Raw genomic sequence first — 144,179 nt, forward strand, 5'->3', positions numbered from 1 at the left:
AGAGGGAGTACCCCATTTATATGAAGTATGTGCATGTCTGCCTCAGATCCTGTCTTCAAAACTGCTCAAAAGGCACATTTTGCACATTAACTGTGTACTTAATGCTACTGAATTGAATAAATTTTATGTATACCATAGAAAAAAAGAGGCAGACATCCTATATATACAAAGCCTGTCCAAAGGCCTTGTCTTTAAGGCCTGGCATTTTGTACTTTACTATCTCCTAACAGCAGGCATTGGAAATACTGGTTTCCATGACAGTGTATCTCTTTAAGATAAAGGATCATTCCTTTCATCAGTTCATATTTCTTTCTGTTGAACATATACTATGTGGAAGACCCTGGGTCAGCAATGGAAATCCAATGATGAAGGAGATATGGTCCCTGTTCTCAGGGAACTTAGTCTGGTGAGGCAGAAGAAAACCAAGTAAACAGAATAATTACTAATTGTGCTAAGGCTAAAGGAAAACAAGCTAGGTGCAGATACAAAATAGCACAGGGGCACCTGAGTGGCTCAGTCGGTTAAGCAACAGACTTGATTGCATCTCAGGTCTTAATCTCCTGGTTCATGAGTTCGAGCCCTGCGTCCAGCTCAGTATGGAGCCTGCTTGGGATTCTCTTTCCCTCTCTTTCTGCCCTACCCACCACTCACGTTCTCTTCCTCCCTCAGAAAAAAAAAAATTTTTTTTTCTTTTCAGAAAAAATACCAATAGCACATTTCACAGACATGAGTGGAAGACCTTCTTGAGGAGACGCTAAAACAAAATCCAGTAAAGCAAAGTTAGTAGGGAAGAGTGCTCCAGGTGGGTACCACCTGGGCAAAGACCCAGAGGTGGGAAAGATGGGCACAAGCATCAGGTAAACATGAGTGACTTAATAGTGAAGGACAATTTCAACTTTTTTTTTAGTTTGATTTATTTCCTTAGCACGGGCAGAGGAGGGGCAGAGCCAGAGGGAGAGAATCCTAAGCAGGCTCCAAGATCCCTAGCTGGCTTCATGCTGAGCCTGATGCAGGACTCTCAGAGCAGTGAGATCATGACCCGGGTTGGGTGCTTAACCGACTGAGCCACCCAGGCACCTCAGAGCAGTTTCAACTTTTAATCACCTGTATTTGCTTCTGATATACTTTACAGTCTGATGAAGAGCTGCTGTTCACCTGTATGATTTGTTTTTATGTGCTTGTCTTTTCTTCAAAGAAGCTACTCCATAACCTGATGGATAGTGTGTGTTGAGACCCTGGTTTCCAACTCAGGAAGGGCAAAATCTCCAGGTATAAAGTGACCATGGTGGTGTGGTAGCCTGTTTTAACCAGCTGCCACTGGAGTCGTGCAGTCTGGGTTCAAATTCTGGCTTATCCCTCTCATTAACTATATGACTTTGGGCATCTCTCCATACCCACCCACTCACCCCACCCCCACCCCCCCACCCCACCCCACCCCCCGTGTGTAAAAGCAGACTGTTTTGAGGTTCCAATGAGATAATACATCCTAAAGACTTAGAATAGTACCTGACTCCAGAGAAGAACTCAGTATTAACCATTTAATTATAATGTAAAAAAGAAACAATGGATCCCATCACTTCTCTATTGCTTAGTTAGGCTAAAATAAATTGTTCTATAAACGTTTTAAGTGTGAGAATAAGTGGACCACCTCAGAGCATTCAAAAGAGCACTAAGACCTTTCTACAGATGACTATCATAATAGTTTGAATAATAGTTGTGTGATCAAGCTGCCATGCAAAGAACCAAGTGGTCAGGAATTGAACAGTGCTCACTAATAGGGAAGAACATCTGAAGCATTTGCTATTTCTAGGGAAAAGTTATTTTGTGCCAAGCATGCTAGTTGCCTATCTGAAACCCACTTGCCCCCTTTTATTTAGCTAATAAACTGATTTTCTTTGGGGCACTAACATACCCAGGGAAAAGACCTCCCCATACTCCTTTGCAGGTAGAAGTAGCAATATGAACCATTTCTGGCCAGTTAAATGCAAGCAAAAATTACTGGGTGAAATCTGCCTCTTGTTTTTGGTTTTTCTCCCCTTTTCCTATCAAAATGGGTATGTGATGTCAATATGCAGCAGCCATCTTCAAGACCATGAGGATGAAGACTACCTACAAAGGAAGGCTGAACAAAAGACTGAAGGGACACTACACCTGGACTTACTCTGTCTGGACTTATTGTTAAATGAGAAAAGTTGCTAGACAAAACTGCTAATGTAAAAAAAAAAAAAAAAAAATGGCTATTGGGTTGGATCTTCTTGCCATTCAAATCCCTCTGAACTTAGTATAAATGGGAATAACATTGAAAAATGGACCAAGAAGACATTCTTCAAATTGAAATGCTTTTATTAGAATACTAATAATGGAAGATAGAAGAAAACCATACACATGGAAAAAGGAAAATACTCAAATGCTATTACAGATTAGGCAAATTAGAGAAAATTTCTTCAGTGTATGCAAAATGTAAACATTTGCCCTGGGATTCCTCACAGATGGCACAGTCCACAGAGACTTATTTGGAATAAGAATCTATCAAGTAGTCTACAGTATAGCCTCTAAAATGTTTCCAACATTAAACTTAAAGCTCCTAGCACACCCAAAATTTTCTATGCAAAAAACTAAATGGCTCCCAATCAAAGCAACTTGAACTATCAACTGCTACATGTGAAAGCAGGCACTGAAGCAAACCAGTCTTTCAACACTGAGCTTCCATACACTACTATGCTAATTGTATTTACATTTACCTTGACAGAGATTACAAAAATATACAGTGTATAACCCCATGGTGAGTCCAGTGTGGAAAATTATAGAGTTCTTGTTCATCAAATGCTTCAGAGAAAGACATCAAGTCAGTCACATGAACTTAGGGAAATAGGACTAAGAAGAGGCCCTTTTCTCCTCAGAAAATGGGGACTCATAAACTTCCATGGGTGGACAGGTACAAACCAGGTGCTGATCTCCATAGATGTCATCAATCCGGGCAATGGTTGGCCAGAATTTGCTCTCTGGTTTCACAAAGGGCTGCAAGGGACAAAAGATGGAAATGTTCTGGGTATTCTGAAACATTTCTCTTGCAGAAAGAGATTGCAATGATATCCCTACAGGCTAAGATGCCACTAAACCACAAATGCTCAAAAGCATAAGAAGGTAAAACCCACACTCCTATTTTTACTGCATCATTAGTTACAGTAGCCAAAATATGGAAGCAATCCAAGTGTCCATCAGTAGATGAAAGAAGATATGTATGTATGTGCGTGTGTGTGTGTATACACACATGTGTGCACATACTCACATAGGAATATTGCCCAGCTATGAAAAAGAGTGAGATCTTGCCATTTACAACAACATAGATGGACCTAGAGGATATTGTGCTAAGTAGAAAGACAAATGCCATATGATTTCACTTACGTGTGGTATCAGAAAACAAAACAAAAGCAGAAACAGACCCATAAATACAGAAAACTGATGGTTGCCAGAGGGGGACAGGCAGAATGGGCAAAATGGGTGAAGAGGAGTGGGGGGGAACAGGCTTCCAGATATGGAATGAGTAAGTCAAGGGTATAAAAGGTACAGCATAGGGAATATAGTCAATACTATCGTAATAGCATTTTTCCAGTGACAGATGGTGGCTATGCTTGTGGTGAGCATAGCATAATGTATAGACTTTTCAGATCACTATGTGGTACACCTGAAACTAATACTACATTGTGTGCCAACTATACACCAGTCCAACAAAAAAGCTAAGTCACCCCTTCATTACTGTCCCCCCCAAATCCAACTTTTGACCCTTGTCCCCACACTGCCAGAGAGACTGCAGAGCACCTTTTCGTGTAAGAATCAGAAAGGAAGAAAAATTGCATTTGGGGATATCTCCCTTTGGATGATAGTAGAAAATACCTTAACCCATTTGACAGCGACTCCTATTTGGTCTTTCTCCACTGTACTCCCTGTGGATTCTCAGGCCTGTGGCTGACACTCTAACCTCAGAGCTCTGAAAGCCAATTCCTGTGCTCTGCGTCACTTGTCATGACCCATTTAAGAAAGTGTCCCACATATGGTAACTGTAATGACACTGCAAAGGTAGGAGTCCCATCAGATAGGTGATGGCCCCTCATACGCACATGGACGCTGTACCAGCTGGCACACTCGGCTTCAGAGGACAACTTACAAGTGGGAATGCCGCCACCTCTCTGGAATATGGCCGATCCCAGTGGGAGGATGTGACGCAGGTCAGGGAATGTGGAGACATCTGAGACACACAGATGGGAAAGGGATCAGAGCAGAACACTGCCTTCTGCTGTGCTTTGCTTCAACCAGTGAGCTGACAGAAGCCCAGGTATGGGGCTGCTGGTTGGTTTTATTTCAATTTGAGGGGGAAAAAAATTGATGGGAAATTTATTCTGAAATATTTCAAATGTCAGAAAGTCATGGTAATATATTAAGCACATCTACCACCCAATATAAGCCAACATTTTATCATATTTGCTTAACCCTTTAAAATAAACATCAGGGGCACCTGTGTGGCTCATTCACACAGGGGACACAAAAGTGTCCAACTCTTGATTTCGGCTCAGATCTCACAGTTCATGAGATTGAACTCTGTGCTGACGGCACGGAACCTGCTTGGAATTCTCTCTGCCTCTCCCCCACTTGCATGTGTATGCATGCCCTCTCAAATATTTTTTTTTTAAATAAATAAAATAAACATTGAAGAGACAATTGAAACTGCCTTTATAACTCCTCCAGCTCATCTCTTACCCTATTCCCAGTGATAACCACTGTCCTGAATTTTGTATTCACCATGCTCATTGTGATTTTATACTATTACGGCATATATGTATAAACAGCATATTAGCATAGTTGGGCACATTTTAAAATCTTTTATCATTTTACGAGTATTATTCTCCACTTGCTTTTATAGCTCTGTATTATGTCCTTTAAATGTCTATTGCCATTTTTAAAATTAGCCTAAATCCTTATAATCTCTTTTCAGTATCCACAGAAAAGAGAAATAACAATGAGCAAGATGCCTTCTCCTGCCAGCCATTGGCCCCTGTGGTGCACCTTCAGGTGCGCACTTTTGGAACTTGCCTGAGATTCCCCAGGCATCTCAGACTTGTTCTCTGGCTCAAGGCCATAGTAGCACAGCCACAGCCTTCACAATATTCCCAATTCATGATCTCCCCCTGGTCCCCCAACCTAGATTAATGTCTGGAGCTAACAAAAGACTTACAGCTCAGAAGCAAATATACAATAAACATGTTTCAGATTTTCTCCAAAATAGGCCACAAGCATTAAAAAACATTCAGGCCAAGTACCAATCAGTTGTTCTAAGCAATAATTGCTCTAGTAGAAGAACTTGTCTTTATCCAGAGTTTGTGAGGTAAATAATCTCACTAGAGTGCATTAAATAGAGACACAAGAATAAAACTACCCCAACTAGATAAGAGCTCTTCAGCCCCTGCTCCCTCCCTTGGTAACCAGTTGGACGCATGTGGGAGGTATACCTCTCACAGTGACAAAACAATTACACAAACAAAACATATCTCAAAACATCCACATTATACTTAACTGCTACTGTGTTGTTCAAGATTCAAACCTGCAAGTAATGAATTTATCATCCTTTCAGAAGAATGGTCTTATTCTAGGCAAGAATAAATATCTTCTGGTGGGAGTTCAGGAGTTGCTGGTACACTGTACATACGCACTCTTATACTCTATGGAACATTTTGGATCAAGTACCAATGCCTACGCACCTTCAGTGGATTGACCCTGGGGTCAATGCGGCCCTCCTCAATGTCAGCAATCTCCTGCCGAATGCTGATCATGGCATCACAGAATCTATCCAGCTCTTTCTTGTCTTCTGACTCAGTGGGCTCAACCATGAGAGTTCCTGCCACCGGCCAGGACATGGTAGGGGCATGAAATCCTGCAAAGGAGATAGGGGAACTTGTGTCACTAACTTTGACCTCCCTGATTTGTAATTTTTTAAAATGTCTATTATTGAGAGAGAGAGACAGGGTGCGAGCAGGGAAGGGGCAGCGGAAGAGGGAGATACAGAATCTGAAGCAGGTTCGAGGCTCCAAGCTGTCAGCACAGAGCCCAATGCAGGGCTTGAACTCACAGACCATGAGATCATGACCTGAGCCAAAGTCAGACGTTTAACCTACTGAGCAACCCAGGCACCCCTGACCTCCCTGATTTGGAAGAAATTATTTATATATATATATATATATATATATATATATATATATTCATCTCAGCAAGAAGAACTTAGGAAATAAACTAACACCCAAGAAGAAACAATCAGTTAAGCAAGTTTTAGAGAGTATCCATAATAAATATGCAACCATACAAATGTATGTAAATTTTTATTTGTTAAATTGGGTAAGCAATAAAAAAATAAAAGGGCAAGTTACATAATGACATCCCATTTTTATGAAAATGATAGTGTTTACATATTTTTTAATATTTTACTTTTTTATTTAATGTTTATTTTTGAGATATAAAGCATGAGCAGGGGAGGGGGAGGGGACAGAGGATCCAAAGCAGGTTCCACACTGATAGTCCTAACACTAGTGAGCTCGATTCAGGGCTCAAACTCACAAACCATGAAATCATAACCTGAGCTGAATTCAGACGCTTAACCAACTCAGCCACCCAGGCACCGAAAGTGTTTATATTTTGAGGGAAGACACCTTGAAAAATAAGTACTAAAATATTAACAGGGCTTATTGCTAATATGAAGTTGAGATTCTTTGATTTTTTATTAGAATCATCCTATAATGCTTATTTATTACTTACAATAAGAGAAATTAAAATATTATAGCCTATCAAAAGTTAAAGTGATAGCAACCATAAAGAAGCCTACTAACCCCATTTTACAGATGAGGAAACTGAGGTTTGGCAGTACATGGAAACCCTTTGTCTTTATTCAGAACATAGGCTGAAGGTGTTTCTGTTTACAAAAGTTTTCATATGTAAGATGAATCACCAAGACATACTCAAGAGAGATTTTCTGGACAAAAGCCAAAAACCTTTTCCCATTTCTGGCTCTTTTTCTGTGAAACTGTAAAAGATGAAGACATTTAAATGGTTCCCCAATTCTGATTTGCATAATTACATGGAGTGCTTTAGGGTCATGCCTGCATGCTTTAAGGGATTATCTCCTCAACATGTTACAAACATTTTCAAATGGTAAGTTGAAAGGACTATAAAGTGAACACCCCTATATCTTTCACCTACATTCAACAATGATGTTCTCTTTGCTTAATCACATCTGTTCATTCATTCATCCATCTTATTTTTGATGCAATTCTAAGAATGCTTCAGTCATCAGTATACTTCTCCCTTAAATACTTCAGGATGCATATCATTAACTAGAATTCAGGATCTGTTTACATGTATTTGTGATAAAATTTACATACAGTAAAATGCACAAATCTTAAGTTTATCACTAAGTTTTGACAAATACATAGAATAGTGTCACTCAAATCAGAAAGGGATTTTAAAAGCTAATCTCTACCTACCAACCTCAATTTCATGGGTGAGCAAATTCAGCCCAACATACACTGTTGTAGTGGTTCTCATAACCAGAACCATCAGAGTTATCTTGGGAACACAGATTCTTTGGTCCTGACCCTGATTCAGGAAGCCCAAGGTAAGTCTCAAAAACATGAGTCTTAAAACTCTCCCAGGTGACTCATTACTCGCTAAGTCTGGATGCCTCTGCCCAAAGGCATTATGCCCCACATTTGGCTGTTTAAAGATACTGATTACTAGGCCCCTCCCCTGGAGATTTTAATTAAGTACATGTGATTAAGACCCAGAATCTGTTATTCTCGATTGCTGTTTTTTTGCTTAGCCATTCATTCATTCATCCATCCATTCTCTCACTTATTAGACACATACGTTTTGAGGTACTAAGTGCTAGCCACCTGTACAATTCTAGGCTTAGGGCAAGTGTGGCATTCACTCTATCAAACATCAAAATAACCTCCTAGCCAGTGCTCTCCCTCCCTGCAAATGCTGCTACTGCAGTCAGATATGTGATACAGACAACACATCCCAGAAGTGAAGGTATATCCTGCCTGAATCTGCCATCAGCCAGGAGGCCTAGTTAGGTTACAGGAGCAACCAAGAGATTTTGGAGAGGTGATTGCTAATTTCATTAATGAAAACTTTCTCTGGCTTTCCCATTTATAATCAGTATAACTCTCCATAATAAGATCATGCATTCAAGAGAGGAATGAATCACACATGTGGGATTCCCAATATGATGCAGTAGTAAAACTATTAAATTACTGAAGCTTTCACTTTCCTTACTAAAAGAAGTTATTCCAGTTATTAAAATTCAGATAGGACTCCACATCCATTGAAAGGCAAACTTCTCACCATCTCTGCCTTTCTAAGAATTGAGGGGTCATTGATATTATTAATGTCACTAAAAATAGGTATTTCAATAAGGTCTGTGCTTAGTGAACATCCACTAATTCATTAAAGGCCTGTCTTTCAAGTCTTCCAAGAAAATACAGTCTTTATGGAACTAGCATGTGCCTATTCCTTCATCTATGGAAGCAGCTATAGAAGCTGTAGAAGCTGAAACAGCTATAAAGCTCAAATGCCATTCATCTCTAACACTTCAGCAGTTTACCTGCTGAACTTCCCTTCATCATCACACCAACTCACCTCTTCATGGACTCCTTTCTTTACCAGAAATGAGATAGGAATAAGAATTTAATAGAAACATAGGCAATACAACTCAACACCAAAAATCCCCAAATCCAATTAAAAATGAGCCGAAGACATGAAGAGACATTTCTCCAAAGAAGACATGCAAATGGCCAACAGACACATGAAAGGATGCTTAACATAACTCAGAGAAATACAAATCAAAACTACAAGAGGGGTGCCTGGGTGGCTCAGTTGTTTAAGTGTCCAGACTCTTGGTTTCAGCTCAGGTCATGATCCCACAGGTTCATGGAATCGATCCCCACTTCAGGCTCTGCACTGACAGCACAGAACTTGCTTGAGATTCTCTCCCTCTCTCTCTCTTTCCCTCTGCAGCTAATGCTCATGCACACACACTCTCTCTCTCTCTCAAAATAGATATACTTAAAAAACAAAACAAAACTGCACAATATTAACAAACACCTGTCAGAATGACATAAATCAAAGGCACAAGAAACAAGTGTTCGAGAGGATGTGGATAAAAAGGAATCCTCTTGCACTGATGGTAGCTGATGGTGGTAATGCAAAATAGGGCAGTCACTCTGATAACAGTATGGAGGTTCTTCAAAAAGTTAAAAATAGAGGGGCGCCTGGGTGGCTCAGTCGGTTAAGCGTCCAACTTCAGCTCAGGTCATGATCTCACGGTCCGTGAGTTCGAGCCCCGTGTCGAGCTCTGTGCTGACAGCTCAGAGCCTGGAGCCTGTTTCGGATTCTGTGTCTCCCTCTCTCTCTGACCCTCCCCCATTCATTCTCTCTGTCTCAAAAATAAACATTAAAAAAATTTTTTTTAAAAAAAAGTTAAAAATAGAACTACTCTATCCCTATGATCCAGCAATTGCACTACTAGGTATTTACCCAAAGAATACAAAAATACTGACGCAAAGAGATACATGCACCCCGATGTTTATAGCAGCAATATCAACAATGGCCAAATTATGGCAAGAGCCCAAAGGTCTACCAACTGATAAATGGATGAAGAAGATGGCATATATATTATATACACATATACATGCACAGTGGAATATCAGCCATAAAAATAGTGAAATCTTGCCATTTGCAATAACATGGATGAAACTAAAGAGTATAATGCTAAGCAAAATAAATTAGAGAAAGACAAATACCATATGATTTCACTCATAGGTGGAACTTGAGAAATGAACACAAATGAACAAAGGGGGGAAAAAAGAGAAAGGCAAAGAAACAGACTCTTAACTAGAGAGAACAAAGTAATGGATACCAGAAGGGAGATGGGTGGGGGGGATGAGTGAAATGGGTCATGGGGATTAAAGAGTACATTTATCATGATGGACATTGAGTATGTATGTAAGTGTTGAATCACTATATTGTACACCTGAAACAAATATAAATTAAAATTTAAAACTTAATTAAAATGAAAAAAAAAGAAAGAAACTAGGGAACAAAAACCATTTTCTTTGGGATTTTAAATTCTTTTAACTATAAAGACTTTTCTTGAATGCCAGTGGATTCAAGATGCTGATTTAATATCTTTTGAAGGGTAGTACCAATGCAGTCATAGGGCATGTTTTTTCTCTATCACTTTGAAGTTTACCCAGAATCCTGTGCTCACCATTTATCCTACGGATCAGTTTATTGTGGTGCCTGCATGTTTGTTTTGTGCCTTGAGGAAGTCGCCCATAGCTAGCATGAATGTCAAAAACCTTAGATGCCCTATGAGGGTTTTTTCCCAGAGGATCACTCACCATAATCCTGAAGCCTCTTGGCCACATCCACAGCCTCAATATTTGCAGACTTTTTGAAAGGTCTTGTGTCCAAAATAAATTCATGAGCCACATAACCTGTGGGAAATTGTTTCAGTTCAAGATTACCATCAGCTTGTTTTGCCCAAGCAAATGTACAAATCAGCTTTGTAATGCGTATCAACAAGGCCCAAGATGCCATGGTAACTTGGAAGTTTATAGGTGGCAACAAAGACCTCATTTACTTTTATTAATAACTATAATTATAGGGGCACCAGGGTGGCTTAGTCTGTTCAGCGTCCAACTTCAGCTCAGGTCATGATCTCACCATTTGTGAGTTTGAGCCCCACATTGGGCACTGTGCTGCCTACTTGGGATTCTGTCTCCCTTTCTCTGCCCCTCCCCTGCACACACACTCTCTCTCTCTCAACCTCTCTTTCAAAATAAATAAACTTAAAAAATTATTTAAAAAATAATTATAAAATATAAAAGTGATTATAAAAATAAAATTTTAACATGTCAAGCCAATGTGTTCAGTCCTTAGTGCACAACACACACAAGGCAAGAGGCTGATGGGAGGTGGAACTTTGGTGCCAGTGCATTGCTGGAACATTTGACTGAGATTCCTGGGGATGAGATTCTTTCAACTCTGATGATATAAAATCTATTTGCAATAGTTAAACATGTCATCACACAGGCCTGACCCTTTTATACAAAATATCTCTAGAGCCAAAGGTCCATTGATACCATTCTCCATAACTCTGCCCCAGCATCAAATAACTGTTTCATCTGTGTGAATGTAATTATATACGGAACATGTATCTCTAAGGCACATACATAATTGTATGAGATTCTTCAGAGGGGCTTTTGAGGGTTTGGTTTCAGGCTTCAGGCTGATTATTAGAAATCGGGGCTGTCAAACAGCACACCACAGGTGGCAAGAAGATGAAACCAAAGTCTGTGGGAGTCAGTTCACTTTGCTCTAGTTTGTAAGCTGGTTTCCTCTCTAGGCCCAGGTCACAATCTCCCCAGCACAACCTGTTTGACCCATCAGCAGGAATAAACCATCAATGAAGTCAGCATTTTCATTAATATAGAACAACAGTTCTGGGGGCTTCCCAAATTCTGTGGCCCCAAATCTGATGAATTTCCTTCTAGGAAAGTATCTGTAGATGAGACAATAATGTATTACTTCCTAACCTACTTTCCTCTCAGCAAACAAGGAATCTACTTACAGATACATGGAGCAGATAATTCCTCAAGCCTGAGAAGAGTTGCTCCAGTCACTAAACAGCTTCTGAAATCATCCATAACTGCTCTGCTTCTTATGTAATGAATAAATAAGAAAGGACTGATTTTGTGAGAAAATAAAGTATGAGAGCCTCAAGCTTTAAATATACTGTCACTGAATATTATAAAATATTCTAACAATGATGGAAATTAAATTTGTGAGGAGTGTGATTCAAAAGTGGGAAGTTATATTCATAGCTAGGTAAAGTCAGGGGCAAAAAGTGCTTAAAAGGAATGCCCAGTTGGAATGTTCAGGGGTAAGGGTGGGGTGGGGGTGGGGAGGCAGTGGAGATCATTTAAGTGCAGGAATCCTAAATACCCAATTATCCCCACCCCATTTTGGGAGCCCAGCCTCAACCTTTGACCTTTCTTCTCTGAGCCTCTGGCACCCACCCGGCGCTGTGACAGTGACACAAGAAAGAAGGCTAATGAAGTTCACTGCTCTAAAGGGCACTCGGTGGGCAGGAGACGAAGAGGGGAGGGACACATCATGGAGGAAAAGGAAAGTCACTCTTGCTGGCAGGCAGAGGGCTGTCTTCCAAGAAGTTCAGTAACAGCTGAAAGGCCCCATCACGCGGAGCCCAGCCCAGCACTAACACAAAGACTACATCTGCAGTGTCCCCACCACAACCAGGCGGTTTGGGAAGAGCTCCATTTCTGAAATGAGGTTCAGATGTTATTTTCTAAGTCCATATTCTAATGTGTTCAAATGGAAACGGTAGAATTTTAGCATATCTCTCTGAGCTCTGAAAGGGATGAAATTGAAACTTGGTGGCTGTTGGAGGCTAAATCCCAAGATGTTCATCTGTGTTTGTAGTTTTTAAGGAGAAGAGGTACACAAACCTTCTGTGGTATGTGGTAAGGGCAATCTGAAGTAGAAATTGTATACACTGATCAGCACAAGGTTTAATTTTCACTGAGTAGGTATTTCTCCTGGGCCTAACCATGGCTATAGCTGAGAGTCTGAAAAGATACCAAGTCAAAGGAACAGGGAGAAGAGGGAGGGGGTGACAGAAAAACAAAATAAAAGTGGCGTGGCTCTAAATTTGGAACACCTTTCCTCCAACTCCTATCCTCAGAATGACTACCTAGAGATATGTGGAACTCACTAGCTAATTACTCTTTAAGGCTTAGGTGAGCAATCAATGCTTAGTCAATCTTTTCAGTTGCAATCCAGAGACCATAACTAATAGAATCAAAACTGAATGTTTCCATGGGAATGAGGTCGGGTAGGCAGAGCCTCTGGCCTCAGGAGGGTCACTTCCTTGCCTGGGACATGAAAGACCATTCCATGAAGTCCATGTCTGCCCGTAAAGGCCACTGGGAAACCAACTCATAACAGAAATTTCCAGGCAGCATTAGGTTTGTCTGAGGTCATAAGGGGATAGGCACTGAAAAAATTAAAACATAAATGAAACATTGGGATAGTAACAAAGTTGCCGCCTCCACTAAAAGGAACTCCATTTTCATCAGTGAGTTTAGCCTCCCACATGAGTAGACAGCTGTGAATTTTTTAAATTCCTCCTTTAAAAATGTACTATCTTGGGGCGCCTGTGTGGCTCAGTCGTTTAAGCATCGGACTTTGGCTCAGGCCATGATCTCACAGTCTGTGAGTTCAAGCCCCACGTCAGGGTCTGTGCTAACAGCTCAGAGCCTGGAGGCTGCTTCGGGTTTTGTGTCTCCTCCTCTCTCTCTGTCCCTCCCATGCTCATGCTCTTGTCTCTCAATAATAAATAAACATTAAAAAATGTTTTAAAAATAAACAAATAAATAAATAAATAAATAAAAATATACTATCTTACCTGAGGTAATTCCTTTCTTTCCTCATCCTAAATACTACTGCTTTTCCCTTCCCAATTCTTGCCTGTCACTCCTTTGCTTCACAAAACCCTAAACCTCAACAGTTCAGCTGGGGTTTTCAAATCTCTCAAAGAAATGGTTCATAAAGGGAAGACTGGAGTTCATTAAAATTATTGCCTCATATTCATCTGTAATTACAATGTCTTATATAGAGCTAGTAAATATGATTAAGATGAATAATAGTCTTCTAATATTGCCATTAGACATTTTGGAATACAATGTGCTTATTAAGAACATTTCTATTTTGGGCCCTCAGGAGGTACAATGATAATTCTTCTTTAGGTCCAAGAATAAATGTGTTCACCAGACCAAATGTGAGACAATTTTTGATTTCATGAACTTTTGGATTAGGTGACAAGGTCTGTAATTACCAATACATCTCTGTGTGGGATGAGAAATACAATTCATTATTTGATTCTGGGATAAAATGTCAAAACAAACGGAAACTGGATATATCATTTTGTGCTGCAAATCCCCTAGGACTGAGACAGTCGCTGTTTTTAAAGCAGTCACTCAAACACTAAGCACGTGGTTAGGCACCTGAGAAACACTTGCTTTGTTCACTTTCCTCTCTCCTGGATTGCCACCAGTCCCCATGTAGTCCAGATCACATGGACTCTTTAAAAATGAAAGTTTGCATTTACACAAGTCTGTGAACATACTAAAAATCAGTGAGTTGTACATTTAAAGTGGGTGATTTGTGTGATATGTGAATTGTCTCAATGAAATTATCAAATTAAGTTAATCACAAGGAAGTTTCAACTACATTTAAAAAATAATAAACATGGGGCCCCTGGTGGCTCAGTCATTTAAGTGTCTGACTTCAGCTCAGGTCATGATCTCACAGTTCATGAGTCCAAGCCCCACATTGGGCTCTGTGCTGACAGCTCAGAGCCTGGAGCTGCTTCAGATTCTGTGTCTCCCTCTCTCTCTCTCTATGTCCCTCCTCCCCCCCTCAAAAATAAACATTAAAAATTTTTTCTTTAAAAAATAATAAACAAGGGGGGGGGAACCTATAAACCTTGTCAATTAAAACAAAAATACCGTTTTCCAGCCACCGGATTGGGAAAGATATTTTGGTTTCGGTTTGTGGGTTTTTTTCCAGCCTGGTACTTGGTGTTCACTGGTCCCCAGCATGATGGTCACTTCATATGCTATGAGAGTGAAATAAATTGGCACCTGTGGGGATAACCAGGTCACATGTACCAAGAGCTTAAATGCATTCACACTCTGAGATAATAATTTCTCTTCTGCAGCTCTAAGGAAATAATCAGAGATGTTTTTTTAAAAATCTAAGTAAAAGATATCCATTGCAGCATGTTACAGATGCAAATGACTAAGGGGAAAACATGACAGAATTCGTGGAATCCTGGTATATCCAAACAAATGAATCAATGTAGCCTCTTTCAAAGAACACTTAACAACATGGGGAAATGATCACAATATAAGATAAAATTAAAAAACAGGACACAAACTGTAATACTGTCTCAATGGTCTAAAAGTAAGATGAGAAGGAATACAGTGAAATATTAATAGTGGTTATGTCTGCTTACCAAAACCATGAATCATTTACATTTTCTTCCTCAGATTTTTAATTTTCCAAATTTTCCATGTTGAGCATATACATATTACTTATATAATCAGACAAAACAAATACTTAAACTTATCCTGAAGGCCAATACATAACAGAATGCATTTCACAGAGCAGGAGCTATATTTGAATTAATTAGTAGCTCTTGTAGGTTAATACCCACTTCAGAAGCATTTTATTGTGTTGCTTAGAGACATATTGCCCACAACTTTTTTTTTCCTAATCTCTAGGGAGCATTCTGGTTATTTAGAGCTTCTGGCTATTTAGTTCTTTCCTGTTTTCAAACTATAGAACCACGTCTTTGGATACATATTTTTAAGGCAAGACCAGCCTTTAAATTAAAGATGACAGATGTAGATGTATACTGTGCCTGAGCTGGAGAAATCAAGAGCCAAAGCGAGGTCTCATCCTGTGGCCCAGGTCTGGGCATGCTGCTGTCTGTCTGCTCCAAGCTCCAAGTCCCCATCTGTCCCTGATCTCCAATTCTGTGCTCACAGCCAATGTGCTGTGTGTCTTAGGGCCATCTCCTCCTATTACCTCCAGTATAACTTTGTTCCCCCATCTACTATTTCCTCTATTGTAGCTTCACTCTTCCCTCTTCAAAGCCATTTCTCTGGCAGTTTTAAATCCTCTACTGATTTCAAAACAAAACTGCATCTTACTGAAATAGCTTCCACATGTACCCCTGCTTTACCACCAAACTCCCCCAAACCATGACTGCTTCTCCTTTGTCCTCCCCACCCTCAATCCATTCTCAACTCATTGCGGTTTGGCATCTGCCTTACCATTTTTGTTCCAATTCTTTCAAAGGTGACCAAAGGGTTGCTAATTGTTACAGGCAAATATTCTGTTAAGACTCCTATCAGAACACCATTCTGTCTCTCCCTGTTGTGCAATACATTTGTACTGGGGCAGGCATGATGCCAGGGATTGGTGCTCGAGAATGGAAGCAGGCACAGTCTTTACCCTGAAGGAGTTCAAGGTCTGATGGACAGAGCCAGACAATAAACTGAGTGGGAGAAATCCTCAGTAGCAGAGGGAGCCAAGAGGAGGGAGAAGTTCTCTCTACCAGGAAAAAGAGGCTTCAGGGAGGAGGTGTGAGGCCAGAACAGAGGCAGGCAGGACAAGCAGGGGCTTCTCTAGGGAGAGGCATTGTGACAAATGCTGCAGGGTCCTACAGCTGCCTCAAGCAGGGAGTCTTTTCTCACTGGGGTCCCCTATGCTCATCTTGCCTTTTTTTTTTTTTTTTTTTTTAATTTATTTTGAGAGAGAGAGAGAGAGAGACTGCAGAAGGGGCAGAGAGAGAGGGAGAGAGAGAATCTCCAGCAGGCTCCACACTGTCAGCATGGAGGCTGACATAGGGCTCAAACTCAGGAACTGTGAGATCATGACCTGAGCTGACATCAACAGTTGGCCGCTTAACCAATTGAGCCATCCAGGTGCCACATCCCTCTTAAGGTAGCCATCTGCTTGCAGGGCTTTGCTCTGGTTTCTCAAAACTCTTTCCTTGAGTTCCACCATTTCCAAGAGTCTGCTCTTAGATTCTGTGCCTAAGCCAAATTTCTGCAAAGCTATCTGGCTCCATCCTCTCCTATCACTTCCAGGATGACTTGGTTCCCCCACTATTATTCTCTCTGCTGTTCCTCTATTATAAGCATAAAAGGCTTACATAGAATTTCACTTCACATTTAATTAATCAGTAACTAAGCCCTATTGATCCTACTTCTAATAGGATCTTCTTCCCTTGCCATTTTTGAAATGAGTTTAACCTTCTCTTAATCCTGTCACTCCGCTACTCAAAAAACCTTTCATGGCTGTCATCAAAGGTAAAGTCAAGAGACTTCCAAGACTTCAAGTTGGCCTCTCCAACTTCACCTTCATCTGCTCTCCTTCCTCCTATTCCATTCAACAACCCCCCAACAAGCTTCTCACCACGTACACAATTCTTTCTTGCTCCAGTATTTCTGTTTACTGGGGTCTGATACTCTCCTTTCCAGGCTCATCTCAAGTGTCTCCTCCCAGAAGGCTCTCCCAACTATTCTGCACTTCCTCTGCCCAGTCTGAATTACTCCACTCTTCTGGAGCCATTTCCATAGCACTTTGTGAGGTTAAGAGTGCATGGTATTTATATATACATCTCCCCATGCTGTGGGCTCCTTGTTGACCTGGGCTGTGTAGGCTACTGCATCACACAGCCTTGCAAATAGTGATACTCCTAACCTGTTCACTCAATTGAAGTTATTTCCAATAACTATGATTTATATATGCAAAGAAACGAAAATTTCCTACCCACCGCAGAAAACATTTACTAGGTCAAACCTGGTAAAGAAAAAAACCAAGGTGATAGTAGACTGTGGTTGATACTTGCCTCTTGCACCCCGGAAAAGGACCCTATAGTGTTTTTCTAATCGCTTGGCCATGTAGTTGGCATTTAATATAGCAATTTCTGTGGCCTGTTTAAGGCCTTTGCCTCCCATCATCTGCAACAGAGAGAAAGAGTCATCAGCCATGGAACAGGTTAAACCCAAGGGCCACTAATGAAAGACACACCCAAGTAAATCCCACCCTCAAAGGGAGTCAGCCCAGTGTCAATCCCAACAAAGATGTCTTCCAGTCTTCTCTGATGCTGAAATGATTTTTGGTTTTCTCCTTTGAACATAACTTTATATTTCTTATAAAAATAACAAAGTAATAACAAAGTAACAACACGGAACAAAGTAACAGAGGCAAAATTGATTGCTGACTATTAGGTTACCTAAAGAGGAAAAAGAAACTTAGACTACACGCATTTGGGAATGTTTTTGTTTGTTTATGCATTTGAGATTATCTTGATAATTGCCAGGAATCTAATGGGATATTGACCAAAATCCTCACTGAATCAATTTGGTATATGGTTTGTCTTCCAATTGACCATAGTCAGAGTTATTTATACATTTAACAACTGCCAGGCTTGATCTTACCCTGTTCTGGTGGTTCCTAGGTCCCTGTGATTATACCAGGTGAACATCATCACCAGCAAAGAGCTTAAAATCAAGACTGCATCAATTTTTATTGCCTACATTCTTCCCAGAATACCTCATATATGATGGGGATTAATATGTATTAAATACATAACTAATATAAAGCAAATGAGAAAGCATCAAATAAAAAATAGAGACACCAAAGTCCAAAGGAAGGAAAGGACACATCTTGCCTGGCTGGAAAAGAAGGGTTCCCAGAGTAAGAGTTAGTACTTAAGTGGAAATCTACTAATGGGTAGAATTTGGTTAAGCAAAAAGAATGGGGAAGACACTCCAGCTGAGAAGAATGGCCAAAACCAAGGTGTAGAGGTAAAGGCACATGGTTGCAGTCTGGAGGTTACTATAGAGGTTGGTGGGTTGTGACAACTTCTTGCAAGCCTGGAACCTTTGCCACAAAGAATTTGGATTTGGTTCAGCCAGCCATGTCTCTCCACTCATGCACCAGAATCACTTGGAAGCTTGATGGCCAAAGCCCTACCCAGTCATATGCTGAATTTGATTTTCTCTGGGATTGGGCCTAAGAATGTGTGTTTTGGGATAAATCCCCTAAGAATTCTGTGTAGGCTAGTAAGACCGAGAAGTAGAGGCAAAAGGAAACCATAAGATAATTCTGACTCTTCGGTAGAATCTTGCAGTCCTATAGGGAGTGTCCACAATGGGCTGCAGCAGGGAAAGAAGGTAGTTCTAATGCCCAGGTGGCAAGTAACAACAGCATGAAATAAAGAGAGGGGTCAAAGTCAGAGGGGTATTTTTAAATTTACTTTATTTACTTCATTGTTATCTGAGGTTCTGTCTGGTACTCCTGGCATATGGCCAAACCAGCCTGGGGGCATTTACTTTTTAAATGTGGGAAATCATCTCCAACCCAAACACATCCATAATAACCCAGGTTTACATGATCTAGGGACCAAAAGGAACCTGGGAATAAGATTCTGTTTGCAAAGAAGCAGAACTTTATTATGATTGTTTTTGTTGTTACTGCCTGTAAAATAACTCAAGTATCATTTTTAAAAGCAGGTTTTAGTCTCCAGGGTACAGAATTGTTGTTTCTGCTTCCCAGAAAGTTTTCATTAAGAATCATAAATGCCACACTGTTAAAGAGTAACAGCCAGCCCCAGAGAGTCATCCAACATGATTTGCACAGCTGAGTTTTAGAGTCTTGTTTCACCCTCCTTTAAGGAGGGAAGACAGTTTGGGAAGGCTGTTCTAATTAGCCACTGAACAAGTGTTCCTGTCCAATGTACAGTCTTAGCCCAGGAGGTAGGCAGGCCAGTTTGAACAAGAGCTGTATAAAATAAACTCTGGCCCTAGTGTTTTTTTTTGGAGAAACACAAAGGAAGGAAAGCTGTTCTCTAACAAAGTTTAATTACCCCAGAGAATTACAGTTCCACAGACTCTAAAGGGCAAAGAGCTTAGGGAAACCACCAGATAAGCAAATTTCTGCTACTTTTTCATCTTACCCTCCAGACTCATAAGAAATCTAAGCCAAAATGAGATTTCTAAAATTTATCCTAGGATTTCAACCTTCTGTAATAATTAGTATGTGCACTGTTTTTTACTTGCAAGGGGCTATACAAATCCTACAGGAAATCAAATGATGTAACCAGAATATCCATATGACTCATGGAACTTTGTCTGGAAAACATATCTGGCATGTCAGTTTCTCTGATGGTAAACTCACTATGAGAGCTCCAAGGAAGTAGCATAATGAAGAGATGAAATAAATTTTAGCTGATCTTTTTAAGAAGGTTTCTTCCACCCAAGTCAGCAATGTTCACTGAACTCCATCTCAGATCACGGACTTCATTTTTAAGTCAAGAAGAAAGTCTATAGACTTAGTTTCCCACCCACATATCACATCCCCCACCGGCCTAACACAGTCACAGGCCTCACCTTAATGTAAGCCCATGAAATGGGCAGGATGGAACTGGAGCCCCATGGGGCTGCGCTGACAGTACCCACAGGCCGGTTATCCTCACATGGCTTTACTGAAATGATCGGATGATTGGGCAGAAAAGGAGCAAGATGCTTCTTCCTGTATTTTTTCAAGCACAAATTCAGAAGATATCAAAAAGATCCAGACCAACCAAACACACAAGTGCTGGGCCCTCTTGGGAAGCTCTATTCCTAGTAGAGAAACTCAGAGCAGAAGGGATCTGACGCCTGCTAAGAGACAGATGTTCAGGAAGTGTTCCATTCTTCTTCCTCCTCACCAGCCATCAGTGTCCCAGCAGCTCACCGGAGAACTGTGGCAGAGGATTTGGCAGATTTCATGTAGGCAGCCATGAAATAGCTGGTGGATTCATGGACTCACCAGGATGTGGAGACCTCCCTGCCCCACACTCTTTCCCAAGGCATCTAAGGGATAGAGGGTGCTTCTGAGGAGCCCCAGGGCCTACACATCAGAGGCCAGCCTATGAATGCTACTCAGCCGCCTCCCGCATATCTAAGGCACTGAAGTGCCCCCACTTACTATAAATAATAATAATAATAATAGTAATAATAAAAGCAAGAGGGCCAGACTCCCAGCAATCTGAAGACTGGGACCTTTGGTCCATGTTTAGAAAACTTAAGAAACTCAGGAAATGGCTGATCAGCATCATCTTCACAAGATGATTCAATTTCAGTGTAAAAAGTTATCAACAGCTGCAAGATACTCCTTTAGTGCTATTATGATCTCATCCAATTATTCCAGTAACAAGGTTTGTTTCCTGCTTATCTCAGATGTAATCAGAGTTCAGGCTGCAAAGGGTTCAACACCTTATATCCAATTCACTGCTTCCTTTCCCTTCCTTTCTCCCTCTCTCCTTCCCTCTCTTTTCTTCCTTTCTTTTTTTCTTTCCTGAGAACACTTAAGTTCTACTCTCTTACAAATTTCAATTATACAATATAGTGTTACCAACTAAATCACCCGGTCAAACATCTATGGCTGAAAGTTTGTACCCTTTACCAACCTCTCCCTACCCATCCCCTGCTCCCCAGCCCCAGGCAAGCACTTTTCTACTATAAGTTCCTTTGGTTGTTGATAATTCACTTTCAATGTAACCAACAGCTGATTTCTTTTTTTAAAAGACAGAAAAAAAAAAAAAAAAAAAAAAAGAGAAAACATCTTGGAAGTCTAAGTTATCACCCCTCTCACTGCTTCTCTCCAGCCCCTAAAGGAGGACTAGATATGACAGTGTCTATGACACTTGAAGACCTCGATGAGAAGAACAGCAAACTTGGGGCCATTCTTTCATTCTCAGTCTCCAAAACCATCCTGAAATGAGCAGCCCGGAACTCACACGCCAATGGGCCCCATGCCAGGGCCACCTCCTCCGTGGGGAATGCAGAAGGTCTTGTGAAGATTTAGGTGTGAGACATCAGACCCAAAATCTCCAGGACGACAGATTCCCACCTACCACAAAGGGAAAAGAGCCAAAAGCAAAAGTCAAGAGCTTGCAAGGATATTCTGGAAAGGCAGCCATGCTATTTGCTGCAGCTTCTCCTCTCAGAGGAAAGGCAGGCAGAACTGTTCACAGAAATGTTCTTAGTACCGGAAGAGTTCCACATTCAAAACCTGACATCCCATAAGCAGCCTGGCTTATGGTTTCTGTGGAAACAGCAATTGGCCATTTAGCCTAATTTAGATTTCAAAATACAGATTTGAGGAGAGGAAACACCATGAGCAAAAGGGAAGTACCTCCTTGCTGCAGAAACAGATGACATTCAGACCAGCAATGCTACTTCCCCCGCATGGTTGGCTTTGAGTATCATGCATTTTGGGTACCCCACTGAAAGAGACTGGAAGGCTACCTGATAGGATAATGAACCAAGGGGAAGAAAGGAAGGAAGTTTTCCTGAGACCACCCTAATACCAGTCACAACAGGCCTTCCTGCCACTTAGGCATTAGGGCTAATTTTGAACATAAATTAAGTGCCAAACATAAAGAGTGCATTCCTGAACTCTTAGCAATAGATAATCTGTCAACTACACTTACAAAGGGAATCAGAAAGAAGCAAAGAAAAGCAGAAAGACTTTGAAATGGTAAAGCAAAACAAAACAACAAACAACAAACAAACAACAAACAACCCACAATCACAAAATAATGACAAAGAAGTTAAGAAAACTGAAAAATAACACCTTCTGCTCCAATGAACCCCTACAGCATTTGCAGAGAGGTGCACATTACACCCCACCCCCAACAAACACAGTTAGGATTGGCCCTTCAGGGACAGAACCATTCAGCTATTTTACACTGATGAAATTGAAGCCAGATTAAGGACTTGTCCATTGCCATGGGAGATCAATATCCACCAGTGGCTAGAACATGGGTGTGAATTTCCATAGGGAGTCAGGAGACCTTCATAGCTGTAGCACCCGAGAGAGATCAAACGCTCTGACATTCAGTTTATTCCATGCTTCCTGTCAACCTTTTTATCTCCCCCAACCTCCCCTATTGCCCCCTTCAAATCTGATCTCAGTAAAATTGTGTTACTTTCCTTGAAGTTGGCAATACAGAAAGTCAACCTCATTTCTGAATTCAGTATCATGTTTTAAGACAATTGTCAAGAAATCAGAGGAAAATAATATTTTTCTGTCTTAACCACTTTCTCAGGGAGTCCCTCTTCTGTTGCTCACCTGTGCATTCATATTTGCCCCATCTAGATAGACCTGTCCTCCATGTTGGTGGATCAGGTCACACACATCACCAATGTTTTCTTCAAACACCCCATTGGTGGATGGGTATGTAATCATGATTGCTGCCAGGTTCTCCTTGTGTTTATCCACCTATGGGATAGAAAAGGGCAGAGGAAGACAGAAGAGGAACTGTTTATTTGTTGCCCAAACCATTGCTTTTACCTTACAGGATTAGGAAAGGTGATTTTTTTGGTCTTTTCATTTCTAGAATTGTCTCAAACTATGATGACAATAAAATCCATTACTCCTTTCCTAAGTCATTCCAAAGAAACAACAAAATCCCTTCAAACTAAGTCTCCATGATCAAGACCAAAAAACTGTTTGGAAGTTGGGTATTTTGGGCTCAACTCTCCTAGGTTTTCCTTTGGTTTTAGTCATCTCAATAATTACTTCAGATCTTTTTCGTTATGGACATGTCTATTCTCACAGTTAATCTCTCTCTGCTCATCTTGCCATATCCACCCTTATTCCCTTTCCTTCTCATTCTGTTGAAATTAGAATTCCCACAAGGAGTGTTCTGCTCTGATTTAAAAAAAAAAAATCTCCCTCATGTTTCCTTTTCACAGAAAGCAAACATATAAAAGGCATATTCCTGGGGGTTTTTTTTTGGCCAGTGACTCAGAGCAAGCTCGTATGGAAATTAAAAAAAAAAAAATTTAAAGGTCATATCCTATATTGGGGAAACTTAGTAATTACAAGCACTGCCCCAGAATATCTGCGGGTAAAAACTTTGTGGGGTGCTGAATAGGTGGGGATGGTTGGGAGAGACTAACAGTGCTATTTTCAGCTTCCTTTGAAGGCAGTTACATGAAGTTCTCTGTCTCCATGCCTAATAACCTTGACAAAATCACATTGCTATTCAACTGATTTCATTCCCTCTTAAGATGCAGCCTCCAGTCCACCAGTGGAAAGCAGATACAGTTGCTAGGCAACCTCTTCCTGGAGGTTGGGAGGTTGGGAGTGGGGGGTTGGTGTTGCAGAAAGGAGTGGAATGCCGCCCCAAATTCAGCAGGTAATGGCTGGGACAGTCACACACATTTATAAAATCTACATGTATGTTTTAATTCCCAACACAAAGATTGAGAACAACTGTGACTGCCTGTTTGGTTATTAATAGGGGAAGAAGGGGGAAGGTGGGCAGAAGGAGACAGGCAGGCCCTACAAGGAGTAGCCTTACTATGACCATGAATAATTCATTCAGTTTCTTACATATGCACGAATTAAGAGAATAGGATTTCAGTTTAAAGGACCTTGTCCCTGATTGGTGAAGGAAGAGGTAAAGTAGACTATGTTCGGTTTTATTCTGGACCAAAAATGTGACTGTTGCTTTTTATTTTTCTTACAGAGACAGGTTTTCTGATTTTATGCCATTTTCCCCAGACCCATTCAGAAGAAACTGCAGTCTTTTAATTAGAATGCAAAGAAAGACAATGTTGCTACAAACTATCCAGTCCCTTCTTCCCACCACCTCTTCTCAACCCAGACCTCTTCCATCTGTTTAGCGGAAGACTAGTACCATGGCCTTGAGGTGAGCTGTGTCGATATTCCCATATTTATCCACCTCCACAGGCTGAATCTTCATGCCTGCCATGTGGGCACTTGCAGGATTGGTCCCATGTGCTGATTTTGGAATGAGGCAAACCTTAGGAATGGAATGAAAGGAAGGAAGCAGAAAAAATCATCACCAGGCTATTCATGAGAGAAAAGTCCTACAACATGCTTGGAGCACAGATTAAATAGGTGCCACATGCTTTATTTAAACTGACCATAACATCTGAAATCTGCTATAATTTCATTATTACTATATTGTAAAACAATGTCCAAAAGGGCAGGTTCCGTTTGAATCCACAAATATCGCTCTTTAAATATTCCTGTAGGGACACCTGGGTGGCTGAGTCAGTTAAGCATCTTACTTCGGCTCAGGTCATGATCTCACAGTTTGTAGGCTGAAGCCCCACTTCAGGCTCTGTGCTGATAGCTCAGAGCCTGAAGCCTGCTTCAGATTGTGTTCCCCTCTCTCTCTGCCTCTCCACCATTTGCACTCTGTCTCTCAAAAATGAATAAACGTTGAATAAACAATTTTTAAAGATTCCTATAATATTAATCAGTATTGTCCTCCCTTATCTCAGCACACCAAAACACAGGTCAGTGCTTATTCTGACCTTGTCTCAGTTATATGTAGAAAGTATCTTATAAGAACATGAGATTAGAAGTTAAACTCTAGGACCCAACTGCCCACATCACAGCTTCAGTTCTCTGCTTCACTTTGCTGAGATCCAGGAGAGATGATAACAGTAGACATAATTCCAAGGTCTTCCTATGCTGACACACCAATTATGGCACCATTTACTGGATGCTTATTCTGTGCAATGAATTATTAGTTGCCATGAGAATCATACAGCAAGCATGAAAACCAATCAATACCTGTCCTGGGCACATTGACAATGCTGGTAAATGTATAAACAGGTGCCATAGAAACTCAGAATAAGGGGGGTATTGTTTCAAGTGGAAGAGGTCAAGGGAGGGTGATTCAAGAGCTAGAGCCTAAGCTAACATTTAGAGATAAGTTGAATTCTTACAGAAGGCGGAGGGTGGGTACAATTTTAGAATTCCCAGATTTAAATCATTTTCATTTCCTCCTACAAATCATGTGAACACAAGTGAACACACGTGCTCTGATAGATCTGATGATGCTGCACTGCAGGAAACTGCATCACAAGAGGTTTTACCAAAAGAAAGCAATAAGGAGAAACAATGATCACCCTGAAAATAATCCTCCTTTTTTTTTTTTTTTAAGTCCCAGAACTAATATTGCAACCCCTTGAAGAGAAATGGATGGGCATTACAGAAATGGCCTTATGGAGAGAAAACTTTGCTCTGCAGGTATTTCCTCAAAAACAGCAAAGGTGTCTACTTCAGAAAAGCACAGGAGCACACAAAGACAACTGTTTGCCAGAGGCAAAGTGTTACTCTTCTGTTGACAGAAGGTTTGTGCCTCTTTTGAACAGTTATTTGTCTCATGCTGGTTATACAGTGTTGTATTCAAATCCTTTTTCTTATTGAGTTTAATTTCTCAGAACTGAAGCTGGAGACACTTGTCCTTTCCCATAAGGTATTTTTATTTTACCAAAGGATCTTTGGATAAAAGGATCCCTTCTGGGCAGAACATTGATCACAAAGGAAAAGGCAAACATTAAAAGTGAATACAGTCAACCATACTTAAGCATAAAAGAAAGTTTTAAATTTTTTAAATGTTTATTTATTGTTGAGAGAGACAAAGTGCAAGCAGGGAAGAGCAGAAATAGAAGGAAACACAGAATCTGAAACAGGCTCCAGGCTCTGAGCTAGCTGTCAGCACAGAGCCTGATGTGGGGCTTGAATCCACAGACCACAAGATCATGACCTGAGCTGAAGTTGGACACTTAACCGACTGAGCCACCAGGCACCCCTCAAATAAAAAAATAAAAAAATAAAAAAATTAATGAATATAAAACATTGGCTAAAGGCCTAAATTAAGAATTCATACCAGGGAAGTTCTGCTGAAATAAATATATTCAAGGTAAAAACCATCCTATGGTACGCTGAGTACCCCTTCAAATGCCCATGTTCTAATTCTCAGAATCAATGGATGTATCCTTATGGCAAAAGGGACTTTGAAAATGCGATTAACTTCAGGCTCATGAGATGAGAAATTAAGGATTTTGAAATCTGTCTGGATTATCAGTGGACCCTAAACACATTCCCCAGTACTCTCAGCAGAGGGAGGCAGGTGGAGGTTTGACAACAAAGTAAGTAGAAAATATGATGAATGGGGGCGCCTGGGTGGCCAGTCAGTTAAGCATCAGACTTTAGCTCAGGTCATGATCTCGTGGTTCATGGATTTGAGCCCCACATCAGGCTTTCTGCTGGATCCTCTGTCTCCACCCTGCCTGCCCCTTCCCAACTTGAATGCACGTGCACACACACTCTCTTTCTCTCTCTCTCTCTCTGAAAAATAAACATTTAAAAAATAATTTTAAAAACGACAGGAAATTTGAAGGACGAACAAGAGGATGGAGTGATGGCAAGAAGGGGTCCCAAGCTAAGGAATGCAGGAGGCATCCAGAGAGGCAAAGAAACATTTTCTCTCATGGATCCTCCCAAAGGAGCCTGCCTTACCAATACCTTGACTTTAGCCAAGGGAAACCAATCTCAGACTTCTGGACTCCATAACCGAGAAGATAAATTTTTGTTTTTTCAAGCCATTAAGTTTGTAAGAATTTGTTACAGCAGCCACAGAAAACTAATACATATCCTGATATAAGGAGCAGCAGAAAAAGTCTCAGCGGTTTTGTCAGTGACTCATTTATATGTTGCTATTATACAGTTCTGTTTTTCTATGTAAAATTAGGAAACTTTAGTATTTTTTTTCTGTAATTTTATTTAATGTTGGTTTTGCCTCACTTTAAAATTGTGTGGTCACAAGGGAATGGATGTGATGCTTTAGTTTATATAAAACAAATCCTCTTTGGAGCATTTATGCCCATTTAGATGGATGCTGTTTTTCTAACTCCCCAATGTACCTGGCATAAACCCAACCCATAACTCATTCTCCAACACTTGCTGAATGAGTGAAGGATTAAGAAGGAGTGCTCATTTGTGAGGGAAAATCAAATTCTTACCACTAAGAAAATCTAAAAACCAAATGCCACTACTTTGTCTCAGGCAGTTAGGAAGAGAAAAATACTCCCATATACATTTTGGGGGATGTTTTTTGGTATTTTCTGTGGGGTCAGTGTTTTCTGTTGTATAAAAACCACATCTCTGCTCGCAAATCTAAGTTAATATTGGACTAACAAATTGAGTTGTTAATTACAAAGGGTTTAAGACAATCCCTGGTGTTTGTTAAACAAATTTATAGTCCCCCAAATTAAACTGGTAAATCAAGAACTTGGTTGTTGCATTTTAGGAACCTCTGAAATTTAACCCAAGAGCAAATGTGAAAAATAATTGCCAAAAAACAGCTTGAAATAAGAGAACCATCAGGGACTCGGGTGGTTCTGTAGCATACAATTTCCCCACACTCCTTTTCAAAAAAGAAGGATGTATTTTACTGGATTCCATTAGGGTCTATTGTGCAGGAACAGCTGTCTGAGACTCTTCTGATATGGAAAAATCCTCCCTGATTATTTGAGTAATAAGTCATTTTCTTCTCTAACTGAAAATGTCAGCTTTAATTAAAATCTTTAATCTAGAAAGGATGCCAACATTTCCAAACTTAAGAGTTCTGTATTTCTACAAGCTCAGGGACTGGGTGGCCTTCCCTGTCTCTCCCACCCTCGGCCCTTCCCCAGCTTCAGTGGCTAGCTCCCTGCAGTCCTTCAGAATGAAAAAAATGACACTGTGGTTATAGCAGTGTGGACAATGGTCAGAGAAGAAACATCACATGCAGGGGGACAGACAGAGAAGAGAGGACTGGAAAACACAAAGAGAATGAAAAGGAACCATAAAGGATCTGTCAGTCACAGAAGAACTCTGCCCAGGCCCAATCAAAAGTTCTTTCATCCTTTCTGCTTGACCTTTCTGGTTTGGTCCCCCACTCCTGGACATTCACAGATACTTCCTGATGTCAGAGTGGAGACCTGGAAACAATAAGGGGTGGGGAGCATCACAGATTTCATGGAACCTGGATTTTAGCATGACCACTACAACGCAGATCTCAAAAATCTCTTTATAAAGCAGGGGCAGGAGGAGGATGAGGAAAAGGAGGCAACATGGAGGTGGTCACACAGAATGAATGGATCCCTTCCCAGGATCCCCAGACACCCAGTGGTTAGAAAGTATAACAAGGAGTTCCAGTGGCTACCTTAATACATGGAAGCCACAGAGGAAGAACAGAAGGGGGAACTTTTAATGTCAGTCACCTGCCATTCTTTCCCTGGACAACATGAGCTTCAATGTTTCCTTTCTGATGCTATGATAGTGCTGAGACTCTGAGGTCCAAAGAATGATTCTAGTTCTAAACTAACATTTCCTTAGAAACTTAAAGAATTCAAAACCACTAGGAAACCCAACTTGGAGTATCAGGGACTGTGTCTATCTGATTTATCACTTAATCTAACTCAGGACTGGCACACACCGTGCCTTGTATGTAACCAGGATTGAATAATTATTCAACTAATGATGTCCTCTTTTTCAAAGATTTTTGAAAATTAGTTCTACTCCCCAACTAGGACAAAGGCCTGAGAAAACATACCTGTGAAATCAGGATGGATAAACAGGAAGAGAAAGAAAATTCTTTTTTCCCTCCATTTTTGAAAGTGAAGTATAACAGTTTTCAGATTCTCCATTGCAAAATACAGGCAACTAGCCACAAATAATCTTCTAGTTTTAATATACCCAGAAATGGACTGAGATAGGGCCACCAGCTTCTGCACTCCCACTAACTTGGGCAACCAGAACTAGCCTGGCACCCTTTTCTAAGTTTCCTGGGATGGGCAGTCACTTTTATCCTGCTCCCGACCCCTACCCACTGCTCCCTCTAAGAACTCCACCTCCACAACTCAGTGGAAGTTCTCGCTCAGTGTTGGTCAACACCAAAATGAAGACCTCAGAAACAGGCTCATTCGCCACACTCTGAAGCCTATGTCAGATCAACTGCTAGAGGCACTGCTACCTGGAGATTAGTGGAGTCCAGTCAAGCCCATTAGCACCTGTGGGTCCCTAAACAGGCTCCACAAGCAGTTTGGACCCTGGAGACTAGACTCCCATACTGAAAGCAAAAACTGAAGCAGAACCATGAACTCTGCTCCACCATCTTCTTTTGCTGCTTAGAGATGACAATCCTCAATAGGGAATTTATTTATTCAATAAATATTTTATTAAAAAAAATTTTTTTTAAGTAATCTCTACAGCCAACGTGGGGCTCAAACTCATGATCCTGGGATAAAGAGTTGTGTGCTCTACTGACTGAGCCAGCCAGGTGCCCCTCAATAAACATTTTTTGAGCACACATATGATCAGAACTGTGTCTAGTCACAGTGGGGTTACAGGAGAATTAAAGGCAAGTCCCTACCCTTCGTCCAGGTGTAGGGCCAGGACTACACAAGGGAGAAGAGACCTGGAAGGGTAACATTCCTGCCCCTTCCATCCTTTGCAACCTGTGGAAAGCAGTTCCACGGCCAACTGGCTGACTTTTACAGACTGGGCTTGAGCAAAAACCTTTATTTTCAAATGTTTTCCCTCAAAATGGTCCGTGGAAGTGTCTCCGGGGCAAGGATCGTAATGACCAGTTCAGGGAAATCTGTTTCTTGATTATATGTTCCCTAGCTGCTTCCAAGAAGGCTTAGAAGGAGTGCACCACAAAAGAAAAGGGACTCTGAGAGCTGGACCCACTGCCCCCTGATGGTGGGCAAGCACCACCTGCCCATACTTACTGTCCTGTGTCCCTCTCCTTTCCCCTCGAGGTAAGCTCGGATAGTGGCCAACCCAGCATATTCCCCCTGGGCTCCGCTGCAAAGACAAGAAGAGAAGGGTCAGGGCTTTGGGCCTCTTTGTTTTCATTGACTCATTCACTATTCACTGGGCAGGGACTGCATGTTCTCCATTTGACAAAAAGGCACTACCAGACACCATGGAAAGTTCACCTAGGATCTCTGCACAACCTAAAAGCTCTTGAATGACCACAGAATGGCACTCAGTCCATGTACTAAAGCTCATCTACTCCTACTCAGAAATGGACCTTTCAAACCTCGCTCAGTACCATGTATCTACGAATTCTATTACAGAAAATTTCAAAAATCACACATAAATAGTAGAATATAAGGAGCTGCCATATACGTATTATCCAGCTTTAACAATTCTTGGGTATGGTCAATCTTTTTCCAACCATATCCCACACTAACCCCCTCACTCTGAACTAGATTATTTTTATTAGGTGGGCTCCACACCCAACAGGGGGCTTAAACTCACAGCCCAGAGATCAAGAGTTGCATGCTCTACCTACTGAGCCAACTAGACACCTCCTGAACTAGATTGTTTTGAAGCAAAACTCAAGTATCATATCATTTTATCAATTAAAATGTCAGTGTGCATCTTTCAAGAGGAACAATTTTTAATAACATTAATTACAATTATTACACCTAAAACCAGAATTTGTCCATACCACATATATAATCAGTGATGATATTACCCCAAAGGAACTATGCCCTTTGAGTGTGGCAATAGTCCTTTATTCTTAGGTGAACTTTGCCATGCCCCCATGCATGTGGCAGCTAGAAGCTGCCCATACCCAACTAGGCAATCCTTGAAGACACCAATTTAAGAGCACACTTAATAACAGTCCAATGAGCAATACTGAGTCAATCATAAACTTACTTAATGTTCTCAGTAGTCTTTGCAGAAGGAAAGGGAAGTGAGTAATAGGTTTTTAAATCCCATTCAAAGTGGTTATTTCCTCTATTTTGCACAATTATACCATCCCTTAATCCTGTAGAAGACCCAGTGGTTTGGGTGTTCATCCATTCTAATCATCCCATAATACTGAGATAACACTCTAAAAGTACAAGTTGTAAGAATAAGATAAATTTCTAAATTTAAAAACTTCTAAAAGCTAGGGGTGATGGGTGGCTCATTGGGTTAAGCGTCCAACTTTGACTCAGGTCATGATCTTGCAGTTTGTGAGTTCGAGCCCCACGATGTGCTCTGTGCTGACAGCTCAGAGCCTGGAGCCTGCTTCATATTCTGTATCTCCCTCTCTCTCTGCCACTACCCCGCTCATGCTCTGTCTCTCAAAAATGAATGAACATTAAAAAAAAAAAATTTTAACCAAAAGATAAAATTTGGAGCACTATTTTTGTTTTGTTTTGTTTTGTTTTGTTTCCTTATTTGTTTTATTTTGAGAGAACACCAGGACAAAACCAGTTGGATTTGAAATGTTTTCAAACTACTGTGGGGACACTGATGGTCTGGTGTTAGGAAACAGCAGAATTGAGGACTTAGGTCAGGAGAGATAACAGGGAAGCATCTGGGGCTTATAGGCTGGCTGGAGAAAGAGAAAGTGGTGACTTGCAAAGCAATAGGATAGGGTAGATTAGCTAAGTAATAGTAATAATAAGTATAAATTGCTCCATTAATTAAACACTTCCTACTTAACAGGCACTCTGCACAGAGTACAGAGAAATGGTAGCCCTTGTTGTGGGGGTTGCCACTAAAGCATTTTACATCATCTTATTTGGTCCTTATTTAATCCTCCCAAAACCCCCATATGATAGGTCCATCACCCCCATTATGTACATGAAGAAACTGAGGTTAAAGTGTTACATGCCCACATGGCCAACAGTGACAGAATTAGACTTCAGTACAAGTTGGCCTCTCAAGGAGCCTCATGTTTCCCCTGAGAGCAGTACTGTTTCTCCGAGCACATTGTGCTTCCCAAAGGATTCAGAGCTGTGATTTTCTTTCACATAACCCTTGTCGAACTAGGGAGGGTTGGCTAACACATATAATAAGTTTCTTGTCACTTACACTGAGTGAGGTCTGCCTCTTCCCTCTTCCAAAGAGGTAGGCAGACATGAGTCTTCCATTTTCCTGTCTTTGGAAAAACAAGTTGTTGCTCACTTGTTGTTTTTATTTTGGAAACAGAAAAATGAATATGCTTCAGCAAACCACCAATACCAAGTTACCTAGCCTCTGTTTCCTCATCTCTAAAATAGGGATAATTATTGTACCCATATGCACTCAGTATTTTGTTACTGTTATAACACAATCCTATAAGTGCACTGTACATTGAAAATTATTTTAGAACTCAAAGTACTTTGTGTGCCTGTCTTATCTCAATTAGAGTGTAAGCCTTGAGGGTAGGATATAGTTCTCAGCATATATAGAACAGTACTCTGCATGGACTTTGTTCAAAATTTAGTTCCCATGGCCATATCATGGAAAGAGCCTAAATGTCCATCAACTGACGAATGGATTAAGAAGATGTGGTTTAAATATACAATGGGATACTACTTGGCAATGAGAAAAAATGAAATCTGGCCATTTGTAGCAACATGGATGGAACTGGAGAGTGTTATGCTAGGTGAAATAAGTCAGGCAGAGAAAGACAGATACCATATGTTTTCCCTCAAATGTGGATCCTGAGAAACTCAACAGAAGACCAGAGAGGAGGAGAAGGAGGGGAAAAAAGTTATGGAGAAGGAGGGAGGCAAACCATAAGAGACTCTTAAATACTGAGAACAAACTGAGGGTTGGTGTTGGGGGAGGGGGGAGGGGAAAGTGGGTGATAGGTATTGAGGAGGGCACCTGTTGTGATGAGCACTGGGTGTTGTATGGAAACCAATTTGACAATAAATTTCATATTAAAAAAATTAGAAAATAAAATAAAATAGCCAAAAAAGTTGGTAGAAAAAAACCAAAACAAACAAAAACAAAAAAAACCCAAAATTTAGTTCCCATCTCCAGCCGAAGCAGTCAACATTGATATCCTTTCTTCCATGGGAAGGGGACTCAACAAATGGATTCTATACTTACCTCTATTTTTTTCTCATGACTTCTACTCATCTTATTTTGTTGGAAACCAATCAAGGTGTTCAGAACAGGAATGAAAGAGAATGGAACTGTGAGCCAGTAATCCAAGAGAGAGGCATTATCCTACAGATGATCATAAGTGCTAGATGTGGCAACTTAAAACTAAATGCCACATAAGGAGCGCCTGAGTGGCTCACTCGGTTGTGTTGACTCTTGATTTTGGCTCAGGTCATGATCGCACCATTCATGTGATAGAGCCCCTAGATGGGCTGGCATTGACAGCACGGAACTTGCTTGGGATTCTTTCTCCCTCTTTCTGCCCTTATCCCACTTATGCTCTCTGTCAAAATTAATAATTTTTTTTTTAAATCTTAATAAATAAATAAATAAATAAATGCCACAAAGGCTTATTATTGGGATTCTATTAAAATAAGAGGAATTAGTGCCACATGTTGATGGAAATTATGAAAAATAACTGCTTATCTCCATAACCCAGATTGAGAGTCCATCAGAAAACCACTACATGTGGAGAAAAAACACAGCAAAAACAGTGGTTTTCTGACATCCATTTAAATTGAAGTGGTTGGTGGCTTGGATCTGCAGAGTTGGCCACAGAAAGGAGGACACTAGTGGGTGGGGAGCCTCAGACCCACAGAAGTGTCAAGTAAGCATAAGCTTAAATTGTCTTAGAAAAACAACATCCTCCAGTCATGGCATATATTCAGGCTGGTGAAAGAACTGCTACATATTGTACTGCTAAACACAAAATGAGCAAAGTCTAGCAGACAACATCCTCCAAAACACAGACTCACTGCACAAAAAAATCTATAAGAAGTCTTAGACTATAAGAAGCTAGAACAAGGACAATGTCCCACAAGGTGAAAATAAAATGCAGTTGATGGGATTCAACAGTTTTGTAATGATTAAACTAGACTATTAGTATCAGTGTAGAATTCTAAGTGCAATGCTAGTCAGTGTGAACTTAGCAAAAGGTTTGGGGGGGAGAGGAAGAGGGTAGAATTTGAAGATGGCATGACAGAAACAGGGTGACACTACAGCTCTTTTGCTAGAAAGAACTAGAACTAGAATTCAAGGACACAAATGTCAATGATTTTTATCACTTTACCTTCATCTTTGCTAAGAACCCTGGGATTTAGAAATACTGCAACTTAGTTCTACCTGGAAAGGTTTAGTTTTTAGACCTGTGGAACAAATTTTTATTGGACCTTCACACAAGATGAATCCCAAGGGAGACTTAAAGACTTCTGCTAGATGTTAGAAATATGACTGCAGATGATCTAACAATCAATGATGAAGAAGGAATAAGGCCTGCTCATACAGATGATTGTGGAGAACATTCATGGTGAGTAGTCACAGGTAGAAAGCTTAGCACTCCTTAAGCATAAAACTAAAGATGGGTTAAGATAATGAATGAATTTTGGGGGCACCTGGGGGGCTCAGTTGGTTACTAGTCCAACTTCAGCTCAGGTCATGATCTCACTGTGAGTTCAAGCCCTGCATCAGACTCTGAGCCTGGAGCCTGCTATGGATTCTGGATCTCCCACTCTCTCCTACCCTTCCCTGCTCATGTTCTCTCTCTCTCAAAAATAAATGTAAAAAAAATTTTTTAAAGAAGGTTTTTATCTTAAAAATTGGGGGGGGTAGGCAGGGGCGCCTGGGTGGCTCAGTCAGTTAAGCATTTGACTTCAGTTCAGGTCATGGTCTCACAATTTGTGAGTTCGGGCCCCATGTCAGGCTTTGTGCTGACAGCTCAGAGCCTGGAGTCTGCTTCGGATTCTGTGTCTCCCCCTCTCCCAACCCCTCCCCCGTTCATGCTCTCTCTCAAAAAATAAATTAAAAAAAAAAAAAAGAAGAAGAAGTAGGAAGGGAGCAAACATTCCCAATCACTATCCATTAACAAGTTATTGAACATGTGACCCAATCACAGCATAGAGGAAACTCCCACAGCCTGGGACTTCATAATCTGGAGGGAATGACCCAAGAAGTGGGACAGTCACAGATTTTCCAGTGATAGTGGTGACCCTTCACCTGGAGTAACCCTGATTTGTTCTCTGCTGCAAGCCTCCCTTGGGTATTGTCACCTAATTCATAGGTGGATTTGAAAGTTTTTTATTATAAAATAAAACATTCATGTGTTTAAAAAACTTGCATCTATATAAAAAAAAGCAACCTTCTCCCATTCTTCCCCATCTAATTCTCCAAAAGGAAACACTATTAATGATATGGTTTTTAAAATTTTATAATTTTTTTTTAATTAACGTTTATTTATTTGTTTTCAGAGAGAGAGAGAAAAGCACAAGCTGGGTAGAGTCAGAGAGGAGAGACAGAATCCCAACAGGCTCCGCACCATCAGTGCAAGAGCCCGATGCAGGGCTTGACCCCAGGAACCGTGAGATCATGACCTGAGATGAGATCAAGAGTCAGATGTTTAAACAATTGTGTCATCCAGGTGCCCCTGTGATATATGTTTTGATGTCAAACTCCCCTCAACCAAACACTTTAATAATACCACTATCAAGTGCTTGGGAAGTGACCAAGTGAAACATTAGCTAAGAAACTGACATGGTGGGATGCCTGGTGGGAAGAATCTGACTTTGGTTCAGGTCAAGATCTCACGGTTCATGTGCTGGAGCTCCACTTTGAGCTAGCTCAATTTCTCTCTCTCTCTCTCTCTCTCTGTCCCCTTGCTCACTTGCGATCTCAAAAGAAAAGAAAAGAGAAGAAAAAAAGAAACTGACATGGTAAAACTGATCCCAGTAAGATGATCAAAACAGCCACTGCTTCAAAATGACCCACTTTAGTCCATGGCAACATCCTAAGACACCTCCAAGAAAATAAAGTAAAAAATGGCACTGATTCCTATCTTATGAATGGAATAAATAGGGTGACTGACAATTTTTCCAATAAACATACCTTGGAAGCAATAGGATATTAATCAGTCTAATTCTGTTGCTTACCTCAAGTACCCAAACACTGCCTGGGTCTCCATTCCAATGAGCTTATAATAAAAATCTCAATGTATCATTCTGGAATGTTCTTACCAATCTGTATCTGATTTAAAAAAATTTTAATGTTTATTATTTGAGGGAGAGAGAGAGAGAGACAGGGAACAAGCAGGGGAGGGGCAGAGAGAGAGGGAGATGCAGAATCGGAAGCAGGCTTCAGGCTGTGGACTGCCAGCAAAGAGCCCTACGTGGGGCTCGAACCCACAGACCATGAGATCATGACCTGAGATGAAGTCGGCCGCTTAGCCAACTGAGCCACCCAGGCACCCCAGTCTATATCTGATTTGACTTAAGCTGAATTCTATACTTAACCTTTAGATTCTGTCAAGAAACATCTGAATAGATCCAGCTGTTCTAACCATTCTGATATCCGAAGAGTATGTTAAAGCAATGGTTCTCAAACTTAAATCTCCAAAGCATCAGCATCACCTGGGAACTTGATAGAAATTCAAGTTCTGAAGTACTGAGTCAGAAATTCTGAGGGTGTGACCAAGTGCAAAAACCACTGCTCCAAGCCTTACAAACTGCAAAAATCAAAATATGCTTTTGAGAGTTAAGGAAATTGGGGGAGGGGAGGTCCTTCTCACTATTTTCTGTGTCCCCAAAGATGGTTCTCTTCATCCTTCACCCTTCTTTCTCTTCCTCCTGGTGTTCTGAGTACTTCTTTAGGAAATCAGTCTCTGACCAGAGGTCTCTGATATCTGGCTTCCTGGAGTTCTCTGATAGGAGGGTTCTGAAGCTGCATCAGGCTCAGTAGGAAAGCATTATCAGAGATTATCAATGGTATCAGTCATGTTAGAGCTAATTAATCAATTATGAGCTCAAGAATGGGGGTGTGGGGGGTAACAACCATCAAGTGTTTTGATTCTCCTTACTGTAAACTGTCCTGATACACACATGGTGGTCATGACTTAGTCTTCAAAGGGCAGTTTCAAAGTTCAGTCCACTGGAAGATATTAATCATCTAACTAAACCTTCCTCTTTGGTGTTCTTTCAGGGCAACACACTTTCCACACCTCAGTGATGCACATTAGAATCACCCAGAAGAGTTTTAAAAACCTTGATTCCTGAACTCCACCGTAAGGGGAAATTCTGATGCAACTAGTTTGTGGAGTGAGAAGAGCATCAGTATTCTTCAGAGTCTCCCCAAGTAATTCTAACATACAGCCAGGACTATGAATCTCTGTAACCCCAGTGGTTTTCCCAGGATGGTAGTTAAAACAGCACATTAGCATCATCCAGATACTTGTTAGAAATGCAAAATTCTCAGGCTCCAAACTAGACTTACTGAATCAAACTCTGGCTGTGAAGCTAGCAAGTTAATGAGCTCCCCCAGGTGATTCTCATGTGCAATAAAGTTTGAGATCCATAGATTATGCCCTGTTTATACACCTTTATTTAAGATCCTCCAGGGAAGGGGAGCCTGGGTGGCTCAGTTGGTTAAGTATTTCTGACGCTTGGTTTCAGCTCAGATCATAATCTCAAGGCTCTTGAATTCAAGCCCCGAGTCAGGCTCCATACTGACAATGTGAAGCCTGCTTGGAATTCTCTCTCTCCCTTTCTCTGCCCTCCGCTACTTGTGCTTGCTCTCTCTCAAAATAAATGAATAAACTTAAAAAAAGAAGAAGAACCTTCCTGGAGATTCTGGAAAAGCAACTGCCAGCCTCAATCTACATTCAAGATCATAGTTTGCTGCTTTTAAAGACAAAAGCAACTTATTCACTCTTATAAGCCAAAGGAGCTAATAGTAATTCCAGATTGTATTTCACATTAGATATCTGTGGAAGGTGTTAATTACTGTTGCTGTGTGCCTCAAACATTACATTACTCAGCATTACATTACCCAGCAATTTCTGGAGTGTATTTGTGAGCTGCTAAATGATTTTAAGAGTGTCACAGTGTAATGGGGAACAAGTCAAAGCAAGCCACACTGGGCACAATGGAAAATGGAAAGGTAATTAAATATTTTATGGCGATTTTCTTCACCAAACTGGAAATGCTCTCCAGGTTTGTAGATTGAGCAAATAAATAGGAGAAAGGGGGACAAGTTTCTTGACATTTTTGTTTCAAGTCTTTTAAACACCTTGGGGATCTTAGGAATCCCAGAAAATAGACCTAATAAAGGTTTAGTCACATGGACAAAAGATTTTATGCCACAATTTATCATAATAAAATCCTTTATCAACTATAATCACTGGCCATTCCTCAATTAAACCTCACTCAGATCAATAACATAGCATTTGCTTTCTTGCTGTATAGGACAGATGCCTACATCATCACTAAGGAGGAAGCCATATAACAGAGGTTTGGAGGCCTCCACACATTGTGGGTGCTATCCTTACAACTTTGAACTGCTGAATTTCCTTTCAGAGAAAAATCCTCTGACAAGAAAGCAAGTCTATATCCAGGCATAAACTATTAGAGAAGGAACAAAAGCCTCCTGTAAGCATAATGTAGATAGAAGTGTACTGGATCTGGACACTATTGAAGGGCCTAGCAGCAAAGATGAGGTATAGAAGTCAGGGCCATATATGCAGAAACACTCAGGTTTGTCCCTGAAAATATAGTTCTCTTACACAGGCCTATTAGAACCAGAGTTGTATTTCAAGTTCAATATTATTCTCTTCTGCAGAGCTTGGTTCCTTTCCCTTTGTTATGAGCCTTTCACACTTTGAGTACTGAGTTGCTCCTAAAACTGAGGTAGTATATGATTTGGCTCCAACCCGAGGGCAAGCTTCGAAGCTGGCTTCATCATGCCATCAGCTGACGGAGAAATCCTCTGAGATCAGGAGACCCAGGCTAGAAATGAATCTGCAAGCGTCTTACATTGCATTTAATTATTTCATAATACACATGTCCCCCAAATAAAATTAACTTCTTTTCATTTTTTTGAATTAACTTCTTTTTAGATTATATATTAAACATATATCATGGTTTAAAAAGGTTTTTCGTAATCTAAAAAAGGATAAGGACAAAAAGTATTGAAATTCTACCACCTTGAGATACCTATTCTTTTCTTTACCTCTTTTGAACTATAACTCTGCATAGATATATAAAACAGTATGGCCATTCCTCAAAAAATTAAACCGAGTCACCATATATCCAATGTCACACTTGAGCATATACCCCAAGAATTAAAACCAGGGACTCAGGGATGTATGTACCAATTTTCATAGTAACAATATTCACAATAGCCAAAGGGTGGGAATAACACAAATGTCCATCAATAAATGAAAAGATAAACAAGATGTGATATATACATACAGTGGAATATTGATCAGCCTTAAAAAGGATATGTTGAGGGTGCCTGAGTGGCTCAGTTAGTTGAGCATCCAGCTTGGGCTCAGGTCAAGATCTCGCAGTTAGTGAGGTCAAGGCCCGCGTTGGGCTCTATGCTGACAGCTCAGAGCCTGGAGCCTGCTTCAGATTCTGCGTCTCCCTCTCTCTCTGCCCCTCACCCATTCATGCTCTGTCTCTCTCTGTCTCTCTCTCTCTCTCTCTCTCTCTCAAAAATAAACAAACATTTAAAAATATTTAAAAAAAAAAGGATATGCTGACACATGCTACAAGATAAAGACATGGATATAAAGACATTATGCTAAGTAAAATAAGCCAGATATAGAAGGACAAACATGATGTGTTTCCTCCTACATGACAAACTTAGAGTAGTAAAGTTAAAAGCAGCAGAAAATAAAAGCACCAGCCAGTGGCTGGTGTAACACAGAAATGGGGAGTTGTTGTTTAATGGGTAAAGAACTTTAAGAAGACAAAGTCCTGGAGTTGGATGGTGTTGATGGTTGCAAAACAATATAAATGTACTTCATGACATTCAATTGTACTCTTAAAAATGTAATTTTTAATTGGTAAATTTTCATGTTATGTTTATTTTACCACAAAAAAAACTTTTAGAGTTGCAAAACATTACTAATGCTACTTCCTAAAATTCTTGCCATATTTAACTTTTAAGTATACAATAGCAGCGCCTGGGTGGTTCAGTTGGATAAGTGTCCAAATGCGGCTCAGGTCATGATCTCATGGTTTGTGAGTTCAAGCCATGCATTAGGATCCCTGCTGTCAGCACAGAGCCTGCTTTGAATCCTCTGCCCCCTCTCTCTCCGCCCCTCCCCCGCTTGCGCTCTCACAAAATAAATAAACTTGAAATAAATAAATAAATATTATACAGTAACAAAAAAGGAAAGGAACCATTCACTCTTTATTTATTTATTTATTTATTTATTTTTTGTCTTTATTTATTTTTGAGAGAGACAGAGACAGAGTGTGAGCAGGGAAGGGGCAGAGAGAGGGGGAGACACAGAAAGCAGGCTCCAGGCTCTGAGCTGTCAGCACAGAGCCCAATGAGGGAATCAAACTCCCCAACTGTGAGATCATGACCTGAACGGAAGCCAGACGCTTAACCTTAACCGACTGAACCACACAGGTGCCAGGGAAAGGAAACATTTAGATATATTTTGGTGTCCAGACTCTAGTCTACAGACATACTGACCAACTCCAATTAGGTATAAGTGAAAACACCAAGAAGTGGTCTTGAGAAGGAAAACAAGATAAAAGGGGCCAGCCAGATAACCCCAGATGAGGCTGGATACTCCCCTTGCATACTTTTGGCTTCTGTAATCTTGTTTGCCTCCTGCCTCCACCAACTACCTGTGTAGCACCACTGATAAAGGACCCCTCCCCTTTTTCTTTTGTCTCTCAACCCCCTACCATCCCCAGCCATAAAAGGAGACTGACCCAAAGTTGGGGCTCAGCCTTTGGAGGTGACTCTGCTAGGCCAGCACTGGTGTGCAATAAACAGTTTTTTGTGATTCCCTGAGTGCATGTGGCTTGTCTCTTCCTAGGTGCCGAGGAGTTGCTGTAACAGCCTCTTGATAATTGCTACCGCACCCTTTATTTTATGAGCATAATTTCAGTGGCTGACACGATACATCAAATTCTTCCTCTGTACAGAACACTCAAGAAAACTTCTTACAATAAATATGAAGCCTACATCAGCATCTTGGATTGGTCACTAGCCAGCAATAAATCATGATAAATAACAGTTAACCCTATGGTAGACTAATTATAATACTTCAAACATAGGTTATAAGACCTGAAAATATAATTCACTTGTGGAGAGAAGCTTAGCACAAGTAAACCAAGATAGTGTCATAGCAAGATAAAAATAAAATCTCTTGCATATAGAATATATGGTGCATCCCTTCCTCTTTTCCTCAAATTAAGACATCAAATCACTTTCATCTCTGGAAGCATGGCCCTTGATAGAAGGGCCAACAAAAGAGCAGGGCATTTCCTCACCTGTCAGAGCAGCCTCTGCTAAGAACCAGAAATATCCCTCATCTTAAGCCTCAACTTTGGGTACAGCTACTGTCACTTTCAAATCAGCTCCTAGAAATAAGTGTTACACCTGGGAATCTCTGTAGTGTAAGAAGGCATCACTGACAGGAAAGGCATCTTGATAATGATCTCTTTATTTTCTGCACAACTTAAATGGGGTAATGAAACTCACTGCCAATCATATGAGGAGAGCAGGACAGAGAAACTTCTAAGAGAGTAGTTCTTAACCTTGCCTGGTCTTTCTCTCTTTCTCAAAATAAATAACTTAAAAAAAAAAAAAAAAAAAAAAACTACTCATGCCTGTGTCCCTTCCCTTACCCCTCTTTTGCTATTAAGATTATGATTCAATTTGTGATTGTGATCTGATCATCAGGATCTTTTTATAAACGCACCACATGAGTAATTTTTATGCAGGGTTGGGAACCATTTTATTAAGGGAAGGCAAACTTCCTCATTTGTAGGTCAGACTTCTGGGAATCCTGTTTTGGCCCTCAATTAGCTGCAAAAGCTAATGATTTAAGAGTTAAAATAATCCTGAAAAATTACTAATCCACAGAAGATGTAATCATATTCCATCACTAGAGGGCAAAATTTCTTCACTTTCAATATTTATTTAACGTATTATTTCTTCAGGCTAATCATTCAGTTTCCTTTCCTCCTTTGAAAAGGAAGAGGGGCCGGATGATGATGTTTTAAAAAAGGCATGAAGCCTGACTTTCATGAATATCATTCCTTCCTATTTATAAAATCAGGGTTCCAGAGGCTATTATTAAAAGATCTCTGTGTCCTTTCATTTGCATATGCCCCCTTCCTAAAAGGTTTGTATTTTATAGGATATACTGTTTTTACAGAGTGCATGGCTTTGCTGTATACCTTATCTTACCAAACAGGAGGTGGGGCTTGGCTGTATCTAAGATCTGATTATTTTCTGTTGCACAGAGTCAGAAAATAAATGTCTCAGTTTTAAAATCATTTGATTTTTGTATCTTGAAATACAAAGTCTGCATTTCTAACAAGCTCCTAGGTGTTGCCAGTGTTGAGGCTGCTGGTGGAAAATTAACACTTGAGTAGTGGAAGGTGGAAAAGCCAGCGGCAGAAACACAACTCTTCTGAAGATACTTAAAATGTGGACTCCTGCTGGTAGTGTTTGTCTGCCTATCCATCTATGATGTATCTATTCCCATGAAGACAGTTCACAAACCTAGTGGATTCCAAATTGGAAATCAGAAGGGATCAGAATCACTTGTTTGCTTCTTAAAAATAAAGATCCTTAGTCCCAACTGCTGGAGATTATGATTAGTAGGTCTGGAGAGGGACACAGACATTTGTATCTTTAACAAGTACCCAGGAGATTTTGCTAGAGCCCTCTGCTTTTAAAAATCACTGTTATTCTTTATCCACGGGATACAAGTATGCTGTTTCAAAGGGACACATGCACCCCCATGTTTATAGCAGCATTATCAACAATAGCCAATGTATGGAAAGAGCCCAATGTCCATCGATGGATGAATGGATAAAGAAAATATGGTGTATATATACATACACACACAATGGAGGATTACTAGGCAATCAAAAAAGAACAAAATCTTGCCATTTACAACTACATGGATGGAACTGGAGGGTATTAAGCTAAGTGAAACTAGAGAAAGACAAAAATCATATGACTTCACTCATATGAGGACTTTAAGAGACAAAACAGATGAACATAAGGGAAGGGAAACAAAAATAATATAAAAACAGGGAGGGGGACAAAACAGAAGAGACTCATAAATATGGAGAACAAACTGAGGGTTACGGGAGGGGTTGTGAGAGGGGGGATGGGCTAAATGGGTAAGGGGCACTAAGGAATCTACTCCTGAAATCGTTGTTGCACTATATGCTAACTAGTTTGGATGTAAATTTAAAAAAAATAATAAAAAATAAAATTAGAGTGCTAAAAATAAATAAATAAATAAATATATAAATATCACTCTTCAAAAACATATCCTTTACATATAAGGAGACAGAGGCCAGAGGCGGGCAGGGGACTTTCTTTTTTTTTTTTTTTTTTTTTTAATGTTTTATTCATTTTTGAGACAGAGAGAGACAGAGCATGAACAGGGGAGGGGCAGAGAAAGAGGGAGACACAGAATCCTAAATAGGCTCCAGGCTCTGAGCTGTCAGCACAGAGCCTGATGCGGGGCTTGAGCTCACAGACCACAAGATCATGACCTGAGCCGAAGTCAGATGCTCAACTGACTGAGCCACCCAGGCACCCCTGGCAGGGAACTTTCAAAGTTAGTGACAGAAGGAACCAGGATCTAGGGTCTCCTGACCCTACTGGATTGAGACGTGGCTTCCAGTTAGGAGTTAATGTATACTTGATTCTAATTATTATGCTATGTCATTGATGGATGTAGTAACTAGTTTCCAAAGACGGCCCACAATGAACCTCAATTCTGGACATTCACACCCATGTATCATCCACTCTTGCATTCAAACTGAGCTGACTCTGTCACTTGCTGAATAAATAGCATAGCATCTGGAAATGACGCTGTGAAACTTCAGAGGCTAAGCCTTAAGGAGTTTGCAGCTTCCACATTCTTCCATTATGGAACACTCCATTTTGAACCCAGACAACATTCCAGGAGGAATGACACTCGAGCAACCACATGGAGAAGTCTACATGGGCAAGAACCAAGACCCAGGTCAGCATACTCAGCTGCGTTCCCAGCCAGCTGCCTATCACTAATTTTCTGGCTATGTGAATGTGACTACAATGGACCTTCTAGCCATCCGCCCCAGTGGATTTCAACTGTCTACTCAACTCTCAGAGTAAGAAATAATAAATTGTTTTTTCAAGCTTCCAAGTTTTGGAGTGGGTGTTATACCACATGAGATAGATGAAATGACAGAAGAAATCTCTTACCTGTTAGGCTGGAAAGAGATTCGGTCATAGCCCGTGAGTTCACACAAGTCCTTCTCAAGCTCTCGGAAAAGTTGCTGATATCCTTGAGCTTGGTCCAGAGGCACAAACGGGTGGATATTTGCAAACTCCTTCCATGTAATAGGCTGAAGAGCAATGGGGTAGAAGACACATGCATATGTACATATTGTAATAGTAATTACCAATACTAACTTTAATGATGATGATGAGTATAGTAATAGCTAACACAAAGAGTGCTTACTATGTGCTAGGCACTGTTTTAAGCACTTTAAATATATTCATTTAAACCTCACCACAATCTTAACAGATAAATACTGTTACTGCCATCATTTTACAAGTGGGTCACAAAAGCCCAGAAAGGGAACTTACACAAAAATATAAACTTTTTCTATCTTTTCAGGAACAAAATATATTTATATCCATGAAATCCAATGAGTTGTTGCAGGTAAGGTTTACTCAAACTCTTATACAGCACCTATATTATTCTGTCTTCATTGAGCAGAACAAGATATAAACCAAAGTAAATGGGGAAAACCTTTCTAATAACAATATAACATGATTTCCTTTGCCTGATGTCATTTGTCGTATGGAAAAAAAGGAAGATAGTTTTGCTAAAATGGATCCTAGCCTAGTAGAGATACTTACCAACTACATGATCAGGTTACACAAATCTTCTGTTGATATAAGAAATAAATGAAAACCTCCAGTCCATACCCTTCTGGTATTTCTAGAAAGAAGGCTTAAGGTTCTGAATTCTACTGAGCATAATAAACTCCAAGTTGATAAAAGCTTTTTACAATGCAGATTTAAAAGGGGGAATAGGAGGGGCACCTGGCTGGCTCACTCAGTAGACATATGACTCTTAGTCTCGGAGTTGTGATTTGATTTCCACATTGGATGAGGAGATAACTTAAAATAAAATCTTAAAAAAGTACACAAATAAATAAATAACAGGGGTAGGAAAGCATAAATACTTTAATATTAGTTAATTATTCATTACATATATTAATTTAATTAATAATGTTTATTTTAATTAAAAAAATAATTTTACTCATAAATTTAAATGACCAAGTCGCAATAAAACTAGGGTTTGTCCTGAGATTGTTGAATACCAGGTAAAGAATTATTTAGACAGTTACTAAATCACAGTCCCAGTAGCTTTCTCTAGTTATCCACTTATGTACAAGCTAGAACACTGCTCCTATTAAATTCCTTCCTAAGAAAAGTTTTTAAGAAAACCTCCTACTTACTGCGAGTTCAGATGAGCTGTTGAGCTTCATGGTGCAGGACCCCTTTAAGAAGCACATCCAAAATATATCACATTAATGATTTCCTCTTATCCCTCTGATCTCCCAACATGGCCACCCCTTCATTCCTCTTGCAGCATATCAGCTGCAACCCAAAGAGGTGGAACCAGGCGTGAGATAGAAGCAGGAATAAAAGGCAACAATTACCAGTGGAATCATGCTGTGAACAAGGGAAATATCTTTGTTTTCCAATTTCTTCATATATCGGACAATGTTTGTTTCTGAGTGATAGCTATGAACACAAAACACATGATTTGGGCCATTATAATGAGCTAAGAGTCCATGCACATCCTCCTGAAAGATAAGACACACTGAGATCTACCTTCAAACTACAGATCAAATTGAGCCATAGCCAACATGCTAACAAAGTGCCAGAAGGAAGGACATAGAACCCCCACAAACCTCAGGGATGCACCAGGACAAGAAGCTTCCTGTGGTCAGGTTAGGAAGAAGAGGATGTTGAGTTCCTGGGTATGAACATCAGCCTGGCAACTATGCATCCAAACTCCCCTCTTCCTGACAAGTAAGTGGGTTAGGGGTTACAGTTCCAATGGAGCAGAGCCAGCAACAGGTGGCTTTGCCACAATCAGGAATGGAATCCTTATGGCAATGGTTTCTTAGTGAGCCATGGCTGAGCTACAAAAACCAGATCCATCTCACAGGTGGATTCAGAAGCCACTCTCTATTGTACTCCTGAGCCACAGTACACAATGCAGAAGTCTCACACCCAAGCAAACCTGTTAAACACTTGATGTGTGAGGAATGAGCTAGTTCTCTTGAAGGCAGTCCCTGGAATACCTCTCCGCTCCTCACCCATGCTTTCGGCAACCAGCTCCTGCATGGAGAGACCACAGAGTAAAGGAAGGGAAGCAAGCCTTGAATTGCTCAGCATGCATTCTGACAAAGCACTGCAGATCTACTACCACTGCCCACCTCCCTGGCATCTGTCATGGTTAGGTAAAAGGTATCAGGAGTCATGAATTGTGGCCATTGTCCAGAGCACTATTTTCAAAGTCTGTTGACCTCTGCCTCAGATAAAAAGGAAACATGACAATTTTTATGCCCCCCACTGCACCAAAAAACTTCTCCTGCATGTTCCTTGAGTAATGAAGCAAGTTCCAGGAAGTTATTTTAAAGTGCTATCCAAAAAAGTTATGATGATACCACTCAAGTAAGGATTCTCACTTGACACTGCTTTTATATTTGACAACAAGTTTAATAAAATACATGCACTAAAATGGGCGAAAGGGCAATCTCTTCAAATAAGGCTGAGAAAACTGGTATCCACATGCAAAAGAATCAAGTTGGATCCTTATCTTACAACATATAGGAAAACTCAAACTGAACTAAGAACCTAAATTTAAAAGCTAAAATTATAAAACTTTAAGAGAAAAACATAGGCACAAATCTGCATTACCTTGGATTTAGATTTTGGTTTCTTAAATACGACACCAAAAGCATGAGTAACATGCTTTTGAGTAACAAAAGAAAAAATAGAGTGGACTTTAATTAAAATAAACTTCTGCATATCAAAGGCACTATCAAGAGAGTTAAGAACTCACAGAATGGGAGGAAATGTTTCCATATCATATCTGATAAGGGTTAATATCCAGAATATATAAATACATGTCTTGTTCTTCATTCTGCCTCAGGCTGATAGTATAGCCATCTAGAGCCCTCAGTGGATACTTCATAAATATTCCTTAAATGCATGGAACAAATACCTGTGGTTAAATTTAATGCAGAATTCTAGACAGAATATGGGTTATTCAGTCTTATTTATTACTTAAGGCTTAAAAAAGAACAGTGTGATATCTCTTTGATGATTTATATTTGTTACCTAATACTCTAGATAAGTCCCTTGTTAAAGAGTGCATAGGCAACCAGGACAGAACCTATTACTACTGACCACTTTCTTTTTTATCCCTGCAAGTGTAACCTTTCTCCTCACATGGCCCTGCAATTTCATTGTTTCAGAAATCAACTCAGTCACACTGTACTGTGTCTAGTTCTCACTATAATCCTTGGCCTCTAAGCCTTTATAGTTTCCAAGTGTCTGGAACCTCTCCAGCCTCAGCCTCCTGGTCATTAACGGTGCCATCTTAGATTCACAGAGTCCTCAGAGCCTAACATACTACCTGCCATATATTAGGTGTTCAATAAATATGTTACATGAATGAGTATTTTCCCAGAATTGACATAACCAGGACACCAATGTCATGATTCCCCATTTGGGACAGTTTGAATTAAACACCATTAACCATCCTTCAAATTAGCTTGACTTCCAGTTCCTAGCTAGGGCCCACAGCAGTGACCACTAGCTATAGGAGATGGTCAGTGGCATAATTTTTAACAGCAGTCCACCCAGTTTCACACTTGGAATCACAAGAGGCACAGCTATCTTGGACAACACCTCAAATACTCATTGAGAGAAATGTATCTTCTTATTTTACTTACAGCAGATGACTCACAGCCAAAGATCCACAATAAGTCATCCAGATCTTTTTCACTGACTGTTTCATCAAGAGAAATACCAAGCTGCAGAAATGAAAATTAAAGGGAAAACATCAGTCCTAAACTCCAAGACCAGTGGAGAAACCCCAAGAGAGGTCAAAGGGAAGAAGGTGCTAGATAAAACTCTCAGTTGTTTCAAACTATCAGGGTGCCATTATACCCAAGTTGGCCCGTAGGTGAAGTTGACTAGACGAGTTTAGTTTAGTTTAGTTTAGTTTAGGTTTTATGAACCATTTCTGGACCCCAGCAGTCTCATGCCTGCAGGTCACCCCTACTGATGCTAGATAGACTTATCCTTTTCTTCCTTTAACTTACTTCATTAAGGTGCTTATCACACCATACTGGGTATGACACCATACTTCAACAGTCATACTAGGAAGAGTATTATGAGCAAAATATGTGCCTAGGAGTATCATACATGAAAACATAAAGTCTTAAGGAAAGCTAAGAATGAATTATCCTTTGAAGGTCACAATGTTCAAAGTTGGAAAACAAAATTGTTTGTAAGACGTAGATTGTGCCTAAAATTTAAATATTGGGTTTTTAAATAAAGAAGAAAATTTTTAGTGAGTAAAGTTATGAAATCTTAGAGAATATATAAAGAAATGGAAAAGTTTTACTTACCATGCCATCCTCAAAGAGCCGAAAATTGATTTGCCGCTGAGTGGCCCTGTCCAAAACCTCCTTCACTGAGCAGCCACACTGAATCTTCAAAGTGTCAAAGAACAATTCATGCTGGAGTTGATGTCCAGCTCGCTTGAGACCTAAATAAGATAGGAGAGCCACCAGTCCCCAACAAAGAGATCTGCTCCTCTGCTCTTGGCATTCCACAGAGAAATAAAGAGGTAAATTCTAACCATTGTCTATTTCTGGTCTTAGCCAGTGTTTTGGTAACTGCTTTTTTTTTTTTTTTTGTAAATAAATTAAATGCTTATTACTATAGTAGAGAGTATTATGAAATAAATACATATAAAAAGAAAAATCACCATAATCACCATCTAGGAATAACCGTGGGTTACATTTTGGTGTGTATTCCTCTAGAACTGTAATGTATGTGTGTATGTGTGCATGTGTGATATATCATACATCTCTTTACACTTTAAAAAAATTTAATATATCATGAATATTTTTATTTTCTACAGATCAATAACTATATCATTATTTTTAATGGCAGTGTAATATTCAAATGTATGCATGTGCCAGAGTGAATCAATTATTTTTGGACATTTAGGCTGTTTTCAAGATTGTGGTATTATAAATAATGTTTCAATGGACACCTGATTATTTCCTTTAGATACATTTCTAAGAGTAGAATTTTTGGTCCCAAATGTAGGCATATTTTAAAAGGCCTCATAAAAGTTATACCAACATCAGCATTCTTCTTAATCTTTGCCAAAGTAATGGGAGAAACACTATTGTTTCAATTTACATTTCCTTAATAGTGAGGCTGAAATGTCATATGTTTATTGGCCATTGATTTGTACATGTATTTCTTCTAAAATTTGGGGCATCTGTGTGGCTCAGATGGCTCAGGTCATGATCTCACAGTTAACAAATTCGAGCCCTGTGTCAGGCTCTGTGCTGACAGCTCGGAGCCTGGAGCCTGCTTCAGACTCTTTGTCTCCCTCTCTCTCTCTCTGCCCCTCCTCTGATCACTCACTGTGTATCTCTCTCTCTCAAAAAATAAAAATATTAAAATAAATAAATAAATAAAATAATTTATGCTTCATGATCTTTGGTCATTTTTCTCTGAGTGATCATCCCTCTCGTTTATGGGGTTGAGGGATAAGAAAAATCCATATTAAAATTTTTAACACTCAGTATATCATAGATGTTGAAGTAATTTCTTATTCAACTTTTAATTTTGAATACAGTATTGGACATACAGTGAGTTTTCTATTTTACTTACTCAGGTTTATCAGTCTTGTTATGTTCGAAAGTTTTTAAACAGATAAATGACTCACCTTCAGACAGAATCAAAGTGGCATTATGTACCCTCCTAGCAATATGCTTCAGCCCATGAGAACCATGGTAGATTGCAAACATGGCAGCCATATTCGCCAAAAGAGCCTAAAACAACAAACAGCATTTAAGGAACCATGTTCAATAACATGATGGAAGACAATTAGTGGGAAGGAGTATTCTCTTGACTTGAAATGCCAAAATTAAAAACAGGGACAAAACAAAATGATCTGCATTAACTATGAGAGGGGGAGACCATTCTTAACCTACCTGACTGAGGGGCAAACACAACATCCAATATACCCAGATCAAATTTGACGACTATAAAGGAGAAGGTTCATTGATGCAATATAAACATGTCACTCATAAGGGGAAGATCAAGCTGCCATTAAATATTGATGGGCAATATTTAATGTTGCAAGATATGGAGCACTAAAGTCATCCGGGAAAAAAAGTGATATCCAAGGATTTTATACTCAATCAGTTATTCAAGGATAAAACCAACAAGGAATTTTCAAATATATAAGAACTCAAGGGGGCCCCTGGGGAGTGTCCGACTTCAACCCAGGTCATGATCCCGTGCTTTGTGGGTTCAAGCCCCGTGTTGGGCTCTGTGCTGACAGCTTGGAGCCTGGAGCCTGCTTCAGATTCTGTGTCTCCCTCTCTCTCTGCCTCTCCCCTGCTTGCACTCTGCCTGTGTCCCCAAAATAAATAAATATTAAATAAATAAAAAAAAAAAGGGAACATATCTTCTGAGAACTTAAAGCACTAGACACTGAATTTCAGCAAACCAAGAGATGAATAGGGATTATGTGGCAAGGTTCTACCAAATATGAAAATGAAGGATGCAGTGGAATAAAACCAAAATAAATTTGCAGGACATGTATTAGGAAGAGAAAATCAGAATCTACTGGCTATTTCCTCTCTGCTCATAGCAAGGTCACTTTCTAAAGTAAAGATATCTCCCCTTGACCATTGGCCTGAAGTTTCACAAAAATATTTACAGGGAAGTATATGTTTTTGTGTGACAGAAAATAGGAAAGAATGGCATTGAAATTTCTCAGAAATAAGGGACACAGACAACTCCAATGACGCTTCAGTGAGGAAGTCCTGCATGGGGAGCAAGGAAAGGCCCCACTGTGATGGCATGTAGGTCAGGAAGGAGGATAAAAAGAATGGTTAGGATGAGAGACCAAAATAAGTGACAACGAGGGGGAAAATGATGGAGGCCCACCTCCTGCTTCTCTTCCTCTTGGTCTTATCCTTATTGGCTTTATCATCCTAGATCCTGCCAATAAGCAATCTTCTAACCATGCAATATCATCCTTGCCCCCCAGGTAATTGGTCCAAAACCAAGTCTCAGACTCCTTCCCTACCCAGTCCACTCCATTCTCCCACAGCCCCTCCTATTTTACTGGTCTAGCACCTAGACTCTGATATTTCCAGTCCCACTAGTGACTTTTCTACTAATGTACAAGGTTAGCAGTTCAAGGTCAACTTCACAGTCAATCATCCTAGAGTGGGAAGAACACCTGAAAAACACAGTGCTTTAAAGTTGGAAGGTGTTCATTATTGGATCTAGTGTCAGGTGCATATTTTCTTTGCTAGGCTACTAGAAGGAAACCATGGGACCACTGGAAAACAAGAAACAGTTCACAAAAAATACTAGAAACTGAAACCAACAGTCAATAAAGAAAATGGGAAGGAAAAGAAAACATCTGAAAACAGAGAAATGGACTTCATTGGGCCAAAATTCCCCAAGAGAGTTTAGACTATTGTGTGGGACTCTATACAACAACTAGTTGTTGGGGCACCAGGGTAGCTCAGTCGGTTTAGTGTCTGACTTTGGCTCAGGTCATGATCTCATGATCTCACAGTGAGTTCGAGCCCCACTTTGGGCTCTGTGCTGACAACTCAGAGCCTGGAGCCTGCTTCAGATTCTGTGTCTCCCTGTTTCTGTCCATCCTCTGCTTGCACTCTGTCTCTGTCTCTCTCTCTCAAAAATAAACATTAAAAAAAATTAAGATAAAAAAAAGAAAGAAATGTAGAAGTACTACAATACATTCCAGCTATGAAGAGGGCAAGTCAAACAATCCATGACTCTGTGTATCTAAATGCTTATGACTACTACAGGAGAATTAAAACTCAGGCCTCATAATCACAAAATCCTCTGGAAGCCTCTCATTGTAACAGCTTTGTAGATGGTGGTTCATGTCCCTTTTTAATCCAGAGGTGATTCTTGAGTAGCCAACAAATTGATGACTAGTAAAATCATTTTTAGGGGCTCCTGGGTGGCTCAGCTAGTTGGGTGACTGACTCTTGATTTTAGCTCAGATCATGTCTCATGTTTTATGAGCTAGAGCCCCACATCAGGCTCTGCACTGACAGTAGAAAGCCTGCTTGAGATTCGTCCTCTCTCTCTGCTCTTCCCCCACTTGCACTCTAGTGGTCTCTCTAAAAATAAACTTAAAATTTTTAAATCATTTTTAGAAATCTTAGAAAGGCATTAGAACTCCAAAGGAAGTTCAGACAAATAAAGACCGAGAAAATTAGAATTTTCTGGATAATCTGGATAAAGTTAATTAGTATACTTAAAGAAAGTAATTTTTTAAAAAAGGAGTAAACAAAAGCTCGTGATTAAAATTTGCTCAAGACTTTGGGAGGGAGGGGCCAAGATGGCGGGGCAGCGGGCTTCTCTCATCTCTGAAATGCAGCTAACCCTTTTGCACACCTAGAAAATTGATCTGAGGAATAAAACAACAATCTGCATAACTTAAGCTAAAGGTAAGTGGCAGGGAGAGATGAACTGGGGGAGAGAGAAGGCATGGAGGGTAGGGAGCTGTTTATGAGAAGAGAGAAGAGACAAAGGGGGGAGAGTACAGGAAAAGCACTCCCCCCAGAAGTAACTGGAGAGAAAAGAGAGAGTGGAAGAACCCTCAAGTGACTGAACAAGAAGAGGAGAAAAGACAGGGTTGATACCATAAGGACTCTATAAACAGAGGAGAGCAGACTGGAAAATTCCTCAGCTCAATACCTGGTGGTGCTCAGCAGGAGGGGCAAATCCCCAGGAGCAGGCAGTGAGGTCCAAAGACGCAAAAGGCCACACAGGGAGAAGCGGTTCCCCTGCTAGGAGAGCATTTGGTAGAGGCCTTATGGTCTCCCCACAGGCAAAGATCCCAATGGACCCTGAAGAATAGTCACGTTTGCTGGCATTGGAGGAAAGATGCCAGGGGGTGGTGAAATCTGGTGCTGGCTAGATGTTCCGATTTACCATAATCCTTGAACCTTTACTGCCATGAAATTGCACGGACTTTTTCTGGGGCAAGACAGCACCCAGCCAGAATTTTTCAACCTCTGCAATACTGCAATTGTACAAACATTCCCGGGAGCAAACTGGCACACAGGCATTGCTTGTTGAGACCCTCCCCCAAAGGGTTGGAGTGGGCTCAAGCCACAGGGCCCTCAGAAATGAGGGGTATGGAAAGACAGTCCCAGCTGAGATAAAATTTGGGAGGGAGGTGCCACCTGGCAGGCTGATGGCTTGGACATCAATATGTATTACAAACCTGTAATCATTAAGACCATATGGTACTGGCACTTGAACAGACACACAGATCAATGGAACAGAATAGAGAACTCAGAAATGGCCCCACACATGCATAGCCACCTAATCTTTGACAAAGCAGGAAAGAATATCCAATGGAATAATGACAGTCTCTTCAGCAAATGGTTTGGGGAAAACTTGACAGCAACATGCAGAAGAATGAACCTGGACCACAATCTTACACCATACACAAAAATAAACTCAAAATGTGGTGCCTGAGTGGCTCAGTCAGTTAAACATCCGTCATGGTCTCAGGTCATTATCTCACAATTCATATGTTGGAACCCCGCATCAGGCTCTGTGCTAACAACTAAGAGCCTGGAGCCTGCTTCAGATTCTGTGTTGCCCTCTCTCTCTGCCCCTCCCCCACTCAAGCTGTCTCTTTCTCACTGTCTCTCTCTCTCTCCCTCTAAGAAAATAAATATTAAAAAAAATTGTTAAATAAATAAATAAAATAAACTCAAACTTCTTTATCCAAAGAAGACATCCAGATGGCAAACAGACACATGAAAAATTATTCAATATCACTCAGCATCAGGGAAATACAAATCAAAACCACAATGAGATACCACCTTACACCAGTCAGAGTGGCTAAAATGAACAACTCAGGCAACAACAGATGTTGGTGAGGGTGCAGAGAAAGAAGAACCCTTTTGCACTGCTGATGGAAATGCAAACTGGTACAGCCACTCTGGAAAACAGATGGAGGTTCCTCAAAAAATTAAAAATAGAACTACCCTATGACCCAGAAATTACACTACTAGGTATTCATCCAAAGGATACAGGTGTGCTGTTATGAAGGGGCACATGCACACCAATGTTTATAACAGTACTATCGACAAAAGCCAAAGTGTGGAAAGAGCCCAAATGTCCATCAAAGATGTGGTGTGTGTATGTGTGTGTGTGTGTGTGTGTGTGTGTGTGTGTATTATTACTTGGCAATCAGAAAGAATGAAATCTTGCCATTTGGAACTACATGGATGGAATTAGAGTGTATTATGCTAAGTGAAATTAGTCAGAGAAAGACAAATATCATATGCTTTCACTCATATGTGTAATTTAAGATGCAAAACAGTTGAACATAAGAGAAGGGAAGCAAAACTATTAAAACAGTGGGACAAAACGTAAGAGACTCTTAAATATAGAAAACAGAGGGTTGCTGGAGGGGTTATAGGTGGGGGAATTGGCTGAATGGGCAAGGGGCATAAAGATGACACTTGTTGGGATGAGCACTGGCTATTATACATAGGGGATTAATCACTGGAAACTATTCCTGAAATCATTATTGCACTATATGCTAACTTACTTGGATGCAAATTTAATAAATAAATAAATAAATAAATAAATAAATAAATAAATAAATAAATAATAGAGATGCTCAAAATCATTAGTTATAAGGGAAATTCATATAAAATCCACGTGAGATATCACTTCACAGTCACTAAGATGGCTATAACCAGAAAGGCAGTAACAAGCATTGGTGAAAACACGAAGAAATTAGAACCCGTATACACTAGTGAAAGTGATGTAAAATGATGCAGCCACTTTGGAAAAGTTCAGTGTATATTTATAATATGACCCAGTAATTCTACTCCTCAGTATGTGCCTAAGAGAACTGAAAACATGACCCCACAAAATCTTGTACATCAATGTGCATAACCACTTTAGTCAAAATAGAAAAAAGTGAAAACAACCCAAATATCCATCAGTTGATGAATGGATAAACAAAATGTGGTATGTCCATACAATGAGATATTATTCAGCCATAAAAAAATGAAGTACTGATTCATACTAGAATATATATGAAACTTGAAATCATTATGCTAAGTGAAAGAAGCTAGGCACAAATGGCCACTTATTGTATAATCCCACTTATATGAAATGTCCAGGATGCAAAGACAGAAAGTAGATTAGTGGTTCTCAAGGGCTGCAGGGAAGATAAAAGGATGGGGAACAATCACTTCATGGGAACATGTTTCATTTTGGGATGATGAAATGTTTAGAAATGAATGCCAGTGATGGTTGCACAACTTTATAAAAATACTAAAAATCATTGAACTGTATACTTTATTTTTTGAAAAAATTTTAATGTTTATTTATTTCAAGAGAGAGAAAGACAGAGCATGAGCAAGGGAGGGGCAGAGAGAAAGGGAGACACAGAATCTGAAGGAGGCTCCAGGCTCTGAGCTGTCAGACCAGAGCCTGACACGGGGCTCAAACCCATGGACTGTGTGATTATGACTCGAGCTGAAGTCAGACGCTTAACCCATTGAGTCACCCAGGTGGCCCAGAACTGTATACTTTAAAAGAGAAAATTTTGGGGCACCTGGATGGCTCAGTCGATTGAGTATCTGACTTCGGCTCAGGTCATGATCTCACGGTCTGTACTGGCAGCTCAGAGCCTGGAGCCTGCTTCTGATTCTATGTAGCCCTTTCACTCAGTTCCTCCCCGCTTGCACTCTGTCTCTCTCTCAAAACTAAATAAACATTAAAAAAAATTTTTTTAAGGGCAAATTTTATGGAAAGGTATACCTCAGTGAAAGAGCTGATGAAATGTAAATTATATCTGAACACACCTGACTAGATAAAAGTTAATGAAAAAATGGCTTGTGGTGGTAAAACCTAAGATGTAAGAAAACACAAAGAACATGATGCAAATTCAGAGATCTGTGAAATATCACAAGTATACAGAAGAATTTTTAAAAACAATTTAGTAACACACTTTCAGAGATTAAAGGAAAAAAAAAATCTCTGTACCACCAACATTGCAAAGCAAGGACAAGTACAGTGTGGAGCCTGTCATACTCAAGAGGAAAAGGGGCAGCCTGAGAACACGATGCAGTTGCTTTAAGAAGCAGAGGCTGGGGCACCTAGATGACTCAGTTAAGTGTCTGTCTCATGATTTCGGCTCAGGTCATGACATGATCTCACGGTTTGTGGAATCAAGTCCCGCATGGGGTTCCATACTGTCAGTTTGGAACTTGCTTGGGATTCTCTCTCTCCCTTTTTCTCTGCCCCTCCCCTGTTCTCTCTCTCTCTCTCTCTCTCTCTCTCTCTCTCAAAATAAATAAGTAAACATTAAAAAAAAATCAGAAGGCTGGAGAAAATCAGAAGACAGAGAGCTCAAGGAGCATTTCCAAAGATACATCATCTCCTAACAAAATAGAATAATTGCATCTTTATAGAGAATGACACTGGAGTTATGGGCAACTGCTTCATACAACCAATTATGAAAAGAAACTCATGAAATGGAATAGACAATGCATAGCTGGAAGTTCTCCAGAATGAGAAAATTAAAATCAGAGAAGACAGAGTTGGGCTATCTCCAGGGAAAATATGACTTTAATAATTGCTAAAAAAGATAGAGACCTTTGTTCAGCCCAAGTTCACCTGTAAAATTAATTCCAAACATTGAAGCAGAAAACCCCTTGGGGTGCCTGGGTGGCTCAGTCGGTTGAGCATCCGACTTTGGCTCAAGTCATGATCTCACAGTATGTGGGTTCGAGCCCCTCATAAGGCTGTGATGACAGCTTGTTCAGAGCATACAGCCTGCTTCAGATTCTGTGTCTCCTTCTCTCTGTCTCCCCCTCCCCTGCTCATGCTCTGTCTCTCTCTGTCCCTCAAAAATAAATAAATGTAAAAAAAAATTTTTTTTCCTAAAGAAAACCCCTTAATTCACTTATAATCAGACCGGCATTTTTTTGGAAGAACATGGGCAGAAAGGGCAAGACAGGAGCAGTCAGCTGCAGAGGACAGAGAAATATTTAAGCAGATAATTCAACAAATGACGGGTAAGCTACAGAAAGTAACAGCATCGTATAAAGTTCAACTTGCTATCAACAGAGGAAAAGTTTGTGACAGCTAGCTCCATCCTAAGATAATAGAAGAGCTCTTACCTGAAAAGAAATAGCCACCTTTTTTTTTTTTTTATGTATTTAGTTAGAGAGACAGAGAGAGAAAGAGACAGAGAGCAAGCAAGGGAGGGGAAGGAGGTGCATGGAGAATCCTAAGCTGGCTCTATATTGTCAATGCAGAGCTTGATGCAGAGCTCAAACTCATGAACAGTGAGATCATGACCTAAGCTGAAATCAAGAGTCAGATGCTTAACCAACTGAACCACCCAGGTGCCCTGAAGCAGCCACCTTCTTGAGGCAACAAATACAGGAAAACCTACTGAGTTTGGAAAGTATTCCAAAGACCAATAGCTATAGAACCAACTTTAATAATACCTTATCATCTACTGACCCTGGAAAGGGTTTCTAAAACCTGGTGGTGGTGCTTTGAGCCAATGCCCTGAGAGAAAAAACTACTGTACTGCCCAATGAGGTATGGGTGAGATCTCTTACTCTGACCCTGAATGGAGAAGATGGACCTAGAATGGATTGGATGCTCAGGAACCATCTTCTACCTAAGTCTAGAAATTGGCTGGGTCTCAAACACTGCTCCCTCTGACCTGAGTCCTGGGCAATTTCCAGGCTCATCAGGAACTTGCGAAGCTCCTCCTCTTTTATTCCATCCATTTCAAGAATGATTTTCATGAGCCCACAGTAAGAATACCCCAAGACCACCACCAACTGGTCAGTCTGTACCATCCCCTCAAGCACAGTCACCTCAAACACTCTCACTTTGCTTCCTCACCACATTCCTGGAGGGCTTCCATTTTAGCCCTAAGAGAAGGTGCCCAATAGCCACCCATAATGGACCTGCCTATGGCCAAGATTACTAGAGACACTGAAGTATAAAGTATGTACATGGACAGAGCTCCAGGTAAATACATCGTATTTTGGTTCTGACAAGATCACAAGGCTTCTCTACCAATAAGATCTCTCCATTTCTGGTGTGCACACTGGTCAGTAGGTGGTGAAGGGAAATTAAGTGAATGAATGAGCAGCTCATGTCTACAGATTATAAGGCATTCAGTGGGAAGGACAGTCATGTGATCTACCTGAGCTGTACAAATGTTGCTAGTAGCTTTGTCTCTTCGGATGTGTTGTTCCCTGGTTTGAAGAGCAAGACGATACACTTCTTTCCCAGTGGCATCTCTGGGCAGAGAATAAAACATCTAGTTAGCAAAGATAATCACTACACCAAGGGTAGTCACAAATAGACCTGCTTCTTTCCTTCCCAGCTTGAAGGGAACCCAGCGAATTTATTCGGCTGCAAGGCCATAAGGAAATAATTACCAAGCCGTCCACTTATAAATAGGGCTACTAATTTTTAGTATGTACTTTGAGGGAGGGACCAAGGTATACACAATAAAGCTAGGAACCTTGAATGGAAACTTCCCAGGAATTACCCAGGCTAATATAATGATGGTGAATGTGGACTGAATTTAAAATTAAATTTAATGAAAAAAAATTAAATTTAATGAGAATTAAAGTTGACTACGAGCTTCTTGGCACACACAGGAAAAAGGGAAATATCTCACAAAGGAATTAATTTCTTCACTGAAAATCTAAAGTAACTATACAGCTATTAAGAAAAAGAATGTGCTGAATCACTAAATTGTACACCTGAAATTAATATTACACTGTATGTTAACTAAATGGAATTTAAATAAAAACTTAAAAAAAAAGAATGTTAATAATCTTACCACCTATCTCTAAGAAAAATTTTCCTTCTTTCTGAATACAGTTAATAATTTGGATAACATGGAGCACCTGGGTGGCTTAGTCGGTTAAGGGACCTACTCATGATTTCGGCTTGGGTTGTGACCTCTTAGTCGGGAGATGAAGCCCCACAAGTAGGATTCCATGCTGAGTGAAGAGTCTGCTTGGGATTGTCTGTCCCTCCCCTGCTCTCTCTCTCTCTCTCTCTCTCAAAATAAATACACATTAAAAGAAAAGTATTTGGATAAACACAAAGATTCAGCAGTCTTATCCTATATTTCATCAAGCTCTGGGGTCCATTTTTCAGAAAGGTTAAGTTCAATATAAAAATCAGCAGACAATAATTAATATATTAAACTTTTATTAATTAGAATAGTCTCTACCTCATCTCATCTGGTCAAGACACATCATTGAAAGAAACTAATGTAAGAATATTTGAAGACATTTATTTTTACACTGAAAAGCAAGGTGCCTCTTGCTATTATGTGATAATCCATGAGTATTTCAAAAATTCACATCATTCACTAATATAGACTATTCACTTAGGTTAGTAAGTCCAACCTCTATGAAAGGTCTAGTCTAAAAGATCATGCTAAATTTCCCCAGTAATGATCATGTCATTCATCTAAATTCTTAATCTGAGCTTTATCAATGAATAGCACTTGGGAAGATACATTTGGAAATTACTAGCCGGGTGCCTGGGTGGCTCACTCAGTTGAGCGTCCAACTTCAGCTCAGGTCATGCATGATCTCACAGTTTGTGGGTTCAAGCCCCCAAGTCAGGCTCTGTGCTGACAGCTTGGAGCCTGGAGCCTGCTTCGGGATTCTGTGTCTCCCCCTCTCTCTCTGTCCCCCTCACACCACCCCTGCTGGTGCTCTCTCTCTCTCTCTCAAAAATGAACAAATAAACATTTTTTAAAAATTACTGGAATAAACAAGTGGCAGGCCTCTAGGATCACATTATGTTCATGATAATCTCTCACTATACTTGTATTTTACATAACTGTGTAGCATGATAATGCTTTTGAGAATGAAACTGGTCAGATAAAAAACACACCTAGAATATCAAGTCTTTCAATGCTTTCAACAACCTAATTTAATTCACTTATATGCCTTCAATACAAATATGTTATAAATTATTATATACATGGCCCAGGTATATTTAGAGAGAAATCAACAACTTTTGTGATAAGAAGGAACAAAGAAACTAATAGTAACAATAAAAGGGTAGAAACATGAGCTGCTTTACCTTGTTACCCCCACCATTCTCCCAGGCATCATCCTCACCAAACTTTCTCTGACAGCGAAAAAGGCTGCATGTGGTCCGCCATAGCCCAGTGGCACTCCAAATCTCTGTGAGCTACCTAGGGCAATGTCTACACCAAATTCTCCAGGTGGCCTCAAGATACATAGAGCTAAAAGGTCAGTAGCACAGCAGGCCAGACTCTAAAGAGGAAACAAGAGAAAATGGACATGGTTGTTCCCTTCCCCTGAAAGAAGTGGGAGAGTAGCAAATTATCCCCAATATAAGCAGACAGACAGAGGGTTGTTTCATGCCATTTACTCATTGATTCACTAAAAAATATTTACGGAGTTTTTACTATGTACCAGAAATTAGTTGGTGAACAAAACAAATTTTAAGGCAGGCAGGAAGGAGACAGTTTTACCATTCCAGGTGATACAAATATGGAAATTAAGACACATCCAAAAATCATAATACAAGGTTGGGACAGATCTACGTGGACCCCCGCAAGGAGACAGCTGCCTACCCCCGTCTGATGGGCCCTCTCCACGAGCTCTGTGAAATCTTCCACCTTCCCCTCAGTGTCTGGGTACTGGAACAGCACTCCACTAACATCTTTTCCACTGAAGTCCATTTCATGGGGTAATTTCAGCTCAATGAGAACTCCATTGTATCTGGAAAGACAGAAGACAAAGAACAATCATGCTTTTGGTTTTCAAAAGGAAATGAAACTCCGTAAAATTTGTTTTCAGTGATAGAGAATTCATATTCTGTGTCCTTCCTCGTTGCCACCACCCCCCCCTCCAACTTCATCCAATACACACACACCCCCATCTCACACCTGACTGGTAACAATGCTTCACACCATCTCACATGCTGCCAACAGTCTGACTTCTGTTTCTCTCTTGTACCTTCCCTTACCATTCCCATTACCCCTTTCCTGCCAGAACCTTCTGAGAGGATCAGGAACATGGCTTCCTAGGACTAAAGAATCAATTCCTGCAATTACAGAGCTGTCTCACCAGGTCACCACCTTCACCCAGGATCAGTTTTAGATGAATGGAAAACCATCAATTAAACAAAGAGAAAGACCTTCCCTAACCATCCAGTTCCAATCATATGTGAGAATACACCTTCTAAAGGGATGGTGGTATGGGGTTGGGGGAGATTGCCCAGCTCTTACAAGAAGAAAACAGGCGGCTCAGTAGTTTAAGTGTTCAGCTTCGGCTCAGGTCATGATCTCACAGTTTGTGAGTTCAATCCCCACATCAGGCTCTTGCTGACAGCTCAGATTCTAAAGCCTGCTTTGGATTCTGTGTCTCCCTCTCTGTCTGCCCCACCCCACTCACACTGTCTCTCTCTCTCTCAAAAATAAACAAGCATTTAAAAAACACAAAAGGGGCACCTGGGTGGCTCAGTCGGTTAAGCGTCTGACTTCGGCTCAGATCATGACCTCATGGTTTGTGAGTTTGAGCCCCACATTGGGGTCTGTGCTGACAGCTCAGAGCCTAGAGCCTGCTTCAGATTCTTTGTCTCCCTCTCTCTCTGCCCCTCCCATGTTAATGCTCTGTCTCTCTCTCTCTCAATAATAAATGTTAAAAAAAATTTTTTTTAGACACAAAAAAACAAGAAGAAAGCAAATAAACACACTGGCAAGTGATAGTTGTGCTGTTTATCTGATTGCAGCACTAAACAAATACAGTACACTTGCTTTAATCTATATCATACCACATCTAGGTTTAAGTGGATTCTGTATAAACTATGTTTGCAAGAATACACACAAAACCCTAATTGTGGGAGAGTTCCATTTTCTCCCTCTGCTTTGCAAACTCTGAAACATTGCTGAAATTATTTTAATATTTTAATTTTATTTTTACAAAAAGGAAACAAATAACATGGTTACTCAATATAGAGCAGAGGTGGGGCACCTGGGTGGCTCAGTTGGTAAGCGTCCAACTTCAGCTCAGGTCATGATCTCACAGTTCATGAGTTCGAGCCCCGCTCAGGCTTTGTGCTGACAGCTCAGAGCCTGGAGCCTTCTTTGGATTCTGTGTCTCCCTCTATCTCTCTGCCCCTCCCTTACTTGTACTCTGCCTCTCTCTCAAAAATAAATAAAACATTAAAAATTTTTAAAAATAAATAAATAAAGCAGAGCCAACTAAAGTCACTCGTGTTCTCTCAGTTCTGACACATTTTTCTTACCAGCAAGATCTCAGGAAGAAAGTGGGAAAGAAAGTAAAATTCAACAACCGCAATTTAAACCAGGTTCACTTCCAATCAGTTTGGAAGTAAGAAAAGAAACAACAGAGATGAGCATGATACTATCCCTGAGTTCAAAAAATGAGTGAAATTAATTACTTAGCTCGAGTCTGAACCACAGCTATTGTCTGTGGGTGGCAACGGGGGTCAACCAAAAATTTCTTCCTCTTATTGTGTCTGTTGGAAAGAAAAATCACATTAAAAAATGCACATTAAAGAAATCAAAGTATCTTCTAAGAATGCAAAGCAAAATTGGTACTTAGGGAATCTCTGAGCATGGTATAAAATATGAGGCATTAATTACAGTGGTTAGAATTCTACTGAAATCCAATTTGTGTTGTTAAAAAAAAAAAACAAAAAAAAAAACAGTTACCAAATGGGAGTCACTTGTGCTAGGCCCATGTCACCAAACTGAGGCTTAATACATACCTGATTACAACCTTCCCGAGTAATATAATCTTAAGTAGTCAGTCTAGAATTTCCTGGTAAGCACCAAAGAGGTAATTCACCTAATAAAACACTTCTTGTCTCCCAAAGGAAAGTGACCTTGCTCTAAATAATCCCTTTTTTGTTTCTTTAGGACTTCCTTCACCTACCTTTAAAAACCTTTCCCTTTCAAACTGGACAGAAACATGTAAAAGAATGAAACTGGACCACTTTCTTATACCATACATAAAAATCTATTCGAAATGGAGGAAAGGCCTAAATGTGAGACAGGAAACCATCAAAATCCTAGACGAGAGTACGGGCAGTAACCTCTTTGACATCAGCCATAGCAACTTCTTACTAGATGGATTTCCTGAGGTAAGGAAAACAAAAACAAAAATGAACTATTGGGACCTCATCAAGATAGAAAGCTCTACACAGCAAAGGACAAAATCAACAAAACTAAAAGTCAACCGATGGAATGGGAGAAGATATTTGCAAATGACGTATCTGATAAAGCGTTAGTATTCAAAATCTATAAAGAACTTACCAAACTCAACACCCACAAGACAAATAATCCAGTGAAGAAATGGGCAGAAGATATGAACAGACAATTTTCCAAAGAAGACATCCAGATGGCTAACAGACGCATGAAAAGATGCTCAACATCACTCATCGTCAGACAAATACAAAATAAAACCACAATGAGATACCACCTCCCACCTATCAGAATGGCTAAAATTAACAACACAGGAAAGAACAGGTGTTGGTGTGGACACAGAGAAAGGGGGACCCTCTTACACCATTGGTGGGAATGCAAATTGACGCAGCCACTCTGGAAAACAGTATGAGTTTCCTCAAAATGTTAAAATAGAACTACCCTATGATCCAGCAACTGCACTGCTAGGTATTTACCCAAAGGATACAAAAATACAGATTCAAGAGGATACATGCACCCCAATGTTTATAGCAGCATTATCAACAATAGCCAAATTGTGGAAAAGAGACCAAATGTCCATTGACCGATGAATGGATAGTGATACACACATGCACACATGGGCAGGCACACACACACACACACACACACACACACACACGAGCATGCACAATGGAATATTACTTGGCCATCAAAAAGAATGAAATGTTGTCATTTGCAACAATGTGGATAGAGCTAGAGAGTATTATGCTAAGTGAAATAAGTCACTAGGAGAAAGATAAATACCATATAATATTACTCATATGTGGAATTTAAGAAACAAAATAGATGAACATAGGGGGGGAAAAGGAGGAAAATCAGGAAACAGACTCCTAACTATAGAAAACAAACTGAGGGCTGCTGGAAGGGAGGTGGGCAGGGGGATGGGTTAAATAGGTGATTGATACTTAAGAGGGCACTTGTTGTGATGGGCCCTGGGTGTTGTATAACTGTTGAATCACTAAATCCTACACCTTAAACAAATATTACACTGTACATAAACTAACTAGAATTTAAATAAAAACCTGAAAAAAGAAAATTAAATCATTGAGGTGGGGGGTGGGGGAGAAACCTTTCCCTTTCTGTAGGCCTTTGGTGCTCCGTTCTACTTTATTTATCTTTATTGAATAAAAATCTTTAAATTTACTCAGTTGAATTGGGTTTTTTTTTAACACCAATCTGATCCATTTAGCAAAATCAATCTTAAGTTGGTTTAAATTTTGAAAAATATGCTAGGAGTTAAGAGAAATACAAACAGGGTAGCAATTGGGTACAAGTTGAAATAAAAAACTGTTTTCTTTTTTCTTTTTTTTCTTAAATTTTTTTTTTAATTTTCACTTATGTTTGAGAGAGAGACGCACACAAAGCATGAGAAGGGAGGAGTAAAGAGAGGGAGACACAGAATCTGAAGCAAGCTCCAGGCTCTATGATATGGGGCTCGAACCCATGAGGCATGAAATCATGACCTGAGCCAAAGTTGGGACGCTTAACCGACTCAGCCACCCAGGTGCCCCAAAACTAACTCTTGAAATAAAAACATCTGAGCATTTTACTGCCAAAGAAGCATTTAGAGATTATCTAAACCAAATGTCCTCATTTAGCAGAGATGAAAAGGACTGAGTTAAGTTGTGACATGTACAGCACCACACAGCTCCTAAAGGACCCAAATCCTGGGAGTTTTCTAACAATTCATGATTTCAGGAAAGCAGACTGATAGGGATTGTTAAAAAGAAAACCATAGGCCCAAAATGGTATTTCTTGGGCCAAGCCTAGTCACCAAACCAAGGCTTAATTACTAACCTAATTGCAGTTTCAACCTCCTCCAGAAATTTAGTCTTAACCTGTGAATCAGGAATTTTCAGATAAGTGCAACGGTGATCTGTCATAGGGGTGTTCTCCATCCACCAGAGGCTAGATGAGGTCATCTGGATAATAAGACCCCCTTAGCTCCTCCCTAAAGGGAAGCTGATCTTGCCTGGATTCTTTACTTTTACTTATCATTTTCTTGCCCTACCCTGCTTTCCATAAAAAACAAAAACCTTCTTGTACAACTCCTCAGGGAGCCTTTCTATCCTTTAGATGGAACATTGCCCCATTTATGAATTGTTTAATAAAGGCAATTAGATCTTCAAATATGCCCAGTTGAATTTGGTTTTTAAAACAGGATACATAACAGTTCATGTATCATGAGCACATCTGGGTGAAAAAGGTGGGAAGCGCATGTATATTGTGCTTTTCATTTAATTTCCCAGAAAGGTACACAATGACCAGTTAACAACAGTTTCCTCAATGGAACAGGACTGCAGGTTTCACTTCATTATATTTTCTACTGTTTGCATATTATTTCCACTCTTAACAGGTATTTTTATAATAAGCATAAGTTAATAGAAGAATAAGTAGAGTTGGGGAAATACAAAAGTGATTAATTACCCAAAGCACAATGCTCTTCACAGTGTGAATCTAAGTAAATAGAGAGAAGAGCCATCTGAGCCTAAATGACCTAAGATGGAAACAAAAAAAAACTGCTATTTTAAAGAACATTTTCCTGAAGACAAAAAGCACAAGGCTGCTTTTCAAGGATATAATTAAATGCAGGCCTGAAGGTATGAGACTGAAGAGAGAGGAAGCAAACCAAGCATTTACAGAGTAGTAGGTCATTAACTCAAATCAGTTCAGGACAGAACCCCTGAACCAACAAGAAAGACCTCAGCTTCTCCAAGTGTGAAATCGAAGCCCTTACCTAGAAAGAGAGTCAGGGAGGAAAATGAAAAGGCAGCACAAAGGTGGATGAGGAAGACAAAAATATGAAAAGCTGAGAATAGAGAGATATTCCTTTTTGGCTGTCCACCCAGGGTAAGGAGGAAGAGCCTGAGCCCACCCCTAGGGCTGCTTGGGAAGCAGAACAGCCTGCGGCGGGATATTTAGACATTTCCATACCTGGTAAGCGAGTTTGGAGTTCACTACTGCAATGTTATGATGTATAAGAAATACATATTTGGTCATTCAGAATTGAGTTGAATTCTTGGACACCTGCCTCTGTCCAAGAATCGTTTGTTGGTATGGGGGAAACTTCCATGCACACAGAACCAATTTAACCATCCCTTAAGTCTGTGGAAGCCAAGAAAGAGACTTACATGAGCATTCAGGGCCAGAGGGACAAAACCTCACAGACACACCAGTGAATGTGGGCAGATTTCCCCACCAGATGACATCTACATGAGAATTCTACTAGTAAGGTAAGCTCAAATGTACTCACAAGGCAAGAAGCAAAGGAAGGTGGAAACTGGAGAGCAATTGTTAAGTATATACCATGACCCGGCAATTCTACTTCTAGAAATGTGTCCTCAGGAAATAATCGGAATCTTTGACAAAATTGATTCTAAAGATGTAAAAAATAACAAGAACATTAGTAACTGTAAAAGATAGGATTAAAGTACGTGTGAAAAAATAGAGGTGAGGTTACATAAATGATGGTATTTCCATGCAAGTGAGTACTATCATGTAGTCAATAAAAGCCATATCCTAAAAAGCTGACTAAAGAAATGGGGGGAACGTTCACCATATATTGTTAAATAGAAAAAGAAAGCAGGCTATAAAAATTATATACAACCTAAAACAATATGCTTCATGAAAGAAGGTAATATTTAGTATTACAATACAGACTGCCAGTTCCTTTGTAATATCCATTCTGTCCTGAACCAATAACAGTAACAGAATCCCAATATGTAAGGGGGCAGCAATGTGCCCATCTAGTGAAAACCACATTTCTCCAGGCCACTTGTAGATAGATGTGCTCAATGAAGAGTAAAGTTGCTGAGTTGGGGCTTCCAAAAGTTGGGGCTTCTTTAAAGTGCAGCGTTGGTGGTATAGTGGTGAGCAGAGCTGCCTTCCAAGACTCTTTAAAGAGGGCTTATTTAGCTAGCAGCACCCTTTACACTGCCCCTTTTCTTCTTTCTGGGTACAGAGGTCATGATGAAAGCCCCAGCAGTCATTTTGTGACCATGAGGACCAAGACTTCATGCTGAAGATGGTACAGAGCAAGGAGCTTGATACTATATCAGAATTGCTGTAACATCCCTGAACTTAACACTATGTAAGAGGACAAATGTTTTTCTTCTGTAATGTAAAACAGTGAACAATAGTGGCTTTAAAAAGTAGCTTTTTTAGGGGCACCTGGTTGGCTCAGTTGGTTAAGCAGCCAACTCTTGGTTTCGGCTCAAGACATGATCGCACAAGTCATGAGTTTGAGCCCCACATTAGGCTCTGAACTGAGAACACGGAGCCTTCTTGGGATTCTCTCTCCCACTCTCTGCCCTCTTCCTGCTCATGCTCTTTCTCAAAATACAAACTTTAATAAGGTAACAAGTGGCTTAAAAAGCTTTAAAAAGCCACAGTTTTATTTCAGATTTTGTTATGTCAGGTGACTAGTATAATGCTATGTGTGTCTGTGTGAGAGGGATGAGTCACTGGACACTGACAGGGCCAGCTTCACCAGCACAGCAGGTGAGACTGGAGGATGTCCCTTGCCCTGTGGGCCTCTCACCTGTGGCACAGCTGCATCGCCTCAGCAGCTGCTGTAGCCTCATCCAGCAGGGATGCGTTGGCCGTGTCCATGCCTGTGATGTCACACACCATGGTCTGGTAGTTTAGTAAACTCTCCAGTCTCCCCTGAGACACCTCTGGCTGGTATGGAGTATATTGGCTGATCCTGTGAGAGACATAAGAGGCCATGTCCAAACTCTGACTCCACTATTGGGAAAAGCTCACAGAATGTCTTCATTTTGGAATTTAGTAACTGAAAATTAATTTTGCCCCTCTTGAGAATTGTGTATCAGTAAGCTTCCCTTTGACCTTTGTTGTGTTTTTTTCTTTTTCTTTTTTCAATTTTTTTTATTTTTTAAAATTTATATCCAAATTAGTTAGCATATAGTGAAACGATTTCAGGAGTAGATTCCTTAATGCCCCTTACCCATTTAGCCCATCCCACCTCCCACAGCCCCTGCAGTCACCTTCAGTTTGCTCTCCATATTTATGAGTCTCTTCTGTTTTGTCCCACTCCCTGTTTTTATATTACTTTTGTTTCCCTTCCCTTATGTTCCTCTGTTTTGTCTCTTAAAGTTGTCATGAGTGAAGTCATGATTTTTGTCTTTCTCTAATTTCACTTAGCATAATACCCTCCAGTTCCATCCATGTAGTTGCAAATGACAAGACTTCATTCTTTTTGATTGCTGAGTAATACTCCACTGTATACCACAAGATGTATACCACATCTTCTTTATCCATTCATCCATCGATGGACATTTGGGCTCTTTCCATACTTTGGCTATTGTTGATAGTGCTGCTATAAACATGGGGGTGCATGTGTCCCTTGGAAACAGCACACTTGTATCCCATGGATAAATGCCTAGTAGTGCAAGTGCTGGGTCGTAGGGTAGTTCTATTTTTAGTTTTTTGAGGAACCTCCCTACGGTTTTCCAGAGTGGCTGCACCAGCTTTCATTCCCATTCCCTTTGACCTTTGTAAGGAAGCTCAGAGATAAGTCATAGTAACAATATTATCTTTTGCTTGGGTACATTCAGTATTTACATTTCTATCTCTTTAAGTTATTTTTTAATCTTACATTTCTTTTTTTATTAATCTTACCTTTCTATTTTAATAACCTTTTCATATCTATGTCCAGTAAAACCTTGAATTGAGAGTAACTTGAGCAAACATTTCTAATAAATTTTAACTTGACAAACGAGCTATGTCATGATCACAACTGAGACAATGGTTCTTGAAATTCACTGATATGCAAGTGCTTTGGATTACAACCATGTTTCTGGAACCAAGGTTTTACTGTATTTTATTATAAGCTGGCTCTTAAAATCTACTTGAAGCTACCTATAGTAACATAAACAAGTTTTACTCCCTGTTATCTTTCTTCTAGCTAAAAGACTACCTCAATCACAGTTCACAATAGGAAAGCATCCAAGAATCTACTATTTAATACTCAAAACTTTTTGTTTAGGGGCACTTGCGTGGCTCAGTTGGTTAAGCACCTGGGTCTTGGTTTTGGCTTAGTTCTTGATCTCACAGTTTGTGAGTTTTAGCCCAGTGTCAGGCGGGCTTCTCATGAGGATTTTCTCTCCTCACTGTCTGCCTTTACCCCCCACCTTAAGTGCACGTACACACACATGCATGGACTTTCTAAAATAAATGCTAAAAAAAAAAAAAAAAAAAAAATTCAAGGATATAAATGGTTAGAAAGCAGCATAGATGTGAGTTCCACCCTTATATCCTCCAGTTATTAGCCAAAAATGGTTTATTAGGTATTTGAGTTAACCCACTTAGTGCCTTCATCCTTTTTTTTCTTCATTCCTTCATTCACTCATTCATCCATGTTATTACATGCCTAAGCGTCAAGAACTATATAATAAGTTCTGGTAATAAGCAAATAGATCCCTGATATCAAGGAGAACATATTGTAATGGGGAAAAAGTGATAATAAATGAAATTATTTCACCATGATAATATTTTAAAAACTAAAATAAGCTGATAAGATAGAGGGTAACTGAGAACGTGTGGTAGAGCTATCTTTTCACCAAGAATCTGTTCACTCTGACAACCACCAAAGTGGGATAGATCGGGGCCCACGCTCCCACATATGGTTGACATAACTCTATTTTTGTTCTTCCCAGCCAGGAAAGCATTAGGAAAAAAATTTAGGCTTTTTGTTTTGTTTTCACTTTTTCAAGCCTTATGCCTTTCTCTCCTCCTCTGGTAATCATGTACAGGATATTTCCATCCTTTTTCTTTTTTCTTTTTTGAAGGCTTTGAAAACAATACTTCTTATGTTAAGCAGAAGTGGGTGGGGGAACTTGCTTTACCAAGCAGTACAATGTCAAGACTTTGAAATAATTTTCCCAAAACTTTTATTGGTATAGCTGTGTATGTGTGTGTGTGTGTGTGTACACGCACATGTGTGCGTGCGTGTGCGCACAGCAGAGTACATTTTTGTTTCAGTTAACTCCTTGAACAGGCTGCCTTAGCAACTCGGTTTGCCAAATTCTAACTGGGTGGTGAACTGGAATGAATGAGGCACACAATACATTTTGTAGACAAGTAGAAAAGGAATTTGAGTAGAAATGGGGTCACACAAAAGGCATAGACAAGGAGCAATTGTGACCTCACATCAGATAAGACTTTCACACACAGCATTGCCTGCCACCACAAAGACACGCTTAGTATGCCTGGCTAACATGAAACTTTATTCAGAGTCATTATTTTACATATAGACAGACACACAAACTTGCATACACGCACACACGAGCGTACACACAGATTAGCTAGTCCATCTAATGAATGGGAGAGACCCGGTATATCCAATGACATATAATATACAATAGGAATACAGAGAGCAATGCTCCAAAGAACTCATCAGAGCACTGAAAGTTGAAAAATGAGGAACAAAATGAAGTGTCCACCGAAAAAGAATGATTGGACACTATACACACATAATACTATGCATTTACTAAAAATGATGGATAAAAGAATATTTCCTGACATGGAGATGTTCCCAATATATTAATTTTAAAAGTGCAATGTAAAATTCCTTGATCCCATTTTTATAAATTCATAAAAACAAGTAAACCAAAGTGTAAACTATAGTTTTCTCTGGGTGGTTTTTACTTCCTTTTTATTTTGTATTCTGAATATTAAAGACCTCTGCTACCATTTATTAATCACTTTATATATCAAGAATTTACAACCTTACACCTTTTCATTGTACAAAGTGAAAAACTCAGTCAACTGTCAAAAAAATAAAATCACTCATTATCCCAAAACTCCATTGTTATAATAGTTATAATAGTTATTATAATATAATAGTATATAATAGATTTACATACATTTCTTTTCTGTGTTTTTTCTTTTTCTCTTTTGTGACAAGCACACTCAACTATTATGCTGTCCATTTTTCTGTTGTGTTGTCTGTCCCTTGTTGATTTGTGACTTTTCTTTATAATTCTTTTTTCTCCAGCTTTATTGAGGTAATCAAAGCTGTATATATTTAAAGTATGCAATGTAATCATTTGATATATATGTATACATTGTGAGATTACCAGTCAGTTAATTTACTCTTTTCTACATCATATATATGAGAGTAAATTAACTCATATATATATATATATATGATATATATATACATATATATATATATATGTTTATTTTCAGGGGCACCTGGGTGGCTCAGTTGGTTAAGTGACCAACTTTGGCTCAGGTCATGATCTCACAGTTTGTGAGTTTGAGCCCTGCATCATCACACTCTGTGCTGACAGCCCAGACCCTAGAGCCTGCCTTGGACTCTGTGTCTCCCTCTCTCTCTCTCTGCTCCTCCACTCACGCTGCCTCTCTCTCTCTCTCTCTCTCTCTCTCTCTCTCTCTCAGAAATGAATAAACATTTAAAAAAATAATAGCAAATTTTTATTTTCAAAGAGAGTACAAGCAACCAGGGAGGGGCAGAGTCCCAAGCAGACTCTACACTGTCAGGGCAGAGCCTGACATGGGGCTCAACCCCACAAAACCGTGAGATCATGACCTGAGCTAAAATAAAGAGTTGGATGCTTAACCTATTGAGCCACGCCAAGTGCCCCCATATTTATATTTAAAGTAAGACTATGCCCTATGTACATTTTTCTTTTTATTTTTTTTTAATTTTACTTTTTTGTTTTTATTATGTACTACATTGATACACTGCATTACCTTCTAGAAAGGGCAGATGAGCATAACTGAATTATTCTTCATCAGTCAGGAAAAGGCTTCTTCAATCAATATTCTCCAAACACTTTGACACATAGTAACGATTAACTCCAGAGATGTGCCTATCTCTTTGCATCAGACTCCACTGATACGGATAATAGGCAACCCTTTTTTCCTTGCCCTCGTTACAGAACCTGTGGATGTACGCAGTGGCTCATGCCAGGGATGACGAAGCACACTACCATGATGCCGATCCCGGGAAGAATCTCGAACCACCTCGTGCCGCGGCTGCCAGGACCAAGCCCTTCCTTCCTGACCCCTAAAGGTGACCCTATCTCGGACCCTTCCCGGTAGGCTCCTGTAAATTTTTCTATACTGATTTGAGAAAATACTGATTTTCTATACTGATTTTTTCTATACTGATTTTCATTAACATTATTCCATGGACAATTTCTAATAACTTCATTATTCTACAACATAATTTTAATTGTTATGTGGTATTAAATCATTTTATTTACCATAAATTCCCTTCAAATTAAATATTGCTTTGTGTTTTAAATATTAGAAATAGCATAACAGTGGGGCACCTGGGTGGCTCAGTCGGTTAAGTGTCCGACTTCGGCTCAGGTCACGATCTCGCGGTCCGTGAGTTCGAGCCCCGCATCAGGCTCTGGGCTGATGGCTCAGAACCTGGAGCCTGCTTCCGATTCTGTGTCTCCCTCTCTCTCTGCCCCTCCCCCGTTCATGCTCTGTCTCTCTCTGTCTCAAAAATAAATAAACTTAAAAAAAAAAATTAAAAAAAAAAAAAAAAAGAAATAGCATAACAGTGAACAGCCTTCTCTTTGTCTTATTTCCTTTGGATAATTTCTTAAAAGTGGAATTTTGAATTGTATATGAAAACTAGTTTTAAGGTTCTCAGTATATATTGCCATGTCCCTCTCCAGAAAGAACATATCTGTATGTACTCTTAAGTAGTATAATGATTCACAGATTTCTCTGCATTATCATGACACTAAATATTAATATGCCCTGGGTTTCAACCTTAATTCTTTAACTTACTACCTGTGAACTGGGACAAGTAACTAAATCTCTCTGCCAATTTCTCTTGGTGATAACATCATCTATATCATGTTTTCTTTGCACTCAAAGGAGATTAATATATATATAAAGCATTTGGAAATGGTAAAATCCTACCTAAATTTTAGTTGTTTTGAAAAGTTGTGTTTTTCCCCTATTTTGATCTTTAAGAGGATTTACATATAGTTCTACTCAGATATTATTAGATATTTCTACTTGGAAAGTTTTTTTTTTTTCCCCCCCCCTGGAAATTTATCACATCTTGTGTCAGCCTCACATTGCCTATTCTTCCTCCAACTAGATCCCCCAAACAAACTAGTTTCTCTTCCGGAATATTCTTATTCCTTCAAAGGCACTCTGCCAATTCTCAAGGTAGAAAATACAGTTTTTTTGAGAGCAAATAATGATTAATTCCCATAGTCTTCCTTCCAATGCCTTCTATCCACCGCTTGTTCTTTATCGCCTTACTGCCCTGATGCTGTCCTTAGAACAGGAAACTATTGAATATCTGTGGTGCAGACGTGTGCTGTATTTGACTTCCTTGCTTAAATGGGGATGTCTCCCCATTACCTGCAGGAAAAAACCCCATACCTCCCAAGCACAGTCCTTCATACCAGAGACTGTGCTGTTCCTTTCATAATAGACTTTGAGATTTAATATTCTCTTCCCTTGCTCATCCTTTCTCACTGTGCTCATCACTTCATAAGCCCAAACTTGGGCTGATGCTAATTAGCACTGCTAAAGGTAGAGAGATATAATTTTTTCTTGCAAAAAAATAACATATGATCCCACTTCTTTTACTGGTGAACTTCCTTTATAGTCTACACATTTTCTACAGTACTGAAATAACTGGCATTAAAGGTCTTAACAAGCATCTATTTTAAAAATTCAGTTCAGTGAGTCTGAGGCCCAAGGATACTAGAAAACCCTCATTTCAGGGGAAAAATGTTAACACGGGGCCTGCTGTAATACATGCTTCAATTAGACAAAATACACTGATTAAGAAAGTGTGTCTGTAATCTACATTTTTCTTTATTTCTTTTCTTTTTTAAAGGTTTTATTTTTAAGTAATCTTTACACCCAATGTGGGGCTCAAACTCACAACTCCAAGATCAAGAGTTGCATGCTCCACCAACTGAGCCAACCGGGTGCTTCTACATTTTCTATATTTCAACTGACTATTTAACTGAATTCACTTCTGTTTCTTGTTGTATTTTAATTTTTTTTTTTTTTTAAAGCATCTGCACATCCAAGAAGGCATTTTGTCTGGCTCAAACAGGATGTTTGATATATTCAACTTGGCATTAACATTTATTCAAAATAATCAGTATTTTCATGATTTGGGGCTGTGACTTCCTCGTAGAATTGAGAAAGAAGATGATGGTGGGTTTTGAGGTAGGACAAACATTCATTAGATTCTGTCATTTTAATCCCAGTGCCAAAGTTACACAAAACAGAAATAGGTACAAAAAATATATAAGTTTTTTTATATTAGTTACTGATGTTATCAGCAGTAAAAGATTTGTAGCAGTGGACCCCAGAAAATAAAATTCTGGACCTGATGTAAATTTTCTTGTAAGAGCCCCAATGTTTGTATTCTTTTGAAGCTATGTTGTCCATTTATTTTCACCTCACGTTACCGGAATTTGTTGGCTCCGTCTCTATGGAAACCATTCAGAAGGATGATAATGTGAAATCTCATGTGCACAGCCCTCTCTATCAGTGCTGGTGAGGTACAATATTACTCTGTGATTCAAATCCGCTTTCAGTAAATGGAAAAGAATAATATGTAAAATGCGCCCAAAAACCAGGACTGAAAAGCAAAAACAACATTGGCTCCCTCTCAAAATCCTGGCTGCTCCTAAAGTAAATTAACACATCCACTCACAGCCAGGAAGCAATATGGTGAATATTCTCTATGGCCACCAAGAGTGAAGGACCCTGGCCACTATTCAGAAATGCTGAAGCTCATTCATGTACTTTTGAGGCTTATTTTGTAAGGGGAAAGAGAGACAGACCATTTGCATTTGGAGTTTATCATTCAAACTTTTATCAAAACCATAGTGGAAAACATGCCTCAGCAATGCAAATACATTCTCTCACACATACCAAAAGCAAAGCAACAACAACAAAACACAAACAACTCTACCTCTTTGATAGTTCTTTCCTGTTCTCTTACTAATGAAGGAATGGAGCATGTTCAAACTAAAAGCTGTGGCCAGGGATCTGGCGCCTATAATGATGGGACACAAGTAACAGCATCTAGGACAAAGCACTCTGAGCAACCAGGTCTGCTTTGCATTCATGCAAAAGCAGAAAATGATGCAAAGGTGCTGTGCTCCCATACATCCAGGATAACTTCTGTGCTGGCCCGCACAAATGCCTTTTTCCTCAGAACTACAGGTCTGGACTTGAGGCAGCAGATAACTGTCATCTGTACTGATAGCGAAACACACGTCCAGCCCCTCACAGACTCCAGAAACCAGTTATGCTTGTGGGTGGTATGCAGGCAAGTATAAGTTCCCATGTCATAAACAGTAGCCACACCAGGTTTATTCCTGGTGCTAAGAACACTTTGTGCAAAGTTTAAGTAGGACATTTTCAAAATGCCAAAATTGTCAAAAAATGTGTATTCTTAGATGGGTCTGCATCTTTGTATGTGTGTGTGCATATGTGCGTGTATATGGTGTGGTATGTGTACAAGAGGTAGCTTGATGTTTTAAGGAGAGAATGAGGGGGTAGGGAGGGAGTGAGCAGGATCTCAGTGGAATCAGGGAAATGAAAAATTACAAAAATCAGAAAGGAGTGTGAACTCATCTGGTTTTGCTAACTGGTGCTCAGAAGTTAGCTCTTTCCCTCCCACAGAGGGCCCTATCTTCATGTGCTGACTACAACAAAACAGTACATTTTTTGGCAGCTCCTGAGTTTTTTTGGGGTATGAGGGTTACATATTTGTTTTTAAGGTAAAAAAAATGGATTAATCAATGTCTCAATAGTCTGTCCTAGGGTGGCGGGTAAAGAGCCACTTATATAAAGCCATTATATAGAAATGAGAATTCTGATCACTGAGAATTCAAATTAAATTTAAAATTTATTGCTGTGGAGCATGTCCTTTGGTATTGCAAAAGCTCACATTGGGGCAACTTATGATTTCCCACAGAGAAGCCTACCTTCCCTTTACTAAAGTTGATTTTTTTACATATGCTAACCTAAAAGACAATCTTTACATCTTGCTATAATTACCTTTGAATTGCAGAGGCAATTGCTTAATCTATCCTCACATGATAATTGGTAGTACTAGAAATTAAACTTACCTCTTATATCATCAGGTGCCAAGCATTGAAACTTGTTTTTAAAAATTTTTTTACTGGTTTTTTTTTTTTTTTTTGAGAGAGAGAGAGTGTGTGAGCTAGGGAGGGGCAGAGAGAGAGGGAGACACAGAATCTGAAGCAGGCTCCAGGCTCTGAGCTGTCAGCACAGAGCCTGACATGGGACTTGAACTCAGAACTGTGAAATCATGACCTGAGCTGAAGTCAGAGGCTTAAAGGACTGAGCCACCTAGGCGCCCTAGGAAATTGAATTTTATCTGCCATTTCCTCTTTTTCTTTGTTCTCCATATCACTATGGAGGGGAGGGTGAAATTGGGGCTCCAGGAAACTGAGTAAATAAGTTTCTAGAGATTAGGCTTTGATAAGATTGCCTTTTTCTTATAATTTACTAAGATATTGAGCAGTGTAGTAGCAGAAAGAGGGAGACAGAGGATCCAAAACAGTCTTCATGCTGTGAGTGCAAAGCCCAATACAGAGCTTGAACTCACAACCCTGAGATCGTGACTGAACTGAAATCAAGAGTCGACCCTTAACCAACTGAGCCACCCAGGTGCCCCTTGAAACTTATTTTTAAATATTAACTGGCACTATATATATTAATGTAAAACCATGTTAATTTACTCAATTTTTCAGCTTGTACTTCCTGGTATGTCTGTGTAAGAAGCCAATTGTGTGTTATTACAGTTTCAGGTTATTTATATTTGATGTTTTATAAAACTCAAGTACAGGTATACTTATGGACCAAAGAAATGGCATCTGCATACTTGTTATACGTGCCTACATAATTAAAAAAAAAAAAAAGTTATTTCTTACAGCAACTAACTCAAAAAAAAGTCATCTGGGAATTATCATTGCCTCCACACTTCTGTTTCTACACCAGAAATAAGTGCATACATTCCTTTTGAGACATCAATTGAAATACAATTTCATATTCAAACATTCACACTTCAAATAAAGTGTATGTAATGATAGTGATCCAAAACCAAGAGAAAGAAAGGCCCAGGCATCCCCATCTTTCCTCCTCTATAGTCAGATAATATTTCCCACTGGGCAGAAGCAGCAGATGGCCTGGTCTGCTCTCAGGCTCCTTTGGAGCCATGACCTCTGCCTATCAAGAAATATCCAAGGTGTTTTCTTATTTAGTATTGAGATGTGAACCTCTGTTTTGTTCTTCCTATCATACAGCCAACTGCAACGGAAAATAGCAAAATAGCATGGATGTGGACTTGGGTGTTTTCCTTAAGTGTTGGGGAAACACTTTCAGAGTTGTGCAAACAGTAGCAGCAAGAGTGGGCAGAACAAGGGAGAACACACACACACACACACACACACACACACACACACACACACACTAGCAGGCACACCCCTAGAATAGGAATGAGTTTCCTAATTGGTGAGATAAGAACAGAGCAAGCAACTGAGTATGTGCAGCTCCATCCCTTCTTTTACTGTTTCTAGAAGAGCCTGTTCACAGAATACATGTGTTCTCTTTCGCTACAAAGTGTTAAATAATGAAGCTGATATTTTAATCTCCATTTACCTAATACTATGTCTGCTTTTGCCATTGATTATGAACACAGAATATTGGGGGAAGGAGGTAAAGGACACTCCTAAAATCCTGAGAAGGCAATGGACTAAGATTCAGACTCACAGAGTAAGCTCAGACATAGGCTTAAAAAAAAAAAAAAAAAGACATAACCTTAAAATCCCAGTGTCTCCGAAGAATAAAGCCCTGAATCTGTCCACCTACAAGTTGACATCTTGCTCAATGTGCTTACAAAGACAGAATGAACATTATATTGGAACAGATTAACACCATCGACATTTTAGAGCTCTAGAATGTTTTAAGGGAATAAAAGTGGGAAGAACCTCAACATTTTCTTTACATTTAAGTAAGGAAATTTCCCAAACCAGAGAAAGCCAGGTAGGTTCCTGGAGGTTAGAGAAAACACAGGAGTGTAGGTGTTAGTGTATAAGTTCTGATGCTCCAAGGGGGAGGAGGGCATGGGAAAATGGAGGGGAATAATGCAAATCAAAACACAGTATTCCTGTATTCAATCAACTAATACATTACCATCCTGCATTCTCCAGTAAGTTCCGCAAAATCGTCTGTGGCACAGAGCAGTTATAATAGCCCATGCCCATATACGATCTCCAGATCTGGTTTTTGCTGGAAATGGCATGCAGAGTTGTAAGGATTTCATTTTCACCTGATTGTAAGAAAGAGAGAAATATTATAGGCAAAAAATATCGCAAAAGAGAGCTTTAATTATAGTTGAAGACCTTTATTTCATTTGAATATACCCTATATATGAAAACAGCTATCTGGAAAATATAAGAATCAACCCCTTAACAACACTAAGGACTAAATGTAGAAATTTCAAAAATCCACAAAATAGTACTCAATTACTCCTCAAAGTTGGTTCCTCACAATTTTTTTTTTTGGCTCCCTTTTTTGGCTTTGTTAGAATTACCCAATTTTAATACTTGCCTCATTCCAACTTTCCTCTGGTTCCTTTACATTTCTGTGGTATTTACACCAAATAAAAATTCAGTTTTCTCTTAGTAAAGTACTGTTTTCCCTTTTAAATTGCCTTATACCAATATTGGCATAAGTCTTAAAAATACATGACCTATATTTTTCTCTAAAACTCCTCTACTAACTCGGATGCTTTTCCCTTTGTATCACTGACAGGGCTACTTATTTATTTTTTTAAGGTTATTTATTTATTTTGAGAGAGAGAGAGACAGCATGTGCGAGCAGGGTAGAGGCAGAGGGTGGGGGGGAGGGAGAATCCCAAGCAGGCTCTGGGCTGTCAGCGCAGAGTCTGACATGGCGCACGAACTCACGAACCATGAGATCATGACCTGAGCCAAAACCAAGAGTCAGACACTTAACCGACTGAGCCATCCAGGCACCCTTGAAAGGGCTACTTATAAAAAGCTCTTCACCCAACAGTGTAAAATATTAGTTGTCATAAAAGATGCAGTTAAAAAAATGTTTTTAGTGTTTATGCATTTTTGAGAGACAGAGCGCGAGCAGGGGAGGGACAGAGAGAGAGAGAGAGACCGAGTCCGAAGTAGGCTCCAGGCTCCCAGCTATCAGCACAGAGCCCCATATGGGGCTTGAACTCAGGAACTGTGAGATCATGAACTGAGTGATAGTAGAATGTTTAACCAACTGAGCTGCCCAGGCACCCCATAAAAGATGCAGTTTTAACCAGAATTCCCATTAGAGCATTTAGATAATTGAAAAGGAAGTACAAAGTTTTTGGTACAGGTGCGACCCTATTTGGGGTCATTCATATCATAATAACAAAATAATAATAGCATCTGACATTTGAGCATTACTCTTTGCCAAGAATTGCACCAAATGCTTTTCATGCAGCTAAGGAATCTAAGGAATGAACAAGATCACTGACCCAAGGCTACATGGCTTTTAAATTGAATGGTTACAACCCAGTTTATCTAACTACAGATTCTACACTTTCCCTACTGGACCAGGTACAGACCTGCTACAGGTACAGCACTTATACTAATAGTTTCCAGATACAAATGACCTTACATGGTTCTTTCTCTGCCCTTCTGCATATAGATGCATCATGCTGCTAAAAATTTAACTACTTGGGCAAATGTCTGGCTCTTTTAAGATCTTCTCAGGGACTCAGTCACTTACATCTTAGAATTATCTGATTTTATTGTTACTATATCAGAGAAAAATATAAGCCGTCTCTAAAATGGCCAACTGGCTAGAAGGATGCTTCACTTTCTTTTAACCTTTCTGAACTCTATGTGAATATTACTCTCATTACTCCTTTATCCTCAAAGAAAGCACTTTTACCCTCCAATCTACCTTCCCACTCCACATGCTTTCACAAGAAATATATTTACAAGAAATGTATCATTTTGCCAGACTAAGTTAAAGAAAGAGAAGACAGGGTTTTTTTCTTAATTTGTTTATTTTTGAGAGAGAGAGAGAGAAAGAGCACGAGCAGGGGAGGGGCAGACAAAAAGGAAGACACAAAATCTGAAACAGGCTCCAGGCTCCAAGCTGTCAGCAGAGTCTGACGCGGGGTTTGAACCCACAAACCATGAGATCATGACCTGAGCTGAAGTCGGGCGCTTAACTAACTGAACCACCCAGGTGCACCAAGAGAAGACAGTTTTGTTACATGAGTAAATATCATTCAACTGACTTATGATAGACAACCTTGCCTTATTCCATTGAAAGTCTAGGAATATGTGAAGTTCAATAAACCAATATCTGAGGAGATATAGCATCCTTAGCAATTATGCAAGAAATCCAATCACTTACCAAAGTCTTAGGATAGAGTGATTGAGAAGTCCATTAGGAGATGGGATAGACTAGCAGTGCCTGGCGGGCACACTATTCAGCAAGGCCAACTTCAATTAAGATCCTATAAAAGAGGGACGGGTCCCTTTTCCATATTATGTCATGAGGACAAAAGGTCTAGCATCCAAATGAGAACAGTCTGTGAAGGACTTTATCTGTCAAATCAAGAGTTTAACGTTTAGGAGTAACAGAGTACTAAATAATATGATCTTTTCTACATTATAGAAAGAAAATTGTAATGATACTGTGCCTAGGTCAGAGAGGAGACCCTGGAAACAGGGAGGTATGGTAAGAAGCCTGTACATTAGTCCAGGAGGGAGATGGGCAAAGAAGTCCTGTGAACTGTGTCCTAAGATGTTGAAGTCCTAACCCCCGATTCCTGTAAATGTGATCTTATTTGGAAATAGGGTTTCAATAATGTAATCAAGTTAAGATGAACTCAGGATATATTAGGGTCAGCCCTAATTCAATGACTGGTGTCCTTGTAAGAAAAGGGAAATGTGGACATAGAGCAACACATCACCATGTAATGACAGAAGCACTATAGGATCAACAAGCCTTGTTTCTCAAGCTTGACTTTTTTTCTTATTTTAGTGATTAAAGTTTTTCCCCCCCTTAAAAAATTGGACTGAGGATCAAGTGAATTAATGGGAATTGCAGGAAGAGGAACCCCAGAGACATAATAACATGGCTGCAGTCAACTGAGTACTACCCCTCTCTGCTCCCGTAATTTTTCATCTGGAGCTCTCTTGGCTAGTAACCTCTATGCTTCTGGGTCTTCTCTATAATTAATTATTTTGCTCTTCACTTATGCCAGTGGGCCTTTAAATTTCTTCAAGTGTTTCATTCAAGTGTGTAAGGCATAATGGCAGCTATAAGGGATATAGATATCTATCTGAAGACCTTGAACTGATGTGGAATGTGGCAGTGGGTACCTGGCTAGTCTGGGTTCATGTCTTCTTTTCCTAACTGTTTAAGGCATATGGCCAGGACAGGACCAGGGCTTGGGTGGCAGAGGCTGCTGGAAAGAGGGGAGCTGGGCTCTAGTTGAGGCACCCACTGGGCTCTACCCTGGACAGTTCTGCTAAGAGGTATGAGAGAATGGGTTTTCCTGCAGAAGGAAAAATCAGATCCCTCCACCATTCTAGCTGAGATTTTGGGGTCTCCAGATACATTATCAGCATCCCTCATAACTGCCACTATCTCTTACACACTACACACACACACACACACAGACACACACACACACACACACACACACACACACACACACACACACACACACTACCCAGAGCATGAAAATGATCAAACTTGAGACAATGAAGTTTCTAATCCTATAACAGATTTATTCTAGTCCTCACTGGACCAAACTGCCAAAGCACTCATGGGCTCTACCACTATTCAGCTTGGGGCTAACACAAATGTTCCCCATTTGGCTCTCATCATAGCTGGTCTTTACAACCAATTTTACCTTCTCTTGGGAAGAAAGTGAGTTAATAGAATGAGCAGTCCTCTGTACACCAAGCTAATTGACACTGCTGAGACATCAAGAGTAGGGTAGTTACTTGGCCACACTTTTCAAAGTGAGAATGGTGTGGAAGCCTTTTTCATTCTCTCATCCATTGTTCATCCTGAAGACACTTCCCACCTGGAGACCAAGGCAGTTTGTGACTTGAAGAACAAAGCTGCTCCTTTATTGTGATAAAATCAAGACCTCAGGCTGCATCAGTCACATATCATAAAAAACATTCCCAGACACACAGCTTAGTGGGTAAGTGCCTGAATTGTTTCAAATGTCTGTTCACTGCTCACCATTTCTCATACCCACTAATGAAATCTCACTTTGGCCCAATTAGCAAAAGAGCCAACCCCATGTATTTAGGAGTCCAGAGTTTGAATTACTATGTTAAATGATGCCAACCAACGGACATTGAGAAAAGGAGGAAAGAGGAAAGGTCCACAATTAGAGATCTACCTACTGAACCTATCTCAAATGGAACCTAGCAGAATCAGTCTCTAAGGGCAAGTTTTGGGGCATGATTGGTCTAAATAAAAGCCAAAATCCTAAGCATGCAAATCTACCACTGCACTTCACACTAGATTTAGATTCCTTTCTCTTGGAACAGAATTCCTTTCTAGGGAAAATAGTGTAGGATCTATAACTGTTAAGTGGCAGTCTTTTCCCCCTACCTAGTAAGAGAAGCATTATAAAGAGGCAGTTGTGCCATCCAAACCTTGGGCAGCATAGCCCAAGGAGAGCTCTGTGGACAAGACAGAGAAGAAAAAGATTCCATCTCCCCCAGAGCAAACCCCACAACAGTGCACATTCCTCACTCTTCCTTCCAATGTGACAAAAACAGCTTCCTTCTATAACCAGACCCAATTCCAGTAACTGTTTTCCTTAATGAGAATGGCAGTGAAACTAACTAGGGGGGAAATGAGACAGAAAGAGAAAGGGAGTGTCCATTAAGAAACACTTGGAGACAAGTGTCATTCTTCAAATGCTTGCCTATAGCCTCCCAGGGGAGCAGCTAGTCTCACTATTGTGCCCCTCCCCACCCCCAGCCATTAAAGTCCCCAGGCAATCCTTCAGGAATTCAAGCAGTAAGTTCTTTTCTTATGGAACAAACCCTGCTTCTGACCTTGTTTACTACTCTGCCTCTGAGCATTGCATAATGCCCTGGTCCTAATGTACCAAGAACAGAGTTCAGTGGCCTGAGCCCTGAGTCCCTAAGAATCTACAGGTGGGTCTCACACTGCTCCTCTTGCTGTTCCTCTTTGCAGAATTCAGAATGAACACTTTCTTGTTACATAATTCCATGTAAGAGTCTTTCCAATAGTGACTCCCTTCTGTCACCAGCACATAAAATATCAAGGAGGGCTTTGTACTAACCACTACACTAAATAAATACTTTCTAACAGGAATAAACTAATTTAGCTATTAAATACTCAATGCACTCTAGGCCCAGATTATAATTTTTCATGTATGTGAATTTTGACAAAAATTGGAAAAATATCATTAGAATAGACAGGCAGGCTGTATGGGTTAATATTCTTGTGGCTTCAAAACACATGCATACACACAGTTCCCTCTTATGCTTTAACCTATCACCCCTAACACATAACCCCATGATTACTTTTTGTGTCAGTTATATGAAAAAAATGTATCCATGCTTTGCTTCTGGTTTTTGACAATCTAAAAATATTAGGCATAAGTTTCCATCGAGAGTATATATGATTCTGCCATTTATATTAAAAAGAGAATACATATGTATATGCAATCTATTAACAATATCTCTTGAATGATTCTCAAGAAACTAATAAGAGGAGACTGAAGGGGTCTTGCTTTTTCTTATTTATCTTTGTTTTAAAATTTTGGACAATATTTCTATAATACTCAAAAACTAAAAATTAAATTAAAATGTTATGTGCAGAACAAAATCCTTCTTGGTGAAATCTATGAGCGCAGACACCTATCAGTTCCCATAGTGGCCAAAAGTCCACAGAGCATTTTCCGAGAAATTCAGCAGCACCCAACGCAGAACAGTCACTCAACCAGTGTCAGAGCCTCCCTCCCACTCCCTGCCCTTCGTGTACTTGGCAAGATACTCAGAAAAGGTCTCCAAGGAAATCATCAGGACTGAAAACCAACACAGTCATATTTGAATTTGCCCAGAAAGACCTTTTTCTGCCAGAGACTGAAGGGGAAAGCTGGGGCCAGCATGTTAAGACACAGAATGCCTTAGCATATTTTTCTTGCCAACCTGCAGATCCTTGGCTTCAAAGCTGCTCAGAAAACAATTGGGTAGGGTCGAAGGTCTCAATCAAGATAAACAGACCATGAATATTCAGATAGCATTTGTCAGGACATTTTTGGATTTTCTGAATGGAAGCTGGAGTTTGTATACAAATTCCATGCTAATCTGTAGCCTTTCGGTAGCATCACCTAATCATTTGCAGCACCCCTCTCCCTCCCCCATAACACCCTGGCTTCAACCCACTTACCCAGCCCATAAACCCTACTCCCTCTTGTCAAGTTTCCTCCCCACCAATGAAAGATAGTTTCACAACCAGTCTGTGAATTACAGAATCTCTTTATTCCAGGAAGGTAAACCAATTCATAAGCTCTGTGTAGTGTAGAAAAATGCATGGAAACTCTTTGAATTGGAAACTCTTTGAGACTGGCAGAGGGACACCCACCCTACATGACAAGATGTGGTTGGGACAGCACCATGCAGGCCTGACTTGGGGCTCTGATCCACTTGGCCCTAATCCTGCCAGGTTCTTCCCCATCTTCTTTCTAAATTAACTAACACACCATCACACCCAGACCCTCATTACCCTCAGGGGTTAGAGCCATCCAGCAGGTACCTCCAAAGTCAAAAGGAGCTGAGGCAAGTTCAATCTTTGTTTGCAATGGCTCCTTGGTCCCTTGTCTCCACAGGAGACAGCTCTTCCCCTACAGCTCTTCTTATTCACTCAAAACATATATAAGATTCAAGATCTTACTACTAGCTGTAAGAAAACCAGAACAACATCCCACAGTGGGGAGGTGAAGAGAAGGGGCACCACGTCTCTTATTTTCTCCTCGGCCTTGGGTCACACTACATTCTGTGAGAGGCCTCCTCCACCACATCTTTTCGTTTAATCTATGAACATTTTTAAAGAAATATACAGAGAAACATTACAATTCATATTTATCTGGAATACCAGTTTACCTATGTAATCAAGCCAAATGGTAAATTTGAAATCAGAATCAGAGTGCAAGTCCTGGATTATTTGTTTTTCCTCATTGCTGCCTTGCGGGGACATTGTTATAGCCAGCAGAACAAAACCAAGGGAAGAATATGTTCTAGGAGTCCAATTCAAACAATTTAACATGCTTGCAGGAAAGAGATCATTTTTTATAGATAGAAGGAATAGGCATAGGGAGAAATTTATAGTCCAACCCAGAACCTTACCCACTAAATTATAATCTCTTTATGAGCAGGGGCATAGTGGGTTGCTAGGCACATAGTAAGTGCTCAGAAAATATGGGTGGATCAAGGTGTTGCAATGAAAACTCACCTAAACTCCCACATATAGCTAGCTCAATATTCACAATAAATAATCACCCATCACAGAATCCCATGATGACAAATCAATGCACAAACTGTTCTCACATTTAGTTCAACTGCATCCTTAAAAGTTTGGGCCTCAGAGAAACGTTTATAAATGGAAATTCAGCTATTAAGCAAGTTCTGTGAAATAATGCACTACATTAACTCATTAATGCAATAATTTCAGAATCTCAGAAATTGTATTTCTTCATTGCTTAATCAGTATGTTGATGCTGTAGATATTGAGAATCCTTACTAAAATTGTTTACATTTTTGTAAAAATATACTGTTTATGTGTGTGTAAAATTATGAGGTTTCTTCCTACACAGATGTTCACAATAGCTATTCTGGACCTTCCCACTTTTCTTTAATGTTCAGTCTCCCACTTCCTGTCTCTTACTCAGATCAGACAGGCAACCTCTCAACACTTACTTCAGAATGTCCTTACACCCTCAGGTGGACTTTACTCCCTTTTATGCCTAAGAAAGGTCCAGAATATGACAATAGGGCACAGAACACCCTACCTCCAGCCTTTGGAATTATTTCTCCTCAGACTGTTCTGCCTCCCTTTTACATGCTCTATTTCCCAACATCCTGGCTTCCACATTTCTTCCCATATTCCATCTCTAAGAAATCTCACTCCCATGAATTCATTTAGAAGACTCACAAAATCTGGAACTCCATCTCTCGACTCATGTTTCTGACTATTGCTTCAACGTTTCCAAATGCATGTTCCATGAACACCTCAAACACAATTCTGCTCAAACAAGAGCATAATCTCTACTTCCTCCAGTACCCTCTTCTTCTCCTGTTCCTTTTGTTAATAAGATTACATCACCTCAAGACATTCAGCCTAGAAATTGACTGACAGTCCGCCTGCTGTGTCTCTGGATCAACCACCATGTTTATACTGAAACCATAATCCCCATAGGCTACTCCCAGTCAATTACTAACAGCAAGAGAACTAATGCAGGCCCATTCTTGCAAGCTGTGGGACCCCCTCCCATGGGCAACTTTGACTCAAGGACTCTCATTTGGACTGACCAAAAGTTTCTTAGATCTGTACTGCAGTCTAAGAGTTTCCTAGCCATTTCTCCTTCCATCCCTCTCCCTTTCCACCAGGGTCAGATCTGCATCACAGTCTAAAGGTTCCCCTGCCTTCTCTTGTTCCCACTCCCAGTAAATTTCTTGCATATCTAATATTGTCCTGGTGAGTATTTCTTGGTGGACCTGAATGAATGCACATTTAAAATCTCACCTCTAAACTCTCCAACAATCTCCCAGCTGGTCTCCTTGCCTCTGATATCAGAGGCACTCTGCAAAACACAGTCATGTCACTTCCCTCTGTAATAACTGTTATCTTCTCATTACAGAGAAAAAATAAATCCTTTATCATAGCTCTGAGCCCCCCCATACCTTGTTTTCTATGCCTTTTGGCAGCCTGATATTCTACATACATGGTCATTCACCATATCAAAATAACCATGTTATCTCTATACCTCCATGTCTCTGTCTTAACTTCAGCCAAAGCATTCTTCCTAATTTACAGATCTCACTGCTACTCAATATCTATCTCCCTATTATTTATAACCTATAGTCAGGGTCATATCTTTATCATCCTTTACCCCTTGATTCTTACCCTCAGTGCCTAAAACGGTAACTTATCTTCAATAGAAGCTTCCCAGTAAATGAGAAAGGGAAGCAGACGGAGGAAGCTGTAAAATTAGCTTTGATGATAGCTTATAACCCATTGGTGACAAAAGTGAGTAGATGGGGACATTTAGTGTATGGGCAAATGGACCTGTGTACCATAATAGTCCTTAGGAGTAACACTATATTTACAATATAGTGATACAATATGACTGATTTCATTTTGATAACATTGAATAATTGTAACAGATAAAATTATTTATAATTTATGATAGAAATATGTGTTAATTTGGATGAATGTGGTAGTTTAAAAATGTCTGCAGGGAGGGGCGCCTGGGTGTCTCAGTCAGTTAAGCTTCTGACCTTGGCTCAGGTCATCAAGCCCCATGTCGGGCTCTGTTCTCTGACAGCTCAGAGCCTGGAGCCTGCTTCAGATTCTATGTCTCCCTCTCTCTCTGCCCCACCCCTGCTTGCATTCTGTCTCTCTGTCTCTCAAAATTGAATAAACATTTAAAAAAAATTTTTTTTTCAATGTCTGGAGGGGAAAAAAATGTCTTCAGGATATTTTTAGGGCAGTGAAACTATTCTGTATGATACTATAGAGGTAGACACATCATTATACATTTCTCCAAATCCATAGAATGTACAACACCAAGAGTGAACCTTAATGTAAACTATGAACCTTGGGTGTTGATGTGTCAATGGAGGTTCATCAGTTGTGACAACTGTATCACTTTGGGGGGCGGGGTATATTGATAATGGGGGAGGCTATCTCGAGGCAGGAGGTATGTGGGAACTCTGTGCCTTACACTTAATTTTGCTCTGAACCTAAAAGTGATCTAAAAATTAAGTCTAGGGGCGCCTGGGTGGCTCAGTCGGTTGGGCGGCCAAGTACGGCTCAGGTCATGATCTCGCGGTCTGTGAGTTCAAGCCCCACATCGGGCTCTGTGCTGACAGCTCAGAGCCTGGAACCTGCTTCCTATTCTGTGTCTCCCTCTCTCTCTGCCCCTTCCCTGCTTGGTCTCTGTCTCTGTCTCTCTCTCTCAAAAATAACATTAAAAAAATTTTTTTCAAGATAAATAATTAAGTCTAGTAAAAAAATACATCTGTACATTCTTTTTAAGTCCTCCTTTCAAAGGGTGGAGACATAGCATATCCCCTAGGTCCTCCTTTGTTGTAAATGGCACGATCCCATCCATTTTGTGTGTATGTGTGTGTATACACATATATACCATGTCTTCCCTGTTCATTTTTTTTATTCCACTGTGTGTATGTGTATGTATACACATATATACCACATCTTCCCTATTCATTTTATCAGTGGACACAGGTTACTTCCATATCTTAGCTATTGTAAATAATGCTGTGCTAAACATAGGGGTGCATGTCTTTTCAAATTAGTGTTTTCATTTCCTTTGAGTAAATACCCACTAGTGGAATTATTGAATCATATGACATTTCTATTTTGAAGTTTCTTTGGAAAGTTCATACTGTTTTCCAGAGTAGCTGCACCAATTTACATTCCTGCCAACAGTGTAAAAGTGTTCCTTTTTCTTTCTCCACATCTTTGCCAACACTTGTCATTTGTTGTCTTTTTTATTTTAGCCATTCTGACAGGTATAAGGTGATACCTCATTGTGGTTTTGATTTGCAGTTCCCTGATTATTAGTGATGTTGAACATCTTTTCATATGCCTGTTGGATATTTGTATTTCTTCTCTGGAAAAATGTCTACTCAGGTCCTCTTCCCCAGATTAATTTAATCTGATTGTTTTTTAGTATTGAGTTGTATAACTTCTTTATGTTTTGGATATATTATGCTAAGTAAAATAAATCAGACTGAGAAAGACAAATACCATATGACTCCACTCTTTAGCAGAATCTAAAAAAATAAAACGAATGAGTAAACAAAAAATAGAATCAGACCTATAAATACAGAGAACAAATTTGACTGATGGTTGTCAGAGGGGATGGAGGGGAAGGGAGTGGGCAAAATGGGTGAAGGGGAGCAGAAGATACAGGCTCTCAGTTATGGAATGAGTATGGCATGAGAATAAAAGTCACAGCATAAAGAATATAGTCAATGATATAAGGAATAGCACTGCATGGTGACAGATGGTAACTGCACTTGTGGCAAGCACAGCAGAATGTATAGAGTTGTCCAATCACTATGATGTACACCTGAAACTAATGTAACATTATGTGCCAACTATATTCAAATTAAAAAAAAAAAAGCACACGTTTTTAAGTGAACATTAATTCCCCTTCCCTTGAATTCAGGCCAGACTTAATAACTCATTCTAATCAATAGAAAGTGGTGTTAAGTGATGCTATAGGAATTCCAAGATTATGTCATAAAAAGGATAGCTTCTGCCTGCCTTTCTTTCTCTCTTGAATCACTGGCTCCGGGGGAATTCACCTGTCATGTGAAGACACTTAAGCAGCCCTTGGGAGAGACTCATGTGGGGATGAACTAAGATCTCCCACACACAGACAGCACCAACTTGGCAGCAGTTGTGAGTGAGCCACCTTGCAAGTGGCTCCTCCAGGCCTAGATGAGCATCCACCAACATGTGGCAGCAATATCATAAAAGACTCTGAGCCAGGACCATCCAGCTTGGCTGCTCCTGGATTCTTGACCCACAGAAACAGTGAGGATAATAAATGTCCAATAAATATTTAAGCCATGGAGTTTTACAGTAACTTCTTATACAGCAAGAGATAAAGGATATAGTAGCTTCCTCCCCCGCCCCCCCAGCCCCCACCACCAAAAAGTCAGTTTTTAAAATATTTTAAAGAAGTAATTTCAGGGGCACCTGGGTGGCTCAGTCAGTTAAATATCCCATGCAGCAGCGGTTGTGAGATCAAGTCCCTGAGATAGAGCCCCAAGGCCAGCTCTGCACTGGGCATGGAGCCTCCTTAAGATTCTCTCCCTCCCTTTGCCCTTCCGGGGTGATGGTGGGGTTCGTGGGGTTTGGAGCTGAAGGCCAAGAATTCTTGAAGACATCTGGTGCAAAAAGGTGATTTTATTGAAGCACAGGGACAGGACCCGTGGGCAGGAAGAACTGCACTGGGGTTGTGGAGTGTAACTGGTTACAAACCATGGATTTGGGGAAGGTAAAGTCCACAGGCAAGTTTCCGCTGAGACTTCCACATGCTAAAGACTCACAGATTACTGGAGGCCTAGCTATTGTCAAGCTAAATTTGTTTCTCCCCCTAGCAAAGCATTAACATGAACACAGTAGGGAGTTCCTGGAGAAATGTTATACTCTTATATTTGCCACAAGTATTTGTCAATGGGCTGCAGGTTATAAAAAAATTTAGTTTTATCTGCCATTTCCTTCTCCTTTGTTCCCCATATCACGATGGAGGGGTGATGTTGGGGCTCCAGGAAACTCAGTCTACAGGTTACTGGAGATTAGGCTATTGATGGATTGCCTTTTTCTGGTAAACTGGTGTACTCTATCAGTTTAACCATTTGTTTTGTCCTTTCCTTTGTCCTTGTGATGAGGGAGGATGGGGCAAGCTGAGGGCAAAGTGCAGGCTAACAGCACCCTCCCCACCCCAGGTGGGTTGTGTATGATAATCCTTGGACACTCTAGGCTCCCAAAACAGGAAAGGACAAAAAAACCCAAATGGTAAACTGATAAGAATCTCCACCAGTTTACCAGAAAGAGGCAATCCCATCATTTCCTAAAGTCCAGGAATCCCTACTGTCTTAATGTTAATGCTTTGCTAGAGGGAAAAACAACCTTAGCTGGACAAAGCTAGGCCTCCAGAAAGTCTTCAGCATGTTAAAGTCTCTTTGGAAACTGCCCCTGACCCCATAAAATGGTCACCCTCCACCCCCGCACTTATAGTGCAGCTCTTCCTCTTCAAGAATTCTTTCTTGGTCTTCAGCTCCAGAGCTCACGAACCCCCCATTACCCCAAAACTTTATCACTTGGGCAGCCAGAAGTGCCTGAGGAGTATCACCCATAATCCCACTTGGGGGAGGGGGGGTGCTAGCTTGTATTTTGCCCTCAACCTGCCTCACACTCCATCAATATCATTTAAACTTTACTGTTTTTAAGTTTATTTTTATTATTTATTTTGAAAGAGAGAGAGAGTAGGGGAGACAGAAAGGGAGAGAGAGATAATGCCAAGCAGGCTCCTCACTGTCAGTGCTGAGTTGGAGGCGGGCTTGATCCCACAAACCATGACCTGAGCCTAAATCAAGAGACACTCAACCAACTGAGCCAACAGGCGCCCCAATAAGCAGTTTCATTTATATAAAATGTTTGATGATGCTGGATGAATTCCATTATCCATTAGCAAGATGAAAAGGAAAAGTTGTTTTTACATGTTATGTTCTTTGTCCCAGTCACAGGACCTATTTTATTTGGGCTCTCATCAGCATGTTTACATGTTTGTATCCTTTATATGTCAATAAATAAGTCCCAAACATTTTAATGCTAAAAATGGTCAATTTATAAAGACTGAGATTTCAACTTTGTATTCTAATTTTAAAAAGGGAAAAAACTGGGGTGGCTGGGTGGCTCAGTCAGTTAAGTAAGTATATGACTTCAGCCTTAATTCCTGATCTCACAGTTCTTGAGTTTGAGCCCCACATTGGGTTATCTGCTGTCAGCACAGAGCCAGTTTCGGATCCTCTGTCCCCTTCTCTCTGCCCCTTCCTCACTAGTTCTATCTCAAAATAAATAAATAAACTTTAAAAAATAAATATAAAATGAAAAAACTGATTATAATTTATTTCAGGACACATCCCTTTTAAAATATTTTCATTTCTCAACTTCTATTGGGATACACCTCCACATATTTAACTGAAATATCCCCGTGGTAATAATAAAAACTATATATGGTCTTTGTCTTTGGAATTTCTTGAGTAATGGGATTCCTTTGTTATTCATAAGAAGCCCTTGTAAAAAGTCATTTATGCTAATGAGTGTTTTAGGGTGGTGTCCCTAAAAAGCCTCAGGATGGGGCTGGTTAGAAAGACCTAAAAAGACCAAGTGATAAGAGGGTGGGAATTTTCTTAGCCTCACCCACAGACCTCTGAGGAGAGGAAGGGGTGGGGGTGGGAGGCTACAGATTAATCTCGGACAAAATTTGATGAGCTTCTAGGATGGCTAATGCATCCACATGCTGAGAGGGTGGTGAACCCCAAGTTCCACAAGGGAAGAAGCTCCTGTGCTCAAAACCCTTATGGACCTCACCCTATGTACCTCTTCATCTGGTGACTCATCTGTATCTTTTATAATATCCTTTAAAATAAACCAGTAAACATATGAATAAACATATGAAATGTTTCTGAGTTCTGTGAGCTGCTCTAGCAAATTAATCAAACCCACGAAGGGGATTGTGGGAACCTCCAATTTATAGCTTGTTGGTCAGAAGCACAGGTGGACTTGGGATTGGCATCTGAAGAAGAGGCAGTTTTGTTATTGAGTCCTTAATCTGTAGCATATTATGCTACCTCCAGGTGGATAGTGTCAGAATTGAGTTAAATTTGTAGAACACCTAAAGAATTGCTTTTGTCATGTTGGAACATACACTAGAATCCCTGAGTGATTTACATAATTATTCTGATTAAGATTCCATGAACAGAACTACAACAACATTAAAATACTTCCCTAATTATGCTTTTCATGCTGCATTTGCCATTTTCTGTTCTCAGTGAAGATACTGCCTTTATTCCTTTGCATTTTTCCCTTCTTATATGAAGTATATTTACACACCAAAAGAACATAGTCAATGTAAAGGTATTGTCTTTGCTTCTAACTGGAGAAGATATATTTCAACTCTTTATGTTGTTCCAGAAATCCCATTTCTCCATCCAACTGCTGAATACTCGCAGCATTTTATCCAAACTTCTCAGGGCACCTGGGACTTTTTAACTGTGTTTAACTTTTTAACTGACATATTTATATTAAGAAGGTAAGATATAAGCTTGAGGAAAGTGATTATGTTTACTCATATATTTTTCCTCACAGTGCTTTGCACATACTAGATGGCCGATGAACATTTAGCAATTTAGGCAATAGACTGACTTTCCAAGGTATCAGATCCACAGCCATCTGCCTAATAAGAATTCATGACAAAAATAAAAGGACAAGATAGATTCTATTGTAAGAGACTGAATACACAAATAGACAATGGCAGACCATATATTACCACAGAACTTTCACCCACAACCTGCAGCAACCTGCTCAAGAAACCAACACCTTTTCTATAACAAACTCCAAAAGCCAGCCTGCTGTAAGTTAGACTTGAAGAAAGTCAACTTGTTATCTTCAGTGACTATGCAGCAAACTGCACAATAACTTACATAATAATTGACCAAAAATTATTGGCCAGGACTTGATTAATAACTGACAGCTACCTTAATTTTGGTGCTGGCTTCTGATGTACGACCAACCATAAAAGCCAAATACACACCCTTAACCAATCACAGAGGATCCCTGCTTCTACTTGCCTCCCCTACATCTTCCGCATGCCAATAGCCCCCAACACTGGCATACCTGAAGCCTTTCCTTTATTTCACTATAAGGTTTTCCCATTCCTCTGCCAAAACAAAAGGCTGACTCCCCCTATAACAAGTACAGAATAAATAGTCTTTGCTTTTCTCATTTGACTGGTCTTCGTTTATTTCCACAGCTGCATAATGAAAATCCACTAGTATTAAAAAGACAAATTAATTCACATAAACTGGGAACTTGGCCAGGTAAAGGCCAAGGGTGAGCCTTGTCACAAACTGAGGAGTCTACAGACAGAACCCAATGATGGATATCATCCAGCTGAAAGACACCTGACATCTATCACCTGGGGAACTGTTATCCTGTTTAGGTGTCCTTGAGGTCAGTGCAGGAAAATGCCCAACCCCACTTGGGTGACATAGTTACCACCTGCAGCTGCATTACACAACACTCCTTCCATTAACCATTTATTAAATAACACTCTAAAAGATGTGGCTTAGAACATTAAGCTCCCACAAGTCTGTCAAAAGTCTCATTGTGACAGCTCAGCTGCTTAGTTCTGCTTGAACACTTTGAACATTAGAGGGGTTAATGTCTCCTTTCTTCCTCAGCATGCTCACAATAAGCAATGTGCAATTTTGTGTAAACTTTAAACCCTGCAGCTTCTGTGCAGTTCTGGACTAGTTCAGTCTGGTTAGCTTGAGATTATTTTACTGAGAATACTACACAGAGAGGCATACCATAGCTAAAAGTGATTAGTTGGTTCATACACAAAGTACTTTGAAATTTGGTATTATAAAATAGTTACTGTAGAAAATGTAGAAAAAACAAGGTAATAAAAAGAAAGCTAAAATCATCCCTCATGGCCCATCCAGGGAAATGAATGCTGCCATTGATATATATCCTTCCTATTTTTTTCTCTTTATGTGTATGTGGGTGAGGGAGAGTGGATTCACTTGAACAGGATAATAGGATTTTGAATTGAGTAGCTTTGCTTCTTTGAAGCATGATTTACTGAGAATTCAACTGATAATCAAGGTATTCTTTCAAAGCACTTAAGTGTCCAAGGGGAGGGGAGCATCCCTCAGGACAGATGAATCATCTGATTCTGTCAGGCCACTCTATCCAGTACATGATGGTCCCTCTGTGGCAGCCTCCCCCAGCCTTGTCCAGCAAAGCCATCACGACTCATCCCTCAATACTCAACCCTAGTGCTGCACCCATCACCCCTTCCCTCTCCCTGGTAGTGGGCTGAGTGTTTCCACATCTGTGCTCTCAGTATGCCACTGCATTTCCACCAGAGCAGTTGGCAAATGGCAGAGGGATTCTGGCATGATTGGATTTGTGCATATCAATAAACTGGATACTTCAGAGTCAGGAGTTTTCTACTTTGCAGAAGGCACAGTGAAAACAGTGGTGTAGACTTTGGAGGGTGGACAGTGGATCTGGGCTGCCTGGGTCAACTTCTGCCTCCACTGTAAGTTACGACATATCCCCTGTAAAACAGATGATACTGGTACTTACCTGATAGGATTGTGCTAAGGACTAAATTAACACATGAAAAGCACTTTTAAAAGTACCTACTATATGGTAAGCACTAAACAAATGTTCGAGATTATTAAATTATGTGTAAGAACTAACTCAAGGATCTCCATGGTGCTTACAGCTCTCTTTTTACTCAGCAATGAGGGCATTTAAGACTCATGTAACCAACTAGCTCTTGTTAGTTTCCTGTGTATACAGTGAACAAATATTGGGTCCAGAATTCCTCTCTGAATACAACAGAAAACAAGCATTCAACATGAAACTGTTTGGGTAATGCTACTCTACTATTAAATGGAAATGCTACTACTGGAGGTTACCCGGACCAGTTTGTTCTCCTCATGTGAAGGACATTCATTAACCATGACATGTGCACACCTCAGAATAAAACATTGATGCCTTGCTGACACATTCTCTGCCTGCCCCAACCAGAGCTCATTCTTCCAAGAAGCAAGCTTTGTTGGAAAGCCAATTCACTTCAAGGTGAGGGAGAAGGGGGTGGAATCCTGACTGTGCAATATTTTCTCTGAGTCATCTCAGAATAACCAGATGGAACCAGCCCCAAATCTCACAGAAGCCACTGGGTTTAAAGTTTACAGTTAAGTTGCAAATTACTTATCAGGAGTTCACTTTCAATGAAAGAGGAGAAATGGAATCCCCCAATGTTCACAGTATTCAGCTGGGAAGAAACAGCTGAACTTTTTTTAGAGAGGCGGCTTTGACATGTTCCCTAGGCTCTAATGCTCTTAAAGAACATCTTGTTTTAGAGTATATTGTAAGAATGGGTGACCCAAACATTTTCTGACTTTGAAAATCTCAGAAATGCATTACCTAAGGCTTGCTTTAAAAATATACAGCTCTTAGGGGCACCTGGGCGGCTTAGTCAGTTAAGCCTCTGACTTCGGCTCAGGTCATGATTTCACTACCCGTGAGTTCCAGCCCCATGTCAGGCTCTGTGCTGACAGCTCAGAGCCTGGAGCCTGTTTCAGGCTCTAGATTCTCTGTCTCCCTCTCTCTCTGCCCCTCCCCTGCTCATGCTTTATCTCTCTCTCTCAAAAATAAGTAAAGATTTTAAATTTTAAAATATACAACTCTTAAAAATATATACAACTCTTGGGGTGCCTGGGTGGCTCAACTGGTTAAGCATCCAACTCTTGATTTCGGCTCTGGTTATGATCTCACAGTTCGTGAGTTCGAACCCTGCTGTGGAGCTCTGCACTGACTGCACAAAGTCTGCTTAGGATTCTGTTTCCCTCTCTCTCTCTCTGTCCCTCACCTGCTCGCTCTCTCAAAAATGAATAAATAAATTTAAAATATATATATATATACAACTCTTCACTCTTTAAACATCCAATAAATCAGGATTCTGGTTTCCTAAAACTGAAATAGATAAGACTATCCCAGGACTGAATCAGTTCAATTGAACAAAATGTGCAGATTTTCCTCTAAGGGCAAGGTCTTTGCCATCAGAAGAAATGGTTCAGATCTGAAACCAACAAGGGGAGCAATTCTTATCATAACCTGAGTTACATTAGCCAGCTGGAGCTGGACTGGCTTCATACTTCAAGTTGTCTACTTTAAAACAAAATAAATTTTATCACTTCTTGGCCTTTTGGCTAAGATCAAGTATAAAACAAAATAAAGTTTGCCATCCACATATCTTTTGTGTTCTAAAAAAAAAAAAAAAACAAAGTTCCTTTTCTTCTCCTGACTCCAAAAGTCTAAGAGACAGCATCTCTGTGATTCAAAAACCAGATAACCCAAGAAAATTCTTTCCTGTTTAAAAGAGAGAAAGAGATGGGCGCCTGGGTGGCTCAGTCAATTAATTAAGCGTTAAGCATCCCACTTCAGCTCAGGTCAATGATCTCATGGTTTGAGTTCAAGCCCCATGTCAGGCTCTGTGCTGACAGCTCAGAGCCTGGATCCTGCTTAGGATTCTGTGTCTCCTGCTCTCTCTGCCTCTCTCCCACTGGTGCTCTGTCTCTCTCTCAAAAATAAATAAACATTAAAATTTAAAAAAAATTTTTTTAAAAGAGAAAGAGAGCGAGAGCTCTTCAGCTCTGCCTGACCCTTTGACATGCGGATTCTTGTCTCACTCCATTAAGTCAAGTACTCATAAAAATACCTCTGAAAGTCAGTCTTCAGGACTATTAAAAATATTTAAGTATGAAACTAAATTCTAAGTAATCCTATGAGTAAACTAAACTTTTTTAACCAGGCACAAATCTTTTTTGCATATTTCTTCATAAAAATTATTTGAACTTGAAGAGTACTGCTGCCTTACAGTAGATATAAGTAAATGAAATTGGACATAAGAGAACAATTTGAAGCTGTTGTGATATAAAGAAGCTTGGGCTAGGAGGCCTTATGTCTGCATCTCCTCCCATTTTTGTCACTTCCTTAGTTGTATATGATTATAAGCATGTCCTTTCTCCTTTCAGTATCCTGACCTGCAGAGGTGATGACATCTCAACCCAAAGGATGTGAGAACCATGGCCTGGGACATGGGGAGTCTTCCACAGCCTTGTGCACTGCCTTCCTTCCACCGGCAGTTTGCTGGCGCCTAGATAAAGAGCTAGAAAGGCGAGGCATGGACTCCAACCTAGGGTACAGAACTGATTGCTCCAGGAACTAAATATTCCACCCTCTCCCGCCCTTTGAGGTACTCGCACTGTTTTGTTTTAATAAACATATTCCCAGTACTGGGCAATCCTAACCCAGAGCTGGATTTTCAGAAACTGTAGAAGACAAATAGGCCAAAGCAAGCAGAGTCAAAGGGGAGCTCTCCCGGCAACTTACAAACAGGGTCTTCCATTTTCAAGGGTCTTTTCAAGCGGATGCTGGCAGGCACCGTCTTCTCAATCAGTTCATCAATACTCTAAAATGAAAAAACATAAATCCGTGAACACTAAAGGGAGAGGAAAGTGCTTCTGAGTTAAAGGAGTCACCTCTGTTTTGCATCTACAAAGGCTTGTGGGAACTTCATTTAAATCTCCTAATTAGTGTTTCTTAAAAAAAAAAAAAAAAAAAAAAAACAACTTTGAGCAAATCAGAAATCACTTGGAGGAAAGCAAATGAACTGGGGTAGCGATTCGACCACTCTAGGCTGGATTTCAGTCAGCAACCAGAGATAATTGGATAAACCAGGAGGTCCTCCTTTTGCAAAGTTAGGGTTCATCAGGAGGGCGAGTTGGGTTGAAAAACATAAGGTTCTGAGGCGCGAAAAGCGGGTGGAGAAAGTAAACGGGTGAGAGAAGCCTGGGGCACAGGAACGGAACTCGCAGGCTCGCTTCCACGCCAGGGCCCAAGATCCGGGGTGCGGGTCCCACGCGGAGCCAAGCAGAGCTTCAGGCGGGGCCGGGAGGCCGAGCCGGCAGAACCTGGGTAAGGCGGGGTGAGGCCCTGGAGGGCCGGGTGGGGTCCTTACCGCTAGCCCCAGGGCCTGTAGCATCTCCCTCTGGTCTTTGTCCCCCGGGCCGATGTGCCTCCGAGCGAAGTCGTCGTGTCTGGGCAGGAGGCGCTCGAGGAGGCGCGAGTCCCCAGCTCTGCTGCTGTCCCCGCCGCTGCTGCTGTCACGGCCCCGCGGCACCCAAAGCGGTCCCTTGCCCCCAGCCAGGCGGCGGCTGCCCCCGATTCCGCAGCCCAGACGCAGCCCCCAGGCCCTGGCGCACGTCTGCATGGTCGCGACCACAGTCCCCTGTCCTGGCCCACGAGGGTCAGCCGCACTCTCGGCCCCTTTGGGTCACAGTTCTCCAGGTGGCGGTTGCCTTCGTCCTGGAGCCTCTTCTCTCTGGACGACCGGTAGGACAGACGGATGGGTGCTCGTGGGCAATGAATGGGCGCCGCGCTCAGCCTAAACACGCGCGCAAAGTTGTTGCTCCACGGGAGGCACCTGCTCTGCACACTTTAAGTGTCGCCCGGCGGGAGGGCCGTGGGATGGGGCCTGGAAACCCTCAGCCAATGGGAGTAGATGGAGGGGCGGGGGCGGGGCGTGTCCCGCCCCGCCCCCTCTCCCTACTCTCTTCTCGGCCCTCAACCGAGTCCTGCGCCTGGCCCAGAACGTGCTGTCCTCAGTCACTCGTACTCCATCTCTGGCTGATGGGGAGATCTGGGCGCTCCATGCGGTCGGGGCCAAGGTCTGGGACCGCACTGGCGCGGGATCCGGCTGCACAACGGCGGGCGGAGTGCCTGGGGAACTAAGCTGAGGTGACAGATGATTCTGACAGGGAGGCCAGACTAATAATTAGGCTTCATTCATTAATTTTAGGCTCATATTTCATGGAAACCACTATGGACAGATGAACTTTTTTTTTTTTTTTTTTTTTTTTTTTTTTTTTTTTTTTTTTTTTTTTTTTTTTTTAGCGGTTGTCGTCTTTGGGGGCGCCTGGGTGGCTCAGTCGGTTACGCATCCGACTCTTGGTTTCTGCTCAGGTCATGATCTCAGGGTTGGTGGGTTCCAGCTCCGTCTGTACTGACTGCCAGAACCTGCTTGGGATTCTGTCTCCCACTCTCTGTCCCTCCCCTGCTCGCGTGCGCTCTCTCTCTGAAAAATAAGTAAATAAACATTAAAAAAAGTTTTTTAAATAAAAAAATAGTTGTGGTCATTTATAGTTGTATTGTGGGCAAATTACGCAACCTCTCGGCTTCATTCAGTGTCCTCATCTCACATAGCTTGGTGGGATTTAAAAAGAGATTATAGTGTTGAAAGAATTGCCCTAATAGTAGACTTGAACTACTTCTCTCTCCCTCCCCCACACCTTTTCTCCATATGTGTGTGGGGAGGGGGTAAATACAAAAGATATTGAGGTATATATTATGCACTATCATCTTACTTGGAAAATTTTGTAACTCTAAGCTCTCCAGCTGTCTCTTAAGATTTTTATCAAAAATAAACTTTTGGGGCACCTGGCTGGATAGAACATGTGACGCTTGATCTCGGGGTTCTGAGTTCGAGCCCCACATTGGGTAAAAAGATGACTTAAAAATAAAACCTTTGGGGCACCTGGGTGGCTCAGTTAGTTGAGCCTCCGACTTTGGCTCAGGTCATGATCTCACAGTTTGTGAGTTCAGCCCTGCGACAGGCTCTGTGCTGACAGCTCAGAGCTTGGAGCCTGCTTGGAGTTCTGTGCCTCCCTCTCTCTGCCCCTCCCGCCCCTGTTCACACTCTGCTTTCTCTGTCTCTCAAAAATAAATAAACAATTAAAAAATTTTTTTCTAATAAAAAAAATAAAATAAAACCTTTGGGGCGCCTGGGTGGCTGAGTCAGTTGAGCATCTGACACTTGGTTTCAGCTCAGGTCATGATCTTGCCATTGGTGAGAATGACTTGTGCTGACAGCATGGGTCCTGCTTGGGATTCTCTCTCTCCCTCTCTCTTCCCCTCCCCTGCTCACACTCTCTCTCAAAATAATAAACTTTAAAAAAATTAAAAAATAAAATCTTGTAAAAAATTAACTTTCAAAATTATTATTGTCCTAATATGAGGAAGAGAGGACAGATGCCATCAGAACATTACTTAGACTACAGGTAAGTAAAACCTGGTTTTTTTTTTTTTCCTCCTCTTAACTTCCTCCTTCAACTATCCTATACGCATTCTGGTTTCTGTAGCTGATAGGCACATAGACTAGGCAGAGAGGCAGGAAAGTATAAGACAAAAACAGTAAGCAAACAGTAAGCAAAATGTGTGTGTATGGCAGGCAGGGGCAGCTAGTGAGCTAGAAGGGCTGGTTGAGTGTCTTTAAATAGTCTTTCATCCATTTGGAATTGAAATTATAGCCTGCATAAAAGTTGGGAGATACCCTCAGTGTAAGATGTGATGAGGCAGAGAGGCATTTATCCCTATTCCTGTTTATGCACTGTATCACAGGGACTGGAAGCCAGAGAACTGTATCTCCCAGATTCCTTCAGCTCTAGGGTTCTGGATGTTATTAATCTTCTGTCAACAAGATACACTTGTGTGAGAATTGGAAACTAGAATAAAAGACATCATTTTCTTATTTCTCTGACAGCAGCAGAAAAATGCATGAGTGGCAGCAAACACAAGTGCTTCCCTACCAGCCACCCACAGCACAGCTGTGTCCCTCAATAAAAATGTCCTTTGGTTTTCCAACATCGGAGGCTGCAGGAATTTCTCACTGTCCTGGACTAGAGTTTCAGTGGTTTACCTGAAGATAAGGATGGTCTACTCTATTTTTTCCTCTTCCAGTCCTTCCAGTGGTTCTATATGCACCTATTCCTGGCATTTTAATCCTCCTCTGCTTGAGTACTCCAGGTTTTCTAAATAAACCTTAACAGACTGTAACTGAGGCCAAAAGTAGCTTTAGGAAACTGACCCCCCAAAATAGGAATCTGGGATTAGCTATCCAACCTGGTTCTGTTTGAAGTAAACACTAGTGGAAGTTCGACGTTATCACTAGTGGAAAATGAGATCATTATAGTCTTAGGCATGAAATAGAAACAGTTGCTTAAGTTATCAATGGGGGATTAAGTGCCTATTGAAGACAAGTCTTTGCAAGATCAACTAGTTGCTGGGTTGGACCGCTGTGGTGGGAATGATGCCTACAAGGACTATTGGGAGGGCTGGTGGCTTCCGGATGCACTGGAGAATTTATGGGATAAAATGACAGTTCAGAGAACTAGAGGGCTTCACCACTCTAAAAGAGTCTCTTAACTTCTTTAGCTGCAAGGTATTTATAAATAGACCCAATGTTTGATCCTGTGAATTGCCCAATAATCATACAAGTTGAATTCACACCTTATTAGGTCTCACATGTGAAAGTTTTGGTTTAATTAAACATTAAGTGTTAACTTTGAGCAGGGAGATTTTGGTAGTTTGGATTGAATTTGACTATCTTGAACCCCCCAACCTTCACTGAGTCCCCCTGCCAGCTGAAGCTATTCCTCATACCCTCTCTGACATGCTGATCATCTCCCTTGCTTGAACATTCTGTAATGGTTTCACAAAAGCATTAACCTTGCAAAGGTATGTCAATAATTCTTTACCTCTAGATTCACAACAAGACTCTGATCTCAGCATACCCTGGGAAGATGAATAAGACATCCGACACCAGAGGAGAAGCTTACACAGGGGAAAAATTACAAGATATTGCTAATGTATATCAGTACTGGAAGACTTCTATGTAGGAGTGGGTTCTAGACCAAGGAAAAAGGAAAATAATACTGAAATTACTGATATGCTAGTAGCACCAAAGATTCCAAATTCAGTGGCTCTAAGAGTTTGCTGAGCTGGTTGACTGAAACCAGACTCAACAATGGCCTTCATTAAATTAAGTTAAGATACTAGAACTTTCTTGGTATAACAGAAAAAAAGTGATCTCTCTCTTTGTCTCTCTCTCTCTCTCTCTGTCTCTCTCTGTCTCTGTCTCTCTCTCTCTCTCTCTCTCTATATATATATATATATATATATATATCACTATATATATCTATATCTATATCTATCTACCTATCTATCTGTCTATATCACTTCTGTCCTTAGAACAAGGAAAGTCTGGATAAACTAAAAATCAACTTTGGACACATCTGAAGAGTAAAATTGCAGGACAAAATGCCACTCTGAAATCTAATGAGACAGGCTCATCCAAAGAGACACAGCCAAGATCTGTTTGCCAGGAACAGAAGCTGCTAGAGCTATAAACTGGTAGGAACGTGTAATGGCAATTATGATGGATTGTTGGATGCTGACTGTGGACTAACTTGAGAGGGAGAAGCTCCTGGGGACTACAGTCTTAGTAGGGCTCCTACACTTGCATGATTTCATGGGCTTTACCTCTAGAAGCTCCACCACAGTTAGGCTGAAAACCCAAGAAATGTCCCTGCACAGCACTGGTAGGAAAAGGAAAAGAGTAATCACTGTGAAATATACCCAGAGCCTTCTTCATAACAAAGACCTACTCTCCAAAGAAAAGGACTTTCGGAGTTTATCCAAGCTAGGGAAGGGAATTTCTCCCACTGAAGCCCTCTGCAGCCTTCTTGTCTCATATAATGTGGAAAAAGGTCAACAGGGTTTAGTGCTTCCAGGAAATAGATTGGGAATCCTGCAGCCAAGGAAAGGAGTATGGGGTGGGGTGGGAGTGAACAGTTATATCACTGGAGAAACATTTGGAAGTTCACAGTCTGAGACATAGAATATACTTAACTAGAACATTAGAAAACACTTTTCCTCTTCCATAACACATCACCACATTAATAGGGCTCCAGAAAAACAACCAAAATTGCTGTACAACACAGGTTTTCTCTAAGGAAGAGTACTAGGAAATCCTACAAGCAACAAGGGAAAGAAAAACAAGGACACTAGAGGAATTTAAAGTCTCTGGCACTTTTAGCTACAGCAAACATTAAACACAATACAACCCTAGTCAAATTACCATAAATCCTCACACTAAAGCCCTATTTACCTCAGTTCCTATTACCCAGCATATCATGTTCAGCTTTCAACAAAAAATGCAAGGCATGCAAAAAGTCAAGAAAGACAAACAGTCTGAAGAGACAAATAAATCATCAGAACCAAATTCATACATGATACAGATGTTGGAATCATCAGACAAGGAATTTAAAATAATTATGATTAAAATGTTAAAAGCTCTAGGGGCGCCTGTGTGGCTCTGTCGGTTGAGCGTCTGACTTGGGCTCGGGTCATGATCTCATGAGTTCAAGGCCCACATCGGGCTCTGTGCTGACAACTCAGAGCTAGGAGCCTGCTTCAGATTCTATGTCCCTCTCTTGCTCTGCCCCTCCTCTTCTCATGCTCTCTCTTCTCTCTGTCAAGAATAAACATTAGAAAATTTTTTTAAAAAATAATAAAGTGTTAAAACTCTAATAGAAAAAGCAGACAATTTGAAAGAATAGATGGCCAATGTAAGCAGAGAGATGGAAACTCTAAGAAATTATCAAAAGGAAATGATAGAAATCAAAACCCTATAGAGACATGAAGAATGCCTTCTGAGTGATCATGAGTAGACTTGACATAGCTGAGGAAAGAATTAGTGACTTTGAACATAAGTCAGTAGAACTTTCCCAAATTGAAATGCAAAAGAAGAAAATAGAATGAAAAAGAAAACAGATCAGAACATCCAAGAACTGTGGGACAATTTCAAAAGGTACATAATTGGAATATCAGAAGAAGGAAAAAGTGAGAAAGCAGAGGAAACTTTTGAAGTAATAGTAACTGAAAACTTTCAAAAATTAAAATAAGCATCAAACCACAGATGCAGGAAGATCAGAGAACACTAAGCAAGAGAAATACAGCAACACTTAGGCATATCATATTCAGACTACAGAAAACCAAGGAAAAGATAAAAATTTTCTTTTTTAAAGATTTTATTTTTAAGTAATCTTCACACCCAACATGGGGCTCGAACTTATAACTCCGAAATTAAGAGTCACATGCTTCACTGACTGAACCAGCCAGGTGCCTCAAAAGATAAAATCTTTTTTTTTTTTTCTTTTTTTGAGCAGCAGGCAAAAATGTATTAGAGTTGAAGATCAGAAAGTAATAATAGTAGAAAAGCTCTCTTTACAGAGAGGGGACATTCGAAAGTGAATGCCCCAAAAGATAAAATATTTTTAAAAGCCAGAGGAAAAAACACCTTACCTATCATAGAGGAACAAGAATAAGAATTACAGCAGATTTCTTTCTTTCTTTCTTTCTTTCTTTCTTTCTTTCTTTCTTTCTTCTTTCTTTCTATAGCAGATTTCTTAAAAATACGCAAAAAAGAAGCAGAGTGAGATATTTAACTATTAAAAAACCACCACCCTGAAATCCAATGCAGTGAAATTATCCTTCAAAAGTGAACAAGATCGGGGTGTCTGGGTGGCTTAGTCTGTTAAGCGTCTGATTCTTGATTTTGGCTCATGATCTCACAGTTCGTGAAACTAAGCCCTGAGTCAGACTCTGTGTTGACAGTGTAGAGCCTGTCTGGGATTCTCCACAACCACCCACCACCACCACCCCCCCCCCTTACCCCCGCCCCTTCCCTACTTCATGCTCTCTCTCCCTCTCTCAAAATGAATAAACACTAAAAAAAAAAAAAAAAAAAAAAAAAAAAAAAGTGAACATGATAGAGCTAGAGTGGATTATGCTAGGCAAAATAAGTCAGTCAGAGAAAGATATACCATATGATTGCTTTCATCCATGGAATTCAAGAAACAAAACAAATGAACATAGCCGGGAAGAAAGGGGAAGAGAGGGGCAAACCATAAAACAGGCTCTTAACTATAGAGAATAAACTGAAGGTTGCTGGAGGGGAAATGGGAGAGGGGATGGACTAAACAGGTGATGGGTATTAAAAGGGCTTGTTGGGATGAGCACTGGGTGTTATATATAAGTGATGAATCACTAAATTCTACTCCTGAAACCAATATTACACTATATGTTAACTAACTGGAATTAAATAAAAACTTGAAACTACAAACAAACAAAAAAACAACAAAACTGAACAAGAAATGAAAACTTCCTCAGAAAAAAATTAATAGAAATCATAACTAGCAGACATTACCTATATTTTTGCTCTTTCCTTGCTCCTTCTTTTTCTTGACATTCCAAGAATATGTGTGGTTTTTGTTTGTTTGTTTTTTAATCATTTTCTTTTGTTTACAGAACTTCCTTCAGGTATTTTTTAATTCTAATTCTTAGTTTTGCTTTATGTGGGAATGACTTGATTTCCCTTTCATTCATGAAAGATCTTTCATAAGACAAAAGATTATGGGTCAACACTTACTTTCTTTCAACACTTGAAAAACATGTGCCACGTCTTTCTGTCCTCCATGGTTTCTAAAGTTTTTCTTTTCCTTTTTTTTTTCACCTTTATTTATTCATTTTGAGAGAGACAGAGATAGCTTGAGTGGGGAAGGGGCAGAAGAGAGAGAGAGAGAGAGAGAGAGAGAGAGAGAGAGAATCCCAAGCTGGCTCCATGCTGTCACCACAGAGCCAGAAGTGGGGCTCAGTCTCATGAATGGTGAGATCATAACCTGAGCAGAAACCAAGAGTCAGTCGCTTAACTGACTGAGCCACCTGGCACCCCTGTCTTCCATGGTTTCTGTAAGAAAATTATCATTCAAGTAGTTTTTTTCCTATATATTAGATGTCCTTCCTCTTTTGGTTTTTCCAGCATTTATCTTTGTCTTTAATATTTAGCAATCTGACTATGATATGTCTTGGCATGAACTTCTTTGGGTTTATCTTTTTTGGGGGGGCGGAGAGGGGAGAGGTATCTTATTTGAGGTTTTCTTAGTGTCTCAGTCAACTTGTGTTATCATAATGAAATACCACAGAGTGGGTAGAAAAAACAGAAATTTATGTCTCACTGTTCTGGAGGCTAGAAGGTCCAAGATCAAGGTGCCAGCCAATTCAGTTCCTAGTGAGTACTCTTCCTGCCTTGCAGATGGATGCCTTCCTGCTAGGTCCTCACATGACCTTTCCTTGGTGTGCACACAAGAAAAAAGAGGTGGTGGGCAGGGGAGAGGTGGGTAGAAAGGAAGAAATCTTCCTCTTCCTATAAGGCCACCAATCCTATTGGATTAGTTCCTCCACCCTTATAACCTCATTTAATTAATTAAATTGCCTCCTAAAGGCCCTATCCCCAAATACAATCACATTGTGTTTAGGGCCTCAATACATGAATTTGGGGTGAGGAGTACAATTCAGTCCATAGCACTCAGCTTCGTAAAAATGTAGGTTTGTATTTTTTACCAAACTTGAGAAATTTTCAGACATTTTTTTCTTGAGCTCTTCTCTCTTTTTCTCCTCTCCTACTGGGACTTCAATAACATGAATGTTAGATCTTTTTTATTTTATATATACATAAATTCATATGTTTCTGAAGCTCTGTTCATTTTTTTCCTCCTATTTGCTCTCTGTTGTTCAGATTGGGGAACTGTTACTGCTGTACCTTCTGTCCTCTGTCCTTCCATCCTGTGTAAAGCACAGACACTGATTTAACTTTAATAGTATTTACTCATTGTATTTTTCAGCTCTAAAATTTCTATGTAATTCCTTTTTGTATCTCTCATCAAGTTGAGGACTTTCCTCATTCTTCATATGATGAGTAATTTTGCATTTTATCCAGGACATTTCAAATATTATGAGACTATGGGTCCTATTTAAACCCTCCATTTTATAAGGCAGTCAAACTATTTAGGTTTAGAATGCATGTCCTGGCCCAGTTTGTGGGCCATATTTCAAATGTCAATTAGTTTTCAAAGCCTTTGCTGCGCTATTCTGGTCTGCCCCACTTGGGTGCTTCCCACAGCAATCTAAAACCTGGGCAGTAGTCCACACATAGTTCAGTTTGCTGTGTTGATTATGATCAGTTTCATGCATGGTCCACTCCAAGGTCTGCCCAGGACTTCATACACAGATTTAAAGAATCCCACTTTCTTTTTTTTGAATTTTATTTTATTTTATTTTATTTCATTTCATTTTATTTTATTGTTATTTTATTTTTTTAATTTACATCCAAATTAGTTAGCATATCGGGGCGTCTGGGTGGCTCAGTCGGTTGAGCGTCCGACTTCAGCTCAGGTCATGATCTCGCGGTCTGTGAGTTCGAGCCCTGCGTTGGGCTCTGTGCTGACAGCTGGGAGCCTGGATTCCGTGCTCCCGCTCTCTCTAACCCCTGTTTCAGATTCTGTGTCTCCCGCTCTCTCTAACCCCTCCCCCATTCATGCTCTGTCTCTCTCTCTGTCAAAAATAAATAAACAAAAAATTTAAAAAAACAAAACAACAAATTAGTTAGCATATAGTGCAACAATGATTTCAGGAGTAGATTCTTTAATTCCCCTTACCCATTTAGCCCATCCCCCCTCCCACAACCCCTCCAGTAACCCTCTTTTTGTTCTCCATATTTAAGAGTCTCTTATGTTTTGTCCCCCTCCCTGTTTTTATATTATTTTTGCTTCCCTTCCCTTATGTTCATCTGTTTTGTATCTTAAAGTCCTCATATGAGTGAAGTTATGATATTTGTCTTTCTCTGACTAATTTTGCTTAGCATAATACCCTGTAGTTCCATCCAAGAATCTCACTTTCTACTTCCCTTTTCTAAATCTCACTCACTCTCTACTTGAGATGAAATGGCATTTTTTTTGAAAGATGTTTTTAAATTTTTAATGTTTTTATTTATTTTTGACGGAGAGAGAGACAGAGCATGAGTGGCGGAGAGGCAGAGAAAGAGACACACACAGAATCCGAAGCAGGCTCCAGGCTCTGAGCTGTCAGCACAGAGCCCGACGTGGGGCTCAAACTCACAGACTGAGAGATCATGACCTGAGCCGAAGTTGGATGCTCAACTGACTGAGCCACCCAGATGCCCCTGTTTTGTTTTGTTTTGTTTTTAATTTAATTTAATGTTTTTAATTTACATCCAACTTAGTTAGCATATAGTGAAACAATGATTTCAGGAGTAGATTCCTTAATGCCCCCTACCTATTTAGCCCATCCCCCCTCCCACAACCTCTCCTGTAACCCTCTGTTTGTTCTCCATTTTTAAGAGTCTCTTATGTTTTGTCCCCCTCCCTGTTTTTGTATTATTTTTGCTTCCCTTCCCTTGTGTTCATCTGTTCTGCGTCTTAAAGTCCTCATATGAGTGAAGTCATATGATATTTGTCTTTATCTGACTGATTACTTTCACTTAGCATAGTACCCTCTAGTTCCATCCACGTAGTTGCAAATGGCAAGATTTCATTCTTTTTGATTGCCGAGTAATATTCCATTATATATATGTACCACATCTTCTTTATCCATTTATCCATCGATGGACATTTGGGCTCTTTCCATACTTTGGCTATTGTTGATAGCGCTGCTATAAACATAGGGGTGCATGTGCCCCTTTAAAACAGCACACCTCTATCCCTTGGATACATACCTAGCAGTGCTATTGCTGGGTCGTAGGTTAGTTCTATTTTTAATTTTTCTGAGGAACCTCCATACTGTTTTCCTGAGTGGCTGCACCAGTTTGCATTCCCACCATCCGTGCAAAAGAGATCCTCTTTATCTGCATCCTCATCAACATCTGTTGTTGCCTGAATTGTTAACGTTAACCATTCTGACAGGTGTGAGGTGGTATCTCATTGTGGTTTTAAAGCATTATTTTTTTTATGTTTATTTATTAGTTTTTCTGAACTTTTATTTTTATTTATTTTGAGAGAGAAAGAGGGAGAGAGAGAGAGAGTGTGCACGAGTGGGGGAGGGGTAGAGAAAGAGGGGGACAGAGGATCCCAAGCAGGCTCTGTGCTGACAGCAGCCAGCCCAATGTGGGGCTCGAACTCACGAACCGGGAGATCATGATCTGAGCCAAAGTCGGACGCTCAACTGACTGAGCCACCCAGGCGCCCCTCAAATGGCATTCTTAATGCAATGATGGTCAAAAGTGTACCACCTCATAGTTTCTGCAGCGCTTGGTTAGAGGAGTGCTGCCTCTGTTACTGCAGGGCAGGCATGACCCACAGGGCTTTGTCCCACAGTCTTGTCCAGACCCAGCAATCGGGGGATGGGTGTGGCTTTTTTCATGGTGTCTACCTGGAGTAGGACAGGAACAGTCAGACAGGTTTTGTCCTGCAGGGTCTCCCTTTTCTCATTCTTTTGGCTACTGAAAGCAGGTTTCTCTTGCACTGAAGCCTGAATACACAAAAGGCACAATAAAAACCTCAGGAAATGGGTGCCTGGGTGGCTCAGTCCACTCAGTGAGAGTCTGACTCTTGATTTTGGCTCAGGTCACGATCCCAGGGTTGTGGGATGGAGCCCTGTGCTCTGCACTGAGTATGGAGCCTGCTTGGGATTCTCAGTCTCTTTCTTCCTCTGCCCCTCTCCCCTACTCAAACTCTTTGTCTCTAAAATAAAAACAAAACAAAAAAAACCCATTAAAAAAAAAACCCAAACCAACACAAAAACCTCAGGAAACTCACTGCTAGGTCATTTTTCAGTCCTAAAGTGCCTAGGCCACTTTCTTTTCTCCACCTTTCAGAGTCTTCTGATAGGTGCCTTACATATTTCAACCAGGAATTTTAGTTCTAAATAGTGGGAGGAATAGGGTAAAGTACATTTACTCCAGAAGCAGAAGTTTGGTTCATATCTCTTTTAACCTTCCTGTTTAATCTGTGCAGAAGACATAATTTTAGAAATTGATAATGGATTATGAAAATTTATGCAGGTAGTAATTCCAATTGGAGCTGCTCCTACTGATTACTAGAACAAATTAACATAGCTCCTTGCAACTGATATGTGGCTGTTAATCTGTATTTTTCCTCTATACAATTGGTACAGACCACCAGAAAGACTTAATTTCACCTGTCAACAGAAGCAGTACACCTGCCCATCTTACCACAGGGCTGTGTCAGCTTTTCAACTCTCTGCCATGCTCTAATCTGCCAGGACCTTGGACTGTCTTGCCTTCCCATAGGAAAAGACACTTGAAGAACCTGGTGAACTGAATGCAGCAAATTTGCTTGATGCCTGGTAAGACACATATCAGAGTGGGAGATAAACCTCACGAAGATTCAGGAATCCACTACCTCAGTTAAGTTCCTAATGTTCTAGTGGTCTTAGTCATGTTGAGCTATACACTTTGAAGTAAAAGACAATTTGTACCCCTTAAACTTCATACCATTCAAAAAGATGTACAATGTTTGGTGGTCCTATTTTTATTTTGGAGGTTATATATGTCCCATTTATGTATACTACTCCAACTTATTTACCTATAAAGTTGCCAGTTTTCAGCAGAGCCAAAGAAAGAGGAAATACAAGCTGGTTTCAACCCTTGGGATTCACAACCTAGTAAATCCAATACTGGTCTGTCTTTGGCACATAGGGATACTATATGGAGCCTCTGGTAAGCACTAATGGGAGAATCACAGAGTTGAGACATAGGCTTTAAAGCAAAGCCATGCCCTTTTCTGCAATGATATGATCTTTTTGAGAAACAGCTTTTGGACTGATATTGGGTCATGAAACTGAACATCTCACAATGAGTTACTTAAGAGATCTTGTGATTTATAATGCCCATTAAGAACTGGATGTTAACTAACCTACCAGTCTTTAAAGTGGAGCATGCCCAGTAGCATTCTGTCAAGTAGAAGTGGTATCCATTCCATCATCCAGTGGAAGACAGGTTCAAGCAGTTTCTGAAGGTTCCAGTAATTTCATGAACAAGTACTCAGACTCCTTGGTGCTTACTTGTGCTGCATTGACTCCTCCCCTTCAACCCACATGTATGGTCTCATGAAAGAAAGAATTTAGGCTTGACGTATAGTTGGTTCTTCATGATATTTGGCAAAAACTAGAAGAAACTGCTATAAAACTATAGCCCACTCCAGAATTGCCTTGAAGGACAGCAGGAAAGAGAAATCCTCCAAATGGGCAGAACTTGAAATAGTTCATTTGCAAAGACAGATGTCCAGAGATATAAATCTCACTGACTCTGTGATAGTGGCTAATGGTTTGTGGATAATACATTGTTCCAAAACAAGACTGGAAGATCAGTGATAAGGAGAGAGGTTGCTTGGACCTCTTAGAATGGCACAAAATGAAAAAATATGAGTTTTCCATGTGAACATTCGCCAAAGAGCACCGACTGCAGATGAGGGTCCCAATAATCAAGTGGACAAGACTACAACCAGAATCAGTCCCCAAACACCTCAGTACTTACTCAGTGAGCTCATGTTTAAAATGGACAAGGAGTTAAATACAGGCTTAACAGTGTGAGACTATCCTCATTCTAGTTTTTGGCTCTGTTGATTCAGAGAATTTAATTCCAAAGAAAGGAATGCTTCTTTCAGGAAATAAAATGATCCCAGCTAGGGCTGTCACCTGGACATATGAGGCTCTTCATGCCATTAAACCAACAAGCAAAAAAGAGGGTTACTTTACCAGCTGAGGCAATTGATGCTAATTATAAACAGAAAATAGGTTTACAGCTTCACATTGTCCACATTACTTCCATGTCCAGTGGCTAAAATGTAATGGAAAACTATAGTAATCCTATATAGACAGGGCCAGTAAGAGCTCAGACCCTTCAGAACTGGAGGTTTGGGTCATCCCACTACTGGTAGAGAATCATGACCAGCTAAGGTTCTGGCTGAGGAAAAAGAGAACAAGATATAGGTAGTAGATTAGGGAGATTATAAATACAAGTTATAGGGCAATGACGAGTTGCAGAAACATACATGAGGTTCCTATGTATGCTTTTCCATGTTTTGTTGTGTGTATACTTTATCAACCTATTTTCCCTTTCCCCTTTCTGTATTACTTTAAGGTATGTTGGGGATAGTTACCATTATAAATTAATGCACTGTGTACAGAATATCAAAGGGGGATTATAACTGAACTAGAAATGTCATTCATAAATATAAGAATTGATGAGAATTTGATTGTCCCATTCCAGGGGAAATGGTGGGTTATGCTTCTTTTGTATATGCAATTTTTACATTACATTAGAAGGAAGCAGGTTATTTTTATTGTTGTTATTTGTAAACTTGAATATAGATAGAAAACTCTATATGGTTGCTGAGAAGCCAGAGAAATAGACTGCTTTTTTTTCTTTATCGAAAATGCATTTCCACCCCCTTCTTTCTCTTCTCTACATGACAAATGCTGGCGAGTCTTGGAACTGTATTTCTCAGACCCCATTTCCTCCAGGAACCTGAATGCAATTTACAGCCAGCCACATATACATTCATACAATATTTGTTAGGCAAAAGAGAGGCAAAAGCCATTTCTTTCTTCCCCTGACAGCAGTGGGCAGATGTGTGGGATGAGGCAGATGGGAAGCATTGTAACAACAGGTGTTCCACTGTTAGTCACTCGCGTCCATGCAACAAAACAGCAATGACAATTGGTAGCTAGTTCCTGTAATTTCCTGACCTGTGTGATAATCACAACTTACTTCTTTTCAGAACCATAGCAACAACACAAATCTGGCAGCCAGTGGCAGCTTCCTTTGACTTCTTCACAAAGAATCTACTGAATCTTTGCTCACAAAGAATTAAATGAAAGTAATTTGAACTAATAAGAGTTTCAATAGCTTATTCCTTTGCAATAAGCAATGATCACTTAGAATGAGAAAAATTTTATTCATAATAGTAACATAACACTTGGGAATAATATTGGCACTAAATATTCAAAATTTATAGTATAAAAAACAAGGCTTATTAAAAAACCTAAATATAGTAAAAAATGATCACTTCTGCACAATATAATGTATAGGTTTAATTGAAGTCTAATAAAAATCCAACAGTAATTAGAACTTTAAAAAATATGTCTGTTTTATTTACTTACTTATTTATTTATTGAGAAAGCAAGCCCAAACGAGGGAGAGGGGCTGAAAGAGAGGGAGAGAGAATCTTAAGCAGGAGCCTGATGCAGGGCTCTATCCCATGACCCTGGGATCACGAGGTTAAAGTATGTCTAAGTTTTAGTTGGAAATAATAAACAAGAATCGTTAGGACTGTTTTAAACATAAAGAGTGATGACAGTAGAACTTTAAAACTTACAATGCTGGGGAGCCTGAGTGGCTCCGTCAGTTAAGCACTCGATTTGGCTCAGGTCATGATCTCACGGTTCATGAGTTCAAGCCCCACATCATACTCTGCGCTGGCACTGTGGAGCCTGCTTGGGATTCTCTCTCACGTCTCTCTCTCTCTCTCTCTCTCTCTGTCTCTACTCCACTTGCTTGCTCTTTCAAAATAAAGAAGCTTAAAAAAATTTTTTTTAATAAAATATTACAACAATGCAAGGGGTGCCTGGGTGGCTCAGTTGTTTGAGTGTCCAACTTTTGATTTCTGGTCAGGTGTTGTTCCAAGATCATGGGATCGTGCCCTGCATCAGTCTCTGTGCTGAGTATGGAGCTTGCTTCAGATACTATCTTTCCCTCTGCCCCTTTCCCTTACTCACTTTCTCTCTCTCTCTCTCAAAAAAACAAAAACAAAAACAAAAACAAAAACGTGAGGCACCTGGCTGGCTCAGTCAGTAGATCATGTGCTTTCAATCTTGGGGTCTTGAGCTCAGGGCCTACTTGGGCATAGGGCCTACTTGGGCATAGGGCCTACTTGAAAAATAAAGAAATAAAAATTACAACAATGTGATACACACAAGAATCCTGATTCAGTTCTGGCTCAAAACACTAGCTATACAAGATAAAACTGAGTATTACATGGCATGAAGGAATTTTTGTTAACTATCTTAGACGTGATAATGATTATGTAGGACAATGTTCTTATACTTAGGAGATATATGTAAAGTATTCAGGGAGGGGGTTATGATGTCTGGGTCTTATTTTGAAGTGGTACAGAAATTTAAAAGACAGTCATTTTGTTAGAAGATGGAGGAGGGACAATGAAGTATCCTCCATTTTATGGAGTTTATTCACAATAACTTACAGATAGGATGGGGGAGGAGGAAGGTGGGAAAGAAGAGATTTGGCAGGCAATGGTCCAGGCACTAAAAAGCTATTCTCCACCCAGTTTGGACTTTAACCTACAGCTTTTATAGAGCAAGGGGCATGTGGTGGGGTGAAAGGGTAGTTATCTAAAGTGGATACTTTCTGGACACCACCCACCTACAAGTTATCTAAAGTGGAGCCTTCTGTGTGCCACTTTAGGGAATATCAGAACAAGCCTTCCTATATTCTGATCAGGGCATACATTAAGCTCCATAGGGCCTGGAACATACAGCCCTGAGGAAGATCATTGCACAGGCATGAACAACATGGAGGGCCAAAGATGGAGTCAGTGTTGTCAGCACTCCTAGACTCCACCCTCAACATCCCTATGGCTGGTACAATCTTTATACGCCATTCTTCCGTGATGACCCTATAGCCAGATATCGGGAGGTGACATATGCTGTGGCATATGTCCCTATGCCACAGCAGCAATATTAATATACCTATCACACCAAAGAAAATACTTAGAATTATGGTTCCCCAGAGGGTAAAGAAGCCCATTCCATAGACCCAACAGTTGGAGTGATCGTGAACTTCAGTGTAAGTGGAGGCCCATGACAGAAAGATGTTTCCTGATGTGACAGAAAGAAACATCAGCAATAGGAGGCCAGGGGCAAGAAGACAAATGTTTTATAGGCAATGGATATGGTAAATCTTCATTTAGTAACAACATAGTTGTTTGGTCCCCAAGAGTCAATACTAACTCTGGCTTCGGTATTTTCCCTGGAGGATGATACCATATATTTTGTCCCTTAGTATCATCAGCGGGTGTGTCTATATTGTACATAGGCATCTCAGTTGGTCCCCATACCAACAACTTTACCTCAGTACCAAGCGTCAGAGGTTCAGAAGCAATTATTTGCATGTGTGTCGGGCCTTGACCAATGTAGAACAAGAGGTTAAGAATAATACTGGGGGCACCTGGGTGGCTCAGTAGGTTAAGCATCTGACTTCAGCTCAGGTCATGATCTTGCAGTTTGTGGGTTCGAACCCCATCCCGGGCTCTCTGCTGACAGCTTGGAGCCTGGAGACAGCTTCGGATTCTGTTTCTCTCTCTCTCTCTCTCTCTCTCTCTCTCTGTCCCTTCCCCACTCATGCTCTCGCTCTCTCTCTCTCTCAATAATAAATAAAACATTAAAAATTAAAAAAAAAAGACTAATACTGGATGTGAACCTTTGGCCCCAAGAAATTAGGACACCAAGCCATCTATGGGCATACCAAGCCCATCTGTGGGCACTCCAAGCCAATTCCCAATGAGCTAAAGTCTTACCAGGTGGGAAGTCTTGTGGCAGTCACGAAATGAGTCCCTCTTCCCAGATAGTCCTCAGACCTCCTGACAGTACCTGCACCCAGAGGTCCAAGAAAGTTGTGGTTAGGCATTGATATGCTGATATCTATCCTGCTGTAGTCTTGGCATTGAGTTGAATTGCCTCTATTAGTATCAGAGACTATCTTTTGTAGGAAGCTTCTTTAGCGCATTTTTTTATTAGCCCAGTCACCCTTTCAATTAGGCCATACAGCAGTGCATGGCAGGTGGAATGTTCATAATATATCCTAGGCCTCTGCCCATTCTTCGACCTCATGACTGGTAAAATATGTCCCTTGATCACTACCTATCTGAGTCAGAGCTCATACATGCCCTCTAGTTTTATTAATCCCTTTATAGTTGCAGCTTGATTAGCTCTTTTATGGACAAAAGCTCATACAAGTCCTGAATATGTGTCCACACAGGTTAGTGCATGTTTTCTTCTGATACTGGCAAAAGGCCTATATTGTCTATGTCCCAGTGAGAAACCGGACAGCAGTCCACTCAATATGTCCCAGGATGTGGCACAACAGTGGTCACCTGAGGTTGCACTGGGAGCAGTCCTTGTCAGCAGCTTGTCAATTGGAATGTTTTTTAAAATGTTTATTTATTTATTTTGTGGGCAAGAATGGATGAGCAGGGGAGGGGCAGACAGAGGGAGAGAGAGAATCCCAGGCAGGCTCTGCACTGTCAGCACAGAGCCCATCATAGGGCTTGAACTTATGAACCCTGCGATCATGACCTGAACTGGAGTCAAGAGTTGGGTGCTTAACTGACAGAGTCACCCAAGCACTCCTCAACTGGAATATTTTAAAGATAAATGTAATCTTTTTACTATTTCCTGAGTAGTTTGGAACTTCAGTGTCCTGACTTATAGTTGACCCATTCTGCTACAACAGACAGGGTCAAGATTTCTTCTGGCAGAACGGCTCATGCCCAGGCTAGAGTGTCTGCTTCATGATTGCCTGGATGGGGAATGAGCAGACATGAGCCATACTTGGATGAGTGCATCAGGCTTAGTGCATATTTCACAAATAACTTTCCTTAGTTCTGCTCCCCACAGGGGTGTATTTGATAAAGCCCAGCCTTCTTTTTCTACTGCAACTTCTATGTTGTTAATACTTACCACACTGCCTAGCTGTCAGTGGCCAAATGGATGGGTAAGGGCTCATGCATCAACACAATCCATACTGCTTTCAATTCTGCCCACTCACTACTTTGTTTAGTTCCTTCTTTGAACAAAAGTACATCAGAATGCAGTCAAATGCCAGAGGAATGCCAAATAGGCTAGTTTCTCTGGCAACTGCCACCAGTGTACTATGTGTCCACTGGAGGCAAGCCTACCCTTTCCTTTACTTGGGGAATGGGAGGCATAATGTCCTCAAATTCTGGAAATTGGACAGGTGGATGTGAGTGACTGGCAGTAGTAACCAGTGTAGTTCATGAGATAGCATGCCATTTCTGTAAGGTGCTTACCTGGGCACAAGCACTCTTAGGTTTGCTTAACATATCCTTAATCTATCCTCCTGCTGGCAGAGAAGTTCGTATCAACATGGGAAGGTTGGCAGCCAGGCCCATCTGCTGCAGTTGAGATATACAGCTGATAGTTATTTCTCAATGGGACTACATACCTGGTTCCTGCTGTCTTCCATAATTAAGACCAGAATGTGTCTCCCATTTTGTCATTGCTGCAAGCCCCAGCCAAACCCTTGTGGATGTGAATTTGCTGCTAATCCACAACTCATATCTGGCATTAATACTTCCAGAGCCTGTACTTGTTTTACTACCATTTTTGCCTTTAAGAAAGCCTCTTGTTGGTTAGCATCCCATTCCCATTGGCTCCTCCTCTTAATCCAGGTATCTGTACTAGATGGATCATAAAAGGTCTCCAGCAAACCAATAAACCAACAAAAGCCTGTAATCCCATTACTGTTTTAGGAATCAGGAAGGCTTCTATTTTATCGGTGCCTGACTCTGGCATCACTTTTGTCTTACCCAACCAGATGACTATGGTCAAGGACTATGCTGATTGATCTGGCCCTGGGATCTTGTTGGTATTTACCTCCTATCCTCAAAGTGAACCTGAGTACTCCTCTAATGATGAACCTACTTGAGACAAGGAGGCTGAATCACCACAAATTAACATAACATCATCTAGGTAATGAGAAGGTACCATCTCCTCTGGCAATATCCATATTTCCAAATCTCTGGCTACCATCCTGTGGCAAATTGTGGGACTATGGAGATACTCTTGGGCAATGCCTGGAAGGTCCACTGTCACCCCCTTCATGTGAAGGTGTATTGGTCTTGGGTTTCAAGTCCTAATGGAATGCTAAGAAAAGCATTAGACAAATCCAGTACATAATGATATGTCTTAAAGTGTGCCGTAATTTTTTTCTAACAATAGGCCGTATTAGGATGGGCAGAGTAATTTTATTGAGTTCCATATAATCTCATCATTCCCCAGGTCCCAATTAGATTTCTTTATAAGCCAACCCGGACTATTGTACGGGCTTTGAGCAGGCCTGATTATCCCCACCTTTTCTAATTCTCTAATTGTGGCCATAATCTTGCTATGCCCCCTTAAGTGGCTTACGGTGTTTAATGTTTATTACTCTCCGGGAATGGTAGCTGTATAGATAAATTCCCATTTTGCTTGACCCATAACTATCGGTTTCACTACTCAAATATGCTGCTATAAACATTGGGGTGCAAGTACCCCTTCAAATCAGCATTTTTGTATCTTTTGGATAAATACCTAGTAGTGCAGTTGCTGGGTTGCAGGGTAGTCAGAGTGGCTGTACCAATTTGCATTCCCACCAGCAGTGCAAAAGGGTTCCCCTTTCTCTGCATCCTTGCCAACATCTGTTGTTTCCTGAGTTATTAATTTTAGCCTTTCTGACAGGTGGGAGGTGGTATCTCATTGTGGTTTGGGTTTGTATTTCCCTGGTTAGGAGTTATGTTGAGCATCTTTTCTTGTGTCTGTTAGCTATCTGGATGTCTTCTTTGTAAAAGTGTCTATTCATGTCTTCTACCCATTTCTTCACTGGATTATTTGTTTAGGGGGTGTTGAGTTTGGAAAATAACCTTATTTTTATAGATTTTGGATAATAACCCTATTTTGTGTATGGTGTAAGAAAATGGTCCAGTTTCATTCTTTTGCATATAGCTGTCCAGTTTTCCCAACACCATTTGTTGAGAAGACTGTCTTTTTCTCATTGAATATTCTTTTTTTTTTTAATTTTTTAACATTTATTTATTTTTGAGAGACAGAGAGAGACAGAGTATGAGCAGGGGAGGGGCCAAGAGAGAGAGAGAGAGGGAGACACAGAATTCGAAGCAGGCTCCAGGCTCCGAGCTGTCAACATAGAGCCAGAAGTGGGGCGACCCACAAACCGCGAGATCATGACCCGAGCTGAAGTTGGATGCTTAACCAACGGAGCCACCCAGGTACCCAAATATTCTTTTTAAAAAAAATATTTATTTATTTTGGGGAGTGACAGAGCGAGGAAGAGGCAAAGAGAGAGGGCGGGACAGATTATCCAAAGCAGGGTCTGTGCTGACAGCAGCAAGCCCGATGTAGGGATCAAACTCACATACTGTGAAATCATGACCTGAGCTGAAATCAGGAGTCAGATGCTTAAGCAACTGAGCCACCCAGGTGCTCTGCATTGAATATTTCCTTCTTTGTCAAAAATTAATTGACCATATAATTGTGGATTTATTTTTCAGTTTTCTATTATATTCTATTGATCTATGTGTCTATTTTTGTACTAGTACCATATTGTTTTGATTACTACAACTTTGTAATATAACTAAGTATAGAGTTGTGATCATGCAGTTTTCTTTTCTTTTTTAAAGAAAAAGCTATTTGGGGTCTTTTGTGGTTGCATATAAATTTTAGGATTTTTTTGTTGTAGTTCTATGAAAAATTCTGGTGGTATTTTGATAGGGATTGCATTAAATGTGTAGATTGCTTTGGATAATACAGACGTTTTAACAATATATGTTCTTGCAATCCATGAGCATGGAATGTCTTTCCATTTCTTTCTGTCATCTTCAATTTCTTTCCTCAGTGTTTTATTAAATATTTTTTAGTGTTTATTATTTTTGAGAGAGAGAGAGACAAAGAGAGAGTGTGAGTGTGGGAGGGACAGAGAGAGAAGGAGAAGGACAGAGGACCAGAAGCAGTATCCAGGCTCTGAGCTGTCATAACAGCACCTGATGCAGGGCTTGAACCCATGAACTGTGAGATCATGACCTGAGCCAAAGTCAGATGCTTAACCAACTGAGACACCCAGGTACTCCAGTCTTTCATTGGTGTTTTATAGTTTATAGAGTACAAGTCTTTCACTTCTTTGGTTAGGTTTATTCCTAGGTATCTTATTATTTTTGGTGCAATTATGAATAGGATTGTTTTCTTAATTTCTCTTTCTGCTACTTCATTATTAGCGTATAGAAATACAACAGATTTCTGTACATTGATTTTTTTATCCTATGACCTTACTAAATTCATTTATCAGTTCTACTAGATTTTTGGTGGAGTCTTTAGGGTTTTCTATATATACTATCATGACATCTGTAAATAGTGAAAGTGTTACTTCTTTCTTAACAATTTGGATACATTTTATTTATTCTTGTTGTCTAATTGCTGTGGCTATGACTTCTAGTACTATGTTGAATAAAAGTGGTAAGAGTGGACATCCTTGTCTTGTTCCTGACCTTAGGGGGAAAGCTCTCAGTTTTGCCCTATTGACTCTGATATTCACTATGGGTTTTTCATACATGGCCTTTATTATGTTGAGGTATGTTCCCTCTAAGCCTACCATCTTTAGGTCATTTATCATGAATGGATTTTGTACTTTGTCAAATGCTTTTTCTGCATCTACTGAAATGATCATATGGTTTTTATCTTTTCTCTTATGGCTGTGATGAATCATGTTGATTGATTTATGAACATTGAACCACCTTTGCATCTCAGGAATAAATCCCACTTGATCGTGCTGAATGATTTTTTAACTTATTGTTGGATTCTGTTTACTTAGTATTTTCTTAAGGATTTTTGCATCATTTTCTTAAGGATTATATCTGCATCAGATATATTGGCCTGTGGTTCTCTTTATTTGTGGTGTCTTTATGGGTGATACTGGCTTCATAAAATAAATTTGGAAGCTTTCCTTTTTCTTCTATTTTTTGGAATAGTTTGAATAGAATAATTATTCACTCTTCTTTGTATGCTTGTAGAATTTGCCTGTGAAGCCATCTGGTCCTGGACTTTTGTTTGTTAGGAGTTTTTTTTATTCTGATTCCGTCTCCTTGCTGGTAATCAGTCTGTTCAAATTTTCTATTTCTTCCTGCTTCAGTTTTTGTCGGTTATATATTTCTAGGAATTTACCCATTTCTTCTAGTTTGTTGAATTTGTTGGCATATTGTGTTTCATAATATTCTCTTATGATTGTTTGTATTTCTGTGGTGTTGGTTGTTATTTCTCTTCTTTCATTGGTGATTTTATTTATTTGAGTTCTTTCTCTTCTATTGTTTTTTTTTTTTTTTTTTTTGTCTTTCTCTTCTTTTTTTGATGAGTCTGGGTAGAGCTTTGTCAATTTTGTTGATCTTTTCAGAGTCAGCTCCAGGTTTTTGTTCATCTGTTCTATTGTTTTGTTTTGTTTTGTTTTGTTTTGTTTTGTTTTGTTTTGTTTTGTTTTGTTTTAGTTTCTATATCACTTGTTTCTGCTCTGATCTTTATTATTTCCTTCCTTCTGCTAGTTTTGTGTTTTATTTTATAGGTCCTTTACATGTAAGGTTAGGTTGTTTGAGATTTTTCTTTTTTTCTTTTTTTAATAATTTTTTTAAGTTTATTTGTATTGAGAGAGAGTATGCACAGGAACAGCAGAGATTGGATGAGAGAGGCAGACAGGGAGGGAGAGAGAGAGAATCCCAAGCAGGTTCTGGACTGTCAGTGCAAGGAGCCTGAAACTGGTGAGTTCATGACCTGAGCAGAAATCAAGAGTCAGATACCCAAATGACTGAGCTACCCAGGCGCCCCTGTTTGAGATTTTTCTTGCTTCTTGAGTAGGCCTGTATTGCTATAAACATCTCTCCTAAAACTCCTTTTGCTGCATCCCAGAGGTTTTGGACTTTTGTGTTTTCATTTTCATTTGTTTCCATGTACTTTCCAGTTTCTTCTTTGATTTCTTGGTTGACCCATTCACTGTTTAGTAGCATGTTATTTAAAATTTTTTAAATATTTATTTGTTTAAAAAATGTTTTTAATGTTTATTTATTTTTGAGAGAGAGAGAGAAAGACAGAGCATGAGAGGGGGAGAGACAGAGAGAGAGGGAGACACAGAATCTGAAGCAGGGTCCAGGCTCCAAACTGTCAGCACCGAGCCTGACACAGGGCTCAAACTCATGAACTGTGAGATCATGACCTGAGTCAATGTCAGATGCTCAACCAACTGAACCACTCAGGAGCCCCAGTAGCACGTTTTTTAATCTCCATGTATTTGTGGTCTTTCCAGATTTTTATTGTGGTTGATTTCTGGTTTCATAGTGTTGTGGTCAGAAAAGATCCATGGTACGATTTCACTCTTTTTGTGTTTTTGAGGCCTGTTCTGTGGACTAATATGTGATCTATTCTGGAGAATGTTCCGTGTGCACTTGAAAAGAATGTGTATTCTGCTGCTCTGGCATGGAATGTTCTGAATATATTTGTTAAATCCATTTGGTCCGGTGTGTCATTCATAGCTACTGTTTCCTTATTGATTTTCTGTTTTGGTCATCTGTCCATTAATGTAAGTGGGGTGTTAAAGTCCCCTACTATTATTGTATTAGTATCACTTAGTTCCTTTGTTTTTTATTAATTGTTTGATATATCTGGATACTTCCATGTTGGGTGCATGAATATTTATAATTGTTACATCTTCTTGTTGATATATATGAGTATTATATATGTGTGTGTGTATATATATATATATATATATATATATATATATAGCGAGAGACACACACAAGTATATATATATACATATATATACACACACACACAAATGTATGTATATATATACAAGTATTATATATAAGTATATGTGTATATATATATACAAGTATATATATATGTGTGTGTGTATATATATATATATATATACACACACACATACAAGTATTATATGTAAGTATTGCCACTTGAGGTTTCTTTTGACATCCATTTGCATGACAAATATTTCTTCACCCCCTCACTTTCAATCTGCAGGTGTCCTTATGTTTGAAATGAGTCTCTTGTAGGCAGCATATAGACGGGTGTTGTTTTTTTTATATACTTTGTCACCCTACATCTTTTGATTGGAACATTTAATCCATTTACATTCAGAGTAATTATTATATGCATTTATTGCCATGTTTTGTGGTTGCTTTTGTAGTTTTCCTCTGATCCTTTATTCTCTTTCTCTCTTTTGTGGTTTACTGGTTTTCTTTAGTAATATACTTATGTTTCTTACTCTTTAGTTTTTGCATATATATTACTGTTTTTTGATTTGTGATTACCATTCAATTCATATATTAACATCTTCTGCATATAGCAGTGTATATTAAGCTGATGGCTGCTGAATTTTGAACTCATTCTTACTTCTCTCCACTCCACATTTTAGATATTTAGTATCATATTTTGTGTTCTTTTATTTTGTATTTCTCTTGAATGATTTTTACAAATATAGTTAATTTTTGTTTGCTTTTGTGCTTCCTATTTTTCTTACATTTACCTATGGTTTTTGTTTTCCACTCACAGAGTCCTCCTTAATATTTCTTGTAGGGCTGGTTTTGTGGCCATGAATTTCTTTTATCTTTTGCTGGTCTGGGTAACTATTTATCTCTTCTTCTAGTCTGAATGATAGCCTTGCCAGATAGAGTATTCTTGGCTGCAGATTTTTCCCTTTCAGCACTTTGAATACATCTGCCACTCCCTTCTGTCCTATAAAGTTTCGGCTGAAAAATCATCTGATAGCCGTATGGGGTTTCCTGTATGTACCTGTCTACTTTTCTCTTGCAATCTTTAAAATTATTTATCACTATTTTGTGCCATTTTAATTACAATGTGCCTCACTGTGGACCTCCTTCAGTTGAATTTTTTGAGAAACCTCTGTGCCTCCTGAATCTGGGATTTCTGTTTCCCTCCCCAGATTTGGGAACGTTTCAGCTATTATTTCTTCAAATACATTTTTTGCCCTCCTTTCTCTCTCTTCTCCTTCTGGAATCCATATAATGTGAATGTTATTATGCTTCATGGTGTCACTGAGTTCTGTAAGATTCTCATTATGAAGTATTTGTTTTTCTCTCACCTGTTCAGCTTGATTGCTTTCTATTACTCTATCCTCCAGGTCACTGATATGTTTCTCTGCTTCCTGTAGCCTACTATTTATTCTACCTATTGTATTTTTTGTTTCACTTATTGAGTTCTCTGTCTCTGATGAGTTACTTTTTATCTTTTTATGAAGGGTTTCACTGATGTCCTACACCCTTTATGAAGTCCATTGAGTATTTTTATGATCATTGTTTTTTAAATGTTTTTTTGTATTTAAGAAAGACAGTTCATGAGGAGTTGACTGAGCCACCCAGGTGTCCCATATAATCATTACTTTAAATTCTCTATAAGGCATATTACATATTTCTATTTTGCTTAGATCTTCTGCTGTGATTTTCTCCTCTTCTTTCATTTGAGACATATTTCCCTGTTGCCTCATTTTGACTACATCTCTGTGTCTGTTTCTGTGTGTTAGGAAAGTCAGCCCTATCTTTTACTTTTTTTTTTTTTTACTTTTGAAAGTAGTGAGTGGCTTTATGAGGAAGAAGTTCTGGGGATGCCTGGGTGGCTTGGTCATTTAAGCAGCTGACTTCAGCTCAGGTCATGATCTCGCGGTTCATGGGTTCAAGCCCCACATCGGGTTATGTGTTGACAGCTCAGAACCTGGAGCCTACTTCAGATTCTGTGTCTCCCTCTTTCTCTGCCCCTCCCCCCCCCTCAAAAATAAATAAATATTTTTTAAAAAATTTTAAGAGGTTCTGTAGTGCCATACAGTGTTGTGTCCCCTGTTCACCAGAACATGGTGCTTCAGGGGAGTCTCCTATGTGTGTTGCTTGAATCCTCTATTGTGTCTGAGTCGCTTTTTCTTTCAGTCCAGATGTCTGCACTGCCTCTCTCTCTATTGTGGGCTGTGCTTACTGTCTGTGATTGTTAGTGAGACCCAGGCAGGCCAGCTTTGAGGGGACATGACACAGAAGGGCTTGGGGACAGGGCAGCAGTGTTAGCAAAATTTGCACTGAGCTGCTACTCCTACACTTGCCTGGTGGCTCCTGGGGCATGGCTCCTACACTTGCCTGGTGGCTGCTGGGGCATGGCTCACAGGAATGGCAGTGGTCAGGGTCTCATGGCTTCTGTGCATGCTGTAGCTGGGCAGGGTACTCACGTGGTGTTAGCAAAATTTGCACTGAGCTACTAGTTGTAGCTTGGATCTCCTGAAGTCCAGTGGTGGCTTAAAATTTGCTCAGGGTGGAGGCCAGCAGACTTGGAGTGGGTGAATTCTCAGGAGAACATGTTCCCCAGGGAGAACTGCTAACAGGTTAGGCAGTGCTGCCTCCTGCTATGGGGCTGGGGAGAAAAATGGAGAGTGCCAGCTCCTTTGTTCTTAGAGAAGTCCCCCAACACACTCCAAAATCAGTATAAACATATCTCCCTTCTATTGCGCAAACTGTCAGTTCTACGTTGCCTCTCCTGGGGCTGTTGTCTCTTTAAGGGCGGGGACCCAGCCATCACCAGCCCTCCTGGCTCACTCAGTGCTGAGTCAGCTGACTTTAAAGCTCCAAGCTCCAAGTCTTGCTGGTTGTACAAATTCATGGAATTCAGCCCCTCAGGTCTGCAAGGCCAGACCCTATGGGAATTAATTTTCCCTGTGTGGGCTCTCTGGTGCTTTCCTCTCTCGGCCCCTTCTTTCTGCAGGCAGCTCTGACCGTGGTTTCTTCCCTTCCTAACCTCTCCGATGCAGCTTTTTCTCTACATTTATTTGTGAAGTTTGTTCTGCCAGTCTTTGGATCACTCTCCAGTTTATTTACTTGGATATGAATGATATCTAGTTGTAAACATGGAATGAGGTGAGCTTAGGGTCCTCTTCTACCATCTTCCCAAACCTCCTTGTTTTTCCCCATTTTTCAACCCATCTATTTCCCTATGACAGATTTTTTTTTAAGTAGGCTCCATGCCGAACATGGGGATTGAACTCATAACTCTGAGATCAAGAGCTGCACATTGCACTGACTGGGCCAGCCAAGACACCCCAACAGATTTTTTTTTACTTTCACTTAAGTCAGCAACCATAGCAGCTACTGTAGCAAGGGGCTGATTAACCATAGGGGCAAGGACAGATGCTAAAGTCTTGTAACATATCCCTGGGGCTGACTCTAAGATACAGCCTTTCATACCAGAGGAAAATAATTCATTATCTGGGCCTCTAAAATGCTGAGCATCAGGGCGCCTGGGTGGTGCAGTCGATTAAGCAAGTATCTAACTCTTCATCTCCGCTCAGGTCATGATCTCACAGTTTGTGAATTTGAGCCCTGTATTGGGCTCTGTGCTGATAGTGCAGAGCCTGCTTGGGATCTTTTCTCTCCTTCTCTGTCCTTCCCCCGCTTATGCTCTCTCTCTCAAAATAAATAAACTAAAAAAATAAATTAATTAAAAAATAAAATAAAATGCTGGGTATAAATGCCATGTTTCATTGCCAGTTCCTGTATAATTTCCTGTAGTTCTTCATTAGAGGTCCAGTGTAATGGAGGTCCAGTGTACTTTGTTAGGCCAGGCTAAGTTTTTTGTTTTTTTTTTTTTTTTAATGTTTACTTATTTTTGAGAGAGAGAGAGAGTGAGCAGGGGAGGGGCCTAGGGAGAGAGGGACAGAGAATCCGAAGCAAGCTCTGTGCTGACAGCAGCAAGCCTGATGCAGGGCTCGAACTCATGAACTAGGAGAGCATGATCTGCCAAAATTAGATGCTCAACTGACTTTGGCACCCAGGTGCCCCAGGCCAGACTATTTTAATGCCAGCATTTATCCAGTTAGTCATGGCAATTTTCACCCAATGTCTGTGGCATATAATCTTTGTCACAAGGCAGGCTGGGTAAGTAACTGAGGCCATTTTTGACTCATGACTGGCCTGGGTCTTTGTTTGAATCAAACAGCATGCCTATAAATCATTTTTGTCCCCTATAATAATGTCCTCCTCATCAGAAGAGTCATTATCCCAGGGATCCCATGCTTAAGGGCCCCAATTCTCTTGAGTTATAATAATTCTCCTTTTAGGGCATTATAGTCTGCACCCATGCATCTTTGTCATCTTACATGCTTTTTATTTTTAAGTTTATTTACTTTTTTAGTAGTCTTATACCCAATTTGGGGCTCAAACTCATGATGCTGAGCTCAAGAGTTGTATGTTCTTCCTACTGAGCCAACCAGACACCCCACATGCCATAATTTCTAAGGATTCCTCCTGCTGTTGGATTCTTTTGGACAAAATGTCCATATTAGAAAAACATGCACCTCGTACATCTTTTTCCAAAGTCAACACTTCTCTAGTCCATTCCAATACTCTCCTTACCTATAATTCCCTGTCGATAACATCTCTTAATGAACAGATCAATGGCCAAGCTACTGTTGCAAAAGCTTGTTCACTTTCCCTTCTCCATTTCCTTTTCCCCACCATTTCAGATAAGATATCTAACAATCCCTGGGGCATTTTGGGACATCCCTGTACCCATGCACCGGTCCAAAATATTCAAAAACATGACCAAATCTTCCCAGATGGAGATGGCTGGCCAACCTGGGTTTTCCCCTCAGACAACAGGCTTTCTCTTGGCATGGCCCCATTACCGATGGTTGTTTTATTTTTAGCATCCTGGTTTGCTTGCCAATAGTTAGAAGGTGGTAGAAGAACAGTAAAGTATCCTCCAGACTGAGAAAACACTTTGAGACTGAAAAATGAAGGAAGCCACTCCATACTGTTTATACAGAGTTTTATTCAAGAAAATTTGCTGATGTGGGGGATCAGGTAGGCAACAGTCCAGGTGCTGGTCAGCTATTTTCTGCCCAGTTCAGACTTTATCCACAGCTTTTATATAGCAAGGGGCATTGTGATGAGGTCAAATGGTGGTTATCTAAAGTGGCCTTCTGTGCACCAGAACAAGCCTTCCCATATTCTAGTCAAGGCATACTTTAATTTCCATGGGGCCTCGAACATGTAGCCCTGAGGAAGGTCATTGTACGGGCATGAAGAAGACAGAGGGTCAAAAATGGAGTCAATGTTTTCAGCATTCCTACACCATCTAAAGCAAATATGGCAAATGGTATATAATTGTTGAATCAAGGCAATGTAGAGGTGTTCATGATATATATGTTATTCTTTTATTTTTCCTTTGTTTGGAAACTTATAATAATAATAATAAAGCAGTGGGACATTGGCCTAAGACACAACAGTCAGGTGAATAGAACCAAGATCCCAAGGCATATCTTAGTACACATAAAAACTTAATATATAAAAAAAGAGAAAGAATTTGTAAAAACATTCAATGTAGTTTCACATAAGACTAAATTCCAGGGCACCTGGCCGGCTCATTCAGTAACGTATGCAACTCTTGATCTCAGGGTTGTGAATTCAAGTCCATGTTGGGTGTAGAGATTACTTACAAATAAAATCTTAAAACAAAAAAAAAAAAAACCCAAATTCCAGATAAGTAAATATAAAAATATAGCTACACATATGAAAGGAATACAGAGATGAATACCTAATCTCTGGTAGGGGAAAGGTTCTGTATATACTAAAATAATGAACAAAAGTAAATAGTTATGTTATATTAATAATGGATATATAATTTTTTAACATATAACATAATCAATGTAGCCATTTCCCTAACTGTAGATATGCATCTCTACCCCAGATCCTTTGCCTCCAGCTTTCTTGCTTTGCACATGCAGTTCCCTCTGCCTGAATTGCTCTTCCCCTGATATTGCTGTGGCTTGCTCCCTCAGTTCATTCAGCTTAGGTGTCACATCACTGAAGAGACCTGTTCTTGTCACTCATCTAAAATGATATTAAAGCAAGTCACACTATATCCCCTTCTTTGTTTTATTGTTCATAACACTTACATATTTGTCATGATCTTATGTTTGTTTTCCAACTGTCTCCCTTACTAGATTGTAAGCTCCATGAGGTAAACAAACAAACAAAAACCCTGCCTTCTCACTGTTATATCCCAGAGTCTGGAACATTGCCTGGTGCCTAGTATGTGCTCAAAATAATACATTAAATTGCATTGTGTTGCATTACATTACATCAATCAGTACAAATTTTGATAATGAATCTAAAAAGAAACAGGTGCTATGAGAGATAATAACAAAGTCAATCTAATTTGGAGAATGCAAGGAAGGTTTTGCTGAGGAAGTGATATTAGCTGAAATCTGAATGTCAAATCAGATGTTAAGTAGGGAAAGAGGCATTTTCCAGGTAAAGGGAACAATGTAGACAAAGGTTCAAAAAATAGAACAGCCATATATGAGCAGGTAAAACTGCTATGCCTGGAGCATAGTGAGGGAGGAAGGGGAGAGAAAGAGTAGGGAGAGTTGCTTAAAATGGTATAGAACTTAGGGGCACCTGGGTGACTCAGTCAGTTAAGCATTCAACTTCAGCTCAGGTCATGATCTCACAGTTTATGGGTTCAAGCCCTGCATTGGGCTCTGTGCTGACAGCTCAGAGCCTGGAGCCTACTTCAGATACTGTGTTTCCCTCTTTGCCCCTCCACTGTTCATGCTCTGTCTCTCTCAAAAATAAACATAAAAAAAAATTAAAATGGTATGGAGCTTAAAAAGTTGAGTGGGACTGGGATGCTTGGATGGCTCAGTTGGTTAAGCACCTGACTTTGGCTCAGGTCATGATCTCAGAGTTTGTGAGTTCGAGCCCCTGTACTGCCCCTGTACAGTGTCAGACTCTGTACTGACAGCTTAGAGCCTGAAGCCTGCTTTGGAATCTGTGACTCCCCCTCCCTCTCTGCCCCTCACCTGCTCACTCTCTGTCTCTCAATAAATAAATGTTAAAAAAAACTTTTTTTGAAAGTTGAGTGGGACCCTTAGAAATGATTTATTCAATCAAGTCCCTTGGTTTATAGAAGGAGTTACTGAGGGCAAAGAGTTGACTGTTTTATTTGTATTGTCAGAAGCAATGTTAGAACACCGGCCTGCTGATCTTAACTCCAAGATCCTCTCTATTGGAAAGGTTACTTGATCATTAAACTAGCATTTCAAGTCCTATAAATAAAGATGATCCCTTAATTATTGCTGTGAATATCTCAAGTTCCTGCCTATTCTGAAGCATTCTCCCTGCTTCTGTTAAGAGGACAATCATTTCTGGGCACCTGGGTGGCTCAGTCAGTTAAGCATCTGACTTTGGCTCAGGTCATGATCTCGTGGTTTGTGAGTTAGAGCCCCACATCAGCCTCTGGGCTGACAGCTCAGAGCCTGGAGCCTGCTTTGGATTCGGTGTCTCCCTCTCTCTCTGCCCCTCCCCAGCTTATGCTCTGTGTCTCTCTCTCCTTCAAAAAAAAAAATAAACATTAAAAAAAAATTTAAGAGCACAATCATTTCCTTTGGGAAAGCATCTCTCCCACATTATCAGGCCATGTATCTGAATGAGGTGATGCCACACCAGGCCACAGGCCTGCCCAAGACTTTCACTTTAAGTCCTGAGAGTTGGGGTTGCATATCAGATTGAATTAGATTCAATACATGTAACAACCCCTGCCCAAGTGGCTTAATCACACACAAATGGATAAAGAGGGGCTCGTGCATTCTCTCTCTCTCAAAAAAAAAATTAAAAAAAAAAGGAGAGAGAGAGAAATATGGACAAAGAAATATCTCATTCCTATGACATTAGATGAGAACCTGGACCTAGCACCCCTTAAAAGCAAGATACCTTTAAACTGTGAGCTAAAAATTTCTCTCTCTTGATCTCTCACCAAAAATGTTTTGTACCCCAAATCTCATGTATTTCATGAGTGTCTAGAATCTTCCAAACTAAATTATATGGTAATGCTTAGACATGAGGGTATATTAACAGGAATTCAGCATTAGGAAGATAACATAGCTTAGTCAAACACACAAACTTTGGAGTCATGTCGCCTGAATCCAAATCCTGCCTCCACTACTCATTAACGTGGTGACTTCAGATGAATTTAAATTCCAGACTCTTTAACTATAAAGCAGAAATGAAAATAATACCTAGCTCATATAGTTACTGTGAGAAGTAAATGATATATTGTAGGTAGAACAGCTGATGAAAATAAATTCTTTAATGAGTGAGATATTCTGAGAAATGCAGAACTGATTTTATTTAGCAGTGCTTTCTATGACTGAGCTAGGAAGGGCTAGAAAGCCAAGAGCAAAGAGCAACTTTTCTCTTGAGCATTTCTGTGCCCACAGCCCCTTTGTGATTGGGAGAAGAAACCTTGAAAGAAGTGTGATCCCTACAAAATAAAGGCCCTTGTCAGTCTGAGCAGGGAGAAGCAGGAGCAGGAGCCCAGATCATGGTCACCTGGTAGCATCTGTGTAGAAAAAGAAAAGGAGTACACTGCTTGGGTTTGAGCGACTTAGAGGGAAGCACCTGGGGAAAATGTTTTGACATATTTCTACCCCACCGGAGTCCCCGTCCTCCACTGCATTATGCTTTTGCTCTCAAGGCCACAGAAATCACAAAGCAGAGTAAATGCAAAATAGTATCTTTGATATGCCCAGCACAGAGTCTGGCATGCAATCAATATTCAGTAAACATCCTTCAAGTCCCAAAGATACTTAGACCTATAAACATTATATGCTTGGATCCATGTTGAGTATTTGTTCTGCAACCAGAACTAAATAACACCCCAAGTTAGCATTTGATATCTTGTTTCAAAGGAAACTGGCAGTGATTAGTTTTATTACTTTAAGGAACTGCCACCCCAAAATCCCTGCCCTTTGGAATATACAGGTCTTATTATTTAGATTAGGTTAGCTAGGTCACCAGTGAAAAGAAACCTGAAATAATAGTGGCTTATTTCTTTTCATCTAAATGAGATCTAGAGATTTGACAGTCTAAGGTTGGTATGATGGGGCCACAGTCAATTTTCTAGGTTTTTCTCTCTCCCATCCTCATTACATGCCTTCCACCTCATGGTTCAAGCTAGCTATACAAGTTTCAGCTATCACATCCACACTCAATCTAGCAGGAAGTAGGGATGGGAGAAATAGGGCGTGCCTTTTCATTTAGGGACATTTCTGGGTTGTTGTATACACAACTTTCATTGCATCTTGATGGCCAGAAATAAGTCATGTGGCTATACTCAGTTGCAAGGGGCAAAAGCTAGAAAATGTAAATGATATTGGGATAGCTATATGCTCAGGCAAAAATTAGCATTCCATTATAAATGGAGAGGTAGGTAATAGATACTAAAATTGATCTCTCCCATACAGAAACATTCTGGCCAGTAAACATTTGCATCAACAATGGAAAGATGGGGATAGGGGCGTGAGGGGAATGGTAGAACATGGAACACTTAACAGGGAAAGATTCATCAAATCTTCCTTCCCTGAATTGAGCATGCATTTCCTGGAAGACCTCAATTAAGTCAGAAAGTAACATTTATAGAGGGCCTACTATGTGCCCAGTACTTTAAAAGCAATTACTGCCATGCCCAGTCTCATGTGAATTCCTGATCTAACAACTCTGTGAATTCCTTTAAACAGACAATCCACTCAGCTCTTAGCTGAGTCCTTGTAAATGTCCAGCTAGAGTCCCTGGATTTACCAAACAGCAAATTTATGAAGTAAATACATGTATCTCTCTATTAAAATTAAAGGAGAGAGAAGCAGATTCAGAAAGATGACTGTGGCAATGGGTGATACAGAAAATGTACTGGAAGAGGATCATGTTTCTTTCATTGACCAGCATGTGCAGTGTGAAAAGACAAGAAAGCAAAAGCCTGATTCAAAGCCCAGAAGACCACTAATTCACTGTTAAGGGCAGGCAATGTGCTGAAGAATTTGCTTCCAGACCTGGGCTGTTACCACATGCATAAACAGGATTCTGATGCAAAACTGGCCACTGGCTCAACACAACTGCTAAACTCTGATGGCCTTGCTCAGATTGTAAATTTCATTGCATAAATAATAAGTACTGTTCTTTCTAAGGATCCAATAGAAATAGACATATTTTTATTTTATCTCTTCTTTTTGAAGTGATTTTTTTTTTTTTTTGAGAGAGAGAGACAGAGAGAACAGACAGAGTGAGGAAGAGAGAGAGTCCCAAGCAGGCTCCAGGCTGTCAGTGCAGAGCCCAACATACACAGGGCTAGAACCCACAAACCATGAGATCATGACCTGAGCAGGTCTTGAATCCACAAACCATGAGATCATGACCTGAGCCGAAACTAAGAGTCAGACACTTAACCAACTGAGCCACCCAGGCACTCAAGTTAATTTCAAAAAAAAAAAACAAAACTTATTTTTTAAAAAATACTATGTGTTTTGTAATGGAAAAAATATCACACAGAAGACAGTGCTGTAGGTAAGCAAGGGAGTTACCTCAAGCAAAGGAGCATTTGCTGTGAGAGGAGGAGTAGAAACTCAGCTCTCTGACTGCAAGGATTGCAGCTAAGTCCTGGCTCTGCCACTTATTGAAGTGTGTGTTTTAGCAGATCTTAACCCACTATTCTTCATTAGTAAAATCCAGTTATTGTGGGTTATAAATAAATGAAATGTTCCTTTCCCTTCCTTTCCTTTTCTTATACTTCCAAAGTATTCATGTTCACAGCCCCAAATATTTATAGAGATTGCTATTTTTTATTTGCTTGCATTACAGTCTCCTAACGTCAGTAAGTCAACATGATGCAAGAGGATCAAGACCTTTTTAGTCATTTACTGGGCTGAAATCTTGTCATACATGCCTACAGGATCCAAATTGGCAAAAGCCATATCGTTCAAAAGACCTGAGAATATGAGAAGTTCAGAGTAATGTCAGGTACAGGATAACAAATGTCAGGGAGACATTGGTAGGATTATTTGGGTAGTTTAGTCACCACTCCAAGCCATAACGCATATCTTCATTATTAAATATCACAGACAGGCAACCTCAGAGCTAATCTGATGCCACGTCACTTAAACACTGAACAAGATGTAAAGTCTTCCCAAACTTCTTATGCAAGATCCAGATCAGGGCAATCCACTCCAACCCTACCCTGAGCACCAGTCTTAGAGGAATAAACTATCAGGAATGAGCCAGCACCAGGGCACCCTTTCACAAAGCTTTCCATAAGAAGCCACTTACATGCCTGCCCAAACCCAGTGATTCCAACCCCTTGACAGAAAATTAAAAGAACAACAAACATGGCATAAAAGCACCAGTGTAGCTCCCATGAAATAAATGTTGAAAATATATCAAAAGGAACTCCAAATTATTAGCTTAAGTGGGGTGTCACCACATCTCAGGCAAGCCCTGCCACCTGCCCAAAGTTTGAAATTGTCCTAGAGCCTGATAACCCAGGCTGAGCCTACAGGTATAGCGTGGCTGATCCAGGCTGTAGGGAGAAGAGGCTCAAAAGTTTTAGGTCAGTCAGGACTTTTCTTGAAGCATGGAGAGACATTTTACAGTCTCTTGGTTAAAGGAAATTATCTGGGGGGCTGGGGAAACAGTTGAGAGTCTTTACAGTGATTCAAGGTGAGGGCTTCAGAGAGTGGTTTCAATGGTGTGAATACAAAGAAGGCAATCACAGTGGTGATTTTTCTGGGTGAATCGCTGAATCCCTGTTTCTCAGAATTATACAAGCCAGAACATTATTTGGGAAATTTATTTTTAATAATAATTTTAAAGCTAGAATAAGTCACAGGGATAAGTGTCCAGCATAGGAAACATAGTCAATCGTGTTGTAATAGTGTTGTATACTGACAGATGGTGGCTACACTTGTGGTGAGCATAGCAGAATATATACACTTGCTGAATCACTATGTTGTACACCTGAAACTAATGTAATATCGTATGTCAACTATACTTCAATAATTTTTTAAAAAAACCTATATACCAATGAATTTTTATGTTTATATCTAATAACTATTTTATTTATTTATTTATTTATTTATTTATTTATTTATTTTAGAGAGCAATTGAACATAAGCAGCAGAGGGAGAGAAAAAGAATCTTACGCAGGCTCCATGCCCAGCATGAAGCCCTATGTGGGGCTTGATTTCAACACCTTGAGATCATGACCTGAGCAGAAATCAAAAGTCAGATGCTTAACTGACAGAGTCACCCAGATGCCCTACTAACTCTCTATTCATATGTATTTTGTCTGTTTTCATAATAATAAAAAAATTTTTATGACACACTTTTCTTAAGTTACTACAGATTTCTTTCCTTTTCTCTAGGGTCTGACATGAGGACAGTCCATTCCACAATCAATACTGCTATGTAAAACATGGGAGAGCAGAAGAAAAGAGGGTGGAGAATTCTTGGTCTTCATCAGTTTGTGATTCTTGCATATACATGCCCTTGCTACCATACCATTCTCTATCCCTCTTCTTCCTGGAAAGAACAAGTAGGGCAGTATGATGTTTCTGCTGGTGGGACTTTTTTTTAAATTGAGGTGATGTTAAAAAAAAAAAAAAAGTTAAAATAAATAAATAAATAAATTGAGGCGATGTTCAGATAACATAAAATTAACCATTTAAAAGTGAACAATTCAGTAGCATTTAGTAAATTCACAATGTGTGCAAACCTTACCACCATCCTGTTTCAAAACCTTTTCATCACTCCAAAAGGAAAATCCATAGCCATTAAGCAGGTATTTCTTCTTAATCCTACACCTTAGTAACCCCTAATCTGCTTTCTGTGTTTCTGAGACCATGCTTGGTCACTTCTTCCCTAACAAATCCATGGAGACACGCAGGCTGTAATGTCTCTGTGACCTCAGAGAGACTAGAATGTAGATCACTCTGAGAATATGGTCAAACTGTGGACCTCCCTGGGGGAAATTATTCTGTTCCTTTAACAAGAATATATAGGAATTGGATTAAGAAATCAAGTCATCATATATTCAAAATCCCCTAATAGATGAATTGATAGACTTCTTATAACTCACTGGTAAGATCTAGTCTCATAGCCACTACTACATGCTGGGAAACAGCTTCTGTACTTATAGACAAGCCAAGGAGAAGAGAGTTGGGACACTTTTACAGTCAGAATAAGAAGTATATATGTATATATTTAAATGCCAATAATTCAATCACTTGAAAAGGAGACATTGGCCTAATAATAAATTAAATGTATATAATTAAGCCCAATATTAGTGAAGGGTAATCACGATGGGGAAATACACTCCTAAAAATATTTTTAAACTTTTTAAATAATATATGTATATTATAAATATATAAATAATATTATATATTATATATACATTTTTTCATTTGAGAGACCGAGAGTGGGAAAGGGACAGAAGGAGGGAAAGAGAGAGAGAGAGAGAGAGGGAATCTTAAGCAGGCTTTATGCTGTAAACCTGATGCAGGGCTCAATTCCATGACCCTGGGATCATGACGTGAGTCAAAATCAAGAGTTGGATGCTTAACTGACTGAGCCACCCAGGCGCCCCAAACTTTTTAAAAAACAAAGTAGTACTTTGGGAGCCTGGGTGGCTCAGTCGGTTAAGTGACCGACTCTTGGTTTCAATTCAGGTCATGATACAATTCATGGGTTTGAACCCCGCAACAGGCTTAGCACTAAAAGTGCAGAGCCTGCTTGGGATTCTCTCTTTCTCCTTCTCTCTGCACCTCCCCTGCTCACTCACTGTCTCTCAAAATAAATAAACATTTAAAAAAATAGTAGTACTTGATATTACAAGATATAATGAACACCCTTCCTGTAATATAAGTAAAAGACAAGAGAAAAGGAATAATCAAAGGTCACTCCCAAATTCTGAGTCTAGAAAATGGGAGAGTATTAGCATACATAACAGAATAGGTCTATCCAAGAGGAGAGTGAGTTTAGGGTATAGGAAGTTGACTTTGCTTCCAAAACCGTGAGTTTGAGGTAGGGAGGAAGGCTACTCAAGGGAAGGCAGAGAACACGCCAGTGATAATGCAGGGTTAAAGTCAGAGGTCAAGTCTAGGAATCTGGGCCTAAGAGCCATCTACTTTCAGTGTGTGTGTGGGGGTACGTAGGGGGGGATGGGGTAAAGAAAAGGTGGGAAGTTAGTATATCATATCCAAGCAAGGTCTCTGGGAAGGGGTGTGACCAAACAGATCAGATCAAAACTTAGGGATCACTCATATTTAAGAATAGAGAGCAAAGCCCCTGAAGGAAGCAAGGAAAAGTCTTGAGAAACAAAGAGGAGACACAGTATGGCTTAGAATCCTGGAGACCAGAAAGGAGAAATGTCAGGATTGGGTGGGTAGAGGCATTGTGTCCATATGCCTCAGAAAGGTCAGGGGAAAGGGAAACAGGAAAAGAGTCAATGAAGTTTACACCGAGGAGACCCTGTGGCCTCTGAGAGAGCAACTGCCCGAGGTTCAGAGCCTGTCCATGCAGGGCTGGAGTTGAGAGAGTGACAAGGGATGGGATGCAACAGATTTCAGTCTTCAGATGTCTGGTGATGAAAGAATGGAGGAAAATCCCATGGTGGTTTGAAGGAAAACGACACAGCAAGTTTTCAAAGCAGCAGACCCTGACCTTCGTGGCATATTCACGTGGGGTTTCCTGGCTGGTGCTGGCCAAGGTGGTGTAATCCAGCACTCTCTGGTCAGAGTTTTACACCAACAGGTATCATAGAGTAAATTCCAAAGTTCACTCAGTGGCCAGCTTGTGAAAAGAGCAAATAAACCATGAGTGGTTTTTCTTCAAATCTATACAAAAATGACCTCTGGAATTGCAGATAGAACCTCTACCTATTTTGGAAAGGAGTTCCATCATATATAGACACCGCATCAGAAGATGAACAGCTCATTCACATATTTGGAGAAGCTGGAGCCTAGCCAAACACAGTTCTCATTAAAAAATGGGGATGAAGAAGGCTGAGTACGGTGGAGATGAAAACAAACAAGATGAAAAACCTCTAACTTTGTCAGGCTGAGACTGGCTGCTGCTGCTGGTGGTGGTGGTGCCCTCCCTAGGAGGGACTTGGAGAGTCTGCAAGATAGAAGAAGGGTCATAGGACTAGTGCATAGTCCAGGGGGTGGCATAAGAGTGGGAGTAGGCATATTTTAGGAGCCTGGAATCTGGGGGGGAGGGGTCAGCTTTTAGCAATAGCCACTGCTGTGGTAGAGTGGGGAGGGGATCTTTCACCACAAGCAGCCAGAGCTTGGCCTCAGGCAACTGGTTTTTTGTTTGTTGTTTATTTTTAAAGCTGTAGGAGGCAGAGGTTCTAGCAAGCAGTAACTCCAAAGCAAGGTCTGGTCACTTGAATTTCATGAGGTAAATACTCCAATAATACAGTAAGGAATCCATGAAATCCTAGAGACACTGGGGTAATAGAAAATCCACTTGGAACTTAAGATAATTTTGGTGGCAGGGTCAATGAATCATGCAGAGTGCCCATTACTAAAAATCCAGGCAGAATCCCAGTTATTGGAATCAGGGAATAAGATCCAAGTAGATCACCACCCACCCCCACCCTAGGCTAAATAGGAAAACTAATCTCCTAAGTATTTCCCTGTTTAGAGACCAGATTAATGGATTACTCTTAGAGTCTGGAGTAGGTGAAGGCCTGCAGCAGGGGATGATGTGGGAGGGATTTGGAGCCAGAATGAGGTCAGTCATTGCCAAAGCTATGTGTCCAGCTCAGCATTAGGCATCAACTCCTGTACTGTTTTCCACACCACCAAACAATTCCCCAGTTCTCAGGGGACACCAACATGGTGTCCTACAAATTTAACAATTCTGACATTATCTACTTGGAGATAGCATCAGATCCCACAGGTTAAGAGCTCAGTCCCACAAGACTGCCCCCATTTCAGATGCCAATTACAAGTCTAGATTGTCACCTGTACTGGCTGACCACCTATACATTAGAGGTTCCCACAACCCTCTCCTGGGTTTGATTACTTAGCTAGAGCAGCTCACAGAACTCAGAGAAACTTTTTTTTTTTTTTTTTTTAAGCTTATTTATTTTGAGAAAGAGAGAGAGTGCTTAAGTGCATGGGCAGGGGAGGGGTAGAGAGAGAGGGAGAGAATCCAAAGCAGGCTCCCCACTGTCAGCACAGAGCCCTGTCAGCCCAGAGCCTGACTTGGGGCTCAAATTTACAAACTGAGATTATGACCTGCTGAAATCAAGAGTCGGCCACTAAACTCACCAAGCCACCCAGGTACCCCTCAGAGAAACATTTTCATACCTTTACCACCTTATTATAAAGGACATTATAAAAGATACAGGTGAACACCCAGATGAGAGGGTACACTGGAGCTTCTGTCCCTGTGGAATTAAGGTATGCCAGCCTCACTGCACTTGGATGTCTTCACCAACCCAGAAGCTTATGAAATCTTGCCATTCAAGAGTTTAACCTGTAACATCCCCTCTACCTTCCCCTCCCTGGAGGTCAGTAGGTGGGGCTGAAAGTTCCAACCCTCTAATTGCTTGGTCTCTCTGGTGACCAGCCCCATCCTGAGGCTATCCAGGGGCTCCACCCTAAGTTACCCCATCAGCATAAACTCAGGTATTGCTAAAAAGGGATTTTTTATGAATAACTTTTTTTTTTATGAATAACTTTCAAAAGAGTTTTAAAAAACTACTCTCATTCAGGAAAACAACAACAAAAGCACTCTCACTTAAGAAATTCCAAGGGTTTTAGGAGTTTTGTGTCAATAACCAGGGAGGGACTAAGACTAAATATATTTCTTATTAACCACACATCCCCACATGGAATTAGAATGATCCATGACGCTGTGGCATTCTAGTTCCTTAGCACCCAGTTGGGAATCCTTGGGGCTCCATCATCTCTGACTCTGACCTTATGCCAGGGTTAGTATTCTCTTCCAGTTCTAGGCAATGGGTGAGAAAGGGAGATGCAGGGTTGGAAGAGTACTGGGCCTGGCCTGGGTTCTGTCCTCCTCAGCTCTGAGGAACAATAAACAGGTCCTAAGAGGAACTCACTCATGGGGGCACCTGGCTGGCTCAATCTGAAGTGCATGCAACTCTTGATCTCAGGGTCTTGAGTTCAAGTCCCATGTTGGGTGTAGAGATCACTTAAATACATAAACTAAAAAAAGAAAAAAAAGAGAAATTCACTCATGATCCTCAAAGGTGGTTCTCCTCCCCTAAGTCTTCTCTCTATAGAAATGGCATATGAATGTTAGCCTCTGACCTGAGGACAAAGACAACCAGAAGCCTTCACACTGTTGAAAATGTTTTGTTTTGTTTTTTTAAAAGAGGCACCTGGGTGGCTCAGTCGGTTAAGCGTCAGTCGGTTAAGCTCAGGGTGAATTCGAGCACCACATCAGGCTCTGTGCTGACAGCTCAGAGCCTGGAACCTGCTTCAGATTCTGTGTCTCCCTCTCTCTCTGCTCCTTCCCTGCTCACACTCTGTCTCTTTCTGTCTCTCAACAATAAATAAATGTTAAAAAAAAAAATTAAGAAGCCTTCACACTCTGCACACTGTAGATCATATCTTCCCTTTTTAATTAAAATTTCCACTTCAGTGCAGCCTGATTTCATTCACTCCCTGGGGGGTTCTGCTCCTGTAACATTTTCATTGCCAATTACTTTATGACTCCCTTATTTAAGGCATACAGTCTTCCTTTTAACCATCAACTCTCCTCTCAATCTCCTCTAGGTTAATCAACCCAGTATGAAACTGACTGAGGGTCAGAGAAACTCAAGGTTAGGAGGGGTCAGGCAGCAGTCATAGGCTGAAGACATTTCAGACACAGGAGTAGAGACCATATGCTTTTAGGGGCTTCAGCAGCTAAAGGCTGGCCTCACATATTTACAGAACCACATGCAGAAGCATACAGAGACTGAGAACACCATCAGCAGAGTGTTGCTGTCAACCTGAGCACTAGCTTCTTTAGAAGCTGGGCTCTACTTCTGGGATTTTCACTTTTCTCTTACCCCACTTCATCAAATGTGGACCTGACTCTAAACTCTATACTTTAACTACTCTGTATGTGCAAGAAAACATAAAGGACTGGCCCGTGTGTCCCCTACTATCCTCTAGTAATGGCCAATTTAACAGAGACTTGAAGGGAAGGACCAAAGCAGAAGGTAATATTATTGGCATATGTACATTCACTTTACAGCCCAGGGCTTAGTATGTAATGACTTCGGAGTCAAAAAGTGTGTGTTGAAGTGAAAGCCAAAACTATTCATACATGGGAGATCAGAATTCAATGTCCTTCACCTGCTTGAATTCTGTGGATAAGATCAGAATGTGGAAGGCAACAGACAAAACAAACAGGAACTGAACTACACAGGGTAGTGCTGGGTCAAGGTGGAGAACCCTCTCCAGTGATCTACTTCATTGGTACCTTATACCTCTCAGCAGATTTTTAAGCTCTCTTCTTTTCCCCTTTAAAAAGGGCATCTTTTACACACATTCCTATCAGACTATACACATTCTTTTGGCCTCTGTGTCTCTGTCTATGGGGTGCCCAGACCACTCCTCCACCTCCACCTGTCCTATCAAAACTCCTATCATTCTGTAATGCACATCTATTACAGTATATCCTGAAAATATATCTGTATTCTCTTTTTTTATTATTTTTTTAACGTTTATTTAGTTTTTGACAGAGAGAGAGACAGAGCATGAGCAGGGGAGGGGCAGAGAGGGAGGGAGATACAGAATCCGAAGAAGGCTCCAGGCTCTGACCTGTTAGCACAGAGCTTGATGCGGGGCTCGAACTCACAGACTGTGAGATCATGACCTGAGCCAAAGTCAGACGCTCAACCGACTGAGCCACTCAGGCGCCCCATCTGTATTCTCTTTTTAAGTTGAAACAAAGAACAGCAAAACAAAAAATAAAACAAACAAAAAACCCCCCTCATACCTCAAACCAAAGAGCAGCAATTGTCACTCATACATGATGTCTTATTCTACCCCTCTTATCTGTGTACCTGTGGGCATTACTTACCCTCCATAAGACTCAATTTCCTCACCTAAAAATGGGAATATTAACAACCACTTAACATGAATTAGAAATACATAAAGTGAGGGGCGCCTGGATGGCTCAATCCCACGTCAGCTCTGTGCTGACAGCTCAGAGCCTGGAGCCTGCTTCAGATTCTGCGTCTCTCTGCATCTCCTCTGCTCACACTCTGTCTCTCTCTATCTCTCTCAAAAATAAATAAACATTACAAAAAATTAAAAAAGAAAGAAAGAAAGAAAGAAAGAAAGAAAGAAAGAAAGAAAGAAAGAAATGAAGTGGTGCCTGGGTGGGGCTCAGTCCAATTCTTGATTTCAGCTCAGGTTGTGATCCCAGAGTCCTGGGATGGAGTCCGAGTCGGGCTCTACGCTGAGCATGGAGCCTGCTTGGGATTCTCTCTCTCTCTCTCTCTCTCTCTCTCTCTCTCTCTCTCTCTTCCTCTGCCCATCTCCCCTGCTTGCGTGCACTCTCTCTCAAACAATAAACAAACAAGCAAATTAATTAGTTAATTAAAAAAATGAAAATAAATTTTCAAAAATGAAAATATATGAAATGGTCTATGTAAAGTGCCTAACAGGGTCCTGACATATAGTAAACTCTCAATACATATTAATTCCCTTTCTCTATCTTACTGCTTACACCATTATAAAATAATTCATACCTCCTTTGCCACAATAAAACTTCTTTTGTGAGAACAAAATCCACACATTGCACACTCCACTTTTTCCTATATTATTAACTTACATGTCCTCTTTTCTCTTCAGTTTGCAATGCTTTTAAGTGTTAGAGACTTAACCTTATATGATTTATTTTACCTTCCCATCCGTGGGCCCAAAATGACACACTTAGTATTTCAAACACTCTACATGCTTTTAAAAATACTTGTTGAA

The 144,179-nt window shown here is 40.2% G+C and overlaps 1 protein-coding gene across 2 annotated transcripts; it reads right to left on the reverse strand.

Moving 5' to 3' along the window:
• Positions 1-1,454: 1,454 nt before the first annotated feature.
• GLDC (glycine decarboxylase) lies at positions 1,455-100,262 on the reverse strand. 2 transcript variants are annotated; one of them, XM_042913542.1, is made up of 25 exons: positions 99,792-100,262; positions 99,164-99,242; positions 79,319-79,454; positions 68,643-68,807; positions 63,298-63,375; positions 61,466-61,613; positions 60,946-61,142; positions 59,033-59,129; positions 50,486-50,591; positions 49,146-49,285; positions 48,465-48,545; positions 46,745-46,842; positions 46,155-46,239; positions 45,951-45,992; positions 44,683-44,825; positions 30,303-30,378; positions 24,404-24,529; positions 22,828-22,977; positions 21,491-21,603; positions 20,100-20,241; positions 17,555-17,666; positions 10,449-10,544; positions 5,754-5,926; positions 4,166-4,246; positions 1,455-3,018 (listed from the first exon to the last, which is right to left on the reverse strand). In XM_042913542.1, the coding sequence occupies exons 1-25, from the start codon at positions 100,041-100,043 to the stop codon at positions 2,875-2,877; spliced, it is 3,060 nt and encodes a 1,019-aa protein (XP_042769476.1). In that variant the 5' UTR covers positions 100,044-100,262; the 3' UTR covers positions 1,455-2,874. The 2 variants fall into 2 exon arrangements, with proteins under 2 accessions (XP_042769476.1, XP_042769477.1); XM_042913543.1 differs by lacking the exons at positions 20,100-20,241; positions 21,491-21,603.
• Between the last annotated feature and the right edge of the window lie 43,917 nt (positions 100,263-144,179).

This window comes from Panthera leo, chromosome D4, assembly GCF_018350215.1.
Source record: "Panthera leo isolate Ple1 chromosome D4, P.leo_Ple1_pat1.1, whole genome shotgun sequence".
NCBI lineage: Eukaryota > Metazoa > Chordata > Mammalia > Carnivora > Felidae > Panthera > Panthera leo.

Bases quoted from the DNA above. Each gene is read 5' to 3' on its own strand.
- GLDC (XM_042913542.1), bottom strand. From the start codon at position 100,043: ATGCAGACGTGCGCCAGGGCCTGGGGGCTGCGTCTGGGCTGCGGAATC. The intron at 99,243-99,791 runs GTAAGGACCCCA...TTTTCATTTTAG, and splicing joins TACAGGCCCTGGGGCTAGCG to AGTATTGATGAACTGATTGA. The intron at 48,546-49,145 runs GTAAGTAAAACT...TCATTTCTGCAG, and splicing joins GGCTCTTTGAGGATGGCATG to CTTGGTATTTCTCTTGATGA.